Source organism: Hyaena hyaena, unplaced genomic scaffold (genome assembly GCF_003009895.1).
Source record: "Hyaena hyaena isolate Hyena2069 unplaced genomic scaffold, ASM300989v1 scaffold_24, whole genome shotgun sequence".
NCBI lineage: Eukaryota > Metazoa > Chordata > Mammalia > Carnivora > Hyaenidae > Hyaena > Hyaena hyaena.
This window is the reverse complement of record NW_024080656.1, coordinates 3,351,134-3,479,434: the sequence shown is the minus strand read 5'-3', so window position 1 is coordinate 3,479,434 and position 128,301 is coordinate 3,351,134. Positions and strand designations below refer to the sequence as shown.

Sequence of the window (128,301 nt, the reverse complement as noted above, 5' to 3'; positions counted from 1 at the left end):
CACAAATAACACAGCAGTCACTCAGAGAGCTGTCTTATAAAGTCTGACAATCAGATATGGAATGACTTAAAAAATCAGTTTCTGGGGCACCTGGGTGGCTCAGTTGGTTAGGTATCCGACTTCAGCTCAGGTCATGATCTCACGGTACGTGGGTTCAAGTCCTACTTCAGGTTCTGTGCTGATAGCTCAGATCCTGAAGCCTGCTTCAGATTCTGTGTTTCCCTCTCTCTCTGCCCCTCCCCTCTGCTCACACTCCATCTCTCTCTGTCTCTCAAAAATAAGTAAAAACATTAAAAGTTTTTTTAAAACTCAGTTTCTAATCTTGTTTTCTTCTTTTCATATACATTGTTCCTATAAAACATTCTACCCCATGCTTATTTTATACTTGATGCTCAAAAAATGTTAATTTCCAGCCTTCACCCATCAGCTCCATTCTCCTTTGAAAGCAACATTGGCATGAAAAGAGTTACTTTATAGTTATCTTGTTCCCAACCAGACAACATATCATCTTCACTCTTGTGTCCCTAGCCAAGTCTTCATAACTATCGTAATAGCTACATTTCTTCGGAGTTTATTTTATGCCAGGCACTAGGCTAAATGCTGTACATATTTATATCTCATTTTTATCCTTACAACAACTCTGACATAGGTATTTTCAGTTATTAGAGCTACTTTACAGATTTTTGTTTTTAATCTGAGGATTGAAGAAGTGAAATAATGTGTCCTAGGTTCCCATAGCTCAGAAGCAATAGCCCCAGGTTCGCCACAAGGTAATTTGGCTCCAAAGACTGGATTCTTATGCACCACACTGTAGTTTTGTTATTTTATGGATGCAAATACTTCACAGTTCGGAAGAAAAAAAAAGTGCTCCAAATCATTAGGAAAAAAGCACAAGCAGATCCATAGCATCTCATTCAGACATGCAAAGGAAGTAATACATATTTTATGGAGTTTTTGGACTGGCTTTTGAAGACTAGAGGCTTGCTTGGTCAACCAAATCATTCACCCAAGAGGAAGGCCACTTTAATACTGGGTGATTGGTCTGTAGTAACCAGAAATGGAGGTCTTACAGGATCCCTGAGTCAACAAACCTTTCTCGGCATAAATGGTATAGTAAAGGAAGACAGTAAAGGGAAGGCAAGAGGAAGATATAAAGTAGTCCCAAAATGAAGAGGCAGGGATCTTTGGGCTCCCATTCACCTGGAATTCTGCGAGTGCTATGAAAGCTCAAAAGAGGAGCCTGATGGTGTAAGAAGACTAGAAAACTATTGAACGGAGTCAGTTCTGCTCAGCAGCCTCTCAAGGTCCTCTATAACCTATGTACACCGAAATTTTCCAAGCTTATTTCCTGCCAATGTGGAAAACAAACTTTCCTCTTTTGAAGGCCAGTCTCCTCAACTGGACTGCTCATCTCGTCAGTCTTACCTCTGTGTCTTTGCCCACACAATCTTCCCGGGCGAATTAATCTCCCGATTCTCCATCTACTCAAATCTCATGTCTTTCCAAGGCCGTGTCTCCCAGACCATTCTTGCTTACCCTCAAACCCCCTTTCTAGGAATTCTTATATCTTACCACCCATGTCACCCCAGTCATCACTCCATTCCCCTCTGAATTTTACCTCTTCCTGAATTTTACTTCTTGCCACAACTACTTGATTATAAGTTTCTTTGGGTAGAGAATTCCATATATTTTTCTTATATCCTCCAGAGCACCAGCTTGGAATCAAAAAGTGATTATTGACTATTTGTTGTTTGCTTGAATATTTCAATGGCAACTTTAATTTAGTGAAGCACCTTAAACTAGTGATTTCTCTGCCTTTATTTAGTTATAACCCAGGCTATTGATGGTGCCTCACAGCATGTCCCCAAATCAAACCACCTCAAAAACTAAATTTAATTTGATTCAATTCAATTCAATTTAAAAATAAATACTTATGCTTCATATACCACTTGTAGTAAGAGGACTCGAGCATTGACAATAGGTGAAACAGACAAGCTAGAAATTCTAGATCCAAATCCACATTATCTGGATTTTGGTTGTTTTCTTTTCTAACTTAGAAAATTTAAAACTCTTATTTATATAACTGAGAGGATTTTTACTTATCAAACATAGGGTGATATTTCAACTACCCAAATATTTGAACTCAGTCATAGTCAATCACAAATTCTCTAGAATATCTAAAAAACCAAAAAAATCCCCAATTATTATAACTTGTAATGTTTCAAAGTTGATATGCATTTTGTTAGGATGATGGGCAGGGGTGCGGGGGCTTGGATACCAAGGCAAGTCCCCGTTCCCCCATAATATGGCTCCGTACTTTACAACTATAGAAAAAGATAATTACTGCATTTAGCCTACAGTAAAGCTAAATAAATTGGATAGATTTCTTTTGACACTGAGGAAATATTTTTAAAGGAGCAAAAGTCTTACCTGTTGTAGAATGCGAAGAAATTTCTTGACACCAAAATGACTGACTCCGGAAGTTAATTTGTTCGGTGCAGGTAAGTAAAAGCAAAAGCTGCCTGAGTGCTGTTATAATTTCCACTGGGATCAACTTTTCCTTTCTCGCCAAGAATATAACTGATTTACATTGGAAGAACCAAAAATATGAGAGTTGAGCTGGCAGAGATTCCAACCCAAGATGGTAGGGTTTAGTGTGCGCGGTGACTGAGGTGGCAGGAACAATCCGAATGTGACAATAGAGATTAGCAAGTTCCTGTGCATAAGTCAATTTCCTGTAGCTGGCTTCTCTGAAGAGGGGATTTCATTTGTGTGGGTTTATGAGTGTGTGTGTGTGTGTGCGCGCGCGCGCGCGCGGGCAAGCACGTGCATTTCTCTCCATGACAATATGAATACCTTCCCAGATAAGAGGCCTCTCCATTTCCCACCAACACATAATCTACGTAAAATGAGGAAAGGAAAAGTGAAAAACCAAGATGATTCCTTAAGGAAGTAAAATAAAGCAGAAGAAAGAAAAAAAAATGTCCACTCCTCTAACTAGTCTCAAGTAATTTAAGCTTAGGGAAAAAAAGTACCTTAGAACATACACATCAACTTGGTGAACATACGAACTATGAAGGGAAAACAGTAGGTGGATGGTTTGCTTTGATTTATTAATAACTATCAAATAATAATTTAGAAAGAACTGACTCAGCCAGAGCAAAGCTCAAGCAGCCCCACCATGAATCCTTTTTTGGACCCGCACCTGTGCTATGAGGTAGGTGACTGAGTTGTTTTCAGACTCCTCACAGTTTCATTATTTGCCTCCAAACAGAAATTTACTTGTTTTGTGCTTCTGTGCAATCCAGCTGTAGATACCATCTGCATTTGCATTATGGTGCAGTTGCCTAGACCAACAAATTTAACTTTCATGATGTGCTCACAATCCCCCATGCCTCAAATCTCTGGATAATCATAAAAGCTACCGCCCAGGGTGAAATCTTGGTCAAAATATCTACATGCCATAAAGATAAAGTCAACTCCATTCAAGTCAACAAATATTTATGGAGCCCCTCTATGTGTGAGATTCAGTGCCGGGTGCTAGAATAGGGTGGGAACACAAAGATGACCAAGTCGGAATCTCTCACTCACAATGGTCAAAATCAAATGAAGGAGAAGGACAACGAACATAAGGAGATGATCCGAATCAGGATATATTTATAGATCTCACTTGAAAAACTCCTGGGACACAAGGGTCAGGTAAGAGGAAAGTGTGTGCAACCATTTTGCCAGTTAAAATAGCCACTGAGCATTGATATGGATTCTCTCATAATATTCCAGGGAGCCTCACTGGCTTCCAGGAGGCCCCACAGATCAGTAGTATTATTTGAGGGCCATCCTCATCATTGTAGACTCAGAATCCTGTTATGCACTTAACACTGGACACTGAAGAAAAGCACAAAGATCAAGACAGATATATTTTCTGTCCTCACAGCACCTTTGTCTTAATTGAGGGGTGGGGAATGAGGGACAAACAAAAACATTCAAATAAATGCAATAATTACAAACAGTAGTGATTATTACAAAGGAGTCAGGGAAGAAGCTGAGCTGGAGAGCAAGACAAGATCTGTGTCCTAGAGGTGCTCAAGGAGTGCCTATTTGAAAAGCTAATATTTAAGCTGAGACCTACAGCCGTGGTTCTCAGTCCTGGCTAAAAATCAGAATCATCTGAGAAGCTTGTTAAGAATGCCAGTACCTAGGTTGCACCCCTGAGGATTCTAGTTTAATTTGTCTCATTTGGAGCCCTGGTATTTTTTTTTAAATAATTTTTTTTTAATTTATTTCTAGGAGAGAGAGAGAGACAGCATGAGCAGGGGAGGGTCAGAGAGAGAGGGAGATACAGACTCTGAAATTGGCTCCAGGCTCTGAGCTGGCAGTCAGCACAGAGCCCGACACGGGGCTCGAACCCACGAACCGTGAGATCATGACCCAAGCGAAAGTCGGACACTTAACCGACTAAGCCACCCAGGCGCCCCTGGAGCCCGGGTATTAATAAGACACCACACACACACACACACACACACACATACACACACACACCCTCGATCATTCTAATGTGCCACCACTCTTCTAATGATGAGAGAGAGGGATGTGGAGAGAGGAGAAGGAAGGACATTCCAAGCAGAGGTAATTTATATGTGCAAAGTCGCTGAGGTAGGAAAGAGTTTGCCACGTTCAAGGGAGTGGAAGTGAATTAATATGTCTAGTGTGCAGCAGTGGCAGGAATAAACTGCAAGATGGACATTCTCAGAGAGGAACACACAATCACTAAGCCCATAAGAGACTCTTAACATGAACGCAAATGTCAATTTTTTAATGTGCACTGAGAACTCAATCTGCCAAGTGAGATCCTTCAGCTCTCTGATGAGCATATTATCTCCTTCTAGAAAATTCTCTGTGAAAAGCCAGATCACCATCATGATATTATTAGGTCAGTAGAACATATAGCTTGTGGATACCTTATTTATTTATCTCTGATTTTGTTCATCGAAAGATTTAGAGCAGCTTGTAAGGATACATATACTTAGCAGGCTAAAGCCAACTGAAAATGAGAAATGAAAAGATGAGGCCAAGAGAAATGAAGACAAAGATTCTAAAACCAAGTTGATACAGAAAATATATGCCATGTGGCTCTCAGCTTTTAAGCAACCACATGAAGTGACAAATTCTTCCACGTGAAAAAATTGAGTGCTCCTCAGTAAAAATACCTATATTTCTGAGACTAAGGAGAAACATGGCCCCCGAATTCTCATAGGACATCTCATAAGACACCATCCTTATGTTAAACACAGCCAGCGACAAGTTTTGCAAGGTGGTTCCTTATGTTGCTTCTCAACGTAGGCTGATTTCATTTCTTGAAAGACTTGACTAAAAGCAATCCCAGGGTGCAAGTAGGGGAGGGTGTGCCGGAAGGGGGTGGTTAATACAGGGTGCGCTATCCTGGGGTGCTGCTATGAGGTGCCAAATTAGTGCAGAGATGAAGACCAATTTCAGATGTTCTTCAGAAAGTTGGGGATAGAAGAGTCTTCTCATGCAAGCTTCTAAAAGATTTGGGGTGGCAATGACTTCAAAATTGGTCATGCTTCCAGCAAGAGACCTAGGGGTTTTCTGCATCCCAATTTCCCTTGAGAAAGAGGAGGAGTCGGGCAGGGACAGTGGCCTGCATGGACAGCCCCCCTCCACCTGCAGTAGAAGGTGAGGCAAGGCTCTGCCCTTTGAGACACAAAGCAAGAGGTGCCACAAGCATGAGGCCTCGGGCCTTGTGCGTTTCTCCACCAAAGGCACACATACTCCCAGGGTCAGGCTACGTGGGGTGTGTCAAGGGTCCAACCACTCCCACCGCATCCTGGACGTTGGTGGGAAGGGCTTGCTGGGTCAGACTGCAAGACCGCCCTTTCCCGCTTGACTCCCTGGCTGGGCCCTCTTCTGCTGAGGGACTGGCTTGCCCCGTGTGTATAATTTGTCATTTCCGGTGTTCTCGTCTAGGCTTTGTGCTTCCTCCTGTTCCTGACGTGAGAAACAGCTTCTCCTAATGTCTCTTCCACACCTCCAATCTTCACATAGAGTTTAATCCAATGGTGTTTTCGTGGGAAGGGTGGGAGGGGGTTGGGGAGAGCTATCTAACTTTCTTCCTTTCCTGGAAACCTCTCTTTTTGGTTCTATCTCAGTCTCTTTCTGTCTCTTTCTTCCCCTCATTCTGTTAATAGACAGGAATAATGTTGAGGGGCAGAAGCAAATGACTTAAAATACGCATATATACCACACATGCACAGACACACACACATCCAAACCTCTCAGGTCACCAGTCACTACAAAGTCCGGCTTTGAGCCTGAGGTGGGGGAAATCCTGGGGAATTCAGCTATGGGTATGGGGTTCCTCGTAGGGAACAGACCCTTATTATAAGCCATATTCCGGGAACCCACCTCCCATAAGCCTCCATACCACCCATGTTGACACTGCCAGAGCCCCCACCAAACAGTCTTATAAACATGGCTTGGCCGGGGCGCCTGGGTGGCTTAGTCGGTTAAGCGTCCGACTTTCGCTTAGGTCATGATCTCGCGGTTCGTGTGTTTGAGCCCCGCGTCGGGCTCTGTGCTGACGGCCAGCTCAGATCCTGGAGCCTGTGTCAGAGTCTGTCACTCCCTCTCTCTCTGACCCTCCCCTGCTCACGCTGTCTCTCTCTCTCTCCTAGAAATAAATAAAACATTTTTAAAAAATTAAAAAAAAAAAAAAAAACATGGCTTGGCCTTGTTCCCTGGTGTTTGTCGGGCACTGAATAGTCACGCAAGAACCATTTGCTGAATGACAGATTGATTCTCTCATCTAATCCTCATGATGACTCTAGGTGACAAACATTTCAAAATATGTTTTACAATATGTACCCAAGGAGACCTCAGCTGGTTAAAAGAAACCCTATGGCCTACGAAAAGGAAAAGAAAGTTTTACCCCATCCAACTGCCCTGGCTCTTCATGCCACTGTCTCCCAGGGGAGAGAGCTGGGCCGCTGCGGAGAGGGAGATGCAGCCGATCCCCCAGGCCACAGGTCCATTTATTTTTCTCTTGGGAACCCCTCCTCTGAGATTCCCAGGCAAACACAACCCACTTAAGGTCAAGACTTGCTTTCCCCAAACGCCTTCTTTTGAAATACCCTCTGATATGGCAGAAGAACAGCTTATTTTCGCTTTAACAGTCTCCTAAGAACAAGGGCCTCTTTTATTGAAAATCTTTAAATAATAGGACAACTGTCTGTATGCCCTGAACTTGGGCATAAGTAGTATTCTTGTCCGTTGCAAACACGCTTTGCCATTTATTCCCAAGAGAATTCTTAATGACAGTGGTAATCGTAATGTATAGTAAAATCTTGGAAATCTTTCAATATCAATCATTTACTAAATTATTTTTGCCCCCCCTTCTTCTGACTATTAGCTTATTAACTGAGATGATTTAGATTTAATGGGTAGCTTTTAATGTTTACACAGACCTCATCTGTGATATGCCATCTAATAAGATAAAATATTTCAGTGCGTTCTGAAGGTGGAAAATAGGTACTAAAACCTTGTCTGAATGCTTTGAAACCCAGGGCATTGGTCATACTGTAACTATTCTTAACCCGCTCCCCACTGCGTGATAACTGTATTAAACCAAAACACGTATCCTTCTGACTGAGAGATTTCATGATGGAGATTGCAAAATGTTAGCCCTCCATAAGAGAAAGAGCTTAATTCTGATGTATAACGCATCAGTGTAAAATACATTCATGGAAAATACCCTTTAAGATTCTACATATTAAAATATCTTAGAAACGCCACAGGCTAGAATCAGATGAACAGTTTCTTCCGTACACATTTTAACTCATTATGACAACAGCCGCCCTAACCAGATAAGAATATCATTTCAAACATCTTCTAGCTTCTCTCTTATTTTGCCATAACCATAAAGACTGTCATTTCCCCCACTGTTCTTCCCAGCATCTATCTTCTCTTTAACTGTTTTAACGTAACATGCTACTTTTTGTGTTAGTAAATATTAGGTTCTCCGGATTCTCAACTGTCATTTTTATCCTGGTCTGTTTGCCCTGTGTAACTGTGTTTATCTAGCAAACATTTACATCCTGGTTCTCTTTTATTGCAAAGCCATAATTCATAACAACGCAGGATCTTGTTGCAGAAGATGATAGTACGCAAAGTAATCATTCAAGCTGTGGCTTTAAAGTTAGGGTACTTTTTTTTTTAAACTGTTGGGACAGAGCTAATGTAGTCAAATAACCATTATCCTGCAAAGCAGTCACTTAGTAGTTGATGCACTTTTCCAACATTGCAGGCATTAGTCAAAGTGCTTTTAGAAACTTTTAAAAAATATCCTCCTGACATGGTTTAACAAACTACAAAACAAAACCAGAATCACTACACTCTGTTCACAACCTGTTTCTAACTCCAAATATAATCTGGCGTGGTCACCCACCTTATCCATTGGATGTTGCTCCAAAGGCTGTCTCCCAAAATCGAATCCACTCGAAAAGGACAAAGATTTGCTAGCATTGAAGAAACTTAAAAGACTATGCCTTGGGCAGGCTCAGAGCAAATCCAGAAGAGGAGCTCGAGACATGATGTAAGAGCAGAATCTTTGGGGCAAGTGCATAAACTCTCATGGGACCCCTGCAAGGAGCACAGCATTCACTCTGATGCAGAAATTCTGGTTTGCTTAAAAAAGAGGAAGAAGAAGGCCATCACCACTTCTTCTCACATTCATATTTTACTCGTTGCCTTGATAGGGATCTTCAGTTTGGGCACAAACATCACAGAGTAACTGCAACTCAGCACACCTGCTCAGAGCGGGGGTTGCAAACGTTTTAGTTATAAAGCAGAGAGTAGTGAGTGCTAACTTGCCGTCTCTTCAAAATAACAGATCTGCACAGTTCTGGGGGGAACAGGCTGAAGTCTGTACCCAAAGGCAATCTGAAATTTGGGGGAAAGTATACATTCGAATTAAGACAAAGCAAGATTCAAACGCCATCTGTATTTAATTGCAAGGACACAGCCCTAGTCTTCCCATCTGGAAAATAGGTATAATAATAACTATCTTGGAAGAATTTTGTTAAAAAAAAAAAAAAAGGCTGCAAAGTTCTTGAAATACAGTAGACGCCAATTAATATGATGGCTATTATTAGCCACGCCTGTTTTGGACTTTTGCCTTCTGGAATTATTTTCTTCCATCTCTGTCCTACTCTTCGAGTAACAAGTATTAAATTTCATAATTTGAGAAGCTTTGCCAGTGCCCAAATGCTGGCTGAATAAAGTCATACAAGCTTACACATCATGGATAGGATCCTAATATCATGTGTTCATTGTCTCGGCAGTTTAAAAGGATCTAGAATTTTTTAAAAGTAATCTCTGCTCCCAATGTGGGGCTTGAACCCACAACCCCAAGATCGAGTCACATGCTCTACCAACTGAGCCAGCCAGGTGCCCCAAGGATGTAGAAATTTTAAAATCAAAGTTGTTAATGGTACGTTATTTTTCATTTTGTAATCAAAACAATCACGGAATCTTCAGACATGCCTTCTAAGGTCCTCTGTTCATACACTACACTGTTCATTCAGCTAAGATAAGTGAAATTTTTCCTTTCTTATCTCATTCAACAAATATTTATTGAACACTAGCTGTTATATTCACTAAGCACTGTGTTAGGCCATCAGAAGACAGCAGGGAGCAAAAAGAATCACAAAAACAAAATTGCCTGCCCTCAGGAGTTTGCATCTACTGGAGAGATATGCAATGATCATAATTTAGTAATATCGTGTGTTACAGTGTGTTAATTACTAACAAGAAAAATAAAGCAGAAAAGAGGGATCGAAAGCTTGGGCGAGATGCATAATCAAATAGGAAGGTTAAGAAAGTCCTCGGTGAGAAGAAGAGGGAGCCATAGTCTGTTTTTTAAAACATCCGATAGTGATTTTAATGTTTAATGGTCCTTAACATCAGCATACCTCCGCAGGTTTAATGAGACTTTGCCTTCTGCTCACCCTGGGAGACTTGCTTCTTCCTGTGCCTGCATGGGGAAGGGGGAGCTGACTGCCCAGGGGGGAATTGGGGGTGCTCACCTCTCGGCCCTTACCCTCCACTTGCCTTCTTCTCCACCTTTCTGCCCTGAGTCTCTTCTCTGAATCCTTGTAAGTCATTTCGTGATGGACCACTCACATCTAGAGAGAAATATGACCAAAGCTAAATACCTCGTGGAAAAATCCAGTTTTCAAAAAACGAGCCTTTTAAGACAGTGTCACAGTGCCTTGTCCTCCGGCTTGCTATTCTCTGCCCCCATAATCTTTTTAACCAACTCATAATAATAATAACTTAATAATGAGTCACACTGAACTACCATTTATTGAGCATTTAACATGTGCCAGTTAAGCACTTTATATAGATAAATAAATATATATATATATATTTTTTTTTTTTTAATTAATCATCCCAACAAGTCTGAGGTAGGTACCATTGTTATCCCTGGTTGCGGAGGAGGAAACCAAGGCACAGAAAGCTTAAGTATCTGGTTCAAGATTGCCCAGGCAATGGCCTGGATTGGCAGGCCTAGAATGGAATGGCCTGATTCCATAAACCAGTTTTGCAATGGTAGCCAGTTGAATTTTGCCACTGTCTTTAGTACCATTATCTACAGGATACAGCTATATCATTTAAATGTTAGTTATTAGGAAGGTCTCCCATACCAGGCAGTATCCCAGTTTCCCAGCCTATTTGCCTGAATTCCACATGGCTTATTGAAGAAGATTTATTTTCAAAAGTTGTCATTATTCTCATCAAGGCCCTCTCCCTGTGCCTTGTGCTTTTAAAAAATGGTTGTTTCTTTTGTCTTTTTTTCTAAGATGCCTCTCGTTTCCTCTTAGTGTATAGGCATGAATTTTAGACGTATTCACTTTTAGATGCTGCTTGCATTAGCTCTTACCACTATACAAGTAGGCCAGAGGAATTTCAGCCACTACTGAATAGTGCTACGGACAATGTGAAGGACAAGTGTAGAAATGGCTTCATATGCACTACTGAATAAAGTTCTGGAAGCTGTTAACAGATATATACTGATTTATAGAAGAGTCATGTTACTGTCTTCTGAAAGTTACACAAAACTAGAATTAATATGGTTTATCAGTTCATAATTTGACCAGGCGGTTCTCTTTAATGAATAAAATGCATCTTATAGGAACAAAAAACAAACACAAGGAATTCAGGGTGTGTTATGGGTTGAAAATAAAATGACCAGTGGTATTTTAATTACATATAGCAGTTTAAAATTTTGTTTGCACAATGCCTAGTTTGTATGTAGAATTTGGCTTTAGATGAATGTAGTTTCATGCTTTTCTTTTTGTTTTAATAATTAAGAATTTCAGAATTATGTTTGTTACACAATTCTATGTACACATTGGGGCACCTGGGTGGTTCAGTTGGTGAGCCTCCGACTCTTGACTTCGGCTTGGGTCATGATCCCAAGGTCGTGGGATCAAGCCTCACTTCCAGCTCCACACTGAGCATGGAGTCTGCTTGGGATTTTCTCTCTCAATCTCTCTCTCTTTCTCTCTCTCTCTCTCTGCCTCTCTCCCTCTCTGCCTCTCTCCCCTGCTTATGCTCTCTCTCTAAAATAAAATTTAAAAAAAAGATTCCATTCACACATTAAGAATGGTTGAAAAAAATCATCTGGGGACCTCCTTAACCTCACCAAAAAGTAGCATATTCCTTAAACTGGTATTTACTTCAATTAAAAATGTTATATTTGATTTGTTAGCAAATCTGGAATAATTTGGCCAGAGCTTTGGGAAGCCAGATTCAGACTAACATATTCTTGCTTCCTTACCAATTAACTTCTTGTCTTAGAAATATCCGCTGCTCAAATGATAAATGTTGAGTCAACTAAGCGAAATTGTGAATTCCATTCGCTTTACTACTGATGCAACGTTCATGGACAGAACAAACACAAAACAGCTGTGTGAATGTTTGTACTTATTTATAAAATGCAATTAGGTCCATAGATTTAAAACTAAACAAACAAAGAACATCATGTCATCCAACTGAGGCTTGACACCAGTTGGCATTGCTTATCAGGAAAAATAGTTATGGGAACAACGAAAGAGACAGGTGTTGGCGCTAGAGGCAACAAATTTCTTCTGGAAGGTACTGATTTCATTTCTCTCCTACTAGTGGCTCTGTCTGAATAGGCAGGCAATTTCAGGTCACTATAAATCAAAAACCACTTAATGATATGGGAAGGGGCCCACAATATGCTGTTCAGTGAAAAAAGTACAATACAAAACTTGAATTTGAATTCAATTATTATAGACACACCTACAAGTGTTAATAGAGGTAATTTCTGGGTGACAGGACACAAGTGATTTTTATGTTTTCCTTTTTCCTTTTCTGTATATCCCAAATTTTCTATATTTATGTACATACTTACATAAACCAGATAAAAAATATTGCGGTTGTTTTTATCTGCATTGAGCAAGTCTACCTAACTTTTCTCCATAAAAACCTTGTCACTGCTTCAGCTGCAATGTGTTTTGCATAATAACCAGTGATTTTATAGCAGTTGATTCTCAGAGGACAATTACTGAACCGCAGCTGAACCTTGCAAAGTCATCTTCCTCATCACTCAGACTCTACAGGGTCACACTTAGATGATTCCAACCAGATGCAAATTCCATTTCCATGTAGTCTCCAAAAACAAGGGATTTCAGAGGTTTTTACATGAAAGCTCTTAGATGTTCTGTCTTAAATTTCCTTTAAAATGGAAATCATGGCTGGGAAAGATATCCTAAGCTATCAAGTAGCTTTATCTTCTCATGGGAAAGATAAAGGCATACTCAGAAGTAAAAAAGCGAGGTTTCCGGGAAACTTACGCAGTGTCTGAGCTCAAAAAGAAAGAGGTAGTGGGAAATGCTTGATGCTTTATTAGAGGAAAACATGTTTGTGACAAGTGCAGTCAACGATTACAAAAGTTAGTTTCAAATTAAACTTGCTGCTTTCTTCTTATTATTAGTATTATTACCTAAATTATTATGGCTCATTTAGGAGAAAAGGGAGTAATTCTGTAAATTCTCCTTAATGAACAGTTTCTGTTTAAACAATACTGAAAACTATACATAAAATTTCAAGATTAATCATAAACACCTATTTTTACTTTTTTAACCACATAAACCTTTTAGAAAGTAAAATTTCTGTTAAAAGTTTCATGGTAAAAATTTTAAGTTTTCATGTGTTTATCAAAAACAAATGGTTTACACCAAAATGTTAACATGATTTCTTTTCTCTGGATGATTGGATTATAAAGGATTTTATCTTCTCCTTTTTTACCTGTCTACATATTTTTTAAATTTTATCATAGGAGTACTTACTGATTTTATTATAAGAAGAATCAAATATTATTATAAAATTTTAAAAATGGTTTTTATAATTTTGAGCAAACCTATCTCTATAGGTATGTCTATGGTATTTTTTTCCTATGGTGTTTATAATTCAAAATACAAAATAGGATTGTTTTTGTTCTCTGTAATTCCTTTCTTTTAAATTAATCTTATAAATATAAAATAATGATGTTGTTTTTAATGCTTTGGAAGGAAACATTAAGTTACTAAATTTTCTTTTAACTTTGAATTTTTATCTTTGAATATTTTTGAATATTTACAATTTACAAAATGCTTGCATGTATATTATCATTTTTGATCCTCAAAAGATCACTGTAAAATAGCAGAAACCAATATTATTATTTTTCTCACAACCTCATTTTGTATGTAACTGAGGCTCAGAAAGGTTAAGCAACTTATATAAAGCCACATGGCCAGTGAGTGAGAGAACTCTCTAGATCAATTAATTTCTATAGCACTATCTCTGAATGGTGAAATTGAAGACAATTTTTTCACTTATTTAATAAGTCTTTAATTTTCTTGTACTCTGCAAATTTTTAACAATCAGGGTTAATTCTATAATCAGAAAATTAAACTTACAAGCTGTTGTTAATAAAGTAATATAAACATATAGTTTATTCTCTTTAATGATTGTCAAATGGAATTGGTTTCACTTCAGTTTTTTTTTGCAGCAAAGTTTTTATTTTAAAAAAAAGGCAGATGTGGTTTCAATGTTCAAAAAAAAATAAAGTGATGGGAAATCACAGCACTGTGTTCTGAGGGCTTGGCTCTCTATTCTAGCCCATTTAGCAATATGGGGCAAGTTTTGAGAATGTTACCTGAAAAACCCTGTCTGTGGCTTTCCTTGTCCCCACAACAAGTCCCAGTGTTAACTGTTAACTTGGATGCCTACCTGCCCAATACTAGTTCCTCTTCCTTGCTAAAAGAACCTCTACTTGGGGATGGGCAAAATGTCCCAAATCAAGGGATGATCCATAATTTCCGTCAAAGACAATAAAAGAGAATCTTTTGGTTCCTGGCTTCCCTTGCATCTCTGGGCAGCCGTGTGACCCAGTTCTACCCAATAAAATATTTGGGAAAGACTTCTTGAGTGTCCCTGGGAAAGATGTTCCTTATAAGTTAAATCATGGAGACATGGTCAGAAAGCACCTGCCTTCCTTTCATGCTCTGGGTGTTGTCATAGGAGAATATTCTGTTCTGAGAGCTACAGCAGCCGCCTTAGGACAAGTAGGAAAGCTATTAAAACTACAGAGACCAGGGGCACCTGGGGGGCTCAGTCGATTAAGCGTCCGACTTCAGCTCAGGTCATGATCTCACGGTTGTGGGTTTGAGCTCCGTGTCGGGCTCTGTGCTGACAGCTGAGAGCCTGGTACTTCTGATTCTGTGTCTCCCCCTCTCTCTCTGTCCCTTCCTGCCTCACTCTCTGTCTCAAAAATAAGTAAACATTTTTAAAAATTAAAAAAAAAACTATAGAGACCAGAACATTGTTGACCCACTCACCACCTCTTAATTTTTAGTCTGTGAGAAAATTATCTGCCTACCTTATCTAAGCCAGTTTGTTATTCTAATACTTGCAATTAAATGTCTTCTAATGATGTAGTAACACGTAACAAAAATTTGAAGTTGAAGCTATCAACATCTTACAAAATGTTAAAGAAATGAGCGAATACCAATCTAAATGGCCCAGAGTGTAATGTGTCATACAGAAATGGTTAGGTAGACACTATATTATATGTCAAATACATCTCAATAAAGCTGGAAAATAAAAAGAAATGGTTAGATTACTTTACTGGGATATTATACAGTTACTTTAAAATAATATTTAGGAAGACAGTGTGGCTATATGAGATGCTCATAGCCTAGGATTATGTGAAAATGTTTAAAAAGGCAAAACAACTTGGGGTTATAAATGCACGATGATTACAACAATGTTTTCAAAGACTGTGAGGAAATAAACCCAAACCATTAACAGGAATTGTCTTAAAGGGGATAGGAGTGGCAATAAGCTGTTTTTTATCTGTTCCTCTGTTTTCTAAATATTGAACTTCATAGGTTACAATATTTACATTAAAAAATATTAAATAAAGTAACTCACATACACATGCAATATAACTCCTTGGAAGAACTAATATCAAACATAAGAATATACTTGGCTCCCCATTGCCAGACTCGAACTTCCCAGCCTTACTTTCAAAGCCTTTCCAAACATGGCTCCTGCTTACTGTGCTAGCCACGTGCCTCACCACGTGTCCAGTTCCAGCCACACTGAACACTCCTGCGTGCCTCTGTGTCTTCTTGCCTCAGCCTGAAAAGCCTTTCCTTGTGTGCAAGATAAACATTGATTTGTGCCAAGACTGCTGGTTATTCCCCAAATCCCTTTCCTGAGGAATAGAAAATAATTTTCAGCTGAGCACACTGCAGTCCAGGATAAAGGCTATATGTCCCAGCTTTCCTTTCGACTGTATATAGTCCTATGGCTTTGTCCTGGCTACTGAGGTGTGGGCAGCCTTTAGGCAACCTCCAGGTATGTCCTTAGTAGGGAAAGGTACTCCCTTCTCTGTCCTTTCCTTCTTAGATACTGAAGTTTGAGCAGCCAACTTGGACCATGAGATGAAAGCCATGAGTTGAACTTGGAGGAAGAAGATAGAAGGAACCTGGGCCCCTGATGATCGTGTCGCTGCCACACCAGCCCTGGAGAGCCTACTTCTGGGTTTCATCTGCACAGAAGAGTCAGACTCCTATCTTGCACACCCACTATGGTTTTAGGGTTTTCCGTCACACACAATTTAAACTAATGTTAATTGATATATTAACTTATGAGACAAGCTAGTGGCAAAAATGGTTTTAGAAGAGGGATGACAACACTATCACTGAATTTCTATCCAGAAACAATGAACAGAAATTTGGGAACTTGGGGCTGGCGTGCAAAGGAAAACAGAAAGGCTGAAGAAGAGCAAAGGGGCTTAGCAATATGGTAAGAAACCAGAACCACCAATGACTATTTGGAGAGGAGATGGGAGCTAAGATTTGACCAAAGTTTTAGGAACAAAAATAATTAAATATTAAGTCACCTATTGTACCCTACCACAATGTAATTCCCTGATGTTACAAAATCCCCAGTAAAAATCTAATATACACAATACCCTGGCATGAGCAGGTTTTTTGGAAAAATCAAGGAAAAAGAGTCAAGGCAGAGTAAAACAATAGCATAAGTGAAACACCAGAAGGCTGTACATTCCATGGAAGCTGAAAACAGAGCTTATAATAAGCAAAAGCTCCCCCAAATCCCCAGAAAAGTGGGTAGAAATGCTGTATTTCCCACTCAATATGGAACAATTTTTAGAACCAATATTGTACATATATTAGAATGTTTTAATGCTAGATATATATATATATATTGCATACCATTTTTCTTTATACCAGAAATAGAGTCATGCTAGACATATTGTTTTGCAACTTACCTTTTTTTTAATGTTTTATTTATTTCTGAGAGAGAGAGACAGACAGCATGAACAGGGGAGGGTCAGAGAAAGAGGGAGCTACAGAATCTGAAACAGGCTCCAGGCTCTGAGCTAGCTGTCAGCACAGAGCCTAACGCGGAGCTCGAACCCACAAACCGTGAGATCATGACCTGAGCCGAAGTCGGACACGCAACCGACTGAGCCACCCAGGCACCCCAACTTACTTTTGTTTTAACCAGTCAATATGCCTGGGACATCTTTCCAAGTAAATTAACTTTGTCCTTTAAGAAACAGTGTAGAATTCCATCATATGGAAGCACCAAAATTAATTTAGTCCATATTGATGTAAATCTACCTTTTGGGTATTATAAATACCAATTTGGTATTGCAAATTGGTATTTATACTTGTGTAAAACAATGTAACACTTGAATGCAATTGTGCATTAGCAATTAAATATTCCTGGAATGACAGGAAGAGACTTTGCAAAGTTTTGGAGTAGATATATTTTTTATTGTGGTAGCTCTTACCACATTGCATTCCAGAGAAGTCTCCTAGTCTCCAGAGGCACTCCTGTGTGGGTGCCTATTTGCCTGTACACTCACCACGCTAGATGTTATACATCTTTTTCCTTTTTGTCAGCTGAAAGTGGTATCATGCTAATCAGTGGATTTAACATCTTTTCACATGTTTACTGGTCATCTGTATTGTTTTCCTGAGGTGCAGATTTATATCTTGCACCTCTTTTTTTCTATTAAATTGTTCATTTTTCTCATGCAGATTTAGAAAAATGTTTATATGTTAAAGAGATCAATAATTGGTCTTATATATTTAACAAAAATATCTCTTGGTCTGTCATTTGTCTTTTATCTATGCTGTCTTTTGCCATGCCCAAGGTTTTAATTTTGGAAATTACTTAGACTTTGCCACTCCAAAATGTAAACATTTTCCTTTATTCTATGAGTTATTCTATCAAAATTATATGGAAATGATGTAATAATTACAAGTGCAATCTCTAGCGCCAAACTTCCTGCATTTAAATCTTAATTACGCTGTGTAACTTCAGGAAAGCTGTTTAACTTCTAAGTGCCTTGGTTTCCTCAAACGTTAAATGGGGATAGGAATAACATATATTGCTCAGAAAGCATTTGGGAGAATTAAATGAGTTAGTACATACTAGGTGCTCAGAATACTCCCTGAAACTTCCTGAAACACAGGAAGTTTCAATGAACATTAGCTACAATTATTTTGCTGTGTCTTAATGACAGTAATTTTCCTAAGTGTTTTAATACCTAAAATAACCCACATATAAACACTCCAGCAATGCATCAATCCCGATAATGGCCTTAACCTTTCTGCCACCTGCCTGTAACAGAAAAATGAAACTCGGCACCTGAAGACAGAAAACTGAAGACTGCAAATAAGAAGGGCAGGGTGCCACAGAGCAAATCAAATAGAAGTACCAGCTGCAAAACTCAACAAGCTATAAGGAAATGGAAGAACATAAGGTAGTAATTATGTTTCATGTGTGAGTCTTCCCCTGACAGGGCTCTCAAACAGCAGCTGCACAAACCTGTCCCATCCTTTCTGAGACAAATGTTCACATTCAAAGGAAACTCATTTCCTATACACTGAACCCATACATTTAGCAAGCCTCAGGGACTGCCTCGTGTTCTCGAGAGCCTTGTTTAGTCTCGGGCCACTTTATGTTGTTATTTAGAGAGCCTGACCATTGTCCTTGTTAGCATTATGGCTGGAAGACAAAGACTGTTCATTGTTTTCACAATGATAAAATGTGCCCACGTTTTGTTAATCACTGGAATCTCCAGAAAGGCACATGCTGCCCAAGTACTTCAAATTCTTCTTATTCTTCTTGAATCTCTTCCATGTCTGTGAGTACCTTTTTTGTGCCTAAAGCTGAATGGTTTCTTCTTAATGAGTCTACAAGAGTCTTCTCTATGATATTTATACATATCTTAAGGAACAGCTTGGGGCTCCTGGGTGGCTCAGTCAGTTAAGTGTCCGACTTCGGCTCAGGTCATGATCTCAAGGTTCGTGGGTTTTAGCCCCACGTCAGGCTCTGTGCTGAGTGCCCGCTCAGAGCCTGGAGCCTGTTTCAGATTCTGTATCTCCCTCTCTCTCTCTGACCCTCCCCTGCTCGTGCTGTCTCTCTCAGAAATAAATAAAACATTTAAAAAAAAATTTTTTTAAAGGAACAGCTTTTGGTTTTATTTACCAACTCTTGTTATATTTTTATTTATTTCTGATTTTGTCTACTTCATTTGTATTGACACAGGCAACAGAAAGGTAAAGACTACTTTTGAATTTCACCACTCATTCCTGAGCAAGCAATTCATCCCCCTGTTACTTTCTTTGATTTATACTGTTTGTTTTCTGGTTGCTCAAGTGAAATGCTCAGTCTTTTTCTTTTCAGTTGCTCTCTTTTCGTAACAAAAGCCTTTGGTTATAGCAATTTTATTTGAATTTCAAAGGACAGAGCTTTCCCAGCAGACCTCTAGGCTACAAATGATTTATAAGAGTAGAGTTGCTCTCTTGAAAAAGGCCTGTGTGCCAGACGAGTGCTGAGAAAATGGTAGAACATTAGAACTGGGAGCAGCCTGAACAAGAGCCAAAGTCCTAAGCCCTACAAACGAGGGCTCTGATCACAGGCAATCAGATAATTTGTCTGGTATTAAAAAGTCACATATCCTCACACTGAGCTGTGCTCTCGTTGAGCAAGAAGTCTTAAAAAGCCAAGCCAAACCATCTCTTTCCTTCTCTTCCTTCCCTCTGCATGATACCAGCTCACCTTCTATCCCATGAAGAACCTAGTTAACTCTTTCCTTTCGTTATCGACCCACATTCAAAATACTGCACAAATTCTGTTTTCAAGGTTGAGCTTCAGCCAGATATTGCCCCGGGCCTCTCTCTCCCCTCCAGATTACAAACTGGAGGAAATCTGTGGAAGGCAGAAGAATAAGGCTGGCTGCTTTGACTGTGAATTCTACATGCAAACACTGGGAGCTTACATAATTAAAAGTTAACTCAGTGAAAAAAAAGGATGTCACAATTATTTGGGCCTCTGTTATGGTTTCTGTCCTTCTCACATTTTCTCCCAGTCACCCCAGAGTGGCCTCGTTGCCTTAATCCTGCAGTTCTCTCTCATTTTTTTAATGTTTATTTATTTTTGAGAGGGAGGGGTTAGGCAGAGAGGGAGACACAGAATCTGAAGCAGGCTCCAGGCTCTGAGCTGTCCTCACAGAGCGCAACGCAGGGCTCAGACTCATAAATGGTGAGATCGTGACCTGAGCCGAGGTCGGACGCTTAACCGACTGAGTCACCCAGGCCCCCAATCCTGCAGTTCTTAATCAAAGCTGGAAGAAACCAGCTATACCTGACAAAATCACCTTGGGAGTTATTTTGTTGAAATTATACACTCTCTGCTCCTTGAATCATAAACAAGGACCTAATCAAAGAAGGGAGGAGATAACAAAAGCTGAAAAGGAATCTAGGAATCTAGTTTGGAAATAATTAGAAATGAGGACAGTTGTTCATCACATTATCAGTGATGAAAGCTGACCAACGTGAATGTACAATGACAGGAAAATAAATTCCATTACAGTAATCCACATTATGGAGTCTGTTTATAACTATTGCAACTAATACTTTTAATAACATGAGAAAAGACGCATGATTTAACTTTCATTGCAAAGTGCAAGATACAAAAATGTATATAAAATATGATTCCAACTATTTATATGCTTAATGTATATATGCAGCAAAAAGGTTAGACAGGAAGTCACCAAAATGCTAGCAGATTTTTGTTTTGAATGGGATTAATGGAGAATTTTTTTAATTCTTTTCTCTTTAGAAACATTTTTGTGTTTTCACTGTTTTTCTCACAAACATCATTGCATTTATAATCAGAAACAAATCAATAAAGGTTTATAGGTAAGAACTTCTAATCTGTACCTTCTATATCTTATAATCAGTTCTGCAGAAAGAAAAGAAATAAGGAAAATGGGGAGGGGAGGAGAAAGTTCTACCTAAGAGAAAAGGAAGTATTGGTTTACCAGTACTGGTGATATTCAAAATATTTATTGAGAGTCTGGGCCAGGCTCCACGCAATGAGAACACAGGATGACTGTAGCTAACTGATTCACTCACATTGTGTATTCTCACTGAATGTCAGCTTGTTTTCAGGCTCACTTTACAAGGGAAGGTGTTAGGGGGCGCCTTGGTGGCTCAGTTGGTTAAGCGTCCGACTTCGGCTTAGGTCATGATCTCACAGTCTGTGAATTCAAGCCCCGTGTCGGGCTCTGTGCTGACAGCTTGTAGCCTGGAGCCTGCTAAGGATTCTGTGTCTCCCTCTCCCTCTGTCCCTCCCCTGCTCATACTCTGTTTCTCTCTCTCTCTCAAAAATAAATAAACATTAAAAAATTTAAAAAACAACAACAACAGAGGAAGATGTTGGATATATCCTGACCACTACTTTGAGGCTTTGAATACATGGTCTCCCTGCACAGAGCAGGTTTCCCTCCATTTCCCTCTGTCAAAACCCTGCTTAGGTCTTTCCTGTTTCATGAGGCCTTTCCTTGCTGTCCTAGTCAAAATCAGCTCCTTCTGTTTCCTGATAGCCTTTGCCCCCCGTCCCTAATGTAGTACTTACCATAAGCACTGCCTCATACTATAGCAATCCCATTGTCTTTCCTGCTATTCCACAAGTCCTTATGGCAGGGGCTACATCCCCATAGTACCTAACATCATGGGAGAAGTCTCTTCTGAGTCCCCATACAACTGTAAAAAAGCAGGGTTCCTTGTCATCATGGAGTACCTTCCAGAAAGTCCATAGGATTAGGGTGGCCAATTGCCGTTTGCAACTTTGGGTGAAGCAATCCAGGATCTGAGCAATTTACTGAGATGGGAACACAGACACATTTCCAAAACCAGCCCCTCTGAGATACAGGAAGTTGGTCTGACTGTAAGAGAAGCCTCTACTGATGATGAAATTAGAACTAGATATAGCTGAGGTCCCTGCTTTCTTCTGGGGTAGGGGGAGATCAGGGGAGCAAACAGGCAGCATCAAGGAGGCATCAACCTGGACATACTCTGAGATACCTACAGGGAATACAGGGTGGTGCTTTTGCAAAATTACTAAAAAGTTCTTGGCTTTGGAACATCATAGATTCGATACAATCATTCACTTAGTCAACAAACATTAATACTACATGGTTAGGCCTTGTGCTGGGTATTGGGAGATTATATGATAATATATGCTGTTGGGAAAGGTACATGAAATGACACTCACAGACTTAAACAGACACAGCTGAGTTGAACTGTACTCAAACCTACTGTTTTGATCTGCTAGGGCTGTTCTAACAAAGTACCACAGACTGGGTGGTTTAAAAAATTTTTTTTAACGTTTATTTATTTTTGAGGCAGAGAGAGAGAGAGACACAGAGAGAGAGAGGGAGAATGAGTGGGGGAGGGGCAGAGAGCAAGACACAGAATCCAAAGCAGGCTTAAGACTCCGACCTGTCAGCACAGAGCCCGACTCAGGACTCAAACCCACAAACTGTAAGATCATGACCTGGGCTGAAGTCAGACACTTAACCTACTGAGCCACTCAGGCACCCCTAGACTGGGTGGTGTAAACAACAGAAATTTATTGTCTCCATTATGGAGGCTGGAAGTCTTGAGATCAGGGAAGGTATCTAGGGTTGTTTCCTTCCGCAGGCTGTGAGGGAAGGATCTGTTCAGGCCCCTCTCTTCTTAACCGGTGGATGGCATCTTCATCCTGTGTCTCTTCACATTATCTCCCTCTATGTACATCTCTGTGACCAAATTTCCCTTTTTGATAAGGACACGAGTGTATTAGGTTAGAACCCACCCATATGGTTGCATTTTAACCTCATTCCTTCCATAAAGATGGTATTTCCAAGTAATTCTGAGGTACCGGGGATTTAGGTCTTCAACATATGAATTTTGATAGGATACAATTCAACCCATAATATCCACCCACATCTAACAGATAATCCAAAGCTAAACCTAAATGTCATGAGGCAGCCTCGAACAGCTTCTCTGGCCATGTTGCATGAGGACTACCCCCCAGCATTATCCCTGGGAGCGAAGGTAGCAGAGACACCAATTACAGCAGCAATAGGTAAGGTACAAGATGGCACTCTCCTCCTTCCAAGGAGATTGGCAGCCTTCTCCTGGGGCTTGGCTCCTGTTTTCCTGTCTCGTTCTTGGCAGCAGGGACAGGCCCACAAAAAACAATATGATAGCATGTCCTGGCACTTCACGTTGGAGGGCTTTGCCAAGGGCAGAAAACAGCTTGAGGAAAGGAGAAGCCCACTCCTTTAAATATGCAGCCCAGCAAGATAGGCTAAACATACCTAAATGCCTCTCTCAATCCCCAACATAACTGAAAAGGTCATTAAGCTGGACACCACTAAATAAAATATGCTAATCTGCTTTACTGAAATATTAAACCTCAATTCTCAAATTCCAAAAAAATATTAAAATTTCTCAACTGTAAACATGTGAAAAATACACTTCATACCACTTGTTCCCTAGTTTCAATCACTTTCCAATACACCAAAGAGAAACTAAAGTAGAAAAGACATCACTGAACACAAAATGAGCATACTTTAAATAGAGTTGCACTGTCTTAAATGGCTCATGACACATTAACTCAATCACTTAAGTTAATGCATAATTTGATATAGCTATTGAACAGGAAATTATCTCATTTGGTAGCATCTGGCCAAAAAGATACAGCTGAAAAAATGTATATAGTTAACAATTTCCAGAGGAACCGTGTGGCTCAGTCGGTTAAGTGTCTGACTTCAGCTCAGGTCATGATCTCACGTTTTGTGAGTTTGAGCCCCGTATTGGGCTCTGTGCTGACAGCTCAGAGCCTGGAGCCTGCTTCCGATTCTGTGTCTCCCTCTCTCTGCCCCTCCCCAGCTCATGCTCTGTCTCTCTATCTCTAAATAAACAAATGTTGAAAAAAAATTTCCTATAGAGCACAAAAACAAATAGGTCTGCTGAGCTCATGCTTGTATCCATACTAGAAGTTTACCTAGTTCATTTTCTGTTTTACTTGCAACCTTTAAATATATTATCACAGTGAACATTTATGTTGGTGTGGTATGTGTGTTCAGTGAATAAGTAGGCTAAATAAATAAATAAATAAAAATAATAATTTAAGGTTATGATTGGGGGTGGATTAAAGACTCCAAGAAATTCAGTTATTAAAATTTGGTATGAAAAAGATAGAGGAGTTCCTTTTAAACCTGAAATGTGTCTGGTTAGTATTCTTAACCTCATCAGAAGTACGAACCAAATGAAAAATACTTAAAGCATTAACTACCAGCATGCCCTTGACGAAGTTGTAAAGGATGATGGGCTAATTTCTGACCTCTAGTGGTAAAGTCATAATAAGATTCTCAAATATATTATACTCCATCCTGAATTACTGCTACCATTAGGGAGAGAATCCATCTATAAAGGATTAAAAGGAAGACAGTCATCCACAATTTCAGAGGGCACTCATTGATTATATATAATATTCATTAATTATATCTACTTACTGTGTGTGTGTGTGTGTGTGTGTACATTGATTTTATTATTTGTTTAACAGTACATCATGGAATGCTCTCAGAGTTAACTGTTACAGATCTGCGGCAAATTGCACTTTCCAAAAACAGCCACACAATATATCCTGCCCCCATGCTGTTACAGAACATGGCCACTCTCCCACAAAAATGTGGAGTCAAAAAAATAAAAAATAAAATAAAATAAAAATACAGAGTCTATTTCCCTCCTCTTGAACTTTGGTAAGCCTGTGACTGTCTTCACAAATAGAATGTGGCAGAAGTGATATTGTTTGACTGCTAAGACTCAGTTAGAAAAGATGATATAGCTTCAAACTTTTCTTTCTTCTCCTCCTTTCCCTTCTTCTTATTCTTTCTCTCTTCCTCTTCCTCCTCCTTTTTGCTCACTCCTCCCCCTCTTCCTCCCTCCCTCTCTCAGCTACCATGTTATGAGGATGCCCAGGTCACACTGTGAGCCCATGTTCTAGTAGACAGCTCTAGTTAAGTTCTCAACCAACAAGCCAGACTGCCATACAGGGAAGTAAAAGAGCCTTCAGATAATTCCAGATCTCTTCCATGAAGTCCACCTCTGCTTTCCACATTAGGCCTTAGACACCATGGAGAATGAATAAGCCAAACCCCTGACCCTTATCCAAATCCCTGACCCACAGAATCCATGAGCATAATAAAATTGTTGTTTTATGTCAGTAAGTTTTGCTGGAACTTTGTTACAGTAGATTACTGGAACAGAATTGACTTGTCCATTTTAGTGGCTGTATAGCATTTTATAGCCTGGCTACAATGCTGCTTGTTTGATCATTACATTTGCAAGGGTATTCACTTTGCTTCCAGTCTTTGCTACTACAAACATTACTGCAATAACTATCCTTGAATACAGATCTTGAGAATTGTAGAGTAGAATTGCCACATATTTTGATTTTTACTAGTTCTTTTTTTTTACCCCCTGGTTCATAAGGGGTTTATTTGTGGGGAGGGGGGGGATCTTGATTTATTTATCTTTGCTACTATTTTCTATATTTCATTAATATAAGACTTTGTTTTTTATTAATTTTCCTCTTCTATCGTCTTTTATGGTTCATTTTCTAATTAATAAGATGAAGACTGAGTTACTTTATTTTTAATCTTTGCTTACAGTTTTCATGGGTCTTATAGGTATGGTCATGCTGGGTTTTCCTTTTTTTTGCTTTAAAGAGCTTGCAATTTCAATTTAGTTTCTAATTTTATCAAGAAATTATTTAGGAGGCTAATTTTAAGTTTCAAATAATTTAAATTATCTTTTTAAAATTTATTTCTAATTTCATTCATTTTATTCTAATTTCATCAGATAATGTGACCTGTCTCTACTTTTGTGTTTGGGTGGGCGCGCGCATCCGCGCGCGCAGAGAAGTTTATGATCAGTTTTGTAAGCAGTCAATGGCCATTTGGAAATATATATTAATCTTTGTTTAAAGAATGTAAGATTCTATGTATATTTATTAAAATTATGTGTTGATTATATGCCTTTGTATATTTCTTAACTTTTTGTCTACTAGATCTATTTCTGAAACCAGTATAGTACAAATCACTCTAATTTCATTTTTATGAAATTATCCTTACATTACTAATATTTTGACTTCTATATATTTAGCAATTATGTTCTTTGATGCATATCTTCATATGTTATGTCCTTCATAGGAAATGTTCTTCTTCTTCCTGTTCATTAATAATTCCACCTGTCTGATGGTAATATTGCCTCTCCTAGTTTCATTTGCTTGCATTTGTGTGGTATTCCTTTTCCAATTTCTATATTTTAGAATATTTCTTTATTACGTTACGTGTTCTCTATGGACAGCATACAGCTAGGTTTGCTTTTAATCTAATATGACAGTCTTTGTCTTTTGATAGGAAAACGGAGCTCATTTACATTTAATATAATTTCTGACATTCTTGATTTTATTCCTTCTCTCGTTTTTATAGTAACTATACTCTCGAACTTTAAATTTCCCTATTACCTTTAATTTATATTTACTAGTATGATCAAGTTATAATTTATTGGGGCACTTGGGTGGTTCAGTCAGTTAAGCATCTGACTTCAGTTCAGCTCATGATCTTGTGGTCCATATGAGTTTGAGCCCCACATCCGGCTCTGTGCTGACAGCTCAGAGCCTGGAACCTGCTTCAGATTCTGTGTCTCCCTTTCTCTCTGCCCCTCCCACTTGCACTCTATCTCTCTCTCTCTCTCAAAAATCAACATTAAACATTTTTTAATTATTTAAAAAAGTTATAATTTATTCCCTTTCCCCCTTATTAATTTTAAAATGATATCATACTTTTCTATTCCATTTATATTTACTAGTATGATCAAGTTATAATTTATTGGGGCACCTGGGTGGTTCAGTCAGTTAAGCATCTGACTTCAGCTCAGCTCATGGTATCGTGGTCCATATGAGTTTGAGCCCCACATCGGGCTCTTCTATCATACTTTTCTATTCCATTAATAGTTACCTTCCTTTTTATTCTCTGAAAAGATACAATTTCCCCCACCATTTTAGTCTATCCCTGGATACTTTCCCTCCACTTTAGTAAGATAATACTCCTAAAATGCTTTTGCTTTCCACTCCCCTTCTCTCAACCCCACCTTTTGGGTTTTGGTGAGAAATTTTATGACTTTTGCTTCCAGGCTTTCATTAGTAGAGTCCCATTTATCTTGAGTCTTTATTTAATACATATAATACATAGTCCCAGTCATTCCATTATTATCCGTGTATATTACAAGGTTCAATGTTCACTCACCACTTTTTCCTTTCTACTTCACCTTCTCTTTCTTGAGATCTCTATTCTCATTAATTTGTTGTTTAGTTACAGCCCTCTTTTCATAGTTTCCTTGGATGGGAGATGAGTGATATATTCTTGGAATACTTAACATTTCTGCATTCCTTTCCCCTTGGCAGGTGAATGGTACTAGGCTGCAAAGATACCTATCTCTTGGGTTACATTCCTTTTCTCTTAGTAGGGATAGACATTATTCCAGTCCGATGCCAGTCTGATTCTTTTCCCTTTGTGAATAATTTCTTCTTTCTGCCTAGAAACTTACAAGATTTTTCTCTTCAACCTTGGGATTCGTGAATTCTGTTAGAATATGTTTAAGTGTGGGGTGCCTGGGGGGCTTGGTCGGTAAGCCTCTGACTTCAGCTCAGGTCACGATCTCACAGTTTGTGCTGACAGCTCAGAGCCTGGAGCCTGCTTTGGATTCTGTGTCTCCCTCTCTCTCTGCCCCTTACCTACTCACGCTCTGTCTCTCTTACCTTCAAAAATAAACAAACATTATAAAGAACTTTTTTTAAAGAATATGTTTAACTGTGGGGCACCTGGGTGGCTCAGTCAGTTAAGCATCTGACTTCAGCTCAGGTAATGATCTCACAGATCGTGGGTTCAAGCCCCGCATTGGGCTCTGTGCTGACAGCTCAGAGCCTGGAGCCTGCTTCAGATTCTGTATCTCCATCTTTCTCCGACCCTCCCCTACTCACGCTCTCTCTCTCTTTCTGAAATAAATAAAACATCACAAAAAAAAAAAAAATTCAAAGAATATGCTTAAGTGTGTGCCTTCGGCACTTTCAATGGCAAAAAAAAAAAAAAAAGTCTTCATTCAGCTCAGGAAAATTTGCATCTATTAAATTTGGTTTTTCCCTTATAATTCATTCTGGAACTCTTATTAGATCTCTGGATTTGTCCTCTCTCTTCCAGCAGCTAAAGCAACCATTTAAGAATTTGAAAAGGTATACTAATGCCTTTCCTAATAATACTGGATCATCACCACCGACATCAGCTAAACTATCTGATGATAACATCTGGTAAGAGAATGTAGCCTAAAGTGAAATATAATAATATGCATATCATTTGCACACTAGATAATCCACTCTATCAAGCTTGGCTTTTTGTACTATATTTTAAAATATGCATCTATTAATTTAATTATACTTATTTTAAAAAATTTTAAAGCAATATACACACAGGTTTGTTTTTTTTAATCTGTCCATATAATGAAAGTAAAATCTCCCTCTCCTACCTCTGACTCCCCAGACCCACCCCTAAGGTAACTTGTTCTTCACACTTTCTTACAAAACCCTTCAGAAATTCTTCATGTATAACAGGAACAAAATTATTGCTGTGGAAGTATCCATACCTTCTTTCTATCCTCCTACCTATCAGCAAAAAAATTTTGGCATTTGTACCCTGATCCCTTCCCACCTCCTACATTCCTACCTCCCACTGCCTTATTATACAGATGGGACAAATAGGTGTGGGGGACTTATAAATGAAGAAGCAAAATTGAAGTAGGAGATTTATATCAAAAAAGCCCATGCCTACTCACTATAGGAAGAAGAAGAAAAAAAAAAAAGTGGAAAGAAAGGTAGAGAGATGATAGATGAGGCCTAGCACTGGCAAAGATTTCAGAGAGGATTTTGGAAAAAGGGGGAAACAGAGGCTTTGGGGTGTCCATAGGATATGAGAGGGTGCGAGACAGAAAGACTATGTGGAAATATAGACCTAAAGAGGTATTGTGAAAGTTACGTTTATGTAATTTATATTGTATCAAACACAAATATTTCATATAAGGTTTTTGAAGAAGACACAGATTAGAATTACTTTCATTGTCTTACGAGCACGGTACCCTCTGAGGCTGTCATTTGAGGCCCAAGATCTATTCTGTTCATTCTATGTGTGGGTTTGCCTTCAAGTGTGTGTGTGTGTGTGTGTATGTATGTATGTATGTATGTATGTATGTGTGTGTTTAGAAAGAGATGTATATAGACAGATTTATCTACACATATCTTTTAAAAACAATTTTTTTTAAATTATTTTTTAAGTAAGCTCTACATACAATGTGGGGCTTAAACTCACAACCCTGAGGTCAAGAGTCACATGCTCCACTGACTGAGCTGGCCAGGTGCCCCTACATATATACTTTTCAGAAAACACAAAAATGTAAATACACTTTTGCACCTTGCTTCTTTTCCCCCTTAAATATATAGACTGATTTATTTATATCCTGCCTACTTCCTAAAAAGATTTGATTAGCTTACAATAAAAAATTTTAACATGACTCCAAGGACAAGAACCAAAAAGTAAAAGGGCCACAGGAGAAACTATATTAGAAATTCTAGCTAATAGTTTCATTTCATGTCAGAAAACATTAATGTTACTTTAAAAATAGACTCCTAAGGAGCCAAATTTTTGAAAGGAAGAAATTAATTCTACCTAAGAAAAGACTGAACAATGAAAAGAAAAACTTAGCCCAGATCCTAAAAAGACAGTGAGAGCTTCCTACTACATGACCCCATCCACTTTAGAATCTTAGCAAAGAGATTCAGGCAAGCGCCATCAATTCTCAATTGTTTATACAAACAGAGGTACACAAACCAAGATCATCAAAAATAGCAGGTAACTTTTAAAGTATATTTAACTGGTTTTTATATATCCAGATGGATAAATACAGAAAGAAGTGACTTCAAACAAAACAATGAAGTCCTACTACAAACTGTTTCAGAAAGACCTGGGAAAGTATCCATTTCCCATCATCCTCTCAGCTCCTCCTGATGACCCCATCCATCTCATCCCTTCAGTACGTGCACAACAGATTAAAGCAGAATAATCCTTATAAATCTTTCCTCAAAGTGGAGCTGTGTTGAGTCAGATCCTATCAGTGTGAAGGATGGGGACCATGCAAATAAAGAAAACATGTTTTAGTCCATCCATACTTTAGGCAGATGGCTTTCAATCTTCCCTTCCACTTCATTGCCTGTCACCTTCCTGTACAGTATGTACATTAAACAGATGATCCGGAAAGTTGGTATCACTTTTGCGACTTTCTCCACTCTGATAATCATCATCTCCATGCTCAGCTACAAATCAAACTATGTTGTGAACAAATATCCACAATCCTAATATCTTGAACTCTGGTATTCTCTCCCTTCCTACAAATTCCTTTTGCCTTCCCTCTCCACAGCACTTTCTGAATCTGTTTTTTTTTTTTTTTAACCTCCATGATACCTTCACTTATTCACCTCCATTTCCTCAATCTACCAGCCCCTCTAGATTCCACTTGACTCCTTCCCCAGTTTGTATCTCACAATCAACCATTTCAACTTTATACATACAGCACCCTAAATTCCTTCTCTCTTCCTTTCCACACTGACTCCGTGCCATACCTCCTTGACAATCACTGGCCTTGTGTAACCTAACTGGTGCCTCTGTTTCTCCTCCCTTCTGGAAACTGCTGGAGAAAGATCACTCGATACAATAAATAAGTACCAGGTGTTTAGGATGTACAGCTCTCAATCCAAAACCTGGTTCTGCTATTTATTAGCTGGGAAAGTTTGGACAAGCAACATAATCTCTCTGAACATCTGTTTCCTTATCCATAAAAAGGGGTATATTCATTAGGACACTTGCAGGTGTAACAGAACAGTAGCTTACTCTCTCCTATAATAAAATGGTTAAAAATCAGTTCCAGGGTTAATTCAGTGACTCAGTGAAGTCATCAAGAACAAAGATTCTTAAAAAAAAAAAAAAAAAAGAACAAAGATTCTTTCCTCTTTATGTTCCACCATCCTTAGCACACTGACTTGGGCCGTAGGTGTATTTCTTCATGTTACAATATTGGTGACTGCAATTCGAGGCATCACACATAGACACCAAGTCTTGCTGAAGAAGAATGTACTTCCTCCCATGTGCCTTACTGTATTAGTGAAGAAAACCTTTCCTAGAACCCTTCTAGAATTCTCCTTAGGTCCCTTTGTCTTAGTCATATATCCACCCTTTAGCCAATCATTGGCAAAGGGAAATGGGATGATCATGACTGCTTTTCTGACCAATCATAATTCACTCTCTGGGGCTAGATAGAAGGCAAGCTTTCCTGAGCACATTGCCACTGGATACCTAAACAAAACAAACAAAAAGCTGTAATAATAAGAACATGTGTTGTGTAGGCCAACAACCTGTCATTTGGGCAATAATACCTACTTCACAGGGTGGTTATAAATATTATATTGGATACATTTTCAAAGTACCTAGTGATGCCTGACACACGGTAGACGTGATGGTTTTTAAAGATGTCCAAAAATTCTTTAATATTCTTTCCCTCAAAAAGTAGAGCTAATTCCCCTACCCTTGAATGTAGGCTGCACTTAGTGACTGGATTCTAACAAATAGAACTTGGAAAAACTAGTGGTGTGAGATTTCCAACACTAGGTCATAAAAGGTTCCGCAGTTTCTGTTTTGCTCTCCAGGGTCGCCCACTCTGGAGAAAGCTGTCATTGTATAAGGACACTCAAGTAGCCCATGGAGAAGGCCACACGGGGAGAAACTGAAGATAACCACCAACCGGCACCAATTTACATGCCACGTGAATGAGCCATCACCATGGAAGTGAGTTTCTGAGGCCCAGTCAGCCTTCAACTGACAGATGCGCCAAGCCACATTTAGGCTGCAACCTCATGAGCGACTCCAGTCCAGAATGATCCCAGCGAGGCCACTCCAGGAATCCTGGGAAACTGAGAATAATCATTTTTGTGGTTTAAAGCCACAAAGTTTTGAAATGATTTTTTTTTTACACAGCAATAGAAAATCAATACAGATTTGAGTACCAAAAGAGGATTCAGCTATAACAAAAATTTTTTAATGCAATAGTAGCTTTGTAACTTGGCAGTGGACAGAACCTGGAAGAACTTTGAGGAGACAATTAGTGAAGACTTAAAGGGCCTTGAAGAGACTGCCAGTGAGGGCAGTTAAGATTCATTAGTTTACTATGACATACCAGATAAAATGTATCTTGGTTTCCTCTTTGATAGCTGCTGAGAGGTAATAAGCATCATTAAATGCACAGGCACTGGAGCCTGATTGCCTTGATTTGAATCCTGGTTCCATCACCTCTTAGATATATTGGGCAAGTTGCTTACTGTGTCTCAATTTCCCTTGATAGATTTTTATAAGGATTAAATAAGTTGCTACATGTAAACTTGAAAAAGGGCAGGTTTCTTTCTGTGTCCCATGGCAGAGTTATAGTTGAGGACCTGCAAAACAGGATTCAGGGAGAAGTCAAGGAACATTAGAGAAGCCAAAAAAGAATAAAATTTTTGTGACGGGTTATCCCACCAGGGTAGCATTTCTTAAGGTGTGGCCCACCTGCATTAGAACCATTGAAGTATTTATTGAAAATCTGGGGCCCCTTACTTTCTGAGATTGATTTAGGAAGTCTAACACAGGGAAGAAATCTGTATTTCCACTGAGCCTTTTGTGGATGATTCTTATGTACACTAAAGTTTGAAAGCCATTACCCTGGGGAAAGGGAGTCCAAGTAAATTGTATAAAGATTAGTCTCTTTGAACCATACTGTTTTAGCTTAAAAATGAGGGCAAAAATTCCCATTCTTATCCACAATTTATCCATTTTTGTTTTAATATACAAATAAGGTACATTAAATAATAATGTGCATTATCTGCCATTGAGTAAAATTAACGCTCCTGAAAATAGGCTATGTTTATCCTAGACGTGTGGAAGTGCTGGCATACATCCACTTCACCCAGTGGCCTCCAAGGTTTTGTGATAACTCTGTCAACCTATTTTATTTCTAGTGCCTGCTTTGACAAGTACCATCAGGGTTGTAAATATGGACATTTGATCATTGATCCTCTGGCTCCAGCTTCTTCTAATGAGGCTTTTTGTGCTGTAGAGACTGGGAAGTCTAAAACTGCATTTCCTTGACCCCTTTGGAAGGTAAAACCCTGGATATAAAATAGTTTGTAGCAATTAGATATACTCATGAAATGTGGGAGGCAGAAGTAAGCTGAAGACTTATCTATCTACTGCTATGTCTCATTCTGATAAAAAGTCAGGTTATAGGTGAGGGCAGGGTTTTCAGCAAGTTTTCCAGGTGTGGGCACCAGCTCTGAGTACGCGGAGAGGAAGTGGTGATGCTGCTGCCATGGCGACCTTTCAGTTAAGGCAGACGTGGCAGGCGGCTAATTGCACAGTGTTCTGGAAGCCATTCCCTGAGCCAAGTCTAGAGTTCATTTCTCTCTTTTACCAACTTTTTAAAAACTTTTTATTGGGGCATCTGGGTGGCTCAGTTGGTTAAGCGTCCAACTTTGGCTCAGGTTATGATTTCATGGTTCGTGAGTTCAAGCCTCGCATCAGGCTCTCCTGCTTCAGATCCTCTGTCCCGCTCTCTTTTTCTGTCCCTCCCACCTCCCCCCCCACCCTCTTAAAAATAAACATTAAAAAATAATTAAAATAAATAAAATACTTTTTATTGTTGAGTTTTGAATATATTTTAAAAGTAGAACCATAGACTCATAAACTCCCAACTTCAACATTTACCAACTTAGGCCAATCTTCTAAGTACCCTCATCTACTTCATCTTATTTCCAAATAAGTTGGAAATATCATTATCATTTTATGTATTTCAACATCTTACCTCTTTTTCAAAAAGTAAAGACTCTAAAAAATGTAATCACTGAGATAATAGAAAACATATTGGTCTCTGCCCCCAGTTCCTGACACAGAGCTCCTGAAGCCCTTGTAGTCATTTCCTACAGGATAAAAACTCTCGGCGCGTTTCTTGTTCCAATACTGATCTTTGACTCCATTCCTGACACAGGGCTCCTAGAACCCGTCTCTAAGTGATAAGAGCATTAGGAACATTTATCCTATTGAGGTAACTCTGGGGAAGGATCCTGGATTGGAGCTGGTCACCAGAAAGACCAAGCCACGATCAGAAGCAGCTTGGAATGTTCAGTCCCAGCCCTTGTCCTCAGAGGAGAGGGGCTGGAAACGGGAGTTAATGACTGAACATGCCTACATGAGAAAGCCTCCACGAAGTTCTAATACTGTGGGCTTTGGAGAGCTTCCAGGTAGATGGAACACTCAAACAAGAGGGTGATGCACCCCAGCTCCATGGAGACAGAAGCTCCTGGAGTCAGGACCCTCCCAGACCTCACCCTATATATCTCTTCATCTGACTGTTCATCTCTGTCCTTTTATCATATCCTTTAACAAACTAGTTAAGCATAAGGAACTGTTACCCTGAGTTCTGTGAGCCACTTTAGCAAATTTATCAAACTGTGAGGAAGTTATGGGAACCCCTGATGTAGAGCCAAGTTGGACAGAAGTTGTGGGTAAGCTACGTATCTACTACTTGTGACTAGCATCTGAAGTGGAGGGGTGTGGGGCGGTCTTGTGGGACTGAACACTTAACTTGGCGGAATACGATGTTATCTCTGGGTAGATAGTGTAACAATTGAATGGAACTGTAGACACTCAGCTTGTGTCATAGACAATTGCTTGGGGTGGAGAAAAACTCCAACATTTGGTGACCAGAAGGAAGGTGTTTTGTGTGAATTGTAAAGAGACACAGAAAAGAAACACACAGGAGGAAGGACTGGTTTTTTCCCTAGACGAGAGAATAAGGTAGGAGGCGGAGAAACTAGGTTTTCCTAATATGACCACAATATCCTCGTCCAATAAATAAATAAATAAACAGATCTTTAATATAATTAAATGTCCAGTGTTCACATTGTCAATCATCGTATTGTTGTCATAAAAAACATAATAGTTTTTGGCTGAACAAATAAAGTCCACAAATTGGTTGATATGACTCTTCCGTCTTAATGTATAGGTTCCCTTTCCATCTGTTTTTTTCCTTTGTAATTTATTTGAAGAAACTGTGTTGTTAGAGCATCTCAGACTGTACTTTGGTGGTTACATCCCATGGTGTTGACATATTCCTCTGTTCTCTGTAATTCATATAAATTGGTTGTTAGGTCTATAGGCTTGATCAGATGTAGGTTCAATTTGGTTTTGATTCCACTGATTTTTGAGTACGCATTCTATGTATTAGACACCTTTCTAGGATAGTAGAAGCTACCAAAAAAACCCCCAAAAACCAATATCGTGCATTCAGTCAGATACACAGCTACAAGGCATACCTCATTTCACTGCACTTTGCTTTATTGCACTTCACAGATTATGTTTTTACAAAATGGAGGTTTGTGGCAACTCTGCATCAGGCAAATCTATTGGTCCATTTTTCCAACAGCATTTGCTCATTTTGTATCTCTGTCACATTTTTGGCTATTCTCCTAATATATCAAGCTTTTTCATTATTATTATATTTGCTATGATGATCTGTGATCAGTGACCTATTGTAATTGTTGGGGCGGGGGGGGACCACAAACTGTGTTTGGAAAATGTTAAGTGTTCTGACTGTCCCCATTGGCTGCTCCCCTTTCTCTCCCTCTCCTTGGGCCTCCCTATTCCGACACACAGTAATATTGAAATTAGGCCAATTAATAGCCCTACAAGGGCCTCTAAGTGTTCAAGTGAAAGGAAGAGTCACACATCTCTCACCTTAAATCAAAAACTAAAAAGGATTAGATTCAGTGAGGAAGACTGTCAAAAGCCAAGACAGGCTGAAAGCTAGACTTCTTGTGCCAGTTAACCACACTGTGAATGCAAAAAGTTCTTGAAGGAAATTAAAAGTGCTACTTTAGTGAATATATGAATAAGATAGTGTAACAGCCTTACTGCTGATATGGAGAAAGTTTTAGTGGTCTGATAGAAGATCAAACCAACCGCATAATTCTCTTAAGCCAAAACCCAATCCAGAGCAAGGTCCTAACTCTTTCCTAATTCTGTTAGGCTGAGAGAGGTGAGGAAGCTACAGAACAAAAATAAGAAGGTGGCAGAGACTCATTTGTGAGGTTTAGGGAAAGAAGCCACCACTGTAACATCAAAGTGCAAGGTGAAGCAGCATGTACTGATGTTGAAGAAGCTGTAGCAAGGCATCCAGAAGATCCAGTTAAGCTCAATAACACAGGTGGCTACACTAAACAGATTTCTGAATAGACGAAACAGCCTTCTGACACCTAATGCAGCTGATGTCTTTAAGATGAGGCTCATTTACCATTCCCAAAACCCTAGAGCCCTTAGCAATTACACTAAAATCTATTCTCGCCTATGCTCTATACACAGAACAAAGCTATTAACATGGTTTACTGACCAACTGCTCCGAAAATAAAAGATTCCTTTCAAAATATGACTACTCATTGACAATGTACTTTGTCACCCAAGAGTTCTGATGGAGACAAACAAGATTACTCTCGTTTTCATGTCTGCTAACACAACATCCATTTCGCAACACATGGATCAAGGAGTCATTTTGACTTTCAAGTCTTATTATTTAAGAAATTTCTTTCATAGGGCTACCGCTGCCATAGATAGTAACTCTGACAGATATGAAAGCTTTCTGGGAAGGATTCACCATTCTCAATGCCATTAAAAACATTCCTGATTCACGAGCAGAGTCAAAATATCAACATTAATAGGGGTCTGAGAGGTAATTCCAACACTCATGGATGACATGTAGGAATTCAAGACTTCGGTGGAGGAAGTAACAGCAGATGTGGTTGAAATAGCAAGAGAACTAGAATTAGAAGTGGAACTGAAGATGTGACTGAATTGTTACAATCTCATAAAATTTTCACAGATGAGAAACTGCTTACAGGTGAGCGAAGAAAGTGGTTTCTTTAGATAGAACCTACTCTTGGTGAAGAAGCTGTGAAGACTGTTGAAATGACAACAAAGGATTTACACTATGACTGATGGGTGGGGGGAGGTGAAGGGGGGTGATGGGCACGGAGGAGGGCACTTGTGGGGATGAGCACTGGGTGTTATATGGAAACCAGCTTGACAATAAACTATTAAAAAAATTCATTGATAAAGCAGTGGCAGAGTTGGAGTGGACAGACTCCAATTCTGAAAAATCAGCTGTGGGTAAAATGCTATCCAACAGGATCACACGCTACAAAGAAATTATCACAAAAGCAAGAATCAATCGATGTAGCCAACTTCTTTTTTGTCTCATTTTAGGAAACTGCTACAACCACCCCAACCTTCAGCAACCACCACCCTTGATCAGCCATGTTGGTTAGTGGTATCATTTGAATACTTAAGTTAAAATACATACAACTGCAATTTCCTTTTTATTATTCCTAAATAATAATATTTAGGAGTACAGAGCACAGAGTAATCATCAACAAAGTTATGTTGATGGAAGAACTAATTTTCACATTATTTACATTTAGTGATGAAAACTGTGGCAGAAACTATTAATTCCCCTAATATACATTCTCTTTCCTCCAAGAGAATGCCCATATTTTAGCTGAACATGTAGTACACTGAAATAAAGATAATTTTCCAGCATCTCTTGCAGCTAGATGTGACCACATGACTAAGTTCCAGCCAATAAGATACAAGTGGAAGTGTTAAATGGCAACTTCCAAAAATCTTTTATTAAAAAAAAAAATCTCTGGCACTTGCCCATTGTTCCTCTCTTTGTCCTTCCTCCAACAGAATGCAGGTTTGATTATTAGAGTTCTAGCTACCAACCCTGGTTTAGGAAATGAAGGCCACAGCCTGGGTACGATAAGAGTGGTAAGCTAAAAATTAAAGGATCCTAGATCTCCATAGAATTCATGGAAATGAGCACACTCATCAGACCTGGAGTCTGTATTACATTAGGAGAGAAATAAACTTTTGTTGTTGTCGCTGGAAAACCATGATAAGAGCTTCCTTTGGATATAGGAGGAAGGCCGATTTATAAATGGCAGTTTTTCACAGACTTACACAGTAGAACCATATCTCTCTTACTAGGGGGTAAAAGAATATTATCTTTTTATTCAATTATTCTTATTCATATGAAGAAAGTAGTTGCTTTATAGTAGGAGTTACAGAACCTAGCTTAGAGTTTCCCTCTGCCATTCACTAGCAAATGAGTCAACTTCTCTAGGCATCTGTAAGACAACTATGTAATAAGATTCTCTTGAGTCTTAAAATATAACATACATGGAAGTGCTTCATAGTATAAATAACAATGCACAGAGAGTTGATGAGAATTATAAGATACCTGTAGAGAGAAGCTCTATCTCAGCTTGCATCCCCAGTAACAAGTGCTCAACACATATTTGTTAAATGCCAATGCTAAATGAGTGAATTATTCTGCTTTGGAGTGAATAAAGTTCAAAAGTCTTTAGTGTTAATTAAAGTATTACTTGAGTTCCTTAGAGCTACAATTCTTAATTTTGCCATCAAAAAGATAATTTATCTGGTTCAAAAGTAGACCCCTATTTGCTATAGCACAGAATAAAAGTTGTGGTACAGAATAAAATTTTTATGACCCTCTTCTTTCCCTTGAAATTACAAAGTTATACATAAAGATATATTTTAATATTTAAACCACTAACCCTACCACATCAAATGAAAGATTTCCTCTCAGTGGGCTGTGGCTAAAATATTTTATTAAATTAAGTATGTAATCTGCGAACAGTTTCATAAGAAATTTTAAAAGCAAAGTTATAAAACATTTTCAATAAAAAAGTACAGAGTAAACAGCAAAATTACATTTTCTTTATAGTACAAATAAAAACATTTCACTTCTAATATACTGTCTGAAAATTTTATAATATATTCTCCAACTGATAGCTGCAATATTATATTTTAATGAGAAGTTTCACGGTTAATTCAATCATTTGTTAATAACACGTTCATCATTTGGACCATAAAAGTCAACTGCTCAACTTTAAGGAAAATAATAAAATTGCCATTCTGTAATGTTAAGTTATAAAAGGCTCTTCAGGATGTACATGTCTTCCAGCCTTGTTTCTCTACTAAATTCTGTAAGAGGCTCTAATAATACTGTAAACTTGAATTACATTTTACAAATAAGCACCATTAATATACATTCTACATAAATTCACTTTACCTTTTCAATGACACTATTTTGGCCACACAAACATTTAAATTTGTTTTCTTTACCATGTAAATAAAAATAAGCAATATTTAACCACTACACAGAAAATTATCAAACTTCACCTCATTGCACAATGGAAAAGCACTTAGAAAAAGCACTTGGAAAAAACAGCATACATTATTTTTGTCTTTTTTATATATTTTGTCATTTTCTTAAATCGAGAGCAGTTAAAACATTGTCAGAGCAATTTCCTGAGTCTCAAAGCTTCCAATTTCCAGCTCAGAAATAACCAATCTTGCTATTACATATGTCCTTTTTCTAAGCACACAAAACACTTGAATTTAAAAAGAAAAAGATCGAAATAATATGGACTGGAAACAATCTAACAGAATTATTTAGCCATTCTTCTCAAATGTGTTGTAATAAACAAGACACTTTAAAGTATAAGTCAGAATTTCTATTATGTAATATGCCCCTTATTTAAAGGCCATAAAATTGCAAATAGTATGGAAACACTAATACACTGGAAAAAACCTCAACTTGAAAATATTATGAGTTACATGAATAGCCAATAAACCAAAGACAACATGCTTCCATGTCTCATGCTGAAGTAAGAAGCAGATGAATTGATAATACTGTTAAAGAATTTCCTAGGTCCAACCCCTCTTCCCCTGTGGTTTCCACCTTAGTTCTCTTTTTTCTCCTGGTAGACACAGATGAGAGACTAGTGAAAAGATAGAACAGTTACTAAAACCTTCCAAGCTACCAAAGTGTTGTACTTTTAAAACATTAATACATTTGCAAACGAGCCATTCTAATTAGACATGTATTAACACAAATATACCAATACCTGAATACGCTGATAACCCCCACACTGTCCTTACTTTTGACATACAGGCCTGGGAAAAGAGCAAGAGAAAAAATTGATAATCCCCAAACTATGTTTACCTTTGCAATACAGGATTTAGAAATGGGCAAAACAAGAAAGAAGAAACAATAAATTTTTTCTTTCATAATTATGTGTTTAAACTATGCTAGACAGTGGAGGTGGGAAGCAGTTTAGGATTAAACAACTTCATAAAAATATATATGATGCTCAAAATTTGCCTATATACTTATGAATGCTATGATGAAGAAGAAATACCTTATATTTACCAAAATAAAGCCTAACATGAAGGTTGGTACAGCAGAAAACATAGCTTGTTTTCATTTGGTTTCTGCCCACAAAACACCTCACCTCTTGTTCTTTTTGACTGCTCCCACATTAATCTTAATTACAATAATACTAAAATAAAAAACCTAGCTGAAGTGCTCAAAAGCTGGGTGAGGAAATATAAAAACATGGAAAATGAGTATGCAGCTGCACACACTCAAGTAACTCCAGGTTTCAGTACTATTATTCACATTTGTTAAATCATATTAATTTATACATAGAAACATTTTACTTCATTAACAGTTGTTGTTTTACAGTAAGTTCTTGAAATGAACTGCTTTATTTTAAATGTATACAACTCTTCTAGGCGTTACCAAAAACATGTGCTAAACGGGTGGCATTTTTTCTTTTTTAAACAAATTATTACAACCATGAGAAAATATTTCAATACCACTCACTAATCATTTCTAAAAATAAACATTTTTATTTTTGTGGAAATAAATTTAATGATACAGCTCTTCTTTTAAAAGCATGCTTTCATGATATGCAAAAATGTGTTTTTGAGTTTTAGTTTCATTAAAATGTCTGTTCTTTTGGGAAACCATTCTGTAATTCAGGATTCTTTAAGTAATAGCTCAGCCCTATAATTCCTGATCCAAATGATTTTTAAGCTCATCAAAATGCAACACAACTGTTTGTTAAATTACGTATGTTGAAAATACTCTCCATATCCAAACCAAATTTATTTAAGCCATTGTTTCATATTGGAAAATTACACTTGACCACATTAAACTTGTATAAATGAAATTTACATTTTATAGTTGGCATACGAACAGGACTTTTCAGCTCACACAAAAACAAAGTCAATGAAAGTTTCCTTTCAGAAAGTTGGCTCTTTTTAAAAACGATGGCAAAAAACCCCTTTTAAATTGCAAGGATTATTTAAAGATTATATCAAAAATGTTTTCTCTATTTAATAGGATTTTGACCTACTGCAGTTTAGAAATTATATGACTCAAATATAAAATATAACTCTCTAGTACTGTCTTAAATACCACCTACACAGACAGCTCTAGAAGCAGTTCTGTAAGTCACTGATACTTGGTAGATATGTAACCATTTCTCCTTCTCTAAAAACTTTACTGTCTACAGAAGGTATAAAACTGCAATACAATCTTGGGCTCCAACTTTCCTCCTAGAAAATGCACATACACCGAATAAAGAAAGAAAAGTTAAGAGATCAAGATCATATACAAAACAGAAGAAAGTGCAAACAGCATGTCTTTCTTCCTGTAGGAAATGGCAAAATGAAATGATATTTTGCATTTAGCTTTGAAATCAAAAAGCATTCAAGGGCTTTTGTTACATTTCCTTTCTTTCATTACTATTACCATTACTTCTCTTTTTAATACAAGCCTTTGATGGGCATGAATGAGGTCTCAAAACATTTTAAATGCCTCTCAAAGATGCCTTTTGGATTTTACTAAATGTTAAACAACAATTATTACAAAGGTAACACTTTCTCTCTGAGAAAGAATCAGAGCACTTCAAACTTTAAAACCACAGCTGATAATTTTCTTGGACATTTTATAATCAATAAAAATTCTCTTTAGTATTTTTAACAGACAACATATTTGGCATTTGATTCAGTAAAAAATTAAACTTCTCTTGAATTCTGAAAAACATCATTATAATGCTTCTGTTATAATTAGACATTTTTAATAAAACACATGTGCACAGCAAAATTGACTAAATTACTATAAATAAAACTAATTTTAACCTACAAACCTTCACACTTCTAAGTCAAGGACTTTTATTTTACTTTAGCATGACTTTCAAGCACCCTGGTTTAATTTCAGAGAACCTATAGAAATGAGAAAACAGTTATTTTAGGTAAAAACTTCAAACTGGTTAAGGAATATATCATGTAATCAATTCCAAATGTTTACTATCAAAATACTCTTATTAAGTCAGTATCCAGAACTGGTATCTATGCTTATGTACTTTTAATCCATTGTAAAAAATAAATCATCCCAAAGCAATAGGATTACTCCTAATTTAGTAGTTATTTAAAATTTTTCAAAACTCTCAAGCCTGAATTTGACCTTCATGAAGAAGAGCATGGTGTATGAAGGATAAGATGATGTCTGCATTACATTACCTCTATGTAGTAAGTCAGTACTAAAAAGAAATCTCTAACATAATAGGTAAGTCTGATTCATCAGGCCATGAAATGCTTCCAAGTCCCTCAGTGTGAAATTTAAAAAACACTAGTCTCTACAACAGATCATTAATCCTAACATGATAATGCTCTAGTGCAACTACTTCTTTTGTAACAGTAACTCTAAAAACAACATCTGTTTTTATGCTCAGAATTAATGCTACTATTTTCTATAATGTAGCCAAACAACATTTTATTACATAGCATAAACAAAAAATGCTACACTAACTAAAGTTAGAACTAGGGGGAGGTGGGTACCTAGTGATATATATCCTCAGGAAATCTATCCATCAAAAGATCTTTATTCTTGGACTTCTCTTGTCATTTTCTGTTACTGAATAATTAATCACTTAATAAAAAGGTCATTTCATGTTTGTCACAGCTAAGATCATTAATGGCATTTAACTTATAAAGATGTATAAATTCATACTGACAGGAGTATTTCTGCTAAAGTTTAAACAAATCCATTATAACCAAATTTCGGCAAAAACCCCCAATTCCTTCCAAAATCCACAAATATGTATATCCTTTTAAATATATAGTTAATTAACAACCTTAGATGATGATACACATAATCTAATTATCATTAACAATACATTATCAAAGAAACACAATTATATTTCCTTTCTGTTCAATTTTAAATTTATGAGGCAGCTTTGTCAGATGATTCCTTCAACAACGTATTTTTCTTTCATTTCTGGTTTTCTGAATATCATTAAGACCAGCAGGGAATGTTATAATTTAAGCATAAATTTGTGGCTAATATCAGGTGGTTAAATTTAGTTAATGATTCTAATAAATCACCTGAACATACTATTAGTGTTTACTATCTGTATATGGACAATTGTTATTATCAGTAACAGAAATCTCTACTCACCTGAAGTTATGGCTTGTGAGGTATTTAATGACGGCTGGTTTGATGCGAGCAACTCCTCCTTGGCTATGGTTTCCTCTCCCCGTAATCACAGAGAGATAGGACTTACCACCATTCTGCTTAAATTCTGTTACAACAGGAATTGGAACATTTTAAAATTCATTTATCTTACATTCTCAATAGAAAACCACTCAAATACATATTAACCACTCAAATACATATAAAATTACTTTCAAGGGGATTTAGAGATTTATAACTTCAAAAAGCCCCCAAACAGATGTTTTTAAATGGATGTTTCATCTATACTGTTTAAGTATGGAAGCCTCAAAGCAATTCATCTGCCTAAACGTAAGTGAAATTTCTTCCTCTGTGGGGAGGGAGATTTCTGTGTGCTACCAGAATTTCTCTCTAAAATAATGATAATGACAACAGTAATAATAATGATATCTAATAATTATTACATATTTAAAGTCAGGAATTGCTTTAAGAAACTTATATTTATTAACTAAGAATCTTCACAATGATCCTTTTAATTAAATACTCTGAAGCTAGCCAGCTTTGATTTGATTAGCAGCTCTGCCACCAAATGACTGGGTGGTATGACCATGGGCAAATTACTTAGCCTATCTGTGCTTGTTTCCTTATCAGTAAAATGGGATCTAAAGCAACTACTTTATAGGATATCAGTCTTCAGGAATAGTTATTAGTAAATCCACTAATTATAGCATGGACTATATAGCCTTACTGGAAAAGATAGTCAATTCGTAAAAAACTCTTCCAAGAGCACCTGCCTGGCTCAGTCAGAAGAGCATGAAGCTCTCGATCTTGAGGTCATGAGTTTAAGCCCCACATTAGGTGCAGAGATTACTAAAAAAATAAATAAAACTTAAAAAAATAAAGAAAAAAGAAACCCTTCCAAAGAGGTGATTTTTTAATATTAAATGAATCTAGGCGTCTTACAAGAATGAAGCTCTTGCTTTGGATAAATAAAACTTAAAAAAATAAAGAAAAAAGAAACCCTTCCAAAGAGGTGATTTTTTAATATTAAATGAATCTAGGCATCTTACAAGAATGAAGCTCTTGCTTTGGATATGACCTTGTGAAAATCAAGTACATAAACCCTGAAAGTCAATCACTGCTGCAATAAAATAACAAAAACTTTGTTAATAATAAGTTGATTCAATGAATTGAATAAATACTTGTTCCTCTGTTATAAATAGCACAAGTTTTGATCATTAGCAGAATATATATATTCTCTTCACTAAGTTGCCCTAAGACTCCAGCAGATCCACAGTTTTTCAAGTCTCATATCTCCAAAGCAATATTTAGCCTGGAATTTTAAGAGGGTAAGTTGCTTACCCTTTAGTCCATTATCCATTATTTCAAGCAATACTTTGTTCAAAATTCAACTCTTCTCTGGTGCTGGATACACAGGGTATTCACTTTATAAAAGTTTTTATGCTATATAACTATTACTTATACATTGGTCTTTATAGATGTGACATTACAAAGTTTATTTAAAAGAAACCTTAGATCTCTTAACTATCCATAATTCACTCTCATCATTCCTTCACTGCTGCTCCCCTTATCAGTTAGGGCAGTCATGTATAACAACTCATTTTTATTTATTTTTCTTAATGTTTATTTATTTTGAGAGAAAGCATGAACGAGAGGGGCAGAGAGACAGGGAGACAGAAAATCCCAAGCAGGCTCCATGCTGTCAACACAGAGCTGGATGCAGGGCTCAGTCCCATGAATCATGAGATCATTTACCTGAGCCAAAATCAAGAGTCAGACACTCAACCAACTGAGCCACCCAAGCGCCCCATAACACTTCATTTTTAAATTCACTGCTCTGAAAATATTCAACAGTTGAATCACATGCTTCAATAAAGTACGTGTTCAAAGGATGTTTGTTGAATTAGTTCAGGTATATGTTTAGGTTCCCAAATTTCAGGCTATTCCTGTTGCTTATCATCTTTAAAAAAAAAAAAAAACTACTTAACTCATTTTTAAGTCTATCTCAGATTTATCATTTCAACTGTAAATATTTCAATGTATATTTCAAAAAGAACTCTTAAAAAAAAGGAACAACCACAATGTCACCATCGTATCTTAAAAACAGTTCAATATCCTATTTCTAAAAATAGCTAAAATTTTCCCTCAAAAAAAAAAGTTTTACAGTGACTTGGTTAAGTCAGGGTTGAAACAAGTCCACACATTGCATTTGGTTGATATATCTCTGAAGTAACTTTTAATCTAAATGTTCCTCCTCCTCCTGGGCTTTTCTTTACAATTTGTTGAAAAACTTGGATCATTTATCCTAGATTTTCACAGTCTGAATATTGTTGATTGTATCCCCATGGTGCCATTTAACCTGTTCCTCTGTTCCCTGTAAATTCCTATAAAGTAGTAAAAACTTCATTGGTGGTGGTGATGTATATTCCAATCAAAAGGCATATAAGGGTCAGATATCTTTTTTGTTGTTGTTCATCCCCGAGTTTGACAATCATCTTTTATAACTAAAAGTGATGGAGGGCAGAGCCACTGATTTTCCCCTTGGATACATTTCAATTCAACAATACTACCATCTAGTGGTGACTGACGTTAACTACAGACTACCACAGGTGGCAACATGCACAAGGGTGGGCCTGGCTTCAGAAAAGATTTGTATCTTGGGTCTGACCAAGCATCACCTTATACAAGTTATTTAGCTCTTTTTTTTCTTGTGATTTTTTTTTATTGAGATACAATTCATAAAGCATAAAATTCATGATTTTAAAATGTACAATTCAGGCAATGAGAAAGAATGAAATCTGGCCATGTGTAGCAACATGGATGGACCTTGAGGGGGTTATGCTGAGCGGAATAAGTCAGGCAGAGAAGGGCAAATATCATATGTTTCCACGTATAGGAGGATTAGGAGGAACTTAACGGAGGACCATGGGGGAGAAGAAGGGGGAGAAATGGTGGGGGAAAGGGGGAGAGGCAAACCATGAGAGACTCTTGAATACTGACAAAAACTGAGGACTGATGGATGTGGGGGGTAAGGGGAATGGGCACGGAGGGGGGCACTTGTGGGGATGAGCACTGGGTGTTATATGGAAACCAACTTGACAATAAACTATTTGTAAAAATAAATAAATAAATAAAATGTACAATTCAGTGGGTTTTAATATATGAAAACATTGTTCAACTATCAATACTAATTCCAGAACACTCCATCAACTCAGAAAGAAACTGTGTACTTGTCAGCAGTTACTTCCCATTCCCTAGTTTCTAGCCACAGCAACCACTAATATACTTTGTTTCTATTGGTTTGTCTATTGTGAACATTTCATTTATCAACTGGAATCATATAATAAAGTGGCCTTTTTGTACCTGGCTTCTTTCACAAAGCATGTTTACAAGGTTCATCCATGTTGTAGCATGTATCACCACCTGACTCCTTTTTATGGCTGAATAATATTCCACTGCATGGATACACCAAATTTTGTTTGTTATCAGCTGACGGACATTAGATAGTTTCCACTTTTCAACTATTATGAACATTCATGTACAAGTCTGTGTATGGATGATTCGTGCTTTCAATTCTCTTGTACATATAACTAGGAGTAGAGCTGCGAGGTCATATGGTAACTCTATGTTTAACCTTTCGAGGAATGCGAACCTTTTCCACTGTGGCTGTACCATTTAACATTCCCACTAGCAAGATAAAGCGTTCTAATTCTCCACATCCTTACCAACACTTACTATTTTCCATTTTATTAAACTTTCCAAATCATTAACCTCCTCATCTATGAAATGAAAGGAATGCTTATCCTTTATTCAATCATTTACTTAAAAGTTGTTTTTGGGTGTTGAATGAAAGGTTCTATAGAATAATCAATACTGACTCAATTCCTGGTTATAAAGACAGACTTTAATATTCAACTATATAATAAGGTTTTATAAGTACTTGATGCACAGGAGTACTGCAAGAGGCTATTAATGGGAAGCCTAGACGGCAAGAAATGACAGTGTAGATAAACCATCAGAAAACGGAGTAAAACAGAGATGAGAACAGGGCGGCAGGAAAGGAATAGACACACAGGGATTTAGGAGTTTATGCTAAGAGAAACATGGCAACCTGTACTTTCTTATCACAATGTTCATTATTATGTAACTATTTGCTCACTGTCATCTACGCTACTAGACAGCAAACCCCATAAAAACAGGGACTGTGTATCTTCTTCACTGCTTTATCCTTGATGCCTAGAATATATTAATCATATCTTTATTGAGTAAATGATGTATTCATCCTCTACAGAGTATTCTCTTATAATGCTTCTATATAACAGTTTTTCTTTTCTCCAGACTAAATAATGTATTTAAAATGCTCTTAAATTTTCTCTTTTCAAATCTTTATTATTACTGTTTTCTAGATGTTCCCAAAGATTTCCAAATTCCATTTTATTTTATTTTATTTTTTTTAATTTTTTTATTTATTTCTAGGAGAGAGAGTGACAGCGTGAGCAGGGGAGGGTCAGAGAGAGAGGGAGACACAGACTGAAACAGGCTCCAGGCTCTGAGCTGGCAGTCAGCACAGAGCCGACGCGGGGCTTGAACCCACGAACCGCAAGATCATGACCTAAGCGAAAGTCGGACGCTTAACCGACTAAGCCACCCAGGCGCCCCTCCAAATTCTATTTTAAAAACAAACAGGGGAGGGGAATTCTTTACTTTATCAAAGAACGTCTGCTAATAGACATAGTACAAACACAAATTATAAAACACCATTATGCAACCACCAATATAATAATTGATTCAGCCTAGGATCATCAATGGAGACTAAATTACTAGGTGAAATATTGCAGGAGAATATTAATCCCACAGTTGCAAAGTATCAATTGCTAAAAAATTACTAGTTAATTATAAAGAAAGAAAAGGTACATTTACATAGAGAAATCTAACAGAGTCCCACCTCAGCTAAGAAATCAAACTTAGTATCATCAATAATGGGGCAAACTGACCATATATATCTCTTGATATGTTCAGCAAGGATGACTTAACATCACCTATTCAGTATTCTCATCAAAAAGATCTTTAACTAAATCTAATCATGAGGAAATAATCAGATAAATTAAAATTGTAGGTCCATCTACCAAAGGCTTGGAGTCTTCAAAAATATCAACAACACAGAAGAAAAAAAATAGGCAGAGAACTATTTCTATGTGTATTTTTAAAGTAATTTCTACATCCAATGTGGGGTTCGAATTCACAACCCTGAGATCAATGGTTGCACTCTCTACAACTGAGCCAGCCAGGTAGCCTGGAACTATTTTTATATTCTGGAGGCTACAGACATGGATAGCCAACTGGAACATGTGTTGTCTGACTGGATCCTGGCTTGAGGGAAAAAATGGCACAGCTACACAAGACATTTTCATACAGCTGGAGAAATGTGAATGTGGCCTGTACACTAGCCAATATTATAACAATGTTAAATATCTTAAAAGTGTCAATGGTGCTATGATTAGGTAGAATGGATTTGTTCTCAAGAGAAACACGTAGAGGTGTATAGAGGTAAGGTACCACAATGTTTAACATCTTATTTTCAAATGGTTCAGCAAAAAGCAATTTTAAAAAGATAAGGCAATTATGGCCAAATGTTAACAACTGATCAATCTAGGTAAAAGATATATGGATCTTTATTATACAATTATTTCAACTCCTCTATGTGTTCTTAATTTTTCAGTATAAAAAGCTGGGAAAGAAGATAGGAATGAGAGTACACATGTTCATATGTTGATACTGTGACATTATAACTACATGTCTGTGAGTAGAGAAATGGATACATTATGACAGACACACTTATACAATACTGTACAGCAGTTACAAGAAAAAAAATCAGACCATCAATATGAGTGTATCTTGAAAATGTATTGGGTGAAAACAAATGGATTGGTTGAAAAGTATACTGTGAAATCCTGGACATTCATTTTTTTAAAATTCACGAAAGAAATACTACAGACTGATTATTGACGAAAGTACATATAGCAAAGTATATATTTTTAAAAACCAGTTAGGAACCAATCTAACCTGAAAGATGTTGATTTCCACTAGAAAGAGAAAGAAGAAAGAGAAAATGATTGGGAAGAATAGTGGTGCCTGGCTGGCTCAGGCAGTAGAGCATTCACCTCTTGATCTCAGGGTTGTGGGTTCAAACCCCACGTTGGATGTAGTAGAGACTACTTTAAAAAAATCTTAAAAAAAAAAAAAAAGTTTGGGAAGAATACAACGTGGTACAAAGTGGAGAGTAAAAATAAAATATAAAGCATATATGGTAAAATATTATCACTTACTTAGATTCATGGGTGCACAAGTGTTTCATTACATTACTCCAAGCTTTTCAACATGGTGTTCATGGTAAACAGATCAGTTTTCAACCTCTGTATCAGTCACATTTAATCAAGTATTTAATTACAAATGATACATGTTGAATTAATAAACTTATATAAAGTATACTATAGTCTTCCTATATTTATATATTACATATATCCCTATATGTATATAATAGATATATTATATATATATATATATTAGCCAGAACAACACAGCGATCAATAGCAGGATTATGAAGTACAGGGTCACAGCTGAGGCATGGGACTCCGTGTTTCCACAATAAAATGGAAGATAAAGACAAAGCTAAGTCGAGAATTCAAAAATACTCTAGTAGTGGTAAAGGAGATGACTTCTAGTATTAAAGCATGGGGGAACTAAAACAGATTGAACTTATTCTAAGTGCCACCATCTGATAATGAAAAAGAAAACAAGATACTTTGATGTATATGAAGTACATGATATTGGATGGAAAAAGATCCTTATCTAAAGCCCTGGGAAGAGGTAGAATTTAGAGAAGAGGCAAGTAAGACAAAACACAAGCAGAAAGGGAAAGAGCAAGCACCTCCATAATGCAAACACTCAGAAAGCTTGCCTTTTCTGATAATTCTGAAAAAAATACTTGCACCTTATTTGCGTCTTCATTTTATTAAATATTTACTGAACAAGTGACATCTAGCAAACATCTATTAGCTTTAATAAATGTCTATTGAACAAAGATGTATGATATTCCTGAAAAGTCTCATTTCTAAGTCAGAGGATTCCCAGATTACACCATGCCCTCCCTTTTTTTTTTTTTTTCAAATTTTTACTTAAATTCTAGTTAGTAATCATATCATGTAATATTAGTTTTAGAAGTCAGAATTTAGTTATTCATCACTTAAGTATAACCCCCAGGGCTCATCCCAGCCCTCCTTAATGCCCATCACCCATTTAGCCTATCTTCCGCCCACCCCACCTCTATCAACCCTCGGTTTGTTCTCTACACCATGCCCTCTCTTTAATAAATACAAGAGAATACAAATATACCTGACATAAGGAAATAAAAAGAAAATGTTAATGACCATGCTAATGAAGAGTCTTTTCCAAAAACATCCCCTTAAAGAGTATAAAGAATGAAGCTAATACAAACACCTATAAATGTGACACAGACATCCTGAGCCTGCAAAATACAGATTCTCCTTAATTGGTAAGTTTATCAATATGAGCAAACACATATTTTCTACTGAAAATTTGTCATTACCACAGTCCTACCTTCAGTTTTCTGCTGTAAAACTGTCATCAAATGTTCTATAGCTTCATCCACATGCAGCCCATGGAGGTCTAAAACATTCTGTGGCAGTAAGGAGGCATTGACTTTCTCAAAGATCTCCACGGCAGCAAGGTGATTGGCTTCTTTCATCTTCTGCTCATGGAGACTGCCCTTTAATTATAAAAAGATCACCAGGAAACACTTTTGATATTTGCTACTTAGAAGGCAATGAGGAAACAAAAAATATACCAAATAAAAGAACAAAAAAGAGAACAACAAATCTAAAATTTTAAATAATGCAATGGGCTAATAATATGCAAGAATGCATGAAAATTTAGGTGAATTTCAGTGAATTAATAACATAGTTCTTAGAATACGAAATCATCATTTCTTAACATATTTCCTGATCCAAGTATCATAGAAGTGGAAAACTTAAATAAACATCACCCTTCTCAAGAAGGAATCCATTAATTTATCCTTTGATAATCCTGGTCTCATCCCTTTCAACACCCTGTGGTTACCCCTGAAGCCATCTGTCAAGGTTTGTTATTGGGATTCACAGGGCTATACCAGTTTAATGTTTTTCTTAACTCAATCACAAAAAGTAAGCCATATGGAACCACAAAGCTAAAAAGGAAATCAGACAGCTTTCATGTAATACCATGTACAATGAGCCTGAGTAGAAATTTTACTTCCCTGAAAGATATTAATGTAACTTTCTTTTTCTGATCATAAAAGTGACACATTACTAAAAATTCAAATATGATATAAAGCACAAAGTCCCTGTAATTCCACCCTGAGATGGTCAAAATTAACATTCTGATGTCTCTCCTTCAGAAAACCTGTATCTGTTTAGAAGCAGTTCTGAATGACATAATTTAATCTAAAAGAAAATACGGATTGTCAGAATAAAAAGTAATTCATTTAAGTTATAAATGCAAAAGGAACCAGAGAAGTTGAGCATTTCAAAGGAGACATAATTCAGAACCATAAATTTCTTATATATTAGGATACCTTATGTCACCTACATAATCTACATTCCCCACACCACCTTCATCTAGTCACAATATGAGTATCACCCACTTTAAGGTTATTCAGACATTGTAAGTGACAAAGAATTAGTAATCAGTTTTCCTCTTTACCTGCTGGGCATAAAACGTGGCAACGTGTTTTTTCCCCATCCGATAAGCTTCCTTTGCTTTGCTGTAGCATTCGATCCTCTTCTGTTGATGAAGGAAAGCCTCTGCCCTGTAGTCATTATACTCTGGATACTCAAAATCCTGGAAAGATGGTTCGCTTGGTGTATCTTCAGTCTCTTTTGATTTCTTTGCCTGTAAGATGTTATACAAGGAGTAAAATACAAAGAAAGTAAAAAAATACAGGCTTTTCCTTCAAAAAATGTATATAAATATTGTCATCCAAAATGGACCCTTAAGTTAAACATGCAAAAGTAACTCTAAAACACAAAGTAATGAAAATAATAATTATGCCTCAAATACTCCCCACCAAATAGAAAATCACATGTTTCTGAAGATGTCTCTAAAATATCAAAAGTCAGTGTTTAAAAACAGCAAATTACAGTGACTTCTGTATCCAATTTGGATTTTCACTTATCTCATACTCTAAAGTGCTATTTGCAGACAACTGTAAACAGCAATCTGATATATGTTTCTTAGTGTGTCACTGGGGGGTATAAGTGGTGATTAATTAGTATGATTTAAATGGATTTTCTTAAAAGTGCAAAAGAATTCCAAGTATCAGGTGCCATACAAAGTAATGTAATAAACATTTTATGAAAACTCAATCCCAAAATCCCCCCCAAAATATATTCTTCAATATCTTAAACAAATCATGCTTTTCTGATCTAACTGAGAGTAAATTAAATGGTATAGGTTGTTAAATTTCTGAAAACTGAAAATTAAATTAGAAATATTATCAAAAATTATAACTATAATGTACTCTATAAGACAGTCTTTAAGAAAATGCTACTTTAATTTTTAAGGTAATATCATTTAATATATGTTAAATGTTACATAAAAATACATTAAAATAATGTATATACTATATATATTACATATTATATAATACACAATTACCAACTGATTATGTTTTCAAATTTCCTGCCTGTGAGTAGAGCTGGAAGTCACAAAATGTTGGGGGAAAAATTAGTCTAAAATATAGTAAATGACTGTATAATCTTTTTACTCATTACACTTTGTATTTAGCCCCTAGAATTCTAGAGGTTTAATACAAGTTAAAGAATAAAGATATCATCATCCTCCAACTCATTACCAAAATCAAAAATCTGTAAATAGAGTTGATTTACTTTTGCAACAAATACCCAGCTTATTTTATGAAAGAACACAAGGCTCTCTCTCACATCGGAATATTCATAGGACCAAGATACATCCTTTGTCACTCTTGCCAGTACTTAATCACAAGCTTGTTTCATATGTTTAAATATTCTAAGAGTATATGGCTTGAATCTCTGATAAAAATCAAAGATTTTAAAGAAGGGATAATAAAACTGCTTTCCATGACTTTTAAAAAGCCACAGTGCTTAACAGTATGAACATAAATGTTTCATGCATTAGTCTCTGTTGGCATTCATACTAAAAAATGCAAATTACGTTTCATTCTCTGAGAAGAGACCTTTCATTTCTTATTCTTTTAAAAAGAAAAACAAAAAAAGTATATAATGAGAGATGCTTTCTCAAACAGCTACTTTTTCAAAATAAAACTACAATTTTTTTATATCCACTTCATGGTGATATGGTTTACTATAACCTCATTAAAAAGAGCTAAGTGAAATATATGCTTCCTAGGAATTCACCTAATTAGTGCCACTTATTCTCTTGAAAGTATGATGTACTACTTCCTCCCATGGTAACAAACTTGAAAATTGTTTTAAACGCTAAAGGGAAAAATAGAAGTATTAATAAAACAGTTTTAAATGCTAGTTCCTCAAAAACTGATAAGCCAAAATATTACTGGTACCATGATATTCCCTTTTAGTATCTGTAGTCCCTTCAAGTCCTAGGATATCAGAGTATTCTGCTCACAAATGTTAAAATATTTTTATTAGCATTATGATACCCGCCTATATTTTGTGAAAAAAGCTAAGAATAATCTCCAGAATAACTTAAAAGTCTACTTTTTGTCCAATGTTTACATAACTCAAAATCTCCTTTTCTTAGTTGAACATCTTCCAATCATCTGCCATTTGAGCAGGCACACTTTCTTCTCATCACCTCCTCTATCACCATAATAACCCAAAGTACCTTGCTCTATTATCAGGGGATAGAAGAAATAACCTTCATTCCCACTTGGCTTTGACGGTCTCATCATCATTTTGTATCCTCTCTGCATCTTATGAAATACTACAGCTATCTATCCATGATGAACATGGCATATTCAGCACTAAAAGATGGCATAAACACAAAAATTAACTGAATCCTATGTATGAATAAAGGGATGGTGAAAATAGAACACAAGTTATCCCTTATGGTCTTAGTTAATAAGAATAACAGGATGATTTTTAAAAAGCCTAAAGCTAACACAAAATTTATATACAAAATCAATTATATTTCTATGCATTTGTAATATTCAATCCAAAACTAAAATTAAGAAAACAATTTCATTTACAATTGCATCAAAAAGAATAAAGTAACTTAGTAATAAATTTAACAAACACATGCAAAACTTACACTCAAAACTACAATATATTCTTGAAGAAAATAAGACCTAAATAAATTGAAAGATACTCCATGTTCATGGATTGGAGCACAATATTGTTAAGATGGCAATACACCTCAAGTTTATCTACAGACTCAAGACATTTCACATAAGAATTCCAGCTGGCTTTGAGGTGCCTGACTGGCTCAGTCAGAAGAGCATGCTCTTGTTATGGGGGGGTCATACATTCAAGTCTCATTAGGTGCAGAGATTACTAAAAATAAATAAATAAATAAACTTTAAAAAAGGCTCTTTGCAGAAAATGGCAAGCTGAGAACTGCAAAGGGACCAGAAGAGGCAAAACAATCTTAAGAAAAGAATACAGTTGTAAACTCACACTTTCCAATTACAAACTTACTATAAAGCTACAGTAATCAAGGCAGTGTGATACTGGTACAATGACAGACATACAGATCAATGGAATAGAACTGACAGTCTAGCAATAAACTTACAGTCAATTCATTTTTTTTTTTCAGTCAATTTATTTTTAACAAGGGTGCTAAGAAATTAAATGGGGCAAGAAAAGTCTCTGCTACAAGTACTGCTGTGACAACTGGATATCCACATGCAAAAGAATGAATTTAGTTCCCTATCTACACCATACACAAAATATAAACTCAGGGACACCTGGGTGGCTCAGCTGGTTAAGCATTCAGCTTCGGCTCGGGTCATGACCTCATGGTTCTTGAGTTCGAGCCCCACATCAGGCTCTGTGCTGACAGCTCAGGGCTCTCTCTCTCTCTCTCAAAAATAAACAAACATTTAAAAAAAGAATTTTTAAGAGTTAACTCAAAATGGATCAAAGATCTAAATGTAAAGCTATAAAACTTTTAGAAGAAACATAGAAAACAAAACAAAAAAAAACTACTATATAACATGAAAACCAAAAAAATTCATGACCTTGGATTAGGCAATGGTTTCTTAAATATGACACCAAAAGTACAAGCAACAAAAGAAAAAAGATAAATTGCACATCATCAAAATAAAAACTTTTGTGCTTCAAATAAGACACCATCAAAAGCAAAAAAACAACCCTCAAAATGGGAGAAATTTTACAAACCATGTGTCTGGTTAGGGACTTGTATCTAGAATATATATAAAGTACTCATACAACTCAAGAATAAAAAACATATTTTAATGGGCAAGGAATATAAATAGACATTTCTTCAAAGAAGATAAACAAATGTTCAGTAAGCACATGAAAAAAGTGTTCAACTTCACCAGTCTTCAGGGAAATGCAAATCCAAATGACAAGAAGATACCACTTCTTTATTAACTATTGTTTTACTTATTTCCTATTTTCTGATGATTTGACATCCGGGGCCTTGCTAACCTCTGGAAAGACAGTACCCCCAACCCTGGGGTTAGCTAATTCCTAGAAATAGCAAACAACTCATCTGCTAACATACCTTACATACATAAACCAATTAATTTGGAGCTCATACTCTGAACCACTTTCTTTATGGGGTTCTCTCCCTCAGGGCCACCATCTACATTGCCTAATCACCCATGCCAGATACCAGAACACCAGGGACAATTCCTACACCCCAGAGCACACTGAAACTGTTCAAACTAGTCAATCCTAAACCTGCTTACCCGGCTTCACCTGTTTCTCCCCACATAAACCATAAAAAAGGCTCCTGCTCACATTTCCCCTCTGCTCCCTCTGTCTCCTGACTGACCCTGGTTCTCTTCTATGTGGCCCTAGGTGGCAGGCCATGCCTCCTGTTTCTAGAGATCTGTGAGTATAATAAATTTCTTCCTTCTGGACATTTCCATATCTGAGCATCTTACCATATCTGATTAAAACAAATCCCATGTACCTTTAGGACAGCTTCACAGCCACTAAGATAGCTATAATCAAAAAAACAGATATTAACAAGTATCAGAGATGATGTGGATAAATTGTAACCCTCATACATTGCTGGTGGGAACATAAAATGGTACAGCCACTTTGGAAAAAATCTGGCAGGTTCTCAAATGGTTAAAATTTTCTGCCTAGACATTTAACATATTTACATTCTAAAGTCCACCATAGTACCAATGTTCTCAATTAAGCCCCATACACTATTGTGTAGAGGTCTATACAGAAAAAGTTACAGAAATTCAAGTGCTTACCATACAGAATGACACTGAAGAAAAAATCATAATCAGCTATAAATTCATTATTTTGAACAGGTATCCTAAGTCAAATATGCTATTGGTGGTTAAATTTCCAATCTAGTTGAAATGTGAGAAATAATCATTAAATTACATTTCCATATGCAATTATTTACTTTATAATAAAAAATAAGTAACTCTATACCTTTTTCTCCTTAGACTTCTGTGTGGCATGAGAAGGGACATTCTCATTTTGATGAACAAACTCTGGAGCTACAACTGTTTTTACAGGGTCTCCTTCAAGAACACAGTTTAGAAACTGGACTGTATGTTCTAATGAATAGCTGTAGAAAGTTACAAATATGATGTCAATAAAAAAATAAAAGTTATACAAAAGCATTAACATAAGCAACCCTTCAAACATTTCAGAATATGAAAAGCTGGCTCACTTCTAAGTTTTAAACATTGACATTAAGTATCTCAAAGACTCAAGAATGATCAGAAGGAAACAATTAAGTAATAAACTCCCAAAAGCTAATTTTTATAAATTAGTACCAAAAGGTAACATAATTATAATTAATTCATTGTCTGATCTTTATTCCAGATAGATTATCCACAACAAATCTTACTTTATCTTATCACCTATACTTCTTAGGTCCCTTGTTGGTTTCACACATGGTTTCAGTTTCCTTCAAACACCGAACACAGACAACAGATCTTTAAACTGACATTTTCCTTGTGTCAAATTCTACTTTTTACTTAAACCATAAGGTTCTAGTCAGACAAATTCTAAGCAGGGACACAGAAAGGAAAAAGTAAAACACTATTATACTCTCACCCCTATTATTCATGCATATTTTCACAGTGATTCGATATTGCGTGCAGTATCAAATTCTACGAATTGACAGACTTGAAACACTCATGTTCCAATATCTAAAGAAACTCATTCCAAAGCAAATTATAAATGATTTTATGCTGCTCATTACTTCAAACTATATGCCTCTGATCTCTTCCAATGACCATGTAATGAAGAGCTGACCAGAAAGGACTATTTATGCAATGTTAATAGTTACCCAAGTAGTGTACCCAAGTTACCCAAGACATTTTGTTTTTTCTTCAATTTAATGAAGACAACCTTTGATGGAGAACCATTTTGAACAACTAATTCCACTTTAGCCCTGATCTTGCTGCCTAAGATATGCTCAACAAAACAAATAGAGGTTCCTAGGAGCTAGAAGCTACCAGCAGTTATCCACATCCTAAATGGCCCTTAAAATTACGGGTTTGCTTACTCATGGGGCTGGAAGACAGTATCTACCATTAGTGGTGTTAGAGGGGTATGGTCCTGGAACATTGTACTGTAGGCATATTCGCAGTAACTGAAAGCACTTACCCTTCTTACCAGGATGATAGAGAAGCTACTGCTAACTGAAAAAGTTATACAGATGCTGGAAAACAAATGGAGGCAACTGACCACCTACCCTGATAGGCCAGACTAACCCATCATTCTGGGCATCCCCAGGGAAGGACTCACTCGGACCCCCTTACCTTGCCTGAAGACCCACAACTTTGGATTTTTTCATATCAGACCTTCTTGTCCCGGGTCCCCATAAAAGAGAGTTGCCATATACCAGTGCCACCTCCTTAATCCCCATGCCCACCCCATCCCTCGGGGAGATTTTAACACAGAACTCTAAGAAAACAGCAAGTTAAGTAACAAAAATAGGGAAATTGTGGATTGGAATAACATTAAAAATCTGATTTAAGTGACATCTTTAGAACTCTACACACTCAGCAGAGAATATTCTTTTACAAAAGCACTTTCATGTAATCTTTATAAAAACTGATCATGGATTAAACCACAAAGAAAATATTAAATTCCAAAAAGAACTCTTCCAGGCCACATTCTTGTACCTCAATAAAACAAAAGAAAATAAGCAATAACCCTCACCCCATTCACCACCAAAGCCATCAAACCATTTAGAAAATTAAAAAGTCTTGGGTAAATGAGAAAATCAATCTGAATTAGAGATTATTTTAAAAATAATAAAAATGAAAATACTATGTATCACAATCAAAATATTACATATATATCAAACATGACACAAAGAAAAAGTTAATGCCCTTAAAAGTATTTGTTATTAAAGACCGAAAGAAGACAAACTAGCCAAAGAGTAAATTACATCAAATTTTAAGAGAAAGGAATTATCAAAAATAGAAAGGAATCACCAAAATTAAAAACAACAAAAAAAATGATTAGAAACATAAAATAAGACTTTGATCAATAAAACAAGAGCTTGTTCTTTAAAAGAGTCAATCTGGTGCTCACTTCAGCAGCACATATACTAAAACTGTAAAGATACAGAGAAGATTTCCATGCCCCCTGCACAAGGATGACATGCATATTCATAAAAAGGCCAATCTGATAAAGAGCAAAAACAGAACACAGGAAAAAAAACATCCTTAGGAAAGGAAAAAGGAATACGATCAAATACAAAACAGTGTTTTTAACTATCAAAGATTATATATAACTTAACAATAATAAAGTTGAAAACTAAGGTAAAACTGATTTTCTAACAAACTACCAGAACAGACTCATGAAAAAAGCAATCTGAACAAAGCAATAACCTTAAGACAGTGAAAGATGCTGAAGAGCTTCTCTCTGAAAAGGTACAACTCCAGAACGTTCAAGGTACTAATTTACTTAAACTTTCTAGAGCATAGAGAAAAATAGCAGTCTTTCCAGGTTATTTTATTAAGTCTAATACCAAATAAAACTCTGAAACCAAAATCTGCCAAAGATCGCACAAGAACAGAAAATCACAGACCAATCTCATTTAACTGCTTTTGCAAAAATCCTGAAATCAATTCTTAAACTGCATTTAAAGAAAAAAAAATCAAAAACAAAAATCTGAAGGTTAAGTAGGTTTTATTCGAGAAATTTACTATTATGATTGAAATACACTAATAAACTAAAGTAAAATACCTATATTCAATTCTCAGTTATTAAAAAAAGGCATCTATTTAAAACATCTCTTGCTAAATACAAATTTAAGAAATATGTTAAGATTGAAATATATATTATTCAATCCAGAAGTATTCCTAACATGCCAAACATCAAACACTGTACATAACACTACGATAATTAAAACAATATGGTGGAAACTCAAGACCAAACGAAGAGCTCAAAAGAATTGAAAAATCTTTAAAAGAAAATGTGTATTTTGGAATTTAGCAAATAATAGTGGTTATATTTTATATCAGTGGGTGAAGATGATCTATTCATCCAGTTGATTATTTGGAAAACAAGTTTAAATCTCTACCTCATACCATACACATAAAATTTAGATTTTGAAAATTTAAAACTCCTAGATAAATGGGAAAAGCTAGATTATTTAAAACATTTTTACTATTAAAAATACTGAAGAAAATATTTTTATAATATTGAGGAAGGACAGACTTCCTAACATGACATTAAACTCTGAAACAATAAAGGAAATGATTTTCTGATAAAACAAATGAATTAAAACACGTATGTGCCCAAAGAGACTATATACCAGGTTAAAAAGTTAAGTGTCAGAGTTAAAAAATAATTCTAATCTATAGAAATAAAGACAACTACATATAACATATAAAGTGAGCTCTCACAAATGAAAAATTACAAAGAACCAAATGGAAAACAGGCAAAAGCTAAGCAATAGAAAAATAAATTAATGGGAAAGGCTCAACCTTCCTAGTAATCCACAAAATTAAAATTTAAACAACGATGTAATATTTTACCTATCAGGATCCCCAAAATTTTAAAGATTCTTAACATCCAAGGTGGATTACACTATCAGTACTTATAACACAGAACACCTTTATCCAAAAAAAAAAAAAAAAAAAAAAATTGACTTACACATATAAGTGCACACACAGTAGTGTATATATGAGAAAAAAATAGAGGACTATAAACCAATTTCCAAAACCTGCTCACTTTCTGCATTATGTACATTGCATTTAAATGGTTTATAATATACTGATATTATTTGTTATCAGAAAAATTAAAATGACACACTTTCAATAACATCACAATAGAAATTATAGATAATCCTATCACTCACTTGTGGTCCTTGAAAATGTCCACCAGAAAATTTTGGTTAATGGCTGGAAATATCTTAAAGAGCTGCTTCTCCTTTAGTTTAGTGGCACAATCTTTTTCAAACATAAGTGCCTCCCTTTTCTAAAACAAACAAAAAAGACATAAATCAACCTTCAAATGGAATTTATAAAACTAATTATGTTGATCCAAAAGCATGGTTATTTTGTTGCAAAAAGATAAATAATTTAAAAGCAATCGCAGACTTTCTTCACTGATTTAAGACTGAAATTAGTAATATAAGTATTCTTGCACTATTTATTTATATCCCATTTTTTGCAAAGTATTTGAAGCTGTTCTTTGATATACACAATCACACAAGTACATACATATGCACAAATATATATAAATATATATACACTCTCATAACATACCCAGCACATTTAGACATATTGTATTAAAAAAGATGAAGATATATGTACACATATATAAACAGGATATAAATAAATGAAGTCAGAGAGTAAAGTAAGAATATAGGATAAAGCTGGCAAGTAGAATTAGTATATAAACGCATGCCATAAAATCCTGTACAGTTGCTAAAGGTGGGCCACAAATTCAGTTCTGAGCTTCTTAGTGGCCAAAGCAAAGGGAGAAACAAAGATTCTCAGTGTCCATAAAATAAAAACAAACCAGTTGCTCAGGAGAAGTACAGCTTTTTCTGGTACTGAGACCTGAGAGAAATTTCTCCCATGGGTCCTCATTAAAGGGACACTGTGTGATGCTGTGAACAACGTCCTCAAAAACATATTCTCCTCAATGGGCAGAAACTACAATGTACAAATAAGTTGCAAATTCAGGTTGACAGGAAATCTTAAAATTCACAATCTTAAAAATTTTCACAAACATATTTACTCCAAAATAACTATATGAGAACTGTCACTAATTATTATTTTTTCACAAGTCTTAATTGGATCTCTTTAAATTGCCAAACTAAAGAACTTTCTTAAAAATGTGCTTTTTAAATTCTAACCTTGGATTATGGTAAACATTCTTAAAGTGATTTCTAACTCTAAAACAATTTGTTGACGTTGTGATGTAAGTACATAATATTTTTGTTTGCTAGCAAGAGGCTAATATCTGAAAAATAACTTCCTATAAAATTTCAAAGGTGACTCTGAAACTATAAAAATTCCAGTAATCTAAGACAGCCCTAACAATTTAGGTCATTTATAACATTAAACAACAATGAAAGAGGATTCACAACAGGTGACAATCTGTCCAGTAAAAGGGACTGGTATAGCTGAACACATCATACATCACAAGAGTATTGGAAACAAGCCACCTCAAGAATTAAAAATATTTCACATTTTATTTAAGATACATATTATAATCTGAATTTATTTAAAAATTCAGTGATCAGGTTTACTACCACTCTACCAGGTCACAGTGTTTCTAAACTACAAATTCTAAGGTCTCATTAATGAACTGAAAACTCATGAACTTATTTTATTCATATATTATGCCTAATGTTTATTTTATATTCTTTGCTTTAAAAAAATACAAAGTGTATTTCTCCTTTGGAGATGAAGAGTGAAAAGAAAGCATTAAGAAAATTCTCTTACTGAGGCTCTATCTAAGAAGTATCCTGGGGACCATATAAGTTCAGCTTCTATTACCCAACCCAGAGAAAGATAAGCAAAATTCACTGACAGTCAGAAGAAAAATGCATAAGATGGGAAGCCAATGTACTCATTTGTTCACTATTACACTGAGAAATTAAAAGACAGATTAGAACTATAAGTTTCAGCATTAAAAAATGGAATTTCAGCAAAAGGTGCCACACCATTTGGGCATAAGTTCTAAGATTTCCTTATTCTTTTTAACAAAACGCATTCTCCAATGTATTACATATACAAATGAAAAGGATATTTGAAACAACACTACATTTTAAGACGTTACCAAAGAGACTGCTCTTGGATTATGTAAACATGCAAAAATGGTAACATTTCCAATTTAATTCACGAGATAACTGGGGAAAATAAATATGAAGGTAGAAGAATCCCACCATTCTTCCTATGCCCCAAGTCGATTTATGTCAGCCAAATATAAAGGTGCTCCTTTGAAGAGTCAAATAAGAAAGCAAATAAAATGTTTTAGATCACCATCTAAGAATTATTTCTTTTCTTTGAGAATTGGACTAAATAACCTCTAAGTTCTTTTCCTTTTTGATTCTGAAATTCTCTAATACTAATTTTCAAAATTCCAAAAATGGCTAAGAAGAAATGCAAAAGAAACCAAATTCACTTATGGCTTCATAAAATTTGATATGCTAAATAAGGAACAAAAAGTTCAAAATAAAGTTTCTTTGAACTTGTTTGACTGAAAGTCAGAAAAAGAAGAGTACTCAATTTTTTTTTTTTTTTTTTTTTAATTTCAAGGGGAGAGAGAGAGAGCGTGAGCAGGGGAGGGTCAGAGAGAGAGGGAGTGACAGACTCTGAAACAGGCTCCAGGCTCTGAGCTGGCAGTCATCACAGAGCCCGACGCAGGGCTCGAACCCACGAACCGCGAGATCATGACCTAAGCAAAAGTCGGACGCTTAACCGACTAAGCCACCCAGGCGCCCCAAGAGTATTCAATTTTTAAATTCAAATTCATAAGTTTCTAAAATTTTTCTCTAAAAAATTTTGTCTTAAAGTTGCAATAGTTCTTTAATAGCAAGACAAACATTTCTTTCCACCAATTTATGAATAAAATTATCTTCAAATGAAAGATTTCTTTCATGCTTTTCTAAAATTAAAAAATTATACAGATAAGTGCTAAAAGCCAAAAAAAAAAAAAATGCAGCTCAACCACCTACAAAATTAAATCTAAAATAACAGTTTAATACAGACTGGCTTATTTTTATAGAATATCAACTAATCTCCCAGAGGCAAAACCTCCAGCTTCAAACTTCAAAACAATTTTCAATTTTAACATTAAATTCAATCAGGTTAAATACAGATTCCAGACTAGAAAATACAGAATCAAATCAAAATCACAACGTAAACATACAATCAACCTAGAGTCAGAGACAAAGTCTTAATGGTTATACTAACTCATACCAAATCATGTTTTTCCTGTAAGGCAATTTCTTCTGACATTATTTCTCTGAGTGACACTTTTTTAGTTTGAGTGTTCCAATGATCCAATAAGGGTTGCATTTCAGGTGCTGCTAAAGTCTTCAGTAATTTTTTGCCTGTTCTCTGAGATGGCTTTTGTTCAGGATTATCAAGACCAATACTCCCAACCTGGGAAGGATCTACAAAAGCATCATAAAAAGTGTCAGACACTCAACAATAAATACACAAATTAAGCATTACTCATTCTATTACAACTACCTCAGAAAGACCAAAGAAACATGATTTTTTTTTATATCTAGCTTATACAACATAACTCTGAAGTTTCAAAATAGATCATCACATAATTGCAAGCAAGAAATATATATAAATGTAGGAATATTTCAAATGAGCAAGGATCTGGGTATCACTGTAAATCAACTCAATGCTTTCTACTTATTTTTAATATTTATCGAGAGAGAAAGGGGGAGAGAAAGAGAGAGAACATGTGCACGCTGGGGGGAGAAGGGCAGAGAGAGAGAGGAGAAAGAATCCCAAGCAGGCTCCATGCTGACATGGAACTCAATCCCAAGAACTGGGAGATCATGACCTGAGCTGAAATCAAGATCAAACCAACTGAGCCACCCAGGTGCCTCCCTCCACTCCTTTTTGTATCCCATCGACACAGAAAAAATGACACACACATACACTGGTAAACAAAGGGAGTTGCAGCCCAGTGGCAGTGACCAGCTAGAGTAGCTCTGCTCAGCCACTCCAAGGCCTGAAAATGACCAATATTTTGGCAAACCTGCAACCCACTAGAGCCACACCACAAATACTGAACAAATCATATTCAACACTAGGAAGAAACTGAACATTCTAAGAAGTTCACAATAACAAGATTTAATATATAATATTTCAGCATCTCTAAGGGTATCAGCCATATTCTATATATTCTTTTGCTTTCCCAGAGAATAAAGAAACAGCATATACTACCATCCACGTAAACTCTGATACCCTTCTAGTACCTCTAGCTCTCAAACAGCTTTAGCTCTTGAAGCTACAACAAAAGCATACCCAAAGAATCTTCAACCTGGAGTCCTAGTGTGAAGCAGACAAAAGAGGTGTCTGAAGGAAACATGCACAAAAAGAGGCCCCTGTTAACAGGTCTGCCACCCTGCACTAATCACTGAGAACAATGCCACCTAACAAGTGTCTGGAATCAAATATTGTCAGTTTGGCAGTTTCCAAAAGCAGACTGACTTTTGTGCTCTAATAACATTAACATCAATAAAAATTCTGAATAACCATAATAGCTGAATGATGCTCTCAATCAAACACTTGAACATTTTAGTCGTCTTGAACCAGAACAAAATCTTAAACAGGAAATACCCTGACTATATGTTTTAGAGCACACCAAAGGTGGTCCACTGCACTCATGAAAGTTAATTACAGGTGCTTTTTTTAGTTCTTCTAGTTTTATTTTATTTCAATGTTAAATGTTAAATATTTTAAAAGAATTTTAATTTCAAATCAAAATTCTTAGGTAACACATTCTGTGGAAGTATATTTAATGACGCAGTAAAATTCATACACAAACACCACCAAGATTCAACATCATGACAAGAACATTTGAAGTAAAAATATGTGCTTTACCTCGCATAAACTTGCCAGAGGATACCTCTTCTTGTCTTTGTCGCTCCTAAACACAAATGTAGAACAGGGGATTGGCAAAGGAGGGTGCATTGTAAAATAAGATTATATTATTTTTCTCTAGAAATCACTTCTCCTTGTAAAACTATCAACTGTTCTTGCTAAATCTAAGTAAAACAATGAAATTAGATAAGATTATGAAGTAGGCCTATATTAATATATTTTTTCCACTTAACAGAGCTCTTAGGCTGTTTTTTTTTAACTGTTTTTGATATCTAATCAATCAGTGCTGCAAGTCTTTAGAGTAAAAACTATTTATGATTTTTTTCTCTTAAAAAGTCAACAATCATACTGAGCTCCATGATTAGTTATATAATTTGGCCCGTCTGGAAATAACCTAAAGTACTGGAAAGAGAAAAAATATCAGTAACCTGTTTACTGATAAAAATTCATTCTCTCTCAAAGTCAAAATTCAATAGAAATTTTTCATACAGATTTTATTAAGAGCAAAGGCGAACACAAAAGGAGCTCTTTATAAAAAGAAGCCTACCAACCATTACAGATTCTTTCCATTTCTCATGAATCACTTTAGCCAGATTCAGATCTATATGAACCACACAATCCTCAACTGTTAGAGACCCTTGTGAGGAGGGAAAAAAGAAAAGAAAATATAATCATTACTCATTATACATTTTGAGAAAACATACTCAACCATCTTATGCATCCTAAAACTAATTCATATTACTAACCTATATTTCTACTTCTAAAGCTCCAAAAATAATCTTGTTTATGTACTATGTCACTGTTTTTACACTTCTTGGTGGGTGCAATTATATAATGCTTCATATATTTAAGTTATTCCTGACCATCAGTTTAAATGTATATATTGATTTCCATTAGTCAAGGCTTTTCAAGAAGTGTGTTTTAAGAAATTAATCTTGCCTTAAGTATATCTGGAGTAGCACCACGGATTCAAAAAGGTTCATCTGTGCAAATAAGTATGAGGCAAATACCCAGAAAACTTTCAATATATGCACAGGATGAACACAAACTCCATATAAATACTCTCTATTTATTTAAATTACATTTTTTAAAATACTCTATAAACAAATGTTTCAAAAATAAGGTATATTTTGGTTAACAGAGAACTCGATTTCAAAATGGAGACAGAAACCTGAATCTGTTTCTATTCACACAAAGACTACACATAGAGGTAATCCATTTTTTCTTTACCTGAATCAATACCAACAGGGCCAAATAATTCATTGAGCTGAAAAGCCAGCTCAGGAGGTAATGCCAATTCCAAACAGTCTATGGTCAGAGACTTGGCCGTCACTGGCATGGGATTCAATATCTCAGTTTTATCTTCTTCACTAACTCCAGCTGACAAAGTACTCTCAGCCATTAGAATTTTTTCCATTTCCTGTTCATCTTCATTCATAAATTCTTCAGTGTTTGGAAATTTCACATAAGCCTTAGGAAGATTTTCATTTTTCTTTATTTCAACGGAGTCAGTAAAATCAACTTCTTCATTTAACTCTAGATGTGAAGTGCTCGCCACAGAGTTTAAAATATCAGACAAATTCAAAGAAGAATATACACTGTCTCCAATTTCTGTGACTTCTAGGTTCTTCTCCATGTCCCTCACATCTTTAGCAGTAGTAGCTTTTAGAGTACCTGGAAAAGACTGCTTACTGTTATATAAACCTGGAAGTTCTGCCTGACTACCCAGAAGTATTTCATTAGTATTATTTAGATCTGTAGTGGCATTAGGAAAGAAATCTGTTATAAATCCAGGTTTTTCAGTAGTGATAGCTCTTATTTCTGCCTGTTTTGAGGTTCCCTTTTCTGAATCACAGGTAGACTGCACATTAGTGTTACTGCCAACAGCACCACGACCAAATTCTGGCACAGAAGACAAAGAATCCTCCAAGGTTTCTCTTTGGCTAATAATTTCCTTCAAATTTAATCCCAGAGAAAATGGCCCAATTTGTGCTTCATCATACGATTTTTGGATATTCTCAAATTCAATATCTTCACATAATTTAGTTTCAGAATCCAACAAAAGGCTTGTAGCCCAAATAATATCTTTGTTACACCTCTCATATAAGTCTTTTAGGGCTTCTAATGAAAAGGACCCAAAGAGTTTACAAAGAATGTTAAGATTTTCAGATTCATCAGCACTGGTGAGCTCACTTTCTTCAACATATGTGCTTTTATCATACATTACCCTATATGGAATTGTTTCTTGAACGTCTAATTTCGTGTTAATCTTGAAAGCTGTTGGTTTAAATCCATCTAATCGTCCTGTTAATACTCTCACAGAATCTGAAACACTAATTTTATTCTTTTCTATTTTCCATAAGAGGGCAAAATCCTGTGGTTCAGTCTGGGTACACACGCCTTCTTCTATTCCAGTGACTTTTTTAAGTTTTCCTTCTGGAAATTCTGCTAAAGTTTGTGGTCCCACTACTCCAGGAATAGTTGGCCCACTATCGGTAAAAGTAAGAGACAATGTGTTTTGTCTATGAATCTTTTTACTTGGACAAGTTTTATTCTCACAGGTCATTTCACTGGATGGCGATTCAGAAGTTCCTAGAGTGGAACTGGAACTACCCAATGTTTTTAGTTCTTCAGGGCTCGTGCCCCAACAGGCCTCATGTGCTGTGTAGAAGGATATTTCATTCATACTGTCATTAGTTCCAAATTCTAGGTTGGGTTCCTTTAAGCCATCTTTCAGCATTCTAGATCTGTGCTCTCTCTGAGCTAAAGAATCAGATGAAGGCCAGTCGCCCACAATGCTGAATGCCTGTTTTTCAGTATTTTTATACGGATCATACTGACAGTTACTGAAAGATTCTGAAGCATCATCATACTGTGATTTCTTGTCATCCTCTGTACTTTCATGTGGAGATTCTCGCTGCTGGATGTGATCAATATTCACAGATAGACTGTTATCTAACACTTTGCGTGCCTGAGGGTGATTATACTTTTTGTCACTTTGTACAGATGAAGCTTTTTCAGTTTTTCGGTTCCTTTTTGTCCTCTGGCCAATAGTCTTATCAACCGGCCAATCACCAACGAAATTTGATAGCTCATGTCTTGGGAACTTTTCCAAAGTTGATTTGCTTTTTTGTTTTCCAAAGGCTTTTTTCCTTACCGTGGCTCTTTCTTCCAATATTTCACCAGGTGAAGGCTTGTCATTTTGAAATGGTATAGTATTTGAAGGATCATAGTCTTCTTGATTATTTTCACCATAGCAAATACTAAGTGACACTCTCTCTACAAATCTATCTGCATCAGATTTACTATACTCTTTTTCAGGAGCCATTTCTACTTGTTCTTCTTTCTCACTTTTTTCTGTTGCTTGTACTTTGCTTTCAGAATCAGAAAAACACATGTCTGAAACTTCCTGAATGAAAGCACTCTGATTGTTAGGATTCATACCACTTATTTCTTTTCTTCCTTTGTTTAAATCTGCATTAGAGAGATATGTAACATTCTCAGGTAATACAGTTTCTTTGGTCACTTCAAGTTTCTTCTCTTCAATTAACTCTAGATGCTTCAGAGATGAGGATAAAACATTTTCTTCTTTTTCAGAGGTAATATCTTCATTGTCTCTTGGGCTGTAAGATTTTTTTTAAAGTATTATAAGGAAGTCTCTTAATGTTGCCACTAACATGATTTTAATTAAAGAAGCATTCAACTGAAAGACAAGACACTTAACATTTCTTCTAAAACTTCTATAAATAAACTACATTAAAATTATAAAAGCTAATCTTGATCTTCCTCTAGTACATTTTGAATACATCCCTTTATTGTAACCCTAACACGTAACACAATGCATGGCATATAGGAAGCACTCAAAGTTTTTTCGAATAATAAACATGAGATTTTCAGTTAAGGTGCTCATATGCATTAAATATTAAAGGTTCTAAATTTGTTCCCAGAAGAGGACACCTGGCTTCTTTCAAAACTTTAATAGCTTAATATATGTGAAACGAGGTCTGCCTCTATTAACATCTGTCATTTGCTACAGAGGAAAATGCTTAAGCTTCATTTACAAAGTCACAAAGAGTCAACATGATTTGCACAACTAAGAGAAATGAGAGAAAGGGAGGAGAGCTGTCATTTGAAATGTCACCTGTTAAATTTTTTAAAACCATCCTCTGTTAATTTCAGACTTAACAGCACTTTTGCCTAATCATTACACTTTCAACTTCAATGCTTTTTCCTTAGTCAATTTATCAACTCATCTTCCTTTTTCTCTTTATTCCAGGAGCTCTCAAAGTCCCACCTCTCCCATGAAGCTTCCTAATGAAATCACATCTGAGTTTTCTACATGCCAGATGCTATTCTAAGTCTTTTTAAGTATTAATTCATAATCCTTATGAAATTCTTATGAGCAAAGTGTTGTGATTGCCATTTTAGAAATGAAGAGCTGAAGTACAAAGAGATTCTATAATTTGTCAAAGATTACAAAGCCTTGGAATTTGAAGCCAGGAAGCAGCTCAGGAGCCATGCTCTAAACCACTTTGGAACACTGCCCCTCAATAAAAGAGCATTTATGAATTTTCTCTTTTCATCTCCTTTTTAAGAGAGACTTACCAGCCCTTCGCATCAAAAGGTACGGGTGATTTAGACTTCTATCTATAGTTAAGGTCATTCTTTAACTCACCTATTTATTCAATTGTTTATATGTCCTAAATATTTAACAGAATCGGTACCTTCCCGGATTGCAAACTTTCAAAAGGCTACGACTTGTATTACTTATTCAAAGCATTTCATTAATAATTAATTTTTATAATACTAACCAGAAAAAGTATTTTCACTAATATCTAAAGAAACACAAAATACCAACAGGCAATAATCAATGAATATTGGAACAGCGGGAGTCACATAAAGAAAGCAGTAGTATTCACAGTATAAACATGGACCCACAAAACCCTAAGAACAGTGAAAAAACTCCCATGTCATTGCTTACATAAATTTACTTCTTTTGCTAACAAGATACATCTTGCTTCAGGTAAGACAATGATCTAAACTCTACAAATAACAAACATCTACTTTTATTTTTAAAAGTTACTTGGCAGTGGTTTCACAAGCTACAAAATTATTTTTTTAATTATATTTCAAATTGAATTTTTGTACACAAGGACTTTAACCTACCTAGTACTTCTGTCCTCACAAGAATATGCACACAACTCAATACGTTCAATTTTCTCTGGAACTGAAGAACTCATGATTATTGGCACTGAAACAAAACGCTGGTAGTGTTCCAACATTCTTGTTATTTTTTCTTTGCTTACCCCATGAATATTACGCCTAAAAATTCCAGGGCAGAAAAGGGTAGAAGGAATATTGATAATTACAGTTAAAAAAAAAAAAAAAAAGGAATATATAATGTCAAGACATACAATGATATATTTTTCATTCCTTAATGTATACAGAATAATGCTGTATCTCTAATACATAAAAATACCTAAGCTGGTTTGTTTTGACACGATACACAGATTCTAATTTTCGTCTTATTCAAGATGCCTTAAATAACCATTTTTTAAATCATTCCATACAATCTTTTCCAAACATCTTTTATTAACTTAGAAAAAAACAGATCTAATAATTCTAAAAGAAGCTATTCTTAAGCTCTGCCAAAAAAAACCTTCCTAAGAGTATGACCATCACTTCAAGACTTTAATTATTAACTCGTAAATAAAAAAATTCCACTAGTCTTCCACGTATGCCACTATGGCAGACTAGATGTCCAAAGGGCCCTCCTGTTACAATAAAACTGAATCCCAAGTCAATTTAAGCAAATGTATATTTTAATACATTTTAAGTTCAAGCAAAGGAAAGAAATTCCTTATATCTGAAGTCTCTGGATATCCAAATATGAAATTTGTTGTATTTGTGCTTTCATTCATGGTGGTTTATTTCTGTCTCTTTTTATTTATGAACTCATATTTAGTTGAGCCTAATACTAAAGAATACTTAGGCCTTAAACTGAGGGTGCTTTCCTTCATACAACATCTGGATTTGCATCTGCCAGGAGGCCAGATGATATGCTTTAGTTTCTCAAGAATCTTATCTTCATGAAAACATCTCAGTTGCAACACTCCTATCTTGGGTTGGATCCAAGGCTCAGTGTCTGGATCCCAGGGCTAATATTAATATTTGCCATGTGGGCAAATCTGGCTTTCATGTTTACCTACCTCAATCTTGTCTGGTTTCAGATCACAGAGAAGCAAAGAGATAGAAAATATGAAAGAGAAGTTAAGAGACATAGACATAGAGGACAGAACAAAAAGGCAGTATACATCTAATCCACGTCCCAGAAAGAGAGTACATGGGACAGAAGCAATTTAAAGAAAAATGGCTGAGAATTTTCCAGAACTGATCAAAGACCAATCCCCTTGTCTCTGAAGCCCAACAAATCCCAAACAAGATAAATATGAATCCACTAGAAAAACATGGTGCTGAAACTGTCATTCACCAAAGGTAAAGAGATGATACTAAAAGCAATCAGAAATTAAAGAAAAAACAAAAAACTAGTTACCAACAAAGAAACCAAGTATTAGAAGTACAGCTGACTTAACAGTGATGAAGTCAAAAGAGAATTAAATGTTATCTTCAATAACAGAAACTATCAACCAATATATACACCCAGTGAAAGTATCTTACAAGAATGAAGGCAATAAAAGAATTTTCAGATAAAAAAAAAAATGAGTTGGACATGAAGCAGAACTATACTGTAAAGAAATTCCTAAAAGATGAATGTCAGACGGAAGGAAATTCCCAGATGAAAGATCTATGATGCAAGAAAAAATAAGCACAAAGCAATAACTGTATGAAAACACACATTGTCTGTACACTGGACAATCACATCATGAGTTGGAAGGGAGGTAAATACCGAGTTAAAATGCTTGAAAATCTTTGCGTTTTGAGAAGGCTACGAAAATGTTTTAACTTTAAATTTAACGTTTGCATGATAAAAGTTTTAATGTAACCATTAAAAGGATAAAAAGTGTATATAATTTCTAAATTAACAGAGAAAAAATAAATAAGAAAAGTTGCATTCAGTGAAAAAAATCCAAAATAAGGCATGACAGGAGGGAAAGAAGTCAAGTATATAATTTTCTGTGATAAAAAAACAAGCACAGGAAAGGTGAGACAAAGAGAAAGTACGCAGAGTGAGACAGTAAGAAACAAGACCAATTATATGAATAACCAAAATAACCATAAAAGAACTAAGCTTAGCAACAAAAAGCCAAAGATGGACAAAGGATTTTTCAAAACCTAATCATACAAGTTATAAGAGATATACCTAAATGTAAAGACACTGAAAAGTTCAAAAGTAAAAGTATGGAAAAAGAAATAACACTCAAATCCTAAAAGGAAGCTGGTGTAGTTCTACAATATTAGACAAATTAGACCTTACCACAAAAATTAACATTAAGGATAAAGGAAAATTACTTGACAAGGATAAATGGTTCAATTAGATATAAAAATTTTAAGCTTATAAGCACTTCGAAATACATCCTCAGAATATATAAAGTGAAAATAGGCAGAACTGTAAGAAGACACTAACATATTCAACATAACACCCTCTCACGCAGATTTCCTCATTCCTCCCTTAAATATTAATCCATAAGGCAAATTTTTTTAAAAAGATGTGAGCAACAGAATAGGCATGATTTAATAACATATTAACATACAATAACCAGTATATATTTTTATCAAGCAAACAGGAAACATTTATAAAAAACTGACAATATGCTAGGTCATAAAATGCATCTTTAAAATATCAGAGAATTAGTAATTACACAAATTGCACAATCTTACCTACTACAGTTAAGTTGAAAATGAATTTTTTAAAAAAGATGAATTTAAAAACAATCTGTTCAGAAATTTTAAAACACAGTTCTAAATAACCCAAGGGTTAAAAAGTAATATTAATCATAATGCAAATAAGGGGGTAAATAATATAATGATAAAAAGAAACTATTCTATATTAAAATTCTAGGAGCACTGAGATAGTACCTAGGGAACTTCATAGCATCAAATGCTCATATAAGAAAATAACCTAAACTTTCAAGTGAAATCTTATAAAAATAAAAGAATAAACAAACCAAAATAGATTTTTTTTAAAAAAGCAAAGTAGAATAAAAGAGAAGCACAAGTGAATTGAACATAAAACAAACTTATAACAGAAAGATCAAACAAGCAAAGTGATGTTTATTTGAAAAGGCTAATAAAAATTCTGATCTCTGGTGAGAATAATCAAGAAAAAAAGAAGGAAGACACACATACACACATTCAGATTAAAAAGAGGAACTTAAGTATGGATGCAGCAGAAATGTAAATGGTAAGAGAATACTATAATTTTAATAAAGTCTAAATAAATTTGAAAACTTTGGTGTAATGACAAATTCTAACTGAACCTTCTCACAAAGAAAACAGATCCAGACAGTTTCAGAAGTAAATTCTATCAAACATTCAAACTTACATAAACTCAGAAAAGAGAAAACCAAGAAAATACCTTCTGATTCATTTTATCAACCTAAAACCATGATACCAAAGCCAGGCAAGAAAGGGCAAGGAAGAAAAAATTACTGTGTCAACCTCACTCATTTATACAGATACAAAAATCCTTAACAAAATATTAGAAAACCAAATCTAGTTAATGTATCAAAAGCATATAAAAAGAAGGAAGCACTGATACATATTACAATAGGGATAAAACCTTGAAACATTAGGCTAAGTAAAAGATGCAGGACACAAAAGGCCACATACTATAGGATTCCATTTATGGGCAATGTCCAGAACAGGCAAATCCATAGAGACAGAAAAGCAAATTAACATTTGTCAAAGGACAGGGGGAATTGGGGGGTGACTAATAGCAGGTACAGGGTTTCTTTTTGAGGTGATAGAAATGTTCACTAATTATAGTGGTGTTGGTTGCACAACACTATGAATATAGTAAAATTAGATAACCCTTTAGTGTTAAAATTACCAAGAAGAAAATAACCTGACCAAAATCCAGTTATGCCTATCTCTAAGGGAATATAGAGCAAAAAGCAAAATACATGGTGTGTCCATGTCCTAGGTAACATTTTTATTCAAGTCAAACAATCACATAAAAAAGCATAAGCTTTGGGAGATGGGCAAGGAGTGGGGAGGGTAGTGCAATACTTGGATAGTTGCATATCTGCAACCTTTCCACCTATACCTCCCTCACTTCCTTTCAGTATTCTGTCACCAGGCAACTACAATGATTTGTTCCTCCCTGTAGCACAAGGTTCAGGCATGCCAATGCCCAGGGTCTGTTCTAATTTCAGATACTGACATTATATTATAAATAAGTAATAAAGTACTAACTATATAAGACAATTGGAATTTTTCTGTTAATTAACTCAATATGGGGAATAAGAAAATACAAACTTTTCAAAAACTGAAAGTCTATAGGAAATGCAAAATTTTTTACAAAAGCTGCAATCTAACCTAGTTTGTTTCATTGATTCTTTATAGAAAGAAAAAATCTAGATGGACTTTCTATCACTACCATAAAATTAAAAACATGTTAGATGGTCTCTACATTTTACCTTGCAAGTTCCTTTGGTTTGAACTTCCACCATGTGTCCGGTTCCCGGAAAAGGACTTTATATTTATGTTTTTGAGACTATGCACAAAAAAGACAAATGTATTTAAAAATAATTATTTCCATGAAATTAAAGGAATTGTTTCCAAATTCAAAGCATGTTAACTGAAAGAACCTAAAAGATTATCTAACTGTGATGAGTTTGTTAAACTTGCAAAATGCACAATCTCACTGACCCAGCAATTAACTTCCAGAAATGTATATGAGAGCAAATAGACACACACACACACACACACACACACACACACACACCCCTAAGATAACCATTTCATTATTATTTGTAATAGCAAAGTAAGACAACACAGTGAATATTAATATGCAACTGGCTAAATAAATGAAGGTACAACCATACAATGAAAATACATACAGCAATTTTGAAAATTCTATACGTGTTAATGAGAAAAGGTCCCAATATAAACTGTTAAGAAAGTAAGATACAGAATTTTCACTGGGATAAAAAAGAATCACACATTTTCACATATATAGAAAACTTCTGGAAAGATTCTAAAAAATACTATTAAAAGCACCTCAAAGGAGTAGGACTTTTTGGAATTCTTTTTTACAATTTGAATATGTATCATATATGCATTACTTTTATAATTTTAAAGCTATTTCAAATAATATCTCATTCTATTTTTCAAAACTCTAATATGACTATTATCTAAAAGGCATGCCCTACACTTCTCCACTAGATCCACCTCCTCGCTCCACCTTGAGGATAACCAAGTTCAGCAATTCTCCCCTCTGAGTTATCATAAGTTTTTTTCTCTCTCTTAAATCAATCTTATCACATTCAATTATTCCTCCTATCGTATTCTTAATCCCCTTTCCCCTGCCAGCTCCCCATTTTCCTGCTCCCCTTTGCAGGAAAATGCCTTCAAAAGAATCACTACACTCTATCTCCAATTCCTCTCCTCACCTCTCTTAAACCCACTCCAATTGGCTACTCGACTGAAACTGCTCAACAAGACCACAAATTACCTCCACACTGAAAAATGCTAGAGTGAATCCTCAGTCCTTTCTTACTTGACTCTCAGCAGCGTTTATCACACTTCATCACTTCCTTTGTCTGACATTTTGTTCCTGCACACTTGCTTTTCTTCCAGCTCCACTAAAATGGTGTTCTCAGTCTTTTTTGCTAGTCCTTCTTTTCCACCCACATCTCTTCCCACAATGGAATGCTTAGTCCTTAACTTAGTCCTTGGTGCTCTATTCTTGATCTATACTCACTTCTTTAGTAATTATCATTCCATTCCTTGGCTTTGAATATCATCCATATGTTAACGACTCTCAAATACATATCTTTAGCTCAGAATTCACTCCTGAACTCCAAACTTGTAGATCCAACTACCTATTCACCAAACTCAACATATTCAAACCTTAACTTCTGAAATCCATTATCCCAAAACTATTCTATCTAAACCCTTTTCCAACATTATCAGCTCATGGCAACCTCCAACTACACGTGCCAAAAACCAACCCTGATGTCACATCATCCATATCAATCCAGCAAAAAATTCAGTTGGTTCTACTTTCAAAATATATCCAGAATCTAATCGCTATTCATTGTCACTTTCACTGCCACCATGTTGGTCTAAGCCATATGATCTCTTAATTATCACCATAGCCCTCTAACTAGTCTCCCTGCTTCCATGCTTGCCTCTCCCACCTATTTTCAACACTGGGCTACAGCAATCCTCTTAACAGTCATGGAACACGTCACTACTCTGCTTAAAACCCTGTTGTAGACTGAGTGTGTCCCTTCAAATCCCACTCCCACCATGCGACTGTGTTTGGAGATATGGCCTTTAAGGAGGTAATGAAGATTAAATGAGGATATTAGTGTAAGGCTCTGATCTGACAGGATTAGTATGCATACAGGAAGAGACAACAAAGTACTCACTATATGCCATAAGAGAACACACAAGAAGGCAGCCATGTGCAAGCCAAGAAAACAACTCTCACCCAGAGAACCAGGCCATATCTTGCCCTGGAATTTCTGGCCTCCAGAGCTGTGAAAAAAATAAACTACTTTTGTTGTTTCAAACACCCAATTTGTAAGATCTTATTATGACATCCTGTGCAGATTAATACATCTTCTACAGTGATCTGTGAGCCCTTATATAATCTGCCCCACCATCTCTACAACCGCCATTACATCTCTGACCTCATCTCCCACTACTGATCCCCTCCCTCAGTTTTATGACAAGATGCCAAAAGTACTCACTGCTATTTTGTCATTCTAAGAGAAAAGTCCCAAAATCAACCAAAACACCATGGTAGGAAGTGACATAACACCCTGTAATGGCTCTATTCACTTCTATCTCCTCACCACAATACCAAATTTCATACACTTTATTCAGGCCATGGCAACAGCCCCAATCTTTAATGACCTAAAGGAATGTCATATATCTCTTAGGATTGAATTAAGTGTAAATGCATACAAAGAAAGAGAAATAAAGACTAAATTTAAAGACTTTTTCAACTCCCATGTCAATAGGTAAATCTTGATAATGTTACATTATTTGGGAGGATTCTGATTTCTGTTAAGCTATATGACAGCTCACAAGGGAAACTCTATATAAATATATAGAACAAAGTAATAAGTTTTGCCAGATGCCATTAAGCAAACTCAACTGCTTGCTACTTATTCCCAACTCACTACTTAACTACTTTTATAAATGACAGTCAAGATACTAATAGACTGTTATCTCCAATCTATTCCACTCCCCCACAGCTCTCATTATCTTGTTACCAAAAGAAGTAAAAAGTGATCCTTCTCTACAGTAATTCCTATAATTACTTCTTTTTGAAGAAAAAATGAATTTGGCATTCCATGATAAGCAGCATTTATACTTTTTAAATTTTTTAATGCGTATTTGTTTTTGAGAGAGAGAGAGAGACAGAGTGCAAGGCGGGGGGGGGGGGGGGGCTCCAGCCTCTGAGCTGTCAGCAGATGTAGGGCTCAAACCCACCAACTGTGAGATCAAGACCTGAGCTAAAGTCAGACATTCAACCGACTGAGCCACCCCGGCACCCCTTGTCATTATACTTTTAAGTAGAGCTGGGAAGAGCCAAGGAATCAATAATTTAAAAAAAAGATTTATAATTTTNGGGGGGGGGGGGGGGGGGAAGGGCAGAGAGAGAAGGAGACACAGAATCCAAAGCAGGCTCCAGCCTCTGAGCTGTCAGCACAGAACCTGACTCAAAGCTCGAACTGTGAGATTATGACCTGAGCTAAAGTCGGAAGCTAAACTGACTGAGCCACCCCGGCACCCCTTGTCATTATACTTTTAAGTAGAGCTGGGAAGAGCCAAGGAATCAATAATTTAAAAAAAAGATTTATAATTTTAATTATTATATAAGAAAAAAGGAAAAAATACTGTGGAAGTTACGTGGAAACTAATTTGACAATAAACTATCTGTAAAAAAAAATACTGTGGAAGTGTGAAGGCTAATTGAAAATCAGTAGTAACACAGTAATACAGGGCCTTCTTTATTATCTACACAGGAAAATGAGGTGTTAAAGAACTTTCTACGATGACAGCAGGAAGCTAAGGAAAACGTACAGAGAAGTCAAGTAAGAGGAAAGAGGAAAGTATTCCCCATAATAAATATGTTAGGCTAGAAATTAGGAACTCCTGAGGCCAGAAAGCAAACTGAATTTTAATTCCCAATGCACTAATTTGAGTCTTTGTTCCCTCTACTGTCCCTGCACAGAAGTAAAATCTCATTTGCTCTCAAAGGACATTAATTTTCTTCAGAAAAATGAAGAGTCACACCTTCAAAATAGTATAAGTGCACTAAGCACAGCAAAGGAGGCAGATGCTGGATGTACTGAGGACATAAAAGAAGCAGCACAACATTCATTAACTGATGAGACATAAAGTGAGCTTTAATGTGCCAGACATGTGCTAATATTGAGAGAGTAAAATAAACAATACCCCATAATCATAAAAGCTTTATTCATTCATCATTTTAAGCCAACAAATATATATTTCCTGTATGCCAAGCCCAGTGCTATATCCTGGAGAGTCAATGATGAATGAAACAACAGACCTACCTGCAAGAATATATAGATGGCTTAGAGCCAAATTCGGCCCATCAGCCAGTTATTTGTACAGCCTAGGAGCTAAGGATAGTTTTTATATCTTTAAAGGATCATTTAAAAAGAAAAGAAAAAAAAAGAATATACAACAGAGACTGTATGTGGCCCAAAAAACCTAAAATATTTACCATCTGGCACTTTATAGAAAAAAGTTAGCCAATTCATGGCCTACTAATAAAAGCAGGTGCTTAAGGCCATCACAAAAGTAAGTCAGGGTGCTTACAGAAAGAGTACTCCACTCAGGGTTTTAGTAAGTTAATGAATGCTAACTTCCTGGAAACGGTGACATCAAAGCTGCGCAAAAAAAGAAGAAAATGGCAAATTTGGAGAACTGAAAATAGTTGAATTCATCAAATTCTGAATTTATCCGAAAAGCAAAATTCCAAAAGAAATTTAAGGACTAACAACAGACTACCAACTTTGATTCTGCCAAGTTAATAGCAATAAGGAAAAATATTTTGTGTGTATACATACACACACACACACACACATGCACACACACAAACCTAAATTATAGTTATGTATATACACACAAACATAAAATTATAATTTAATACCACTACCTTTTCATAAAAGATATCAAAAACAAAAACTATCTCAGAGTTTAAAAACTGAATCTCAGAACTTGAAAACAATAAATTTAACTTTATGCAAAAACTATTCCTATTTTTCTCATTTTGTCAAAACAGAAAGCTCAGTTACAGAGAGTCCAAGGACTATTTGCCTGAGATTCACTTGTGTAATTAACATCCCCGATAATTTCAAACTTACTGCTACAGACTACAGACTTATGACAATTTATGATACAAACCAAAGAAACATATGGCTTCATTTCCCATGCCTGTAGATTTGTATTGTCTATTATTATAGGAGACACCTTCTTCTCAAATGCTTCTTTTGCTGAAAAACACAAACAGAAAATGACAATCACTTTTTATAACAGTATTAAGTATTCTCTTGAAATTTTGAAAATTTGATGCTGTGTTCATAATTTGAAAATCACAGATATGTGCTAATTTTACCTACAACTCTACCTCTAAATCTCACTTTGAGTATATAAAAATTGAAGTACAGATAAATGTTGGATAATAAACAATAAATACTAAAGTTATAATTAGAGAAAATTATAAAATAAAAACTGATCTTTTTATGTGTGTTACATGTATAAACAGCATAAATGGGGCAAAAAAGCTATCCTTCGTATCATCCTAAAAGCAACATGTATCTTGGATAAGATTCTAGAAGAGATAGGAACTTTAGTAGAAAAACTAATATCCAAATAAAGTCTAGAGTTGACTTAACAATAATGTAGCATTGTTGGGGCTCCTGGGTGGCTCAGATAGGTAAACTCTTGATTTCAGCTCAAGCTGATCTCCCGGTTTATAAGATCGAGTCCCAGGACGGGCTCTGTACTGACTGAAAACTTTAATAATTAAAGGGAATCATAACTTTCTACAAATTGTATACCTCTCAAAATACTTTATATTGCTCTTAATATTACCCAGAATCTAATGTCTATTCTTTTTTTTTTTTTTTTAATGTTTTTTTTATTTCTAGGAGAGAGAGAGAGAGAGAGACAGCGTGAGCAGGGGAGGGTCAGAGAGAGGGAGTCACAGACTGAAACAGGCTCCAGGCTCTGAGCTGGCAGTCAGCACAGAGCCCGACGCGGGGCTCGAACCCACCAACCGCGAGATCATGACCTGAGCGAAAGTCGGACGCCTAACCGACTAAGCCACCCAGGCGCCCCTCTAATGTCTATTCTTACCACGATTCTGGTTCCATTCATGTGCTTCTCCTAAGTACTTTACATCAAACTGGTACTGTCCATTTATGTAAAAATAATCATCAGTACTAAGAATTACTCCACTTGGATTATCCTCTTGCAAAGTCCTATGAATGATAAATGGAATTGTTTTCATTAACTTTTCTTCTAAATTCTCTCTTCTAATTTTTACAAAGTCATAAATCAAATAAAAAACCCAAGTATGGTTATTTAAAAGTGATCATATATAATATTCAAACAAACAATACTGGAAATCCTGTAACCAGAAGACTGGCTCCCAAGAAAACTGACAAGTCTATTTTGTTTCTTGAATTCAAATCAATTGTGGCTTTTTTACTCTATAATCAAAGTTGAACTTATTTTTCTCCTACTCAAATTAGTTCTCTTCCATATAAGCAATTTCTACTGACTTCAAAAGCTCACGATCTTGGGATCGTCTTTAAATTTTTCTTCTGTTTCCCCAAATGCTATTCTATGATAAAAGAATAAAACACTCCTGGAGAAAAGAGTGCTGCTATCAACCACAAAGTAAGAAAAAATTAGTAAAAAGAAAAGATTACAGCAGTTCTCTATTAAGCAAAAGTATTGCACATATTCATATTGTCTGTTATAATGTTCAGGTTCATGCATTATATTTTTTTAAAGAATTCAATTAAACCTCATACCTTGCCAAAAAAGATTTTCCTGATCCTGGAAGCCCTCTGAGAAGAACAAGAACTAGTCCAACATAAGATGACGTCTTCTTTCTTACAACCTGAGAAACTGGAGCTTCTTGTACTTGATAAGCACTTGTTCCCTCTTTATTTCTCCATACCTTTGTTGGGGAAGTGTGAGAAATAACTGGAGGGGGAAACGTGTAGTTGACCGGTCTCCAGTGTGTAGCAGTGGTTACGACAGGAGCTACAAAGCCATGATTTCCTTGAAAGAGGTCAAAAGCAGGAATCATTGGATTCCACATTGGCGGGGGTGGAGGCGGCGGCAGCAACAGAGGGAGAGGGGCAAGTACTGGGCAGTAATTCACATCTTTCCCCTTTGACAGTTCAGTATGTTTGTGTGGTTTGAAATTGAACTCTTCAGAAAGCATGAACATATCAGGGACAGAAGTAGATTTCTGATCCCCACTTGTCCCTAGTAAATCAAGCCCCGGATTTTGCACAGGAAGGCTTAAAGGAGCCTGAGGTTCATTGTCATCCAAATCTACAGGGGCTTGAGAGAACGGAGTCTCAACATACTCAGATTCTAAAAGCTCTTTAGATCTCTGACTGAGATTGCTACCACTCACCATAGTGTCACTTGCTACATTTAAAGAACTAGTGAGAGAAGAATCTTCTAATGCCAATGCGTCATCCTTTATAAAACTTTTGGACTCATCTGAAACAGAATGTGAAGTTATTGTGTTTGAACTTAATGCAGAGGCAGAATTCTCTACATTTTCACTGTTCAAATCCACATTTTCTGTAGAAAGAATGGGAGTCATACTACTTGAATCTGAATTTACAAATGCACTTGGGTCACTAAAATTATTAACACCTTGCAGAGGCAAAAATGAGTATACTTGGTCATCAGAAGAATTCAATTTCTCAAAAGCATTTTGTATTAAGGAATCCAAGTCTTCAGTTAGCTGCATGTCCAAAAATGAATCCATTTTTGAATCTTCGCTTTCTTCTTCAGGAGGATACTTTTCCATTATTTCACGTCCCACAGCACTTACTTGGCTCTCAGAAGCAATGAAGGTTTTTGAAGACAATTCTTCTACCTTGGCATCAGTGGCAGATAATTCTAACAGACAATCCATTGCATTTTCAACTGTACAAGAACAATATAGATGTGTATTGAAAATAGTAAAATATAATTTCATTAAAAATCCATGTAAAAATTATACTTTTTGCACTTAATATAGAAATTTATAAATATTCAAGTAATTTTTTATTTAATATTTTACTAATATACCAGTCTGTATTAGTGAAAGGTTTGAATGATAGAGTCATACAATACTATTACTTTCAGACAAACTGTAATAAACTAGGCTAATAAATTACCATCAAGCAGAAGGTCTCTGATAAATTTGAATAAGCATAAAATATTTATAAATTGTATCTAAAAATATCCATAATTATATACATTAGTTATAGACCCATTCATTTTTTCAATACTGAGCAACTGCATGTCTTTTAAGTATTAAGTATTTTAAGTACTCTCCTATAAATCTAATTTGTTTATATGGTTAATGCTATAAATTTCACTTGATACAAAAAATAAGTATCAGCATATACTACATATCAGACATACACTGTACAAAGATAAATTAGACAGAGTTTCTAGTACACTTAGGAGATTTTTGCAGTCTAATGGAGGCAATTAAAGATAATCAAATTAGAAGACAATTACACTATAATATAATATAGACTAAACAATGCACACTTTTAGTTATACACAAATGCCATAGCAGCCTTATAGGAGTGTAAGGAAAGATTTCACATAAGGCAATATGTGATTTGGGACTTGAAGATTAAAAAGAAACTTGCCAGACACAGGAAGGAAAGGCAAAGCAGTCTTGAAAACACAAAGTATGTTTAACGTATTAAGAGAGGTTAGTTGGCATGTGGGTACACAGTACTATGGTGGATAAAAGGAGATAAAACTGGAAAAGATCAAGTAAAATTGGTAAGAGTCTTTGTATGTCATGGTAAGAAATATCAATTTTATTTTCTAAGGAAACTTGAAGGTATACTACCTGTCACCGCACTTGAACTAGGAGCTTTATATATATCACCTGAATGAACCCTCAAATAATACTATGAGGTATAGTATATCTAGCAAATAGATGAAGAAAATAAAGTCCAAAAAGTACATTAACTTGGCCCAAGTCACACAGATACTAAGTGACAGAGCCAGGCCTGGTGTGTCTGACTCCAATGCTGAGCTCTTTCCATTACAACACAAATACAGAGCCATTAGAATTGAAATTTGTTTTGCTTATTTCTGTGCTTCGTCTTGTTTTAAGGAAATATGAAAATGAAGCACAGCACAGTAGGTAACAGCTCTGGTCTGGAGTCAGAAAACCAACACTTAAATCCCTACTTGTTGGCTATGACCCTTTGAACAAGTTACTTAACTTGCCTAAGCCTTGATTTTCTCATTTGCAATATGGGGATAATAAAAGTACCTACCTCATAGGGTTGTTGTGAGGATTAAATGAGATAATCCATGAAAAAGTGCTGTGCATAAGGACTGGCACCTAGTAAGCACCCAATTAATGTTCCCTTAAGAAGAAAAACAAAGAGGGATTGGAGGGGCAAGCCTGGCAGAGAGACTAGTTAGGAGGTTATAGCAATAGTACAAAGGTTAGAAGCCCTAAACATGGGGAAAAAAAAAAAAAAAGAAAGAAAGAAACACAAGGTATTTCTATGAAGAAAATATACATGATAGAAAAACAAGATCAACCCAAAAAATTAATGTGCATATAATAAAAACACAGTATTAAGTAAAAATAAGTAAAAGATCAGGATATTTATATCACACAGGAGAAAAGTCATTACAGAGAGTGTTGGAAAAATTAAAACAATAGTATAAAACAACGAAAAACCCATAAACAATTTACACAAGAATATAATAATTAATAAACAATCATATACAAAAATGTTCAATAATCCTGTTTATTTACAGAAAAAACAAATTAAGAAAAAGCAAAATTTTATTCGTATTAAAATCCTGAAGTAACACTACACAGTGCTGAAACCGCTGTGGTGAAACCACAGAACCTGTACAATCCTGCTGGGACGGAAACTCAGCACACATCTTGTAGGCAAATGCGGCAGCACATTTCCAAGAGCTGAAAACTGTTCTTACCTTGTGACAGGAGGAAATAAAACACTGGGACTAAGAAAAAAAGCCAAAAGAAGGGAAAGGCGATTTGTACCAAGATGTCCTCAGCTATATTAATTATTCATGAAAAACTTAGTTATAATTAAATAAACTGGAGCACAATTGAGTGGAATATTTGAAGCTATTAACAATAAATATGAAGATCGCAGCAACACTGAAAAAAATGTTTATGTTATGTTTAAAAGGCAGAATACACAATTTCATCAATGTTATGATTTCAAAATATCAGTATTTATGCACAAGGTGTAAAGAAGATCCTGGAAAAGAGAAATGTTTTTTGTTAGGATGTAAAGGTAATATACTTTTCTTGTAATTCTTCATTGTTATGTTAGTGTGTGTGAAACAAATAAGTTTTAAACACATCACATCAGTAAATAAATGTTGAAGTCACACATAAAATTCTATACGCTGTTATTTCTGAGCATTATGTAGACTGCTAAAAACTGTTTTTCTACATACATAACAGAATAGTTAAGATAAGGTCACATCACAGACCATGTAAAGAATAAGCGTGGAAGTTTATCACACATTACCAAAACTTTCCCAATCAAGAATAACTTTATCTTATACTAATCATAGCCAATAGCAATATCAAGCATCAACATTTAAAGCATTAAAGCAACATTTAATTTACTCATTCAGTCAACTTTGATAGTTTTTTTGTCTGTCAACATACTTCTAAACAATTTATTACAAGTTATTAATAATACTATACTGAAGACTTGACCAAACAAACAAACCTCAATTATCACCAAAAAAGTCCTATGAGGTACATATTTTCTTTTTTCTCCTTAACAAATAAGAAAACAGAGCCAGAGACGTTAAGTGGCAGAGTTGGAAATCTAACCCAGATTTCCTGATTCCAAAGCCAATATTGCGAATACTATTCTATTAGCATCAACTCTTAATAAGCTCTTATTCCCACAATTACAGTCTTTTCCCTAAGAACACCTGGGTGGGTCAGTTGGCTGTGTCTGACTCTTGATTTCTCCTCAGGTCATGATCCCAGGTTTGTGAGATCGAGCCCCACATTGGGCTCCATGCTGAGCTTGGAGCCTGCTTAAGATTCTCATTCTCTCTCGCGCGCGCGCATTCTCTCTCTCTCTCTCTCTCTCTCTCTCTGCTCCTCCCTCCTTTATCTACACAAATAAAAATATCTTTCCACTCAATAAATATTTACTGAGGTCCTAATATGAGTCATTAGCTATTTTAGGGGCTGGGGATACAGCAATAACAACAGTTTATGAGATCTGTCTTTATGGAGCTTACATCCTAAGACAGTGGTTCTCAGCTGGGGATGATTCTGCTCCCCAAGGGACATAAGACAATAGATGGAGCCATTTTTAATTTTCACAAAGGGCTGCTGAAGGTTGCTACTGGCATCCACAGAGTACAGGCCAGGGATGTTGCTAAACGTCCTACTATCCACAGGAAAGCCACTCACAACAAAGAATTATCCAGTCCAAAATGGTGATAGTTGGCACTATCTAGAGGGTTGATAGTTGGCACTAACCTGTACTAGAGGGAAAATAAAAAGAAATAAAACATAGAATATGATATCTATACATACATCATATACTTAGAACTGTACATTTCTTGAAAGCAGAAAAACTCTGCTTTCTTCTTCCTCATATCCCTCACAATACCAAATTTAGTAACTCACCCATAGCAGATGCTCAATAAATTAAAAAAAGAGAAAGAAGGCAGTCATTTTTCTATATTACTGCTGGTCATGGCATAGTACATGAAGTCTTCTTATAGGATGCAAAGATTCAAACTAAACTTTTTCTCACCTTTGAAATCACATTCAGAAAGCATCAAATACACTACATCGGGATCCAGATCAGAAAACATCTCTGAGATACTGGTGAAGAGTTCTTCCTGATCAACTTTTGTGTCACACATGGAAGGAAGAGTAGTGGTTGGCTCCTCATGACTAGCAACACTGGATACGACAACTTCCTTAGAGCTTGCAGTCTTCCGAAAAGGATTTCCCCCAAGATTTTTCCTTCTCCTTGGCATTCTGACTTCCAAAACTAAAATGTTTCCCTTTTCTTATTTAAGATGTTTGATATTTAAGTCATACCTCAAAGAAAACACGGTTAAATATCTTGCACAATCCAGCAGTTATAGGACCTAAAATAGAAAGTAAGACACTCAGACTATATAGTTATATTTCCATTTCTAAAATCGGAATGATTATCTTTATTTAACTCTAAGAGAGCACCATCAACTCTGGCATCAAAGCCAAAAAGCTGTCAAACAACTTTTCTCGCCAAAATACTCAAGTTCTGACAGGATTGAACATGTTAAAAATTTAAGATATTAACAAATATATGTATCTTCACAGCAGTGAGTACACTGTTTTAATATCATTTTGGTTAAAAAAATAAAAAAATATTACTAATGACAATGCCTACTGAACATCTACATTTGGATGTCTAACAGGCATCATAAACTTAACATGTCCAAAACTGAGCTCCTGATCACCTACTTCACACCTGCTCTTCTCAGTCTTTCCCATCTCAATTAATGCAACTCTATCCTTCCAACTGCTCAGCTCAAAAATCTTGGAATAATTCCTAACTCTTCCCATCCCACATCCAAACTGTAAGCCAATTTTGTCAATGCAACCCTCAAAATGTATACAGAATATGACCTTTCCCCACTATCTCACTGCTAGCACAGCCTGTTGCCGAGATTACTTGTAAAAGTCTCCAAACCAATCTCCTTGCTTCCATCCTTGCCCCTTCACAGTCTATTTATATTTAGCACAGTAATCAGAATGACTCAGTTAATCCAGAAGTCAGATCATACATCCCTTCTGCTTAACTATCTACTGGTTTCCCATCTCACTCAGGGTAAAAGCCAGAATTCTTAAAATGGCCTATAACCCAGACACTTTGTTATTTCAGTGCTGTCATCCCTAAACCCTGCTCAGTGTCACTCTGGCCACACTTCACCTCCTTGTTCTTCTTCAAACACACCAGCCATGTTCTCCCCTGGGAATCTTTACATTTAGTTCCCTCAACCTAAACTACTAATCTCTCAGGTATCTATAAGGTTTATTTCCTTACCACCTTCCTATCATTACTCAAATGTTACCCCCTCAGGAAGTCAGTCTCAACAACACTTATCCTAACTTGAATTTCCTCATAAGCTTAATCATCTTCTAACACAGTACATATTTCATTTGGGGGTTTTTTTGTTTTCTTTTTTTATGTTTTCTACCCATACTCAAGTAAAGTGTAAGCTCCACAAGTGCAGGGACTCATTGATCTGGAGAACCCTAGTCTACTTGCTCTCTTCACCTGGATGTATCCAATAACCATTTCAAATTTAACATATGCAAAATTAAATTATATTTTCCCTAAAATCTGCTCTTACCATTTGCTACTATCATCATTTACTCGTATTCTGATGTCCTAAATGTTCTTTCAGTTTCCAACTCTTGTCTCCTACAGTCTATTTTCAACATACCAGCCAGAATGATGTTCATAGAACAACACAGTACATACATCATACATATATACAACACATAACAAGTCAGAATGAATCAGGGCCTGCTCTAAATCCTCAAGTGGTTCACCATGTCACTCAGTAAAAGCTAAAGCTCTTACTGTGGCCTTTGATATACTCTTCCCCAAAATATTTGCATTGGTAGCTCTCACTCCTTCAAACCTTTATTCAAGTTTCACAATCTATGATTTCTTCTTTGATTACCCAATTGAAAATCATCTCCCCCAATCCCTGTGCCCCAGTCTCCCCTTCCTATCTACCCATTGCCCTTAATACCCATACTATAAAATTTACCTTTTAATTAAATTTATTGTGCCATAGCTCTCTCCATCTTCCAGAATGGCACTGTCAATATGGCAGCCACCAGCCACATGTGCCTATTTAAATTTAAATTAATTAAAATTAAATAAAATTATACCTTTATATATTAACAGCACACAAAGTAGAATTTGGAGAGGAAAAAAATTACCAGAGACAGAGAAGGGCCTTATATAATCATAAAGGATCAGTCCACCAAGAAGGCAACCCTAAATGCGTATGCCCTAAACACCAGAGCCACTAAATAAGGGAAGCAGAAACCGACAGAATTGAAATGAGAAATGGACAAATCTACAATTATAGAAACTTCAAAAGCCCTCTCTCAACAACTGAGAGAATAACTAGACAGATCAGCTAGGATACAGAACACAATTAACACTATCAATTAAGGATAATCAACATTTTTAGAACACTTCACCCAACAACAGCAGAATACATTATTTTCAAGTGCCCACTGAATATGTACTGAGAAAGTCCATAGCCTAGATTTTAAGAAAAACCCCAGCAAATTTTAAAGAATTGAAATCACACAAAGTATATTCTCCAACCACAATGGAATTAAGTTAGAAATCAATTAACAGAAAGATAATCAATACATGTCCATACACTTGGAACCTAAGCAATATACTAAATAAATAATCCATGGGCCAAAGAGAAAGTCTCAAGAAAACATTTTAAATACATTGAAATAAGTGAAAATGAAAATATACCATATCAAATGTAGGACACAGCTAATGCAGTGGACATTTATAGCAAATTTACAACCAAATGCATACAATATTACGAAAGAGAAAGAAGTCTCAAATCAATCAATAATCTAAGCCCCCATCACATTACCTAGAAAAAGAAGAGCAAAACAAACCCAAAGGCAGCAGAAGGAAGGGAACAGTAAAAATAAGAACAGGAATGAAACTGAAAACAGAAAAGCAAAAGAGAAAAATCAGTGAAACAAGCAGATAGCTTTTAAAATTTATTTACTTATTTTGTGAGACAGGACACACACACACACACACACACACACACACGCACAGGCACAGGCACAGAACCTGAAATGGGGATTCAACCTCCACAAACCATGAGATCATGACCTGAGCTGAAACCAAGAGTCAGACACTTAACAAACTGAGCCACCCAGTGCCCCACAAACTGATAGTTCTTTAAAAAGATATTTAAAAATGACAAATCTCTAGCATGAGTGACGAAAAAGAAACGAGAGAAGACACAAATTACCAATGTCAAGAATGTAAAAAGGAGTATCATTACAGAACCCTGTATGCTGAAAACTTTATATAAAACACTGATGAAAGAAATCAAAGATCTAAATAAATGGAAAGACACAGCATGTTCATGGACTAGAAGACTGAACATGGTAAAAATGTTAATTCTCCTGAAACTGATATACAGAATTCCTACCAAAACCCAAGCAAGATTTTTTGTGGATATGGACAAGATTATTCTAAAATTAAATGGAAAAGACAAAGGAACCAGAATGGCTAATTCTGAAAGAGAAGAATCAATCAACTCAACTTCAAGATTTGTTATATCACTACTCTAACCAAGACTGTATAGTATCAGTGGAGGGACAGACATATAGATATGAAAACAGATTACAGATCTCGAAACAGAAGAGAGAACCCAGAAATACACCAACATAAATATGCTGAAATAATTTTTGACGCAAGTACAAAAGCAATTTAAAGAGGAAAGATAGCCTGTTTAACAAATGAAACTGCAGCTAGTGGACATCCACATATAAAAAAAAATAAACTTTGACCTAAGCCTCACACTTTATAGAAAAATTAACTCAAAATGTAGCAAGAACTGAAATTCATAAAACTATGAACATTTTAGGGGAAAAAAAAAAAACAGGAGAAAATCTCCATGACCTAGAGCTAAACAGAAACACCAGAAGCATGATCCATTGGAAAAACTGGTAAATTGTACTACATCAAAATTAAAAACTTTTGCTCTGTAAAAGGCCATGTTGAGAAGATGAAAATATAAGTTACAGACTGGAGAAAATATTTACATACCACGTACCCAACAAAAGATTAATATCTGAAATATATGAAGAACTTACGAAACTCCACAGTAAAAAACAATTCAATTAGAAAATGGGCAAAAAGCATAAGCACAAAAGGATATACAAATGGCAAATAGGCACATAAAAGATGTTCAACACCTTGAAGCATTAAGTAAATGCAAATTAAAACTACATACAAGATATTACTTACACATCTATCAAACTGGCTAAGATAAAAACTAATGACACCACCAAATGCTGGCAAAGATGCAGAGAAATTGGATCGCCTATAGGTTCTGAAGGGAATGTAAAACAGTACAGCCACTTTGGAAAACAGTTTGGTAGTTTTTTTAAAAACTAAACATGCAGCGTGCCTGGGTGGCTCAGTCAGTGAAGCCACCAACTCTCGATTTTAGTTCAGGTCATGATTTCTCGGTTTGTGAGACTGAGCCCCATGTAGAGCTCCACGCTGACAGCATGGAGCCTTCTTGGGATTCTCTCTCCTTCTCTCTGTTCCTCCCCTGCCTGTGCATGCTTGTGTGTGCAACACCATACAACATTTCAGCAATTGCATTCCTGGGCATTTATCTAAGAGAAATGAAAATTTATGTTCATCCAAAAACCTGTACACAGTTTATAGCAGCTCTATTCATTAAGCCAAAACTAGAAAACAATTCAGATGTCCTTCAGTGGGTGAATAGTTAAACATACTATGATATTTCCATTCCATGAAATACTAGTCAGTAATATAAGAGAACATACTAATGATACACAAAACAACCTAGATGAAATTCCAGACAGCTGAGTGGAAAAAAGCCAATCCCAAAAGGCTATGTATTGAATAATCTCATTAATGTAACATTTTTGAAATGACAAAATTACAGAAATAGATTAATGATTGCCAAGGAAGGAATGGGGGGGGTAGACAAGTGGGTGTGGCTATAAATGGGTAAGTTGAAAGATTCTTATAGTGATGGAAATATTCTGTACTAATGACAATATCCTGGTTGTGACACCATAGTATAGTTGTGCAAAGATGTTTCACTGGGGGAACTGGGTAAAAAACATAGGAGACTTCTCTATATTATTTATTAGAACTGCATGTGAATCTACAATCTCAAAATAAAAAGTTTAATTTTGAAAAAAAAGCATGTTAAATTAAAAATTCATTTCCTCAGTCATACTAGTCACATTAGGAATGCTCAAATACTACATGTGGTTAATGACTATTATACTGGACAGCAGAAATAGTAAACTTTTCCATCAGTATAGAAAGTTCTACTGGACAATACTGTTCAGGAATGTAAGTTCCATGGAGCAAGTGAATATCTCAGGAAGATAAGAAACTTTATAAGCAAAAAAGTACAAAAAAGAAGTCTTAAAGAAAAAAGTACTAATACATCTAGCCACATTTAAATGTAAAATACCTATATATCAAAAACAAAATTGAGGGAAAATATGTATAACATACAGCAATGGTTTCCAATTTCTCTCCTTCATTTTTTCAGAAAAAGGGTTTGCATCCACCGTTTCTACAACTACACTAAAACTGCTCTTATCTAACAGTGCACAAAGGTTCCTTTTTCTCCACATCCTCGCCAACACTTGTTACTTGTTACGTTTTTAATTTTAGCCATTCTGACAGGTATAAAGTGGTATCTTGGGACCTCTGGGTGGCTCAGTCAGTTAAGCTTCAGCTCAGGTCATGATCTCACTGTTCATGAGTTCAAGCACCACATCAGGCTTTCCGCGGTCTGCCAAAGCCTGCTTCAGATCCTGTCTCCCTATCTCTGTCCCTCTCCCACTCCCATGTGTGCTCTCTCTCAAAAATGAACATGTTAAAAAAAAAAAAAGCATCTCATTGTTGTTTTAATTTGCAGTCCCCCAATGATTAGTGATGTTGAGCATCTTTTCATTTGTCTGCTTCATTTGTCCATATGTCTTTAGAAAAATGTCTATTCAGGTCCTCTGCCCATTTTTTTTAAACATTCATTTTTGAGAGACAGAAAGAGACAGAGCATGAGGAAGGGACAGAGAGAGGGGGACAGAATCCAAAATAGGCTCCAGGCTCTGAGCTTTCAGCACAAAGCATCACACAGGGCTTAAACCCACAACACATGAAATCATGACCTGAGCTGAAGTTGGCCGCTTAACCAACTGAGCCACCCAGGCATCCCCTCTGCCCATTTTTAATCAGATTATTTGGGTTTTTTGGTATTGAGTTGTATGAGGTTCCTCAAAAAATTAAAAATAAATTACCATATGATCCAGTAATTCCACTATTGGGTACTTAGCCAAAGAAAATGAAAACAGTAATCCAAAAAGTCTATTGCTTCTCGGCCTTTTGGCTAAGATCAGGTGTAAAAAGCCTAGCATTATTTTCAATAGCCAAGATATGGAAGCAACTCAAGTATCCACTGACAGATGATTAGATAAAGAAAATGTGGTATGTGTACATACACATACACAGTGGAATATTAGCTATAAAAAAGAATGAAGTCTTGCCACTTGCAACAACATGGATGGACCTTGAAGGTATAATGCTAAGTAAAACAAGCCAGAAAAAGACAAATATCATGAGTTCACATATATGCGGAACATAAGAAACAAAACAAATGAAGACAAAAACAAACAAACAAACCCCCAGACTCTTAAATACAGAGAACAAACTGGTGGTTGCCAGAGGAGATGTGAGTGGGGGATGGATGAAATAAAGAGGATTAACAGTACACTTATCTTGAGGAGCACTGAGAAATACACGGAATTGTCAAATCATTATATTATACACCTGAAACTAATATAACATCACATGTTAATTATACTTGAAAAAATATTAAAAATTTTTTTAAAAGGGGAAAAAGAGGTTTTTTTTGTTTTGTTTTGTTTTGTTTTTCTTGGGGACCCCCGACACGGAGGCCATACACATTGTTTTATTATGATAAATAGTGGTTACCCCTCACCTCCTTCAATTCCACCACCCTTCAGCTTGTTGGACCCGAAGTTCACGGTCCTCCACAAGTTCTCTGCATGCGCCCAGAGAGAAATGGAGGCCTTGGACACCCTTTCGTTTCTGGAGTTTTTTAAAAATCTTAAGCAACCAAAAGGTTTTGGTACCTTCTCCCATTTTCATTTCAAAGTACAAGCCATTCTAAACTAAACTAAGTGAAAAGGAAGCCCAGCAAGGTTCTGATTTCCCACCTGACTATGCTCTGCGTTGTGCTTTTTATGTCAAATATTAATTTGTTTTCCAAAAAGAATAAAATAAAATTGCTCTTATCTAAATTACCATTGACATACATGTCAGTAGAAAAAGTCAATGATAAAAGGTCCAATTCACCAAGAAAATGTAATGATTCTAAGTTTGTATTCTGTTTGTAAAATCGTTGCCTCTGTAACTATTAGAAAAAGGAGCACCCTCAACAAAAAGGGAGAAAAAAAGAAGTAACAATAAGGACATAGAAGATTTGAGTCATGCACTATATAACTTGACTTAGTATCTATACAGAAAAGGACCCAATAACCACAAAATATACTTTATTTTCAAATACATATGGAATTATACTAGAAATCAGTAACTAAAATATAAACTAGAAAACACAATTGTTTGAAAATTAAGAAATACACTTCTACACTTGAGTCAAAGAAGAATTCCACTATAATTACTGAAGTGTTAACATTAATTTAAAATAATTAAAACTAATACTATTCAGAAAATACCTTAACCAAATAAAAATAATATATCCAAACTTTGTGAGATACAATTAAAATTATACACAGAAAAAGACGCATAGAAGTGCATATTTTAGAAAAAAAGAAGGGCTGAAAAATCAACCATCTAAGCATTTAATAAGCAGTTGGCAGAAAAACACTGAAACAAACCCAAAGAAACTAAAAAGGAAATAGCCAACAGAAAATACAAAGTAGAAAACAAATACATAGGGGCACCTGGGTGGCTCAGTTGGTTGAGTGTCTGACTTTGGCTCAGGTCATGATCCCACTGTTCGTTCGTTCGAGCCCCACATTGGGCTCTGTGCTGACAGCTAGCTCAGAGCCTCAAGCCTGTTTCAGATTCTGTATCTCCCTCTCTCTCTGACCCTCCCCTGCTCACACTGTCTCTCTCAGAAATAAATAAAACATTAAAAAAAAAAAGAAAAATACATAGTAAAGGGGATCAAAAATGTCAAAAGATGGTTCTTTCTAGCCTAAGTGTCCATCAACAGACGAATGGATCAAGAAGATGTGGTTTATCTATACCATGGAATACTACATGGCAATGAGAAACAATGAAATCTGGCCATGTGTAGCAACATGGATGGACCTTGAGGGTGTTATGCTGAGCGAAATAAGTCAGGCAGAGAAGGACAAATACCATATGTTTGCACGTATAGGAGGATTAGGAGGAACTTGACGGAGGACCAAGGGGGAGAAGAAGGGCGGAAATGGTGGGGGAAAGGGAGAGAGGCAAACCATGAGAGACTCTTGAATGCTGACAAAAACTGAGGACTGATGGATGTGGGGGGGAGGGGGGGATGGGCATGAAGGAGGGCACTTTGGGGATGAGCACTGAGTGTTATGTAGAAACTAATTTGACAATAAACTATTTGTAAAAAAAAAAAAAAAAAAAAAGATGGTTCTTTCCAATTTAAACAATTTTTTTTAACACTATTAAGAATGACACATCCCTACAACGCCTGAGTGGCTCTGTCCACTAAGCATTCAAGTTACACGCAGGTCATGATCTCACGGTTCCTGAGTTTGAGCCCCACATCAAGCTCTGGGCTCTGCGCTGACAGTGCGGAGCCTACTTGGGATTCTCTCTCTCTCCCCCTCTCTGCTCCTGCCCTCCTCGAACTCTCTTTCTAGCAAGGAAGGAAGGAAGGAAGGAAGGAAAACAAATCCCCCCCCCAAAAAATAAGAATGACAAATCCCTGGCAAGCGTGATCAAAAAAAGAGAAGGCACAATAACCAATATCAAAAATGAAAAAAGGGACATCATTATCAAGTCCACAGACATATTTTTTTTAATTTTTTATGTTTATTTATTTTTGAGAGAGAGAGCGTCAGGGAGAGCCAGAAACAGAATGCAAAGCAGGCTCAAGGCTCTGAGCTGTCAGCACAGAGACTGACATGGCGCTCACACCCACAAACCATGAGATCACGACCTGAGCCGAGGTCGGATGCTTAACTGACTGAGCCACCCAGGCACCCCCACATATTTGAAAAAGAGAGATAACAAGATACCATAAGCGATTTTATGCCAATAAATTTTAAACTTCAAATGAAATGCACATTTTTTTAAAAAAAATACATGATACTCTATTTGATATAACAAGACCTGACAGCCCTGTCTCTATTATATTAAAGACATGGAATCTATAACTTAAAACCTTCCCACAACAAAAACCTCAGGTCAAGGTGGCTTTACAAGTAAATTCCACTAAATAATCTCTACTACCAATCTTACACAAACTCTTCCAGAGACTAAGAAAAAAACTTCCCAACTCATTTTATGAGGTCAACATAACCCAGATACCAAAACTTTACAATGACATTAAAAGAAAAAAAATTACAGGCCTATTTCACTCATGCAAATAGATGCAGGGGCACCTGGGTGGCTCAGTCAGTTAAGCATCTGACTTCAGCTCAGGTCATGATCTCACAATTCATAAGTTCAAGCCCCGCACTGGGCTCTGCGCTGACAGCTCAGAGCCAGGAGCCGGCTTCAGTCTCCCTCTTTTTCTGCCCCTCTCCTGCTTGTGTTCTCTCTCTCAAAAACTAAAATAAATATTTTAAAAATTTTAATAAAAAAAGAAATTAGATGCTAAATTCCTAAGTATTAAAGTAGTAACACATAAATTATGATATCATACAAAATATAAAAATTACATTAGTCATAAAAATAATACATCATAACTAACCTGAATTTATTTTTGATTATAAAGGTGTTTTAATACTTGAAAATTAATCAGTGCAATTCCTGATATTACCAAAATAAAGAAAAAAAAATCACACAATCAACTCAATGTATGCAGAAAAAAATTTGAAAAAAGTCAACATCTACTCATGATAAAAACAACACAAATTAGAACTATAATAAAGGCATTTACCAAAAAAACCAAAACCCACAACTCATACTTAATTATGAAATGCTGAATGTTTACTTTCTACAATCAAAAGTAAGACAAGATGACTGCCATCACCATTTCTATTCTACACTGCTACACTGTACCAGAGGCCATAGCCAGTGCATTAAGAGTTGAAAAGGAAATAAAGTAAGGATTAGGAAAAAAAAGAAACAGAACTATCATCATTCACAGACAATAGTGTGCATATAAATCCAAAAGAATACACAGATTATCTTTTAGGATACTCAGATAATTTAACAAGATTTCTGGACTGAATTTCTCTACACCAGCAATTAGAAAATAAAAATTAAATCTTGGGTGTCTGGGTGGCTCAGCTGGTTAAGCCTGATTCCTGGTTTTGGCTCAGGTCATGATCTCAACAGTTTCTCAAATTCGAGCCCCATGCCGGACTCTGCACTTGGCAGCGTGGAACCTGCTTGGGATTCTCTCTCTCCCTCTCTCTCTGACCCTACTCACGCTCTTTCTCAAGTAAATAAACTTAAAAAAAGAAAATAAAAACTAAATCTAATGGTCTAGACCCATCAGCAGCATTTACACAGCTGATAAATCCCTCCTACAGATTATGCTAAAGACATTAACTTCTTTTAAGATAAATAAAGGATTAAGGTAAGGAAAAAGAAACAAGAAGAACAGGAAAACAATAGGTACAAGATTCTAAAAAGAAACAGTAATATTCAATAAAAATTTTAAAGTTTAAACCCACTGGGGAACCTGGGTGGCTCAGTCAGGTAAGGATCCAAATCTTGATCTCAGCTCAGGTTTTGACCTCAGGGTCATGAGTTCAAGCCCTACACTGGGCTCCACACTGAGCATGAAGCCTACTTAAACAAAAAAAAAATTTGACCCCATTAATAAAATGGAATTAGAATATTACTGGGGCGCCTAGTAGCTAAGTCAGTTAAGAATCCAACTTCAATTTGATCATGATCTCATGGTTGGTGGGTTCAAGCCCACATCGGGCACTGTACTGACAGTTCAGAGCCTGGAACCTGCTTCAGATTCTTTGTCTCCCTCTCTCTCTGTCCCTCCCCCACTCCCGCTCTGTCTCTGTCTCTCTCTCTCAAAAATAAACATTAAAAAAAGAGAATATCATTATGTTGCCCAATAAATAAAAAATAATTTTTAAAATAATAATAGCCATTGTCAGTAAAGCTACAGTGAAATAGTAATTTTCATATATTGTGATGAGAATAAACTAGTATAACCTTTGAAGAAAGCAAACTGCCACTATGTATTAAGAAATCTTAAATTACAGCTGACCCCAAGAACAATTTTGGTAGTGGTTAAGGACGGCGACCACCCACACAGTCAAAAATCCAATAGCTTTGGACTTAACTAATAGCCTACTGTTGGCTTGAAGCCTTACTGAGAACATAACATACTCAATTAACACAAATTTTGTTTATATACTGTTTTGTTACAATAAAGTAAACTACAGAAAAGAAAATGTTATTTAAAAAATATAAAGAGAAAACACACTTACATAACAGTAAACAATCTGCATATGAATAGAAGCAGGCACCTTAAACCTGTGATGTTCAAGGGTCAACTGTACTTATATTCTTTGATGTAATAATTCCACTTTTAGGAATTCATCATTTAAAAAATCAAATTTACATAGATATTTGTATAGAGATTCAAAATACAGTAATTTTTTACAAAGAAAAACTAAAAACTAAATAATGAGAAAGGAAAGATAAAATAATTTCTGGTGATAGTAAGTATAATTTATTAAATACTTAACACATGCCAGCTAGAATGTTAATTCATGAATTCACTTAACTCTTAAAATAGTAAGTACTAATGGGGCGCCTGGGTGGCTTAGTCGGTTAAGCGTCCGACTTTCGCTTTGGTCATGATTTCGCGGTTCGTGGGTTCGAGCCCCTCGTCGGGCTCTGTGCTGACTGCCAGCTCAGAGCCTGGAGCCTGTTTCAGTCTGTAACTCCCTCTCTCTGACCCTCCCCTGCTCACGCTGTCTCTCTCTCTCTCTCTCTCTCCTAAAAATAAATAAAAACATTTAAAAAAAAAAATAGTAAGTACTATTATGCCTATTCGGCAAATAAGAAAACTAAGGACTAGTCAAGTATCAAGCACAGTATCTCCTTAGATTCCTAAAATGGAATCTATACAGTCATTAAAGACTATATTTTGGATAATGTTTAATTGAGGGTTGTGTTTTGTTTTTAACGTTTATTCATTTCTGAGAGACAGAGATAGAGCACAAGCAGGGGTGGGGCAGAGAGAAATGGAGACACAGAATCGAAAGCAGCTGAGCTGTCAGCAGAGAACCTGATGTGGGGCTCGAACCCAAGAACCATGAGATCATGACCTGAGCCCAAAGTCCAATGCTTAACCTCAAGCCACTCAGGAGCCCCTGAGTTTAAGACAATGTTAGAAAAGAAAGCAAGACACAAAACTTAATATAACTTATACAGATAACTAAATGGGAATAGATCAGACTGTAATATTAGACTAGAAATCTCTGGGTAATTGAGATTACAAGTAATTTTATTTTTAACATGATACTCTTTTTACATACTACATTTGCATTTCCCAAACAATCTATAATATACACATACTTTAACAATCAAGGAAAAAAACAATTGCTATTATCAAAGCTAAATCTTAGACTTCCCTCTATACTTGGTTCCTCTAGCTATCAAACCATATATCATTTCCACCTCTTTTTTCATTGGAAACAGATCTAAACATGTAGGCAGTTTAAGTGTCCAATATTTAACACAGTGAAGAATGTCATATATATCAAAACATACACTACCACCCAAATACCAGTTTTACTTTATATATCCCACTTTATATATCTGAATCCCATTTATTCACTTGAGTGATGTTCAACATTTTTATCAAGTGATCTTATGCATCCTTCTTTTTCCATAAAGAAAGCCTTATTAATTAATCTAGTTTAAACAAGGTTACATAGCTTCTTTACATACATACCTGACCTAAACAGAAGGTGTATTCTAAAAGGATAGAGGATATAAGGATGGGTAAGTAAGGTTTGATATATAATGGAGAAATGTGAAAGAACTGGCTCAAATGAAGAACCTAAAAACAAATAATACAAATTTTTGTTAACAATAAGATCATGAATATATAAATTTCATCTACATATTTTCCAAGCTCTATCTCTATTATTTAATGTTAACCTGACAGAGAATCTAATTAATACATACTCACTCATCAAAATTATCATCAAAATATTCCAGCATAGTAAGCAGAGGTCTTATCAACTTGAATTTTTTTTAACAGACAAGGATATATATATACATATATATATATATATTCGTTTAAACATTAAAAAAAAATTCTAGGTTAACATGAAATTTATAAATAGTAGAGTGAACATGAACTCTAACAAAGGTATAGCAATGGTCAGTATTGTCATTAAAGTGAATATACCAATAAACACCACTTCAAAAAAAAAAAAACCCTTCCTATTGAAAAAGTCTTCCACGTCATTTTATAAATAAATCTGTTATATTTATATAAGAACTACTAATGTTAGATAATTATAGAAAATAGTAAGTTTCTATAACAATCAAAAAAGATATTCTATTTAATATGCAATATCATCTAAAAAGAACAGGCCTAAAAAAATTGATACTAAGAATCAAATTTATTAATAACACCTTAGCTCCTTAAAACCATCAAAAAAGGAACAAAAACAAAAGCATCTTCTTTAGGGGTGCCTGAGTGGCTCAGTAGGTTAAGCGTCCTTGGTTTTGGCTCAGGTCATTATCTCAAGGTTTATGAGTTCAATCTGTGAGTTCAAGTCACATGCTGAACTCTGCACTATCAGCACAGAGCCTGCTTAAGATTCTCTCTCTCATTCTCTTTCTCTCTCTCTCTCTCTCCCCCCACCCATCGTCTCTCCTCTGTTTGCGTGCACTCACACACGCACCGCTTTCTATGTATATATCAAAATGTATAAATAAAGTTTTAAAAAAATGGTGATCTTTAAAAAAAAAAAAGCATCTCTCTATAATGAGTATATATAGCAGTCATAGGACTCAAACACAGTATCCTACCACAAAAGATCAAGAAACAGCTCTCTTGGGGTGCCTGGGTGGCTCAGTGGGTTGAGCATCTGACTCAACTCATGATATTGGCCCAGGTCCTGATCCCAGGCTCGTGGCATCCAGCCCTGTATCGGGTCTGCACTAGGAGTGGAGCCTGCCTAAGATTCTCTCTCTCCCTCTACCCCTTTCCCCACCCACCCCCTCACTCATGCTCTTGTTTTCTCTAAAATAAAAAAATAAAACAAACATCATTCTCATAAACAAATGCTACCAAAACCAATCAATCCATCTGTACTGGAGATTAAGTTTCCTACAAAATGATTTTAAGTATACTACTGTGATAAGGGTAAGATAAATACTAAATCTCATCAAAGTGTCAAAGAGTGTGTCACTGAAAAAGACAGCATTTACAGAAAATGTAACCAATAATCTTAAATATATCTATCATAAGAACTATTATAACTGATCACTGAAGACATCCTAAATATTCAATGGATAAGAGTACGGCTAAATAAATTATGGTAAAAATCACCTTTTAGAATACTAAACTATTATAAAGTTTAAGGTAGAATGAAGAAACCCTATGTGCGTGTGCAGAAACCAGAAAGATCTCTTAGACATATTCTTAAGGAAAAAAGCCAGTTGGTGACCAATATATACTTTTAGCCAAAGAATCCAGGAAGGTGTATTTCTCTATAGAGTTCTTCAACACTTTCTATAATTCTTCATTACATACTGCCAGTACTAGTCTTGCTTGGTTATTTTAAGAGTCTCATACTGTTGGTTTTACCAACATAGTTTCATCTTTACGTGTTTATTTTCCCATCAGCCATGTTCCCTGATAACATGATAAGTATATTATGATATATACTTCAATCTGGCAGTTAGCCATAGTACCATACAGGAAATGAGTGCACAAATAATATATGCAGATGACTAACAATATATGAAATATGAAAAAGCAGTTTAGAAACAGAGAAACAAAAACACACATTAAAAAGGAAAACCAGGAGTACAACAGTTGTTTTATACAACCACAAACTCTTCAAGAAATTCTAGTAACAAAATTTGTGACTACACTTTCCTTCTGAGAGTTCTTTTTTTTTAATTCAAAAAAAAAGGCTCGAGAACCTAGGTGTAGAATATTCATACTCTATGACTGTAGTCATACTTACCATCTGCCTGGCACTGATGCTACCAACGTGCTTAATAAGGCCACAGTTGATATCTGCAAATTCTACAGCTCTTCCTGTTACCCAACATGTCTTCTTACTATAAAAAAGAAAAGTTACATATTTTACATATATAATAAAGATAAATTTATATCACACTATAATCCTAAATGATATCAAGGTTCAAAACATATGTAATATTTATAATATAAATATATATGAGATTCCACAGAGAAAGCCACAAAATTGAAGAGGAGAAGAGGAGAGGAGAGGAGAGGAGAGGAGAGGAGAGGAGAGGAGAGGAGAGGAGAGGAGAGGAGAAAGGGACGCCTGGGTGGCTCAGTCGGTTGGGCATCCGACTTCGGCTCAGGTCATGATCTCACAGTTTGTGGGTTCGAGCCCCGCATCAGTCTCTGTGCTAACAGCTCAGAGCCTGGAGGCCTGCTTCAGATTCTGTATCTCTCTCTCTCTCTCTCTGCCTCTGACCCTCCCCTGCTAACACTGTGTCTGTCTCTCTCTCTCTCTCTCTCTCTTTCTCAGAAATAAAATATTAAATTTTTTTTTAAATAATGTTTAAAAAATAAAAGAAAGAAAGGAAGAAGACCAAACTCATTTGCCACCACTGGGGATAACTACTACACACTCTGGAAATGGTTATATTAAAGGAACAAACTAAGCGTTTATTCTTCAGGTAGAACATTTTTTCAAGGTAACAAAATAGTCCTAACTGATGAGAGAAACTTCTTCGTAGAAGATGACTATGCAAAAGGAATGTAAAAGGAACAATAGAATTTTAATATTTATAATGAATAACTGAATAAGAATCAATCATCAATGAAGGCTAAAATCATTAGGTGAAAGGTTGATGGAGATTTACCTGGTGTCAAAGTACCATGCACAGTGACTTACTACATGCAAAAAGGAAAAGATAACTTTACAATAAAATGATCTAGTGGTCACCACCTTAGCCTGGTGATGGAACACAGCATCAAAATGATGGGACAACCAAATGCTATGTGCCTCTCAAAATGAAACAATATTTTCATAGTACACAACATTACTATTCTTCCAAAAATCTTTAACCTGATTCTGAAGCACGTTTAGATCTAACACGCAGTTTATAAAAAAAAAAAACAGGGGATTGAGGAAGAAGTTATACTACACCATGAGTAAACAATCAGCAACACAAAAAATAACAGGCATTCTCAAAAGAGCTAACAAGTCTGTATCTGGGGTAAGAGAGGGAGAGTGGTATAGACAGGTAAGAAAGGCAGTTCTGTAATTTTTTTTTAATGTTTTTTAATCTATTTCTGAGAGAGAGAGAAAGAGAGAGAGAGAGAGAGAGAAAGCGCGTGAGCAGGGGAGGGTCAGAGAGAGAGGGAGACACAGAATCTGAAACAGGCTCCAGGCTCTGAGCTGGCTGTCAGCACAGAGTCCGATGCGGGGCTCGAGCCCACGAACCGTGAGATCATGACCTGAGCCGAAGTCGGAGACTTAACCAACTGAGCCACCCAGGTGCCCCGGTAGTTCTGTAATTTTAAAAGACTCAAAGAGATAACTAAATGCAATGGGTAGCTCTTGATTTTAATTTGGTATTAAAAATACAATAAAATGTTTGGGTAACAACTGAAGAAATATATGCTATGATTATTATATATTATTGTTATCTTGCTAGGAATAATGGTTTTATAGTTATATTGGAGAATATCCTTTGTCTGGAAGATATATGCTAAATAAAGATAATGTCTTTCATAATGTTTTTAAAAGAGCAAATTTCAAGCTAAAGCCTTAAATAAAACTTAGCAAAGTCCAAAGTATATACATTTATAACATAAATATAAAATACTCAAAAAAAGAAACCAAAAAATAAATCTCACTTGCCACCATTAATTTACTTTTATTTTATCTGTTCATTTATTTTTGAGACAGAGATAGAGAGAGAGAGCGTGAGCAGGGGAGGGGCAGAGAGAGAGACACACACAGAATCTGAAGCATGATCCAAGCTCCAAGCTGTCAGCACTGAACCCAACACGGGGCTCAAACTCACAAACCACAAGATCATAACCTGATCGGATGCTTAACTGACTGAGACACCCAGGCACCCTCATTAATTTACTTTTAAATGGTTCAAGAAACTTACACGTATATATACATATGTGTAAAGTAAATGTGGCAAAATTATTAACAATTATTGAATCTAGGAGGTGGGCATACATGCATTCAATGTACTATTCTACTTTTCTATATGATTATTTTGCTAATAAAAGTTTCTAAAATGTACCATGCTTCAAGTAAACTAGTTTAGCTCTATAAAGTAAAAGATTCTGGGGCATCTGAGTGGCTCAGTTAGTTAAGCATTCCAGCACTTGACTTTGGCTCAGGTCACGATCTCACAGTTTGTGAGATGGAGCCCTCCATCTGGCTCCACACTGACAGCACAGAGCCTGCTTGAGATTCCCTCTCTCCCTCTCTCTCTGCCACTCCTCTACTTACTCACTGTCTCTCAAAATAAGTATTTTTTTTAAAAACTAATAATCCTTTTTTAATCCAAATACCAACCCTTAATTTGAAATTTTAATTCAAATATGCCAAGTTTTCATAAAGCAGAGTAAAGGTTATATCTGTTTATCTATCGATATGTGCTCCGAGAAGAAAAATCCAATCATGCTATAAGGGAAGGAAGAAAATGAAAGAAGAAATTCTAATGGATAAAACTTAAGAAAAGGAGGGACTCCTGGTTGGCTCATATGACTCTTGATCTCAGGTTCATGAATTCAAGCTCCATATTGGGAGTGGAGTCTACTTTAACAAAAAACGAAAAAATATTACACTTACACACACACACAGTAAAACCTTGGATTGCAAATAACTTGCTCTGCAAGTGTTCCACAAGATGAACAAACATTTCTAAAAAATTTTAACTTGATAAATGAGTGATGTCTTGCAGTACAAGTAATACATGACACCAAATATCACATGATCACAACCGAGGCAATGGATTTTTCCTCCCTCCCCCACCTCCTCGACTGGATTGTGGGTGATCGACTCCCAAGCTGAGATGCTAGGTCTCAGGCCATGGTGTTTGGCAGAAATCAGTGATTTTTCAGAACATCGCAAGGTGCCACAACAGGCACTAGTGTATTTTTTACCACTTCAAAGCACCTATGGACAGTCCTTTGCTTTTCCATACAGAGAATAAGCTTAGAAATGCTTTGCTTCATTCTAGCTCCGGCTGCCTGCAGATATACACCATTTCCTCTGCTGCCTTATTGCTGGTTACATTAAATACATTACATGACAAGAGTTTATTAATACTGTAGTCAACATCTGTGTGAACATATGCAATGGCCCCCATGTAGATAAAGGGTGAAAAGAAAGGCAGTACGAAGGAGAGGATTATGGTGGAAGCTAAGAAGGAAACCATCAAGAACGAACAAGGTATGCAACTGGCCAAAACTGCAAGATTGTGTAAGAAGTCTACATCTGCATCTCGTCTGCAGAGGAGGAGAAAAAGGTAAAATCTCACTTCAAATGAGATTATGGAGGTGTGTAAGTGTGAGAAACATTACAAAATTTTGTAGAAAAGCATCACCCGAGAAAGGATGTAGAAGTGCGAGCAACGGACATGTTTAATGACAAGGCAATGTCACAGTTTCCACAAAATCCTCAAAAGGAGGCAAAACCAAGTGTCATTGGATAGGTTCCTTGTTAAAGCTACACAAAGAGAGAAAGATTCCACTGGGCCAATAGATTGCAGTGATTCTACTAGTGACAGTGAAAGTCGTCCTACACAATAACCCTCCTCACTCTTGTCCCTCACACAGCCACAAAGGTTTTCGAAGGTAAGTGCTTTTACCTCGGTTGTTTATTTTTATGTTCTACATTTTCTTTATTATTTTCTATTATGTTACAGTACTGTAATAATTTTTATATGAATATTTTGGGGTTGTGGAATGAATCATCTGAGTTTCCATTATTTCTTATGGGGAAATTTACTTTGATATACAAGTGCTTTGGATTACAAGCATGTTTCTGGAGCGAATTATGCTCACAAATCAAAGTTTTACTGTACATATGTATTTTTTTAAACGAAGAAAAGTTCCCCGAACGGCCAAACAACCTTGAGAAATTAAAACAAAGCTAGAGGCCTCACACTTCCTGATTTCAAAACATATTAACAAAGCCACAGTAATCAAAACAGTATGGTACTGGCATAAAGAAACCTAAGAACAGTTGGAACAGAATATAGAGCCCAGAAATAAATCCTCACTTTATATGGTCACGGTATCTTTGCCAAGGGTACACAATGGAAAGAGGACAGTCTTTTCAACAAATAATGCTTGGAAAACTGGATATCTATCCACATGCAAAAGAATGAACTTGTACCCTTACCTGACACCATACACAAAAATTAACCCAAAATGGGTTGAAGACCTAAACATACGATCTGAAACCATAAAACTCTTAGGAAAAAACATGGCAGAAAACTTCATGACATTAGGGGCATCTGGGTGGCTCAGTCAGTTAAGCGTCTGACTTCGGCTCACATCATGATCTCAGGGCTCCTGGGTTCAAGCCCCGCATCGGGCTCTGTGCTGACAGCTAGCTCAGAGCCTCAAGTCTGTTTCAGATTTCAGATTCTGTATCTCCCTCTCTCTCTGACCATCCCCTGCTCATGCTGTCTCTCTCTCCCTCTCAGAAATAAATAAAACATTAAAAAAATTTTAAAAATTAAAAAAAAACTTCATGACATTAGACTGGCAATGACTTCTTGGGTATGGCTCCAAAAGCAGAGGAGACAAAAGAAAACATACAAATGGGACTACATCAAACTTAAAAACTTCTTCACAACAAAGGAAACAATCCACAGAGTGAAAACGCAAATCTACAGAACAGGAGAAAGTTATCTGCAAACCATGTATCTGATAAAGTGTTAATATCCAAAATATACAAATAACTCCAAGTCAACAACAAAAAAATCTCAAATTTTAAAATGGGGAAAGGATGTGAATAGACATTTCTCCACAAATGATTGATATACAAATTGCCTACAAGCATATGAAAGCATGTTCAACATCACTAATCATCATGGAAATACTGATCAAAACCATGAGATATCACCTATACCTGATAAGATGGTCACTATCAAAAAAAAAAGGGGCGGGGGGTAGGGACAAGATAGACTTTCCAAACCAAGATTAAAGTTTTTAATAGTGGTAAAAAGATTTAATAACAATTTGTGAAACAATTAAGGTGGTATCACCTTAGAATTATGAATTTATGCTTAGAATTTATTCTAAATTCTGATTACAAAGTTAATTTTAGAAATATTAAAAGGCCACCTGGCTGGTTCAGTCAGAATAGCAAGTGACTTGATCTTGGGGTCATGATTTCGAGCTCCACGTTGGGCACAGAGAATATTTTTAATAAAATAAACTTTAAAAAAAAAAGAAATATTAGAAAAAACTGATTATCACATCTGTAGAACAATGAAATTTTTTAACGTGGAAATATGAAGCAATGACAAAGGAAAAGAACAACGGATTCGTGTATGAACATTTTAACTTTCAGACAAATAAAAGTAACCAAAAATAGCGAGAAAAAGGTTTTTAAGAAAAAAAGACACTAATAACCATATATTTGGACCATTCTCAAAATTTTAAGAGAATCAGACCTATTAGATAATCAAAGGACATGAACAATCCGTTTTAGAAAAAGTGTCCACCATTAGGGGCGCCTGGGTGGCTTAGTCGGTTAAGCGTCCGACTTTCGCTTAGGTCATGATCTCGCGGTTCGTGGGTTCGAGCCCCGCGTCGGGCCCTGTGCTGACTGCCAGCTCGGAGCCTGGAGCCTGTTTCAGTCTGTGACTCCCTCTCTCTCTGACCCTCCCCTGCTCACGCTGTCTCTCTCTCTCTCCAAGAAATAAATAAAACATTAAAAAAAAAAAAAAGAAAAAGTGTCCACCATCAATCTAATGAGGTTTAGTGAAATTGGTACACCCAGAACGAGTGCTCAGCCAACATATGGGTTCTTCCAGCCAGTAATTCCACTGATGGTCATAAAAACCTAGAAGGCCTATCCAGCTTCTTCCCCCATGGAAATTAATGAATTTTTAAAAAATTCTTTAGGTTATGTAAGTTCGGACAGCACAAATTAATCAACCTGAATCTGGATGTACAAAATGAAATAATTTCTGGAGGACAAGGCTTAGATTCTTCCAACAGCCTACCCAATCTAGACATATTCTAAAACTATAGTACCATGGGTAAGAGGGTACTTAAAAGTGAACTCAATAAACCAAAATTCAGAGTAATGTTAAAATCTGTATATAAAACCATATGTTTTATATAAGTAAACTACTCATAATGTAGAGGGGAAAAATGTTTATGTGACAAACCAATATACCCTATTTCATCAATTTTAAGACATATTTTTACATTTCTGCAGTAAAAAAAGATACATCTTAAAATCAATGATATAGCACCATTACTTGGCACTGTTGGGGTTGTGTTTTTTTTTTAATTTTGTAGAGGTACATAAAATAACCCATCTTATAACAAATGGGATGAATGGTAGATATTTGGAAATGTCAGGATTTACTTGATATCAAAGGTTTTGTTTCAGAGGGCCACAAAAAGAGTATGCTAAGAGTAATCCTAGCTCTGCCAAATACCAGTTGGGTAACGCTGGACAACTTTCTTCACATTTCTCATGTTTTCTGTTTACTCATTTGTGAAACAGTATAATAGTGCAAATTTCATATAACTGTGAGAATGAAATACAGTAGCATATGTAAAGTGCTTAAAACAGTGCCTGGCATATTCATATACACAAATAGATAAAGTGGTAGCGATTTTTATTACTATGAGAATGAAGGGATGAGGCTGATAATGACTTTTGGCTTATTCAATGCCTGGCATGGTAAATATTTTTTTTTTAATGTTCAAACTCTTCTTTAATTCCTAATAAAACTACCTCTAACGGCATTTAATAGAGAACTGCTAAGACTCAATACTTGGCGGGCCTTATTCTTCACAAGACTTACACCATGAGTTTGCATATAAAAAGCTGAAGGGAAGAAAGGCAAAGATGACACCCCTCTTCTAAAATTCACATTGACTAATAAACGGTTACTGTTTTGCATATTAAAAGACTTGCATAACCATGGATAATCACTAAGACAGAAAAGGAGATTTTTAAAAGAAGGAAAATCCTCAGATACTGTTTAAAACATATGCACCTACACTGATATTTATACAGTCTCTACTGTGTACAGTAGATATATAAATTGCCTCCTTCAATAAAGAAAAAATATTCTTTGGTAATAACTTAAAAGCACTTTTTCTATGCAGTCCAATACTTGGTCCTCTTTACTCTTCCCTTCAAAGTTATTAAAGTCAACAGGTACACAAACTGACATTCCTCAGCACTGTATGCTGGGGTTTTTTTTTTAATCGTTCAATACATTAGTCCTTTTTCATAACTAAACTGTAGCCTACTTGTACAAAAGCAGCCATTTCTTCCCTATTCTTCCCACCATCTCCACCACCGCAGCCCCCCATGCAGGCAAAGCCACTTAAATGATAAAGGCTCTATGTAGCATAGGAACTAAAAATTGTTGATTTAGTTTCTGCTAACCCTAACCCTAACCTTTAAAAATGCGCAATGTTAGAAAACTGAACCACGCCGATTATCAAAACACAAAACACATGACGTTTCCATTTCTGAAAGCGTGCAAGGATTCTTTCATTGAAAACTGAACGACGGTTAAAACAAGTTACAAAAGAGAGTTGGCTGTTTGAGAGAAAATCCATAGAAATAATAAAAACGGAACAAAAAGCTAATGTTAGGATGAAAAGACATTTTTTTAAAAAGTGAGAAAAAAGAGGCGGCTGCAAATCAGTCATTGTTTTCGGTGAGAGACCAGGTTGATCTCCAGGATTTTCTTCCCTGCGCTCAACCAATCCCCACCTTTTCTGAGTTAACCAGTCTCCAGGCAAGCAGCGCTTCTTGATTGGCTTAAAGATACCGAGTAGAAAAACCAACCAATCCAGCCTTCCAGTCGCAACTGTGCTATGGAGACATTACAACCACTGCATGGCGAGAATGTGTACAAACCTGTCCCTGCCACAAATACCAGATCCTAGTTCTAAAGACTGTTGCCTAAAGGAGGATTCTTTAAAGCCCACACTAAGCGTGATCCGGCATCTGGTATCTACATTTTATTACTCCAGCTCTCGAGGACGGGGGCGCGCGCGGGGGCGGGGGGGGGGGAGGGGGGTTACGGACTGTTTCAACCAAAAGAGCATTAAGGCATAAACTGTGCCCCGGTCAGATGACTCCCTCTATCCAAGGCAGATTTCCAAACGGATGTCTCCGAGAGGGTCCGGATGACAGTAGGGTTCAAGAAGGGTCCCAGGGAGGATCAAAGTTGCGGTGGGGGCGGGGGGTGCGGATGAGGGTCAAAGACGCACAAATACCAGCGGCCGCGGATGTCTCTCCACCGTATCCAAAACCGGAACGCGTGGAGAGAGAAGCTGTGTTTGGATATTAAGAAGTGAGTTAAATAAACGGCTTTGCTAAGAAGACTACGTGCTCTGGAGGGTAGACCGAAGTTCCAAGAACGCTCCGCCGCCGGGGAAACGCCAAAGGGGCGAGAGGTCAAGTCCCGGCGGGAACCGACGACGCCCGGGGCGGGGGGGGGTGTCGAGAGGGGTGTGTCTGGGGCCTGGAGGCCCGCCCGGGAGTGAGAGGCCGAAGAAACGGCCGCGGCCCCCGCCTTCGCCCGGCCTCGGGCGGCGCGCCAGGGCCCGCCTCTCGCCGACGCCTCACTTCCCCTCCGTCCAGGCGGCCGGGCCCGCGGGCCGCACTACAAGTGGCCCGCGCCGGCCCACCACGTCCGGGGATTTACGTTTCGGGGGCAGCGCCACTCGACGCTGCCTGAGGCCCTCCGCTTCGGCTCGGGGCCCCGGGATCCCTTCCCTCCCGGACCCGCCACCCCGACTACCACCCGCCGCTTTTACCTGCTCCGGGAGCGGGTGGAGGGCGTCGAGGCCGGGGCCGCGTCGTCGAGTGCGCGACGCGGCGCCGCGGGTCCGCAGCCCTTTCCCGCCGCCGCCACTGCGCTCTTCGGCGCGGCGCAGGGCTGGCGAGCAGCGGCGGCCGCGGGGGGGAGACGCGCGGCGAGCGCCGGGCGGGGAGACACTGCCGCTCGCTGTTCGGCCGGGGAAGAGCAGCCTCGCGGCAACCAGCCGCGAGAAGGCGGGTGGGCGGCCGAATGGGGAGGGGTCTCGGGGAGTAGGGAATGGCTGCCACGTCGCCCAGGTGGCTCGCCGCCCTCCACCTCCCCCACCCCTTCCAGCTCCCCGGCGCGACCTCTGGTTCGTCCCCGAGCTCCGCCGCGGCGCGTCGGCCCGCCCCGCGGGGCCGGCGCCGGGGACCCGGCCCGTGGGCGCTCCCGCCTCTCCCGCTCCTTCTAGAGAGTGAGTCCCGGCCTGGCCGGTTCTGCCGCAGCGGACCCGTCCCTTCACCGCCATCCCCACTACCAGAAAGCTCGCCCGAAAACCTTTTCCTCCCCCTTCCCTGGTCGTAGCGGTCACATGGAGGAGCAAGCCCTTTTCAATGTGGCGGGTTTTCGGGGAAGGCGGGAGCTGTTTTGAGGCCGTAAACGCATCAAGAAGGGGCCCCACATGTTTGCCGAAGTAAAAGGGCGCGGTAAACCACAGCTGTTTCTCGCCCTCTTCACTCTCCCAGACCAAGAGGCATAACAGAAACACAAGGTCGTACTCGCTGGTCGAGGCGGGGGAGGAAATGAGAGCCGGGGCGGGCCAGCCCAGGCGCGGGTCCCGCCGGCAAGTTGGGAGGAACCGCGGGACGAACCACACCGCCACGGTGCCCCCCAGCCGGGCTGTTGACTCCGGGCGTGCAGGGCGACGGGCGCGTGAACGCCGCTCGTGCGCGCGCGGCGCTGCCCGCGGAGGTTTCCGGGCCCACCGGCCCCCGCAGCCAGGAGACAAAGGGGTCGGCGGCGGCCTGAGCCGGGACCGAGGCTGCCGGGCCCCAACCGGCGCTGCCCGACGTCTGTCCGAACGCGCTGGCGGAAGCACCAAAACGTGGGCTTGTTTGCGGTGCAGAACTGCAGGCCCTAACCTTTGCCCTCCACTTAGAGCTTCGGTTTTCAAGTGCCAAGAAAAAGCAACGAGGTTTTCTTTCCTTTTTCGATCACTGTTTTAGTAGCTCGTCTCCTACGCCCGCTCCACTTCTCCCCCCTAAAACTCTGCTTTCTGTGGTTTGTTTCTTCTGTGTTCTGACGTGAAATGTTCAGTGTTTTAAGGTACACGAATTTTTTTTTACCCTTGCTTTCTGGTGGTGGTTTTGCTTATCCGTGTTTTCTCCCTCTGTTCGACTCCCCTTTGCAATTACTTTTTATTCCACCTTCATTGTTTTTCATAGGGAAACTAAATAGCCTCCTGGCAAAGTATTCTTTTGCATCGAGGGACTGTCAATGTGGTAGTAACTGCTTTAAACTGAGCGGAAATTTGGGAACAGCTCAAGTGGATTTTTATCTTCATCCGAGTCTAAATACTCACACTCCATGGAGACATTCTAATGGTTTTTTTTTTTTTTTAGAATCAGAAATATTTGAGCAGAGACCTCGGATGGTAAATTTTCTAATGAAGCCATCTACACACGAGAATACAAAGAAAAAAAGGATTTTTCCTTTTGTATTTTTTTGTATTAGAGATCCTTGAGTCTCAATGTTAAGAAAATTACAACAAAAACCTTTATTAATGCTTTTATTAAATTTCAGAACAGCAAACATTTTAATAAAGTACACAGAATCTCAAGATATAAACAGCTGTTGCTGAGAACCTAACATTAACTCTGCCTCTGAACAGCCATTAAAAAAGACTAATAACAGTGATATATGCCACTTTAGAAATGAAAGAACCCTAGTAATTATAAACTTCAAACAAATCTAGCAAATTAATACCAATTTTGTTCATATGAAATATGTTCACGATGATAAAAGCAGACATTTAAATTTTTTATTTTCCTTTGAACATTGTTAAAGATTCATCACATCTTGTCTCACAATAAGAAAGTATTCTTAATACTGGAAAATACTTTTCAAGCCAAGACATCAACCAGCCTGAATTTTTTAGAAATGAATGCTTACTTTTCCAATAAAAGGAAAGCATTGGTATTACAAGTTCTGAAAGTCAGACTCAAATAAAGAACAAAGCAATCTTAACACTCACAATGCCAGCCTTCCTTTGTGAATAGTTATAAAATTTTTCTCCTTCCTTATTGGTTTAAATTCTAAACCAATAGGAAAAGTACAACACATCTTTCAAAGGATGAGACATCAGCACTGGATTAAAACGTGGAATAAAGAGATTGTTTATCATGCACATTCTCATTCAAGATCACGTATCTTAATTTCAAAGAAGAAATTTAAGACTCTTTGAATGATGAGTATCTTGATATACCTTAAATACCAAAGGGCTACTCCTGATCACATTTTGCTCTTTGTAATCTTCCAATTGGTTACATTAAAATTAATTATGTTAAAATATTAATTCTCTAAAATGTCAGATGAACCTGAAGAATGATAAAATGCCTACAACCTAACACTTTAAATAAGATGAACCCTGTTGTTTCTGTATATGAAAGACTGGCCTTTAAGGAAACGATAAAGTTTCTGTTTTAGAAATGTCTTGGATTTTTATAAATAGAATGACTAATGCATCATAAATCTTTAATATTTGTCCAAAGCCATGTTTGGCCTACTTAATGGCTGAATTCTAGACCTGCTTGCTTGTTTATGTTTAGTACGTAAGTATGATTTCCTCCCAATCAAAAATAATCTCTGCCTTCACATTCCTATACTTTGATTTTGACTCAGAGCATTCTACTTAATTATAATTACTTACATATTTATAATTTCTGTTAATAGTTCATCAGTTCCTTGAAGATGAGTTCCGTAACCCATCCAACCTTGTATTCCTCACTGCCAAATACAGACCCTTGTACAAAATAAATACTCCATGGATGTTTGGTGAGTGAAAGAACGAATGAGCATTCCTCTATAACACAGCATATGGCAAATTAAAGAAAATCTGTCTCGGGATTTTTTCCTCCTCTACATAATAGCGGATAAATACTTGTTTTCATTCTCAATTAAACTTAGAATAGCATTGTTGCAAGAACTTTACTAAAAGAAAGTAGGGCCAACATATGCTGGAACTCCTGTGTTTTTCGATTTTAAATCTGGTAGAAACTGGATAATGGGTAATATTGCTATTATCTAAAGTAAATAAGTATCAATGGACTTACCTTTATAAAGGATTGCTTTACCACACTCAAGAAGAGATATAAGCCTTGTAACTTTAGGAAAATTACTTTAAGCCCTCTAAAACCCAGTTCTCTCATCTCTCAAATGCATTCATTATACCTACTTTCTGATTAATAAAAACATGTAAAAATAAAGACCCAATAGATGGTAGTTATTATTACTTGTAGATATTAGTGGACTCAATCAGGAAGAACAATTTTTGTGCAGTTATATCTATAAGAGGCAGGCATATACTACTGTTTAAAAAAATGTTTAATGAGGAAACAAATATCCTGAGGGAATGAATAGAATACTAAGAACATCTAGCAAGAAGGGATAACTTTGGAGAATTGAAATTTGCTAAGAGAATAGATCTTGTGTTTTTTAGGCACATACGCACTCACAAGATAACCATGTAAGGTAGAAGATGTGTTAATCAATTCACAATATATATTAAATTATCTTGTACACATAAGTCTATACAATTGTATCTATTATACCTCAGTAAGGGGGGGGGCAAAATGAAGAGGGGAAAAAAGTCATCCTACTGAAAAACCAAACAACACCACAAAATATAAGCAAGCAAACAAAAAACAAAAACAAGCAAACTAACACAAGAAAAAATAAGGAGAATGATGGCATTCCAGGATGAGTAAAAACTTCATGAAAAAACAAATCTGTGTTTCAGAAAGTTCACAACTTCTCACTATTTATATTGGCTTTTCTCAAACTGTAAGAAGCATTATATAAGAAAATATGTAAACGAAGGGTAAATAAATTATACATTTCTTTTAAAGTAGAAGGCTTCTCATTGTACTCTGTATTTTTCCTTTGAATAAATTATCATGAGTTTTTATTTTTTTTTTTAATTTTTTTTTTAATGTTTTATTTATTTCTAGGAGAGAGAGAGAGAGACAGCGTGAGCAGGGGAGGGTCAGAGAGAGAGGGAGACACAGAATCTTAAGCAGGCTCCAGGCTCTGAGCTGGCAGTCAGCACAGAGCCTGACGCGGGGCTTGAACCCACGAACCGTGAGATCATGACCTAAGAGAAAGTCGGACGCTTAACGACTAAGCCACCCAGGCGCCCCTCATGATTTTTTAATATAACAATGTGCATTATAAAAGAGAGACGTAGTATTACATAGTTCCAAACTTGACCAAAAATCTTTATCCATGGAGAGTATCTCAGGGCCCAGGATTTTATATCACATTTGGGAAGAAACATTCATTAATATGTTTGAAGATAAAATCCCAACTCCTTAGCCCATGCTTCCAAATCCTTCCATTAATCCTACAGAAATGGACTTCAAATAGACTAAAAGCCTAGAAACACTGAGAAATGCTCTTAAAATTTTTATCTTTATTTTACCCAATTTCTCCATAAATGAGTAGGCAGACATGAGGCAGTTTCCAAACCAAAGAATGTTGGAAATGGGATTGGCAAAGAGTATTAAAAACAAAAACAAACAAAAGCCTAAGAGAACTAGAACTGCAGAATAGCAAGGATAATTTTCTCACGCTTGGAATAATCCTGAGGATATGATCACAACCACAATTCTGTGTCTACATGGAGGATTTTTACAGGAAGCCACATTTTAGAAGCATATTATGGTAGCTCCAGCTTTAGCTTTATGTAACTGTTAAAATTTCATATTGTTTACCTATAAGGAAATATAACATCCTGTAACCATTCCTGTTGACATCTTTCTGTCAAATGCTCTCTCATTTGTGACAATCATAACACGTCCCATATAACCTACATTCAGTGATGTTGAGCACTGGCCAAGAATCATTCATTTTCATTTATATTTGTCTTTACAAACCTAGCTCAAATTCCTTTTCTCCTGTAAAGTTCTCCAGATACCCCAAACATAATGAACTGCTTCTTCTTCTTTGCCCACAGCAATTCATCTATAGTCTCTTGCCCAATTGCAGTGGTGAATATTTATTGTTGTGTATCTTAACTAAGCTGTGAGCTCTCTTCCCCTAGGCAAAGAAATGTATGCCCGATAACTAGAAAATGTTCTTTAACCATTGAAATGTAGTAGACCCTTTTTAGGGTACCTTCCTTGCTATAATTTCCCCCTTTAGTTTTACTTACCCAATTCCATAGCATGTACTCCAGGATTAAAAAAAAAAAAAAAGACTCCACCTCCCCAGCCACAGTGAATTAACCAAGACTGAGTGTCTTTATCCAATTAGCCCTTCCTGGGAGATTTTAGAATTAGAAAAAAGATGAAAAGCATCATTAGTAAAATCAAAACACAAGTGGTAAGCAAAAAATGCAATTCATATCGGAGACAAATGACTGATTTCTGTAATATATATACTTATAAATAAGAAAAAGACCAAAAATCCAATAGAAAAAAAATAGACAAAGCATACAAAAGATTACTCACAGAAAAAGAAAAATTACTCTTATGTGTATGTATATTCCAGCTTTTATGAAGCATTATCTGTAACAGCAAAAAATTGGGAAAAATCTAGATGTTTATTGATACGGAACTGGTGAAATATGTGACATCAAAATGTGGAATCATATGGCATTCTCTCAAGGCTGACAGAGTACAGTTTCTAGAATAAATTGCTCATTAAAAATGTATATGTTATACTGCAATAACTGAAAAAAATGGAGAAGGAGAATACCTAGGTAGGTAGGTAGATAGGTAGATAGATAGGTAGGTAGATGTATTTTATCACATATACATAAAATAGCTCTGGAAGGAGACAGAACAAAGCGGTATCATTGGTTGCCTTGGAGAAATGGAAATAGGTAGCTAGAGGAAAAAGCTGGGGAGATTTTCACTGCATATTTTTGAACCAAAAGAATCTATTTACTATTTTTTTAAATATCGTTTAAGAATAAAATATTTGGGATTCTAGAGAGATTCAGTTTCATTGTGCAACTAAGCCTGTATGAGGTTAACTCAGGAGTTGGGGGCAGCTATATTCTGCAAGAAGCCAGGAGAGCAAAGGAATCTGACCTAGAAAGATTGAAGCAGACAAAGTGAAGACACACTGGAGTTAGGAAGAAAATGCTATCTGGGCTCCCAGTGCTTTTGTTGTAGTCTTTCTCAGGGCTAGCTACATCCCTCTCCTTGGTTTCTTTTTTTTTTTTTTTTACCTTAATTTTTTTTTAATTTTTTAATTTTTTTGTTTTTTACAAATAGTTTATTGTCAAATTAGTTTCCATATAACACCCAGTGCTCATCCCCACGAGTGCCCTCCTCCATGCCCATCTCCCCCCTCCACCCCACATCCATCAGTCCTCAGTTTGTTTCTAAGCATTCAAGAGTCTCTCATGGTTTGCTTCTCTCCCTTTCCCCCACCATTTCCCCCCTTCTTCTTCCCCTTGTTCCTCCATCAAGTTCCTCCTAATCCTCCTATACGTGCAAACATATGATATTTGTCCTTCTCTGCCTGACTTATTTTGCTCAGCATAACACCCTCAAGGTCCATCCATGTTGCTACACATGGCCAGATTTCATTCTTTCTCATTGCCATGTATATTCCATGGTATAGATAAACCACATCTTCTTGATCCATTCGTCCCTTGATGGACACTTAGGCTCTTTCCATGTTTTAGCTATTGTGGAGAGTGCTGCTATGAACATTGGGGTACATGTGCTCCTATGCATCAGCATTTCTGTATCCCTTGGGTAAATTCCTAGCAGTGCTATTGCTGGGTCATAGGGGAGTTCTATCGTTAAATTTTTGAGGACCCTCCACACTCTTTTCCAGAGGGGCTGCACCAGTTTACATTCCCACTAACAGTGTAGGAGGGTGCCCGTTTCTCCACATCCTCGCCAGCATCTAGAGTTCTCTGATTTGCTCATTTTAGCCACTCTGACTGGCGTGAGGTGGTAGCTCAGTGTGGTTTTGATTTGTATTTCCCTGATGAGGAGGGATGCTGAGCATCGTTTCATGTGTCTGTTGGCCATCTGGATGTCCTCTTTGGAGAAGTGTCTGTTCATATCTTCTGCCCATTTCTTCACTGGGTTGTTTGTTTTCCGGGCGTGGAGTTTGGTGAGTTCCTTATAGATTTTGGATATTAACCCTTTATCTGATATGTCATTTGCAACTATCTTTTCCCATTCCGTTGGTTGCCTATTAGTTTTGTGGGTTGTTTCCTTTGCTGTGTAGACTTCTTGGTTTCTTTAAAATACTCCTATCGTTGTAAGACACCTCCCCTCTTTCAGTGCAGTCTAACTTGAGGTGTTGGCTAATAGTGGTGTCCAAAAGAGTTTATTTTAGTAAGTTTTTATAAATGCTGGTTAAAACGAAATGTGAAGTTCTTTGTAATGAAACCCATTTGGGTTCTCAAAATTTGATTGTACTATTTAAAAATTTAGAAAACAAAAACAAAAACCTCACTTTTTTCAAGTTGAGAGAGGGCAAGTTCAACAGGCGTTCTAAGATATTCACCCTAAACAAAGGTAGTGTTTGCTGATGGAAAATACAAACTGGGCCTAGGGCCAAGTAGCACATTCCACCAGTAGACCTTCCTTTTAGACCCTGCCTAAGAGCTGAGACTTCTCAGTTAATGTTTGGTGAGGGCATGCCTGAAAGAGGAATTCTTGAATTGTGCTAATTAGGATGGAGCTTGGGGATTGAAGGAACTGTTTGTTGGTTTGGTTTAAGGCGATTTGTATTTTGATAGGAAAAGTATTAGGAGACAGAACAAGAAAAGCACCAATCCCAGTGCAAAGAGACCCTGGATGGTTATTAGTTGAGCATATTCAAATATAAATTTTCAAGACCTAGGACTAATTGACACTGTGAGTCTAAAACTTTCTGAAGGCAGTGTCCATTTCTTTTTCCATGTTTTCAAATCCATAGATAGTACTATTTATTTTATGCCATCTTTCCCAGTATTGAAAAGATACGAAGTACTTGGGAAATTCCTAGAAGGTCCAAAAAGGTATTTGGTGTTTGTTTGTTGTTGTTTTTTAATGTTTGCTTATTTTTGAGAAAAAGAGACAGAGTGTGAGTGGGAGAGGGACAGAGAGAGAAGGAGACACAGAATCTGAAGAAGAGGCCAGGCTCTGAGCTGTCGGCACAGAACTGGATGCGGGGCTCGAACTCAACAAACCATGAGATCATGACTTGAGCTGAAGTCAGATACTGAGTCACCCAGGCACCCCCAGAAACGTATTTGTAAAGCAACTTGTAGTGTTAAAACAGCCCACAAATGAAGTTAAATATATTTTGTATGAGCCTGGTATTGTAATGCACATTCGAAGAATTATAGCATAAAAGCTGCATTTGCATTTATACACCTTTTATATAAGTTAAATTTAAACAGGATGATGAAATTAGTCTGCTGTGAAATAAGTCAGAAGAATTGCATTTAGGGGTAGAAGAGCACAATTATTTCTATCATTGAAATCTCATTGAAAAATTAAATAACATTATGTAAATATCATGAGCTATTCTTTTTTCAACCAATGTTTCTTGAGAATTTAGGGACATTGCAAAAATAAAAGACATAGTCTATGTCCTTAAGGAGACTGTGGCAATTTTTCTGAGATGAGACATATGCATACAAAGCATCATCATTGTCATTTTTACTAAGAGGAGTAGGATGGTGAAATGGAAACTAATATTGACTTTTAAAAAGGTGTAGGATTCACATTTTTAATTCTGCCATGTCATTAATGTATGAGCTCTGTGACAATTAATTGCTCCTAGCCTTGATTTTGTCAATTGTAAAAGATGCTAAGTATAGAGAACCATGTAAGAATTACATGTGACAATATGGATGAAACTATCTAGGGAAATGCATAGATCTGGTGCTTGATAAATATTAGTTCACACTCTAACTGAACTGAAAGGATTATATGTGTTTTCTAACTCATTTTTATTCATTTGTAAATAATGCATTAGTTCTGTCATTGGTGACTGTTTAAATTGAAGTTACCTAAAAACTTCAATCATTTTGAGAATCAAAACTGTAACTGCTTTAAAACTAAAACTCAGAGGCGCCTGGACGGCTCAGTGGGTTGAGTGTCCGATTTCGGCTCAGGTCATGATCTCACGGTTCGTGGGTTCGAACCCCCGCCCCCCCGCCCCTTCGGGCTCCGTGCAGACAGCTAGCTCAGAGCCTGGAGCCTATTTCAGATTCTGTGTGTGTCTCTCTCTCTGACCCTCCCCTACTCACGCTGTCTCTCTCTCTCTCTCTCTCTCTCTCTCAGAAATAAATAAAACGTCTGCACAGCAAAGGGAACAACCCACAAAACTAATAGGCAACCAACGGAATGGGAAAAGATAGTTGCAAATGACATATCAGATAAAGGGTTAATATCCAAAATCTATAAGGAACTCACCAAACTCCACGCCCAGAAAACAAACAACCCAGTGAAGAAATGGGCAGAAGATATGAACAGACACTTCTCCAAAGAGGACATCCAGATGGCCAACAGACACATGAAACGATGCTCAGCATCCCTCCTCATCAGGGAAATACAAATCAAAACCACACTGAGCTACCACCTCACGCCAGTCAGAGTGGCTAAAATGAGCAAATCAGAGAACTCTAGATGCTGGCGAGGATGTGGAGAAACGGGCACCCTCCTACACTGTTAGTGGGAATGTAAACTGGTGCAGCCCCTCTGGAAAAGAGTGTGGAGGGTCCTCAAAAATTTAACGATAGAACTCCCCTATGACCCAGCAATAGCACTGCTAGGAATTTACCCAAGGGATACAGAAATGCTGATGCATAGGAGCACATGTACCCCAATGTTCATAGCAGCACTCTCCACAATAGCTAAAACATGGAAAGAGCCTAAGTGTCCATCAAGGGACGAATGGATCAAGAAGATGTGGTTTATCTATACCATGGAATACTACATGGCAATGAGAAACAATGAAATCTGGCCATGTGTAGCAACATGGATGGACCTTGAGGGTGTTATGCTGAGCAAAATAAGTCAGGCAGAGAAGGACAAATATCATATGTTTGCACGTATAGGAGGATTAGGAGGAACTTGATGGAGGAACAAGGGGAAGAAGAAGGGGGGAAATGGTGGGGGAAAGGGAGAGAAGCAAACCATGAGAGACTCTTGAATGCTTAGAAACAAACTGAGGACTGATGGATGTGGGGTGGAGGGGGGAGATGGGCATGGAGGAGGGCACTCGTGGGGATGAGCACTGGGTGTTATATGGAAACTAATTTGACAATAAACTATTTGTAAAAAAAAAAGAAAGAAATAAAACGTTAAAAAAAACTAAAACTCAAAGAAATACACAGGGTTTTGTTGTTGTTGTTTTTAACATGTATTTATTCTTGCGAGACAGAGAGAAAGAGATTGCAAGAGGTAGAGGGGTAGGGAGAGAGGGAGACAACAGAACCTGAAGCAGGCTCCGAACTCTGACTGGCAGCACAAAGACCAATGCGGGGCTCCAACTCATGAACTGGGAGATCACAACCTAAGCGGAAGTTGGATGCCAAACCAACTGAGCTACCCAGGTGTACCAAGAAATACACAGGGTTTTAATCAAGTGAAATAGGTAGGGGGGGGGAATGAAGAATATAATTCTTTTCATAGAAAAATGTTAATTGTAATTCCAACTTGCTCCTTGAATATAATAATATCACCTAACATAAGTGCTTTTCAAATATGTAAAAATGTTTACAAAGCAAAATATGCGCAGGTTTTGCTTTGTGTTCCCTATAGATGTAACTGTTTCAAAATATGTCTTATATTGGATGTTTGTTCATGATAGAGCATAGAAATTTCTCATTGTTTTGATGGGTTGCTGGATGGAGGGAAAGTGTTCCAATAGGTGAAAGACCTATACGCTGAAAACATTGATGAAAGAAATTCAAGATGACACAAAGAAATGACACATTCCATGCTATGGATTGGAAAAACAAACACTGTTAAAATGCCTGTATCTTTTGCTTTGTAAACATTTTTACATATTTGAAAAGCACTTATGTTAAAATGCCTATACTTTACAAAGCAATCTATACATTTAATGTATTCCCTATCAAAATACCAAAAGCATTTTCATAGAACTAGAACAAACAGTCCTAAAATGTGTATGGCATCACAACAGACCCTGAATGGCCAAAGCAATCTTAAAAAAGAAAAGCAAAGCTGGAGTCATCACAATTCCAAACTTCAAGTTATATTAGAAAACTGTAGTAATCAAAACTGTATGGTACTAGAACAAAAATAGACACATAGATCAATGAAACAAAATATAAAATCCAGAAATAAACCCACAATTACATGGTCAATTAATCTTTGACAAAGCAGGAAAAAAATATCCAATGGGAAAAAGATGTTCTCTTCAACAAATGGTATTGGGAAAACCAGACAGCAACATGCAAAAGAATGAAACCAGACCACTTTCTTAAACCAGACACAAAAATAAATTCAAAATGGATTAAGGACCTAAATATGAGACCTTAAACCATCAAACTCCTAGATGAGAACACAGGCAATAACTTCTTTCACATCAGCCATAGCAACTTCTTTGAAGATATGTCTTTTGAGGCAAAAGAAACAAAAGCAAAATAAACTATTGGGACTACATCAAAATAAAAAGCTTCTGCACAGCAAAGGAAACAAGCAAACTAAAAGGCAACCTATGGAATGGGAGAAGATATTTGCAAATTACATATCTGATAAAAGGCTAGTATCCAAAATATACAGAGAACTTCTAAGACTCAACACCCTAAAAAAATCTAATTAAAAAATGGGCAGAAGACATGAATAGACATTTCTCCAAAGAAGATATCCAGATGGCCAAAAAACATAAAAAGATGCTCATCATAACTAATCATCAGGGAAATGTAAATCAAATCTACAGTGAGATATACCTCACGCCTGTCAGAATGGCTAAAATCAATAAAACAAGTAACAACAGGTGTTGGTGAGGATGTGGAGAAAGGAGAACCTTCTTACATTGTTGGCGGAAATGCAAACTGGTGCAATCACTATGGAAAACAGTATAAAAGTTCCTCAAAAAGTTAAAAATGGAACTACTTTATGATCCAGCAATTGCACTACAGTGTATTTATCCAAAGAATACAAGAACATTAATTCTAAGGAATACATGCACCACTATATTTACCCCAGCATTATATACAATAGCCAAGATATGGAAGCACCCCAAATGTCCATTGATTGATGAATAGGTGAAGAAGATGTGCCATATATATGTATGTGTGTGTATATGTATATATTTGTATATGTATATGTGTGATATATACATATGTCTGTATATATATGCACACATTCAGCCATAAAAAAGAATGAAATCTTCCATTTGCAACAACGTGGATGGAGCTCAAGAGTGTAATGCTAAGTGAATAAGTCAGTCAGAGAAAGACAAATACTACATGATTTCACTCATGTGTAATTTAAGAAACAACGCAAACAAGCAAAGGGGAAAAAAATAAGAGAGAAAGAAAGACTCTTAATATTCTTCTTTTTTAAACTTTAACTTTTAAGTAATCTCTCTACCCAATGTGGACTCCAACTTACAATCCCAAGGTCGAGTCACATGTTCTACTGACTGAGCCAACCAGGCACTCTAGGCTCTTAATATTCTTAGTAGAGAACAATCTGATAGTTACCAGAGAGGAGGAGAGTGAAGGGATGAGTGAAATAGGTGATGAGGAATGAGGTGTTCATTTACTATGATAAACACAGGGTGATGTAACTAACTGTTGAATTACTATATTGTATACCTGAAACTAATATAACATACATGTTACGTGTATGTTAACTAACTAGAATTAAAATAAAACTTAAAATCAAGAGCAACAACAAACACCTGTTCCAAAGCAGAAATCAATCATGATTTGTAGGATGATGTCAATGCATTTTCTCATTTTTCTTTTGGCTGATTCCAGAGTATAGAAGGATTTGATCTGCATGGAACATGAAAGAGGGAAATTAAATAAGAATATTTTTTGCAAAGTTGACTGGTATTGATCAGGGTAGTCCTACTCACTACACAAATTCTCCAGTCTTCTTCATTTCAATTCAGTAAATATATATTCCTGTGATTTATGTTGGGGTCTTGAGGGAACCTAGTGAATAGCCTCTCTCTTCTCTATCCAAACAGAGAGCAAAGAGCAAGAGTAAGTTAAATGAAGGGTAAGTTAACCTGATGAGAGCTAACTGGAGGATGTAGCTCATGAGAACCAAACTGACCTGTCACCTGAACCCCAGAATTAGACTTCCCTACCCTCTTCCACAGACAAGCACAGAATTACATTGTGTCCTGCATGGGACTATATGCATTTCTGCCTTTAAACACCCTCTTCCATTAAAAAAAAAGTGTGTTTAATTATATTTTATGACACTGATATAAATAAATATATATATCAATATTATATTTTGAACATTTTCTTTGACCTACAAGTTCATTTTTTCCTTCTAATTTTAAATTAAAAGATTAGAGACTTCTGAAAGTATGCTAGACCCTAGACATTGTATCTTCTGTGTCCAATGGAGATGATGGCCCTGGACCAAGTAAGTCTTAAATCCTGAAAAAAGAGTGAGCTCCCTGAGAGCAGCCTTACTCAACAAAAAGAAGAAATGAGGCAAGATGCCTAGTCATTCTTCCCAAATTTACAAACAGATGTCACTCTTTCTTCCCTGGGATGGGTAAAGGGATAGTGAGAAACTAGGAGTTATACCATCCTAGCTTAATCCACATAAAAGAAAATATCCATAGAGAAAAAGCAAGCCTCCCTTAGCAAGTCTGTCCTTACTATTGTAATGGTTGCTTTCAGTTATCATAATTTGATAATTCTGGCCTTTCAGATCACACATCTTAAGGGTACCTGGGCAGCAGTCGGTTGAGCATCCGACTCTTGATACTCTTCAGCTCAGGTCATGATACCAGAATTTTGGGATCAAGTCCTACATCGGGCTCCACACTAACTATGTGTCAGAGTACTGAGTACTCTGCTTAAGATCCTCCCTCTTTCCCTCTGCCCTTCCCCACTGCTCTCTTTCTCTCTCTCTCTCAAGTTAAAAAAAAAAAAAAATCACACATTTAACTCTCCTTGCTCCAGATTCCTGTTTCCCAGAAAACTTTCTGATTAAAACTATATGGCTTTCCATATAGATTTTCCTACAAAGAAAGTATATCAAGCAGCTGATAAAACACACAATCTGCTTTTTGGTTTCATTTGTCATCGTAAATTAATAAATTAGCATTCTGATTTAATATTTTTCTCACAAGATATTGGTTGGCATGAGAATCCATGGATTTGTTTACTCATTCATTTACATGATTTGACCATGTTACAGAACCAGGAAAATTGAGACTCAAAATCTAGGGGCACCTGGGTGGCTCAGTTGGTTAAGTATCTGACTTTGGCTCAGGTCATGATCTCACAGTTTGTGGGTTCGAGCCCCATGTTGGGCTCTATGCTGACAGCTAGCTCAAAGCCTGGAGCCTATCTTTGAATTTTGTATCTCCCTCTCTCTCTGACCCTCCCCTGCTCACACTGTCTCTCTCTCTCTCTCTCTCTCTCTCTCTCTGTCTCTCAAAAATAAATAAAACATTTAAAAAAACAAAAACAAAATCTAAACTATTGATGGCTTAATCTAAGGTACTACACGGGGCGCCTGGGTGGCTTAGTCGGTTAAGCGTCCGACTTTCGCTTAGGTCATGATCTCGCGGTTTGTGGGTTCTAGCCCCGCGTCGGTCTCTGTGCTAACTGCCAGCTCAGTGCCTGGAGCCTGTTTCAGTCTGTGACTCCCTCTCTCTCTGACCCTCCCCTGCTCACGCTGTCTCTCTCTCTCCTAGAAATAAATAAAACATTAAAAAAATTAAAAAAAAAAATTAAGGTACTACAACCCCGAAGGATCCCACCTCAGTGATCTGCAAATTGTTAGCTGCAATTCATTTTTCCCATTCTCTAATCACAACGACCTTCTGCCCTCTCAATTTCTAATAATAGTGTATCCTCAAATTAGATGGGTGGTGAGGGGAAAAAGAAAGAAACGCTATGTAATTTTTTCCACAACTGTTATTGCCTTCCAGTTCTATCCAATGTCAGGGAATTATAAATACAAGACTTTTTTCCATGGCTCATAATTAGGAAAGAATTAATCATTATCTGTTAGATCTGTGTAAAAAAATCATATTCTTTGCCTTTATTTTTTTTTAAGTTTATTTATTTATTTTGAGAGAGCATGTATGCACACAAGTGGGGAAGGGCAGAGAGAGGGAGAGAAAGAGATCCCCAGGCAGGCTTTGCACTGTCAGCACAGAGCGCGATGCAGGGCTTGAACTCACAAACCATGAGATCATGACCAGAGCTGAAGTCAGATGCTTAACTGACTGATTCACCCAGGCACTGCAAAAATTATATTCTTTACAACAATTATCCATTGGAAATGTTCATTTGGTATTAACTACCTCCATGGGCAGACAAGATGTCATCTTGGATCAAGATGAAGAGTAACTGGTAACACAACAAAGTTTATAACGGAACATGTCAATAGTTATATTATTTCATTAAATATATATGGAAAGCCAGTAATGTGCCACTCAGTAGGCCACTAACATAACTGGATGCTGGCAAACATTATCTAGCTATGTGCCCAAGAACAAAAGGAAATGGATTTTGGTAAATATGTATTAATTTCTCCACAACTGGGATAATTATCCCTAATTTCAGAGAAAATGGAGGCACAGAGAGAGTAAATAACTTTCTTGAGGTCATATCTAGAGATCATATAGTCATGACCCAAACCCAAGCCTGATCAGTTCAAATAAACATTTGTTGCATCCCTACTATATGGCAATCCCTAAGGTGACCATTGAGGGTACAGCCCTGGTCTTTTCTTAGAGAACTCCGCCAGTTTCCTGACATCAATTCAGTAAATATACCTCCATGACCACTCGTGCTTTTTGCCAGCCCTCTTGGTTCCACAGGAAAGGCATAGCTCCTCCTAACCAGGAGTACTTTTTACCCTATAATCTAGATGCCACTCTTCACCTTTGTTCTTTTATAAAATATTTTTAATGTTTTGTTTTTGTTTTGTTTTGTTTTTTGAGAGAGAGACAGAATGTGAGCGGAGGAGGGGCAGAGAAAGAAGAAGACACAGAATCTGAAGCAGGCTCTAGGCTGGAACTCACAAGCCCTGAGATCATGACCTGAGCCAAAGTTGGAAGCTTAACCACCTGAGCTACCCAGGCACTCCAATGTCTTTTTTAACTTTTGTTCTATGGCCATACCACCCTGAATGCGCCCAATCTCATCTGTTCTGAAAAATAGTTTTAGACTTACAGAAAAGTTACAAAAATAGTACTGAGTTCATGTACACCCTTCACCCAAGTTTCCTCTAACATTAACAATTTGCATAACCATAGTTCAATGATCAAAAGCAGAAAGTTAGCAAGCTATAATGCTAATTATAGACATTATTGAGATTTTACTAGTTTTTGCCTTAATGTCTTTTTCCTGTCCCAAAATCCAGTCCAGGATCCCATACTGTAT

The 128,301-nt window shown here is 36.6% G+C and overlaps 1 protein-coding gene, 1 long non-coding RNA gene and 1 other non-coding gene across 8 annotated transcripts; 2 read left to right on the top strand and 1 right to left on the bottom strand.

Moving 5' to 3' along the window:
• Positions 1-35,002: 35,002 nt before the first annotated feature.
• N4BP2 (NEDD4 binding protein 2) lies at positions 35,003-111,632 on the bottom strand. 5 transcript variants are annotated; one of them, XM_039226973.1, is made up of 20 exons: positions 111,508-111,632; positions 102,488-102,584; positions 89,080-89,162; positions 87,060-87,402; positions 82,047-83,187; positions 81,364-81,488; positions 80,410-80,498; positions 75,435-75,511; positions 71,002-71,157; positions 67,066-69,458; positions 66,387-66,472; positions 65,836-65,881; positions 64,186-64,382; positions 61,110-61,228; positions 57,212-57,350; positions 52,314-52,502; positions 51,174-51,342; positions 43,542-43,665; positions 42,232-42,307; positions 35,003-35,277 (listed from the first exon to the last, which is right to left on the bottom strand). In XM_039226973.1, the coding sequence occupies exons 4-19, from the start codon at positions 87,286-87,288 to the stop codon at positions 42,262-42,264; spliced, it is 5,325 nt and encodes a 1,774-aa protein (XP_039082904.1). In that variant the 5' UTR covers positions 87,289-87,402; positions 89,080-89,162; positions 102,488-102,584; positions 111,508-111,632; the 3' UTR covers positions 35,003-35,277; positions 42,232-42,261. The 5 variants fall into 5 exon arrangements, with proteins under 5 accessions (XP_039082904.1, XP_039082905.1, XP_039082906.1 ...); XM_039226974.1 differs by lacking the exon at positions 35,003-35,277 and adding an exon at positions 38,976-40,014; XM_039226975.1 differs by lacking the exons at positions 35,003-35,277; positions 87,060-87,402; positions 89,080-89,162 and having other exon boundaries at positions 40,905-42,307.
• On the top strand, positions 59,328-59,434 carry LOC120228569. Its single transcript, XR_005527529.1, has one exon. It is a non-coding gene; the product is annotated as a U6 spliceosomal RNA (small nuclear RNA).
• Positions 68,960-75,389, top strand: LOC120228522. Of its 2 annotated transcripts, none has more exons than XR_005527521.1 (4): positions 68,960-69,021; positions 70,112-70,459; positions 72,066-72,734; positions 75,361-75,389. It is a non-coding gene; the product is annotated as an uncharacterized LOC120228522 (long non-coding RNA). The 2 variants fall into 2 exon arrangements; XR_005527520.1 differs by having other exon boundaries at positions 68,987-69,045.
• Positions 111,633-128,301: the final 16,669 nt, after the last annotated feature.

Bases quoted from the DNA above. Each gene is read 5' to 3' on its own strand.
- N4BP2 (XM_039226973.1), bottom strand. From the start codon at position 87,288: ATGCCAAGGAGAAGGAAAAATCTTGGGGGAAATCCTTTTCGGAAGACT. The intron at 75,512-80,409 runs GTTTGTATCATA...TTTTGTGCATAG, and splicing joins TGAAGCCATATGTTTCTTTG to TCTCAAAAACATAAATATAA. The intron at 69,459-71,001 runs GTAGGTTAAAGT...AAAATCTTACAG, and splicing joins TGTGAGGACAGAAGTACTAG to CCCAAGAGACAATGAAGATA.